Below are 144179 nucleotides of genomic sequence, written 5' to 3'. Positions count from 1 at the left end.
TTCAGAATAAATAATACTAGTATAATAGTAAAATAAATAAATATATATATATATATATATATATATATATATTTATATATATATATATATATATATATATATAAATATTTTTTTTTTTTTTTTTTTTTTTTTATTTATTTATTTATATATATAATGAGAGAGAGAGAGAGAGAGAGAGGCAGCATGGTGGCACGCTGCTGCGCAGCAAGAAGGTCCTGAGTTCAGTTCCACCACTGTGTGGAGTTTGCATGCTCTCTCTGTTTTTGTGTGGGTTCTTCCGGGTACTCCAGCTTCCTCCCACAGTCCAAAGGCATGCAGTTAACTGGTTGTCTGTCTCTGTGTGTTAGACTGGCAACCTATCCAGGGTGTACCTACTACTTAGCCTGACCTGTCTCCCCAATGTCAAGTTTGTTTAATTGTATGTATGGTTGACTAGGTCTGTCATCTCAGTTGCAGGCAACTGCAACCGACAACAACCATGTTTTCCATCTGGGAGACACAGTGAAGGGTTAATCTTAGTTTGATGCTGCATTTCAGTTAGTGGGGTTTGAATCTTGTCAAAATTCTTGGAAATATAAAGAAAAAAAATCCCACCAGATTTTGATCCACGATGGAATACCAACTGGAAAGCTTGTGATTTGTAGCAGCTTCATTTCCCAGCATGATTGTGATGGGAGCACACTGCCAATGCAGCAAAAGCACACAGGTTACTATTGCAGCGACTTCAGATTTTATGTGTCATGTTAAGAAAAATAGAATTACTCAGAGATGGTACACCGGGAGGTCCGGTACTTCTATGTACCTCAGAGGAGGTAAATCCAGTATTTTTTTCCCATTTATTTATTTGATTAGCTTTCTAATCTCTCAGTAAAGGTAAAACAGGATGACTCAACTGTCCCATCAGTCTACTGCCTGCCAGTGTTCCTCGCACCAGAACCATTCATACGTAATCTGTTTTGGCCAGTAAAAGGATGCTTCCCACTGGACTGACTGGATTGCTCTTACCTCCAACAAGACCACACCACACTGTCCGATGGACAGGCGTGCACTTCATGGAGGTCTGGTGCGGTACAGATATGATCCATGTGAACCTGAACCGCTTCCAACTGTACATTTGGACCGTTCCAACAGGTTTTGACATGTGAAGCCAGTAGGATCACCACCCATTTTCTCTCTTTCCACTATGGACTAAAGGAGTGCGATGGATATATAAGGTCAGGACAATACTGAATGGTTATTTTACGCTTATTAACCTTTACTGCTGAATTCCTTTTATGCAGTAGCTCCAAAATTTGAAAGATTTTGAAGGTCTTGAATAATCAGGCCCCATCTGAACTTGATGACCTTATACTACTGTATCACCCATTGGAGCACTTCACTCTCAGGCTATGGGCTTACTGGTGGCTCCTAGAGTGCTTAAAAGTAGAAATAGAGCCTTTATCTTCCAGGCCCCTCTTCTGTGGAACCAAACAGACACCCTCTCAACTTAAAACTTAAAACTTTTCTTTTTGATAAAACATATACTTAGGGCAGGAGACCCTGAATCCTCCTTTAGTTATACTGCCGTATGTCTAGCTACCGGGTGTTTAAGCTGCTGCCGTCTGGCAGGAGGTTCAGGCTGCTGAGGTCCCGAACAAACAGACTCAAGGACAGCTTTTACAACAGGGCAATAGCCCTGATTAATGTAAATAGCTGACCTGACTGGATACCTCCCTGGACTTTTTTAGGGGGGAGGTAACAATGTTTAAAACAATAACAATAATATTTATATTTATAACAAGGTGCAATAATAATTAATGTGCAATAATAACAGTGTGCATAACACATACACTTATTCTTCTTTTTTATACTAAGTTAATATACTGTGTTGTGTTGTTTGTTGCGCTGTGATGTGTCATATCGTGTCGTGTTGTGTTATATGTAGTGCCGACGTAGGACAGTTTTCCAATTTCATTGTACTACTGTACTATGTATGACTGTGCAATGACAATAAAGAGTTATCTTATCTTATCTTATCTTATCTTATCTTATCTTATCTTATCTTATCTTATCTTATCTTATCTTATCTTATCTTATCTTATCTTATAAGTACAATCCCAGTGATATATTGCTGTTTTTTTTAGCCTCTGGCTCTCTTTCATGGTGTATCTTTGTCCTGCCTCCCTCCCTTCAACCCCAACCGGTCATGGGAGAAGGCAGCCCCTCCCAGAGCCTGCTGCCAAAGCGTGTCCCGAAAAGGCCTCATCTGATTGTTGGGATTTTATGATTTTTTTGTATTTTGTAGGGTCTTTATCTGCAACATGTTGTGATTTAGCACTATATAAATAATTCAATTGCTGCTACCATATACTGAAAACCAGCCCTGCACCATGATCCCACCTCAGACTTCAGTGCTGGTTGGTGATTTGTGCTTCCTGCAGTTTCTAAAAATAGATTGGGAGGCAGAGCCTTCAGCTTTCAGGCCATTCATCTACAAAACCAGCTCCCAGTTTGGAACTGGAAGACGGACACCCTCTCTACTTTGAAGATTCAGCTTAAGACTTTCCTTTGTCTGAACTATCAGCTGATCAGCTGATTTGGAACTGTTGTAGCAGTTTTCTTCCTGAATTTCCCACCCTCAGATCAAAAACATGGCAGGTCTGAGGTAATGAGTGCACCCAAACGCATAGCTCTTCCAAATAAAGACAGTGAGTTTATTTACAGTGAGAAATAGTGAACGCTAATGTGACACTGTGCACTGTGGCTCCCATGGAGATTTTCCCAAATATCCCACACAGTGCTTGTGTCTGTGGCGTGAGTCCAGGAAGAGCAACTCCCAATCTGTACAGTGACAGAGTGAACTCAACGATCCGGCGTCGACTGAAGCTCAGCCACAAAGTTAAATAGGAAAGCCGCCACCGAAGGTAATCAGCTTCAGCTGGCGAGCAGCAAGTGTGGCTGACTCCAGTACGGGAACATTTCCTGGTCAGATGATGCTCGGAAACCGGACTTCCGGAAACACACTTACGTCCAAACACCTATACACATAAACAGGGAAACAGAGGACCGGGAGAGGAGCCGAGACAAAGCACACGACAGGCATGCTAAACAGACACAGACCAGCGAGGACTGCCAGCCCAGGATTAACCCAAAACCCAGAAATATTAACAAGCCCACAAAACACATGAATCCTGGGTCACCAGACCCAGGTCCATGACAAAACAGGCTCAAATTTCTTCTTTTTAGACACGATTATTGTGAAAATGCTTTTGGAAAGTGAAAGCTGTAGAAAAAATAATGATGGGAGGAGGACCCTTTAGAAAAGTCATCCTTTCTTTATCCATATGCTGTTCCAGCCATTTAAGTTGATCAGGCTTAAATAGAACAGCCCTTCACTGTTCTTTTTTAATATAAAGCTAAATCTTGTCAGATGGCACTATATTGTGATCTTTATTAATAATAAATAAAAAGAAATCACATGAACTATATTAAATCTGAGGTCATAAAATACACCTGCCGACATCATATGTAATTGAGCTAACTTTAAAATGCAGCTATGAGGGCAGGATGTCTCATTCTGTTAAATTCTGTCCCTCAACTCCTCCTCTTGTCTCCTCCTCGGTGCAAGGAGAGGAAATCGGAATGTGAGGAAGGTTATTTCACCATGAAACTGATATTTGTTTTTCTTTTGGGGGGGGGGGTAGAAAATTATTTACTCATAGCTGTTAGATATTTAGTGTCTTCTTCTCTTTTTTTGTAAAAAGTAATAATTCTGATTTTCAGGTCAATAACGGCTTTTTCTACAACATGCTCCACCTTCACAAAGCCATGTCATCAGAGCAGTACCTCTTAACCTTCCCATCCACTGCTATTATAACAGGTAATTATTATCCACTGTCATTATTAGGATGATTGTTAGGTTTTGTATTGTTGATTGTCATTTATGCTTAGAAATATCTACTTATATATGCTTAGAGTTTTATAATTAGTTGTAGATTGGTAGAGGTTTGATCCTTGATAGTCTGCAAACTTTGTGTGCATCGGATGCTTGAATACTTGTTCTGTTGTCATTACTGTGACTGAAGTCCTGCTAGGTCGGCTCTAGTGATATTCACTTTTCTACTATTTTGCCTACAGAACTAAAGTTTGAATTTAATCTCACAAGATGTGACTGAAAAGCAGACTTTCAGCTTTAATTCAAGAGGGTTAAGAAACTACTACACTAACTGTTTAGAAATTATGGTCATTTTAATATACAGTGTGGGTCTTCTACCAGCCACCCCAATAAGGGAAGGTCTGGAACTGGCTGTCTGTTTAAAAACTTCTAATCTCTGATCCTATGAGTATTAGCTAGTTGGAAATGCAGAGCTTAGGTGGCGCTGAGGAGGAGACTCGCCTCCTCAGCACCACCTAAGCTCTGCATTAGTTTCATTCCACCATGAAGATGAAGAACTTCCACCATGTAACACTGTGAAAAAACCTGCACGCCCCAGTGTCCTGGAGGTGTACAGGTCCTGCAGAGATGGGAGTCTGCAGCCAATCACCTTCTCAGCAGAGCGCACAACACGCTGCAGTCTCTGTTTGTCCCTGATGGTGGCTCCAGCGTACCACACGGTGATGGAGGAGGTGAGGATGGACTCGATGATTGCGGTGTAGAATTGCATCATCGTCCGTGTTGGCAGGTTGAATTTCTTCAGCTGCCTCAGGAAGTACATCCTCTGCTGGGCTTTCTTTATGACGGAGGTGATGGTGGGCTCCCACTTCAGGTCCTGGGTGATGGTGGTACCCAGGAAGCGGAATGAGTCCACAGAGGTGATGGGGGTGTCAGTCAGGATGATGGGGGAGTGGGGCTGTGTGCTTCCTGAAGTCCACAATAATCTCCACTGTCTTCTGGGCATTCAGCACCAGGTTGTTGTGGCTGCACCAGGACACCAGACGTTCAACCTCCCTCCTGTAGGCAGACTCGTCCCCGTCCGAGATGAGTCCAATAACGGTGGTGTCATCTGCAAACTTGATTAGCTTGACAGACTGGTGGGTGGAGGTGCAGCAGTTGGTGTACAGGGAGAAGAGCAGAGGAGAAAGAACACAGCCCTGAGGGGAGCCGGTGCTGATGGTCCGGGAGTCCGAGACGTTCTTTCCCAGCCTCACATGCTGCTTCCTGTCCGTCAGGAAGTCAGTGATCCACCGGCAGATGGGATCAGGCACATTCATCTGGGAAAGCTTGGCTCTGAGATGGTCTGGAAGGATGGTGTTGAAGGCAGAGCTGAAGTCCACAAACAGGATCCTGGCGTAGGTTCCTGGGGAGTCCAGATGCTGCAGGATGAAGTGTAGGGCCATGTTGATGGCGTCGTCTACAGACCTGCTGTCTCTGTATGCAAACTGCAGGGGGTCCAGGAGGGGGGCCGTGAGGGTCTTGAGGTAGGAGAGAACCAGGCGCTCAAATGACTTCATGACCACAGATGTCAGAGCCACGGGTCTGTAGTCATTTAGTCCAGTGATCCTTGGTTTCTTGGGGACAGGGATTATGGTAGAGGACTTGAAGCAGGCAGGCACATGACATGCCTGCAGTGAGGAGTTGAAAATGCCAGAAAACACTGGGGCCAGCTTCCTCACATCTACAGTGACAAAGCAGACTTTGAAAGAGTGATTTTAAAATTAAATGAACCAATTTAGTACTTGTTAAAAAAAAGTCATTTGGCAAATCATATAAAATGTGGTTAATTGTTGCATTTTACAGAAGCACTGCAATGAATTCACGCTGTTCTAATGCACAATCCTACAACGTTTTTTCTTTCTATTTTTTCTCATGTACAAAGGGGCGATCCAAGGTTTTTGTTTGAACAGCCCAGCCTATCTTGTTAATAATTTCACCTCCTCACTACGTACGACTCTGGATACTGTAGCTCCAGTGAAAACTAAGGTCTCTAATCAGAAGTACCTGACTCCGTGGTATAATTCTCAAACACGTAGCCTAAAGCAGATGACTCGTAATCTGGAGAGGAAATGGCGTGTCACAAATTTAGAGGATCATCATTTAGCCTGGAGAAATAGTTTGCTGCTTTATAAGAAAGCCCTCCGCAAAGCCAGAACATCTTACTATTCATCACTGATTGAAGAAAATAAGAACAACCCCAGGTTTCTCTTCAGCTCTGTAGCCAGGCTGACAAACAGTCAGAGCTCTGTGGAGCCAACCATCCCTTTAACGTTAACTAGTAATGACTTCATGAACTTCTTCACAAATAAAATTTTTATCATTAGAGAAAAAATTACCAGTAATCATCCCACAGATGTAATATTATCTACAGCTACTCTTAGTACCATTGATGTTAAGTTAGACTCTTTTTCTCCAATTGATCTTTCTGAGTTAACTTCAATAATTACTTCCTCCAAACCATCAACGTGTCTTTTAGACCCCATTCCTACAAAACTGCTCAAAGAAGTCCTGCCATTGATTAATTCTTCGATCTTAAATATGATCAACCTATCTCTAATGGTCGGCTATGTACCACAGGCCTTCAAGCTGGCTGTGGTTAAACCTTTACTCAAAAAGCCATCTCTAGACCCAGCAGTCTTAGCTAATTATAGGCCAATCTCCAACCTTCCTTTATATCAAACATCCTTGAAAGAGTAGTTGTCAAACAGCTAACAGATCATCTGCAGAGGAATGGTTTATTTGAAGAGTTTCAGTCAGGTTTCAGAGCTCATCACAGCACAGAAACAGCTTTAGTGAAGGTTACAAATGATCTTCTTATGGCCTCTGACAGTGGACTCATCTCTGTGCTTGTCCTGCTAGACCTCAGTGCAGCGTTCGATACTGTCGACCATAATATCCTATTAGAGCGATTAGAACATGCTGTAGGTATTACAGGTACTGTGCTGCAGTGGTTTGTATCATATCTATCTAATAGACTCCAATTTGTGCATGTAAATGGAGAGTCCTCTTCACACACTGAGGTTAATTATGGAGTTCCACAGGGTTCAGTGCTAGGACCAATTCTGTTTACATTATACATGCTTCCCTTAGGCAGCATCATTAGAAGACATAGCATACATTTACACTGCTATGCAGATGACACCCAGCTCTATCTGTCCATGAAGCCAGATAACACACACCAATTAGTTAAACTGCAGGAATGTCTTAAAGACATAAAGACCTGGATGGCCGCTAACTTTCTGCTTCTTAATTCAGATAAAACTGAGGTTATTGTACTCGGCCCTGAAAATCTTAGAAATATGGTATCTAACCAGATTCATACTCTGGATGGCATTACCTTGGCCTCCAGTAACGCTGTGAGGAACCTTGGAGTCATTGTTGACCAGGACATGTCCTTCAACGCACATATTAAACAAATATGTAAGACTGCTTTCTTCCATTTGCGCAACATCTCTAAAGTTAGAAATATCCTGTCTCAGAGTGACGCTGAAAAACTAGTTCATGCATTTATTACTTCCAGGCTGGACGACTGTAATTCATTATTATCAGGATGTCCAAAAAACTCACTGAAAAGCCTTCAGCTAATCCAAAATGCTGCAGCAAGAGTCCTGACAGGGACTAGAAGGAGAGAGCATATTTCTCCTGTTTTGGCTTCCTGTTAAATCCAGAATTCAAAATCCTGCTCCTCACATACAAGGTCTTAAATAATCAGGCCCCATCTTATCTTAATGACCTTGTAGTACCATATCACCCTATTAGAGCACTTCGCTCTTGCTCTGCAGGCCTACTTGTTGTTCCTAGAGTATTTAAAAGTAGAATGGGAGGCAGAGCCTTCAGTTTTCAGGCCCCTCTTCTGTGGAACCAGCTTCCAGTTTGGATTCGGGAGACAGACACTATCTCTACTTTTAAGATCAGGCTTCAACCTTTCCTTTTTGCTAAAGCATATAGTTAGGGCTGGACCAGGTGACCCTGAATCCTCCCTTAGTTATGCTGCAATAGACGTAGGCTGCCGGGGGATTCCCATGATGCATTGAGTTTTTCCTTTCCAGTCACCTTTCTCACTCACTATGTATTAATAGACCTCTCTGCATTGAATCATATCTGTTATTAACCTCTGTCTCTCTTCCACAGCATGTCTTTATCCTGTCTTCCTTCTCTCACCCCAACCAATCACAGCAGATGGCCCCGCCCCTCCCTGAGCCTGGTTCTGCCGGAGGTTTCTTCCTGTTAAAAGGGAGTTTTTCCTTCCCACTGTCGCCAAAGTGCTGCTCATAGGGGGTCATATGATTGTTGGGTTTTTCTCTGTATCTATGAAGCGCCTTGAGGCGACTTTTGTTGTGATTTGGCGCTATATAAATAAAATTAGAATTAGAAAGAAAAGTAAGGGCCCCTTTCTTCAGGGCACTCTATCTTCTTAGGTATTTTGTGTATTTTTTGGTCCAGGTGGAAGTTCTTATGGCTGGGGAAAGGCTTTATGTGGACTTGTGCTATGTTACAAGCTCAAAAGATCCAAACTCCATGCCTAGAGTGGACATTAGAGACTACGGGTGGGTGTGTTGCTTGCAGGAACAGTCATACACATTTCTTACTGTAGTTGGTTCTCCACATCTTGAAATGCTGTAAGACTGGTGTTTCCTTGCATGCCTGGTGTTTTGTTTGGTGTTTGGATTCTGTAGGTGGGCGGAGCTAGAAGCCTCCTCGTCAGCGTGCTCCTGCGTGATTCCAAGTTTCCAAGTGCACGGATGCACAACGCTGTGAGTCCTTAGACTGAGCAAACTAAATCATACTACATCGCCTGGTTACAGAAGATGAGTAAACACATGACAGAAATAATTAAACACAACAACTTTGGGTAAAATGAAAATGTAAAAACATTTAAATCATATTTCTTTGAAAGTGTCACAGACATCAAATGTTGAAAGTGAATTTTTGTTCTGGAAAAATATTTGATCATTTTGCGTTTGATGAATAATGCACCAGATGTTTTCAGTGGATGACAGGTGTTGACTGCAGATGGGCCAGTTTAGCATCATGACTGTTTTCCAACAAAGGCATGCTGTTGTGCAGTCGTTTGACACTGAATTACTGAAATATGCATCAGTTTATACATGTACATTATACCCCATCTCCAGTTATTTGTTATCCTGTTGCATAAGTGCATTAAATATTTGACATTTGATACGTTTGTATTGTTTGTTTTTTAAATTTAATGTGGCTTAGAGGATTAAATGATCTGGGTTGGCAGGAATGTGGTTTGTTGGATAAACATGTAGAGAATGAGTCCACCAGGACAAGAAATCATGGCTGTTCCTCCATGAAAGACAAAGATTGATCACAATAAGGAAAAAGATGATGATGCTGAGGAACACTGGCGACTGGATGCAGGTGGTGAACAGGAAACACAGAAACTGAGCTGACGGAAATGATGGAAATGGCACACGTGCTAATAAAGGAACTGAGAACAGACAGAATGATAAGGGCAGACATGAGCAGACCACACACTAACAAATCTGCTCAGGAGACGGTGAAGGCTCCAAACTCTCGATGATGACTTATCTAGCATCAACAGCACCACTATTACTGCAAGAAGGTCAGGTTTCGGTATTAAATATTTATGGCACTGTTCCAATTTGCCCCAATGGTAATAAAGTTAGTTGTAGTGCTGCCAGCATCACAATCCAGCATGAAAGTGATAGTAATGGTGCTTGGCATGGCAGCATGCATATTGGTAGTTCTTCAGTGCATTCATAAATCCGTGGACACAATGTTGAACAGGATGACACAACAAGCAGGAACTTCTGTTAACGGAAAAGGAACATCTGCATATGCAGACAGGTATCGAGCTAAGCAGGACCTAATCTGCAAAGACGAGTTATCTGCTGAGTTAAACTTTAATTCTGTACTAGCGGAGTTTGAAGCTCTACTGGAGGAGCAATGGCAGCCAAACATGAATTTACTGGTAGCAGACTCCACGGTGCTGCTTCAGGTTCAGGTAGTTCAGGTGAAATGCACTTGGATTACATGACTGTAACATCTGATTCAGGGCTTTTTGCCGGGTTTTTCTTCTTTTCTTTTTTGCAGCGCAAGGTTTCAGTCGAAGGCTGACATGAAGCCCGCGATATTTAAATGTAGAAGCTGAAGCAGAGCTAGAGCTGAAGCAGTCATTCCACAATCCTTTGTTCTTGATGTAATGGTAATTGTTGAATTCAACGAGTGCTTGTTGTGTTTAGCATATCTATGGCTCTAAGTAGTTAAATAATATAACTCACATATGAAGAAAAAGCTTCACTTCTTCATACTGATAGCTACTCGAGGCAGTGCACACTCCCAGGCAGTAAGGACGGGGCCAACCAGAGGACATTAGGCACTCAGGCCACTCGATGAAGTCTGTTTCTGGTCAGAGAGTCAAAGCTGCTCTCCTAACTGCCTGTTTTCTGGAATCTCCTTCATCCTCTGGAGCCTGTGCTGGGAGACACGGCAAACTGTATGGCACGTGTTGATGTGCCATCCTGGAGCAGCTACCTGTGCAACCTGTGCTGTGTCCAGGTATCACGTCTTGATATCAGTAGTGAAACTGGCCTGAGCCAAATTCAGAACTAGTTTTAAAAAGATGAGCAGAGAAAAACACGAGTGTCCTCCACCTGTTAAACCGCTGCTGCTTTAGGGTTTGTCTCATTGTTGCACCTGTTGTTCATTTCATTAACAGCACAGCAGCTGAAACTATTTAACACTCACCGCTACACAGATGTTTACCTGATTGATGCTACTCTGATTAAAATGTGTTTTCATTTTTCAACAGTGTAATTGGTCGTCTGCGAGTTTGTACACACACACATAAAGCAGAGTGACTCAAATCAATTTATTATGAAAAATGAGAGACAAGTCCACAGACCTTGGTCTCTACATACAACTGCAGTAACACGATCAAATTCTGATTCTAGTGTTTGATCTTAGGCATGACTGAAAACTGTAATCGAGTTCGGTGATTTCATTCATTAACATATTTCACTGAGATCAACCTTTAAGTGGGGAGATGATTTTTTGAATCCACAGCACAGATTCCACCTCGCTTCAGCAGGTTCGTACTGTTTGTGTACCAGAGGGCAGTTTCTCTGTCTGACATCTTCTCAGCATCTCTTTCAGTCAGCTGTCGTCCCGTCTCACTGCGCACGTCTAAGAATTCTTTTGCAGTACCTTGATGGTCACCTGAAAGCACGAGCAGGTTGTCAACATGTAAGAAATGTCTAATGTACACTGCATCACAGGGTACATCACATTTATTGTCATTATGTTACTAAAACATTACAAAACTTACTGTGATGCCCTCGGTGATAAAGAAAACAAAAGATCAATAAATACATAAGTAAGATTTTAAAAAAGGGCAAAAAAGTCAAAAACAAAGGCAGAAGTCTCTAGAGTACAGCGACTGGATGTGAGTGTGTGTGCAGGGAAGCAGAGGGAAGGGCAGGTGGACCGATGGCTTTCACAGCTGTTGATAGAAAGCTGTCCCTCAGGTGGGGGTTTCTATGTAACTATGCCGTGACCTCGATGGCAGCGACGAACAGTCCTGGGAGAGTGGGGTCAGCAGCAATACGACTGGCCTTCCTTTGTAAAAAGCTCTGAGCAAACGGGGGGAGAGTCCAGCCCTCTTCAGTTTCCTGAGGAAGAAGAGGCCCGGGAATTTGATGTTATCCCCTCACTGCCCTCGGATGAGGAGAGGTGGGTGCTCTGTCCTCCTGGACCTCCTGTAGTTGACTATGACTATCCTTGGTCTTGCTGGTGTTAAGCAGCAGGTTGTTCAACAAACAGGGAGAGGTGCTCCTCTCATTGTTTGGTATAAAACCCACCACGTTTGTGTCGTCTGCAAACTTCAGAGTCGTGTTTGAGGAGTGCATCGCTGCACTCAGTGTTTTCAAAAAGTCCCATCCGTACTGTGACCTAATATTATATTTAATATTAAAGGATGACTCTGTTATGTCCTGTTTTTGTACACGGTGCAGAAACATTATTCCCAGTTATCAAATCTTTGACACAAATATTTGTGACTCAGTCTGACTGAACACAATAAAATTATTCTTTATGGGTTTGACAACGATCGATTTTATATGACTTAATCCTTTCTAACATACTGCATAATAACAACTAATGCTGTTATTACGACCCTGATTAGAAGACCGAGTTTAAGATATGCAAGCCAAGCCTTTCCTCTCTAATCACAGAAGGCTGAACGATTGATCGTTTTCTGATCAAAACTGCGATTTCAGACAGCGCGATCATGTGACGGCCATAGCTGCGGTTTTTTGCAGCGCTCCTGACTGACCCAGGATCTGTAGCATTATTTATTTAGCAGAACCAGAAGACAGTTAGGAGATGCTATAACACACTGTGACATGGTGCCTCACCAAATACGATTTCTGTTGTATTTTACTTAACTGTAACTTCACATAATAAAGGATTTTTTGCACTACTTTTTTAAGTTAAGTCAAAAATGGTCCTTTTAGTTCTTCATTTGTAATAACTGTCATTGGTCAAAAGAATGTACCTGCATGTTCCTTATTAATAAATACATTTGAAACCACTTTAGTTTTCGTCATACATTAGAGTAACAGCATTTATTGTTTTGATGAAATGACGTCATTTTCTGTCATGTTTGTAAATGTTACTGTACGCTGTGAATTTTGTGCTGAAGCTTAATTTGAAGAAAATCACGAGTTGAACTGAAATCAGAATATCTGCCAGAAAAAGCGTGATTAGATCATTTCCTGAGACTCACACGCTCTCCCTCCTGTATCAGCCTCTGAGGCATACAGCCCACTTTGATCTTAAACAGTGTGAAAAAGAAAGAAAGCTGTCAGCTTGACTGTCAGAAATAAATGTGTAAAATACAAGTTACATATGCTGTAAGACGCATGTGTAGACGTGGTGGTAGCTCATTGTTCAGACTGACCATTTTTTGGCTGTTGTAGTTTGTTGTAGTCATAAAGATTTCTATATAGTGCAGAGGGTTTATTGGAGACATAATGAAGCGTTTTGCAAGTTGAATTTTTTTGGTACTAAATAGCAAAAATTTGGCTTTTTTTGTCATTTTTGGGGGAAAAACAGCAGCTGACAGCACTGTACACAACGATAAACTGGTGCGTAATAAGCAAACAAATAACACAGAAAACAGATTTTTGATGGGAGCCTGGTCTCGAAGCACACAGAGATAGAGCTGTGCGATTTTATCGTGGTGGCATCCAAAGTAAGAGGGAATTCAATGTTTTTCAGACGTGCAGTGTGGTCTTCTTTTGCTGCTGGTTCAGGGATGTTTGGTTGGAGGGTGACGATGTGAGATGTCGGCTTCCTGCACCCAATGGGCTTGTCCTGTACGTGGGATCCATGTTTTGTGTTTGCATCTTTTTACGCAAACTGTTTACCTGCTCTTTAATCGTTTGCTGTTTTGGCTTTTTGTTGGTCGTTGAAATGGTTTGACGAGCTTTTAGCTGAGATTCTGACGTTTCTGTGGATACCACACACGTCTATATTTAACAGATCCTCCGGGACATCACGATAAACTACATGGACGTTTTTATACTGTAGTTATAAATAACATTCCCTCCTATTTATAAACCATATTTATTGTAGCATGATGCGACCAACATTCCTACCTCTGGTGGACTACCACTGATTACACTGCACCTTACAGCAGGTATAACTTGTTTACAACTGTATCTATCTGTGTGTCTTTTATTCCTTTTATCTTATCTCCTGCCTCTCACCCCTGCTCCTGGCTGCACTGAGGTTCAAATAATTGAAATGCATTGTGGGAGATGTAGTTTGCAGTCACTGTGCTTTTGAGCAGCATACAGTAAACTTATTTTAAGACAATCTTGCACAATCACTCGCAGGTCACATAAAATGATGTGGCGGGCCACATTTGGCTGGCGGGCCTTGAATTTGGCACATGTGCTCTAAGGCTCAGAATAAAGGAAAAGCTAATGATAACCTCACCTATGACTCCCAGCTTACAGATATGAGATTTTGGGCAAGCATACACGCCGACACGGAGCCACCTATTCAAAGCCTGTAAGCACCAAATGGCAGCAGTGATTACCGTTTTAACTTCTGTGTAGTTGTCCAAGCCGTACTGGCCCAGCTCTCTGCCGACACCTGAAGCCTTGTAGCCTCCAAACGGAGCCTGAGCCCCAAACACGTCGTAGCAATTAATCCTGCAAAAGAACACAAACGCTGATGTTAAACATGGCCTGAATGAATACTGAGCTACAGCAACATAGTGTGGACATCCAACCAGTGATGACGCATTGCTGCGTGATGTCCTCCAGCAGCTGGATTTGTAGGTGTTTGGAAAGTGCAGCTACACAAATAACTGAAAAACCTGGCCTTATTAGAAAAGTCAGTATTCCCCCTCATGTTTCAGGACAGAGAGGCTCTCAGTGCACACACTCAAACACACAACTTTTCCCTCCTCTGTGAATGTTTGCACATTAGTGATCCTATTAATCTCTCCTTACCAGACTGTGCCAGCACGAAGTCCACTGGACACATAGTTGGCCTTATCGATGTCCTTAGTAAACACGGCGGCTGCAAGCCCATATTTTGTGTCATTGGCTCTTGTCACTACCTCCTCGAGGGTTTTAAACTTCAAGATTTGCATCACTGGACCAAAAATCTGCAAGTCAAAACAAGAGAGACACGAAAGCAAAAAAGTATTTTAGAAACATCAACAGTAAGAAATTACCAGGTGTGTGTGTGTGTGTGTGTGTGTGTGTGTGTGTGTGCGCGTGCTAATTGCATGATGTAAAAGCCCCAGGAAGGCAACGTTTACGCTCGCAGCAGCCACATCTGGAGCTTTGCAATGGTACCACGCTTTAATCCTGTGAGCACTCCACAGTGACCCTCAGATGTTTGTGAAGCCAGACTGCACCAGTGGCAACAGACTGACACCTGAATTAAGATGAATCCAATTCAATTAGAGTCTATTTATGTAAAAAATCCAGTCAGATCACAACAAGTCGCCTCAAGGTGCTTTATATTGTATGGTAGAGCCTACAATAATACAAAGATAACAGAGAAATTTCAAATGAGCCCCTTTGAGCAAGCACTTTGGCGACAGTGGGAAGGAAAAACTCCCTTTTAACAGGAAGAAACCTCCAGCAGAACCAGGCTCAGGGAGGGGCGGGGCCATCTGCTGCGATTGGTTGGGGGTGAGGGGAGGAAGACAGGATTAAGAGATGCTGTGGAAGAGAGACAGACGTGAATAATAACAAAGGATTAAATCCAAAGTGTCGTGTAAACACATGCTGAGTGAAAAAGAAACACTCAGTGCATCATGGGAAATTCCCAGCAGCCTAAGCCCTGTTGCAAATTAAGTGGCGAGGGTCAGCGTGTTTGTCCTCACAGTGTAGGTTTACATGATTTTGTCTGGACTACTAGAGTACACTGATATAAAACAGTTACAGTTATAATGGTTATTTATTTTCCTTCCTACCTCCTCTCTGGCAATGGTCATGTTGTCCTGGACATCTCCAAACACAGTAGGCTGGATGAAGTATCCTCTGTCTGCAGCTATTCCTCCTCCACACATCAGCTTGGCTCCTTCTCTCTTCCCGCTGCTGATGTATCCCAGAATCTTGTTGAATTGCTCCTGATCTATCTGGAGAGTTTATTGGAAGAAAGGGCATCGATTGTATGTGACGGTGCAAAGTACTGGACTCTGAGAACAACACAGACTTTATATATGTGTACCTGAGGTCCCTGCTCTGTCTTAAGGTTAAAAGGATCTCCTACAACTCGTTTCTTGGCTCGCTCCACACTGCGCTCCACAAACTCATCGTAGACATCAGCTTGGACATACGTTCGAGAGCCAGCACAGCAACACTGGCCTTGGTTGAAAAACAGAGCGAAGTGGGACTGCTCCACAGCGTACTCCACTGAATCAGGGAAGAAACAGAAAAACTTTCACTGGAGACAATCTTAAAACAGAAGCAGCACTAAGATTCTTAGACTGTCCAGTGGTAACATTATAGCAATCACTGCCACAAAGCAGAAGACTTTTATGTATCCAACTGCTCAGTCCTAATAAGGCCTCAACAAAGTTTACACAAAGATGGGAAAAAGTGTCTTCAACAATAGGATACAGATTTCTAAACATACTATATACAGTGTGTACTGCAAAGTAAGTCAGAGGACGTACTGTCAGCATCAGACAGGATGATGTTGGGGCTCTTTCCTCCCAGCTCCAAAGTGACTTTCTTCAGGTTGCTGCTGCCTGAAGCCTGTTGGATTAGATGACCCACCTGACAGACAGGAGGAAAGGCAGAGCTATATTCAACACTGCTACTTATGATGTGAGCATTAAAATTCACCAGGCGTGTGGATTAAAACATACGCTGTCAATTTTGCAGAAAAAAATGACTCAACATTTTTCCCGCTTTCTAATCAAAATTCAAAATTTCTCTTTGCACACTGGCTGCTTGTTCACTCACTCAGAGCCGTGCTCGTCAGGCATTATTTCCAAAGGAGATTTCTTTTGGTTACGTTGCGTAACACTTACCTATGAATCATTCAAGAATAAAAAAAGACACTTAACATAGTGCTGTCTTTTCTGCTCTTTGTTACTAGCAGCCTGTCACAAAAACACATCATTTGTTCTCATTTCTTTTACTTGACTCTACAAATCTAACAAAGACCTGCATCCACAGTACAGATCCAGTTCTTTGCACATAAAGCAGGTAATGGATGTGTGGCTGCTCTGAATTAGCGTGGAGTACGATGATATTAAAGGGCTATTCTATTCTAGAATATCACAGAAACATCTAAACAATACTTTAAATAATGACCAAATGAAACTGTTTTGTTTTCCTGTGTATCCAAGTCTAGCTTTGTATTTCTGGCACTCCATCAACAAAGCTGTGTTTGAGTGAAGTCCTGCCTATGAGTCTGCATTTTTGGTCGTCATCCTGCCTGCTTCACATCGCCACATGACATCCTGCTGCTATCCTTTGGTTACATATCACCCCTGACACTCGTCTCCGCCCACTCCAGCCTGCCTGCACTCTCTTCTTCCCCCCTCTTGTGAACCGTCTGTTGCTTTGGTGGTTGGACTCCAGGTATTTAAACTCGTCTACCCTCAGAACCTCCATGTTTTCCATGTTCACCTTTCCCTCCATCTCCCTCTCATTCCCTCATTGCTTCTACCGACTTTCATTCTTCCTCCAGCACATACTTAAACCTCTGCAGGTCCTCTTCCACCTGTTCCCTGTCTACCTGAACATGTGACTCCTTCCTGAACTCTTCAGGCCATCAAGTCAAGCACCTCCCTTGGTAGGTAACACAGCCAGTCACCAACAGCTCAGTGCCCTTGTTGCATATCTGGTCAGTGATGGATATTGTATGATGCATAGGGTTACACCACTTGCTACTGACAGGCAAATTAAGCCCCACTCATTTGTGCTCACCACTCACTCTGGCTCTGTCTGCTCATTCTGAAGCCACTAAAACTCATCACAGAGTCGGTAATGATGTTTGTCAGCCACGTCTCTGTCAGGCACAACAGGCTGCTCTCCCAATACAATTTCTGTTAAAGGGATGGTTGGCTCAACAGAGCTCTGACTGTTTGTCAGCCTGGCTACAGAGCTGAAGAGAAACCTGGGGTTGTTCTTATTTTCTTCAATCAGTGATGAATAGTAAGATGTTCTGGCTTTGCGGAGGGCTTTCTTATAAAGCAGCAAACTATTTCTCCAGTGGGTGGATTATATTCTTAAACTTAGTTACAGCGCTTTCAGAAAGACATCTACTGTGATAAAATCTACTCTCCACTGCTGTGTAATCAATTATTGTAAATGTAAATGTTATCAGGAAATGATCAGACAGGAGAGGGTTTTCAGGAAACACTGTTAAATGTTCAGTTTCTATGCCATATGTTAAAACAAGATCTAGAGTGTGATTAAAGTGGTGGGTGGGTTCTTTTACATTTTGACAGAAGCCGATTGAGTCTAATAACAGACTAAATGCCATGTTGAGGCTGTCATTTTTAGCATCTACATGGATGTTAAAATCACCCACAATAATTATTTTATTTGAGCTCAGAACTAAATCAGATATAAAGTCTGAGAAATCAGACAGAAACTCTGTGTAAGGCCCAGGTGGACGATAGATGATAACAAGTAAGACTGGTTTCTGAGTTTCACAGCTGGGGTGGACGAGGCGAAGCATCAGGCTTTCAAATGAATTAAAAGCCTGTCTGGGTCTTTGGTTGATTAATAGGCTGGTGTGAAAAATTGCTGCCACACCTCCCCCTCGGCCTGTGCTTCGAGGTTTCTGGTAGTTAGAATGACTCGGGGGTGTTGATTCATTTAAACTAACATAATCATCCTGCTGCAACCAGGTTTCTGTAAGGCAGAGTAAATCGATTTGTTGATCAATTATTAAGTCATGTACTAACAGAGACTTGGAGGAGAGAGACCTAATATTTAATAATCCACATTTCACTGTTTTACTCTTTGGTTCAGATGTGGATACTGTATTGTTCTTTCTTTGTAATTGTTTATGTTTAAGTTGTTTGTTGCTGGTTTTTAGTTTGTTTTTGTCTGTTTGGGAGCTGACACAGTCTCCATGGAGATGGGTTTTTGGGGGGGTAGCAGGAGGAGAGAAGCTGCAGAGAGGCGTGTAAGACTGCAACTCTGCTTCCTGGTCCCAACTCTGGATAGTTGGGAGCAGGAGGAGGAAGTGACAGACACTGAGTAGCAACTAATCTAAAGAATTTTTTACTTTAAAAATGTGCGATTTTGTAAAAAGAATTTGTTTTAAGTAAAATGTGACTGACAAACACAGAGTTTTAAAGAGAAAATGTAAAAGAACATATTCAAATATATAATTGGAAAATATTGATTACATTAAATGTGAGAATGACCTGATGATTTAATTGAAGAGAGATTAGATAAACTGAATGAAACCTGAAGTTCAAGTTCATACATGACTGAATGTTCATATATACAGTGAAGAAGAGATACAGGGTTCTTCCCCGCATCTCTCACCGCCTTCTCCGAGACGAGCAGTTCAGAAGACTGGACCCAAGATGTTCACAGCTGAGGAAGAAGAGACAGCAGAGGGATCAACTGCTGTCCAAACTGAACCTGATGACTTTGTATTTTGGGGTGTTATCTTCTCATTTTTGCCACGTTAGGTTATAAAATTAAGGAAATTTAGATTTCCACCCAGAGCATGTAACACAAAGAGAAATGCACTCTGTCCAACCATTCTGCTCACAAAGATCAGAACAAAGTCAGCATTAGCTCGGAGTAGATAAGTAAACCTCAGGTGATTTGATTCTGTTTGATTATTATTTATTTCTGCTTTCCTCTCTTAATAAAACATCTTGCAATTAAAGCCTAAATTGTGCACATTCACCTTTTAACCCTTTGTGAAACATTAGTATGAATAGCTCTTACAGGTTATTCCAGCCTTTTAAAAGTAAGAGCCCGTTTGAGGTGACCTGTTCTAGAGGGAGCTGCTGGAACAGGTGTGGCTGGTAAGGCTACTGCAGAATTAGGCGAGTCCCCTCACCCATCAGCTCCATGTAAACCCTGCATTGCCTGCTGGGTAATAGGATCAGAGCCGATCCAGACGTTCTGTATTTGTGTGCCGGCTCCACCAGATCAACACAGCACAGAATCAGAACACTTCCCAGAGAAATGATGGATTTTGAATCAGAGTTTTCTGTCAATAGTTTAAATAGTTGCACAAACATTGCTGAGGCATTAGCTGCACTTTGTGTAAATAGCTGTATATAAGTTTGTTGCTTATAAATAGGTATATTCTGATTTTTTAGATCACTCCATCAAGTGGAAACGAGTTATACTTTATTATAAATTCAACATGATATCCCAAAGTTTGTAGAGGTCTTAACACCAGTTTCAGTAATGTATTCCAGACTGCATACTTGGGATTTCAACAGTAATAAAAATAATAGTAATAGTTTCAATGTGATGCAAATGATGCTGAACGACAAGCAATGAAATGCAAAAAGCAAAAATTCCTCATTTTAACATTGTCATAAAGTTCAGTGAAACACAAAGAAGAGGAGTACTTTTATAACAACGTTCTGTAAATACTTTGTGTCAGTGATTCCTCCACAGAAGAACATGTACTGAGTTAAAATCACAGCCAGGCATAAGAGAAAATTTGAGTTTGTCATTTGTCTCATTTATCAGTGTTTATTTTACACTGGGACAAAAGACTCCACACTTGATAGTCAGGCCTCATTATGATTATTAGTAGTGTTTGACATTTGTCAGAGTGTGGAAGGAGAGTTAAAAACAAATCCACAAATTATTAGTAAAACTACCGTTAAGACATCTACATAATGTAATTTACTAATCATATTATTAATGTATTTATTTATTTATTTATTCATCAGCAGTCTTAAGAAAGCCGGGAGAGGCTTCAGGCGACTACGACGGGTTATTTTACGACATAAATTTTGCCTGGTTTCTACATTCAGGCCTGGGGGGGGGAGGTATCTACAAGCAGTGTGTGAATATAAGGTATGACAACATTAAGCCCAAGCAGGCCCAGTTTTTAATAAGAAGACTCGTAACACAACCGCAGCAGTGATGATGTCGTTACAGTTTAGAGTGAAGTCTGTACACACGGCAAAGAGCTGGAGCTGTTACAGAGACACTGACCTCAGCGAGAGACGAAGAACATGTTTTTCCCAGTAAAACCTTTGCTGTTTGGGGGTGGACCAGGCCACAGGTCAAGGCTTTTGTAAGATATACAAATAAAAGGTTTTTTGCAGACCAATAAAAATGTACACGAACCAGTAAAACTGTGAGGCGCTGACAGATGTGACAGATGCTCATTTAAACCATTAAACATTGTAATGTCTGAAATGGAAACCCAGGAGCAGACCTGTGTTTTTATTATTGCTCATTAAAAAAGATTCTTTATCAATAATTGCTGCTCTAATCTCAATCCCATGCTGCTTCGTTCTCGAGTTCTCTCATTCACAGATGTGGGTGTCCACACCACGTGCCCGCCCGCAGTGCCCCCACAGCCTTTTACAGCTGTAGTCTGTGGTTTGCACGGTCCCTCATTGAGACCAGTTTACATGGGCTGGTTCTCCCTACCTGTCATCAAATGGAGTTTTTGCACCTGTAACTGACTACTGCAGTGTTTTTTTGCAGGTATCTGCGGCTGCATTTGGAGTCTCCCGTTCCGGGGACAAACTTCTGAGGCTGAATGCTGTCCGATCGAGTAACGCTGCCTGTGATCACTGCTGCTACGGCTGCTAATTCATTTGGAGAACAAGTTTAAATTACGAGCATTACCAATCGTTGTACACACAGTGGCAAAGCTTCGGTTTCCTTTGACCTTATTTTCATCATTGTATATCACCTGAAATGTGATTTTACACACATGTTCATTATTGTTATGCAGTCTGAATGCTCTCTGCCTGGCCTGTCCATTTGCAGTCCATCTAAAATGCACCTCTCTGACAGGACCCAGCAAATCTTTCATTTTTAGCGTTTGTAAGAACAATGGCATAATTGTTTTATGCTTTAATGTTTCACAAACTAAAAGTGAAGCTTGCACTCTAGAAGCTGTATGTCTTCTAATTATGTATTTCAGTGTTTATAGACAGGTTCAGCCTTCTGATTCTGTGGTGGACTCATTTAAACCTCTCCTTTTTATGTTGCTGCAGAAACAAACTGAAGTAAAAGCCGGCCTACAGCACATTGTTGGGCCATGGTCACTTTCTGCTCCATATCATGTTTGGCTTCAATCGCATAGCCCGACAGCCCGTGCAGAATAAGAGGGTTTGAATATTTTGACTTGTTTTTAGTTTTCCGGCCCCTCGTGCCAATAATTCCCTCCGTCCATCTCCGGGTCGCGGGGCAGCAGCCTAAGGAGAGAAACCCAGACCCCTCTCTCCCCGGCTCCAGCTTATCCAGGGCATCACCAAGGCGTTCCCAGGCCAGCTGAGAGATAAACCTAGGTCTGCCCCGAGGCCTCCTCCCGGTGGGACATGCCCAGAACACCTCACTCAGGAGGCGCCCAGGAGGCATCTTTATCAGATGCCTGAACAACCTCAACTGGCTCCTTTCGATGTGGAGGAGCAGCGACTCGACTCTGAGCCCCTCCCGGATTGGCTGAACTCCTCACCCTATCTCCGAGGGAGAGGCCAGCCACCCTTTGGAGGAAGCCCATTTCTGCCGCTCGTTCTTTCGGCCATGCCAGTAATTATTTATGAGTTTTAGCAAACATGCAGCATGTTACTGTCCAACCAACAACTCGTGGCACAAAGGGCAATAACTGTCGTACCTCTGTGGATCCAGTAAAAGCCACCTTGTCGACATCCATGTGCCTTGCAATGGCAGCACCAGCTGTTGGTCCCATGCCAGACAGGATATTCACAACACCTTCAGGAAAACCCACCTGGAAACAGAACCAAAGCTTAGGAAAACCTGGCTTTTTGTGTATACAGTCACATCAAAAATACATTACTCTCTCTTTCAATAAAATGTAACACATCAGGACATTTTTTTAAATCATGTCGTCCTTACCAGGTCCTATACGATTTAAATACAACTCAGATGAATAACAATACACAATGTGTGAAACCATGTTTATCTCCCAAAACTGAAACCAAAATGCAGCAGCAGTATGTAGGACGTCCCCCGGGTTCAGCAGCAAGTCGCAGTGATGGTTTCTCTGTGAATAATCTCTCACATCACCCCCGGAGAATTTTACTCGCTCTTCTTTACAACAATACTTTAGTTCATTGAGCTTTGTTGGCATTTGTTTATGCACAGCTCTTTGAGGGTCCCAGCACAATATTTCAGTTGGGTTAGGGTCTTGGTGTTGAGTAGACCACTGCAGGACCTTAATTCTTTTCCTTTTCAGGCACTCTGTTGTAGATTTCCTGCTGTGCTGGGATCCTTGTCCTGCTGCTTGATCCATTTTGGCTTTAGCTCACTGTCAAATGGTCGCACATTTGACTACTGAGGTAGTTAAAATAAGCTCTCCAGTGTCCTGGCCCCTCTGGGAGATGACATTAAACCTAATTCTGCTATGGGATGGCTGTTGGAGAGCATTCCTCCCTATAGTGGTACCAAAGGTTGTATTCCAGCTCCCGAGGAAATCACACCTCCCAGACTACAGTGTGTGCCAGCGCTGGAGAGGAGATTCCTCTCTCAGTCTGGGCTGGGTGGGAGTTTGCTCTTTGTCACCACTGGCTCATGATTTCATGGATTGAATCCTATCTCTCAGGGAGGTCGTTTTCCGTAGCCATGGGGCAGCACTCCTCGGCCTCTGCCCCCATTCACTGTGGTGTTCCTCAAGGATCTGTGCTCGGCCCAGTTCTTTTTTCCTTGTACATGCTGCCGTTGGGATTAATATTTTAAAAATATAACATTTCCTTTCACTGCTACACCGACGACATACAAATTTATTTCCCTTTGACATCGGATGTTTCTACTTCTCTGCAAGCCCTATTTGACTGTCTAAATGAGGTCGAAACTTGGTTATCACGTCTCTCACACTGAACCAGGATAAGACAGAAGTTACAGTTTTTGATAGTCACACCCCGCTGGAACAGCTAACTGATGCCTTAGGGCCCCTTGCTAGCCATCTCTCGCTCACTGTTAGAAACCTTGGTGTTTTCCTGGACAGCTCTTTCAAACTCGAGAAACAGACAGATCTCCTCTGTGGTAAAAACTGTTTCAACCAGCTGCGTCAGATATCTAAAGCAAAGCCATACCTCCCTTTGAAGGACCTTGAAAAGCTTATTCACGCTGCTGTAATTCTCTCTACTCGGGCCTCCCACCTTCCTCTATTCACCGGCTCCAGTTAGTTTGAAACGCAGCTGCGCGTCTCTTAACTGGTTCTAGAAATTATGCCCACACCACACCAGTTTTAGCCAACCTACATTGGCTCCCTGTTGATTATCGTATCAATTTCAAAAATTCTCTTGCATACCTTTAAAATTTTAAACAATTTGGCTCCCAGCTATCTATGCAAACGCCTCCATTTGTATATCCCTAACAAGGCACTTGATCTTCCAATCAAATACTCCTGACGCAACCGAGGTCTCGTCTGAAGTCCAGACTCTGGAGTAACCTCCCTCCTTATATTCGTTCCTCCGAGTCCATCCAGTCTTTTAAATTGCGTCTTAAAACATATTATTTTAGTCTGGCTTTTGATTCAAACTAATATGTTATTTCGTTGCTAGTTATGGGTTTTTTACCCATATTGTTCATATTGTTTCCTGCCTCCTTTTAACTGTTTCTTTTTTATTCTGTCTTATGCTGTTGCTCTGACCGACTGTGAAGCACTTTGGGCAACTGTGTTGTTTATTATGTGCTATAGAAATAAAATTTGATTTGATTTGAATTTCAAGGCAGCAGCCAGGGATCAGAGGGCTTCAGGTTCAGCGAGCTCAGGATCTTATCTCTGCTTTTTGCTTATGATGTGCTTCCTTTGGTTTCATCAAGCTACAGCAGACAGCTTGCAGTGGGGCTGTTTGCAGCGCTGCATCTCTGTGCTGGCTTTGGAGCACCTGGTGTCCCCCAGAGGAGGTGGCTGGCTGACGAGGTCTATGTTGCAGTGTCCCGGGCCCAGACCAGGTTAAGATGCACAAAAATATTTATGGATATTTTGGGGACTTCTTTTGATTTTACAACACATTTCTCTACATTATGTAACAAGATTTCACAATTTAAGTTCATAACAAAGAAAAAGATTGAAATACTGATGTCGACGTTCCTCTGTACTACATTCTGATGACTAATACTTTGCGATTACAAACTGAAACATACCTCTTTGATTAGGCTGGCTACATAAAGCGCAGTGAGCGGCGTCTGCTCTGCGACCTTCATCACCACAGTGTTACCAGTTGCTAGGGCAGGGCCAAGTTTCCACGCCTGCATCAGCAGAGGGAAGTTCCACTGCAGGAGGAGACAATTATAAGTAAAGATAATTTGACACTTCACCTATAAAATATCCACATCCTGCTTCTATTAACACTTCTGCGACAAAGGAAATCATCCATATCGTTTCTACTACTGATGGGATTTCCGGCTCTTTTTAGAGAACCGGCTCTTTCGGCTCGACTCACTAAAAAGAGCCGACTTGGCTCACTAAAAAGAGCCGGCTCTTTCTCTTTATATTTTAAAAATATATACGGTGGCCCCTCGAGACAAAACACGTACAAACTCCAAAACACATTCCTAGAGTTAACTGAACTTCCAAACAGAGCTACCCTGATCACTTAAATTACACAATTGAAAGCATGTGTGTATGGTTTGTGTATTTATACACAAGCGCTCATATATATTCAATAATTTAAAAAAATGTTCATTTACCTGTTACTACCACACATCAAATCAGGTCGTTGGTACTTGCTGGCTTGTGTAGCCACTAGGTAACAAAAGCTCAACACTGCGCCGAGCATCCTGGAGCACTTCTGTTGTGTTTTGGAGTTTGTACGTGCTCTCACAATTTTTTGTAATTAATTGCAATTAATCGCAATTACTTGATCAATAGCCGAGTTGCAATTACTTTTTTTTTCAACCTTTAATTTAACCTCCTAAGACCCGAACTCTTTCGTGCATGCATTTTTAATTTCTCTTTGCTATTTGGGCTGATTGGGAGCTGATGACTGTAAAAACAAAGAATTACCTGATTTTTTATTAACTGATTTTTGGTTCTGAGAAAAATGAGATCCACAAGATGTAGTTTTAAATTTCAATAGGACAGTGGCAGGATAATGTCCTCGTAAGTGGATATCAGGCTGTTGTAGAGTAAAATTTAGTATTTTGGTCTAAATAACCCAAAATGTGATGTCCACATTTGAAAACGCCATGTCCTAGGAGGTTAAGCTTCTAACTGACATTTATGCAATATAGTGAAGTAAATGCAGAATAAACACAAAGAATGTGTTTTGGAGTTTGTACGTGCTTTGTCTGTAGGGGCCACCGTAAATATACTTTTATTTATTCACTCCACATAAAATGTAATAAATAAACTATAAAATACAAAAACCAACTATTTACATTTCAACTTTTAACCTTTTACATTTTCAGCTTTGTCCTTTTAAACAAATTTAAAATGAAACAACACAAAACACTGCAAACCACAACACAATTAAATATAAATTAAAATGTGCAAAAGTTGCACATTCTCTGTTATATAGGCCTGGGATGATTTTTTGGGAGAGTGTTTTCCTGCTTGGAATTGCATACATAGGATTCACTGCATGAATAAACTTTCTGAATCCTTTATCATCTGCAACTGAAAATAGTTGTGGATGATTACTATACCTTTCTACTGTATGGAAGCCCGTTTCCGCCACTAAATAAAAACAAAACAGCTAGTATCCATAACTCGAAATTTCGAGTTATTTTCTCGAAATTTCGACTTATTAACTCGAAATTTCGAGAAAAGTAACTCGAAATTTTGAGAAATATAACTCAAAATTTCGAGTTACTTTTCTCAAAATTTTGAGTTAGCTCTGCCAATCAAAAATATACGTGAATGAGGTCGCTTTCTTGTTACCCGGAAGCATATGGCGCAGAGGACCGCGCACTCAAAAACGGATCCCAACAAATTGGCGCTTTCGCGAGTACGTTTGCTGATAGTAACACCATGTGATTCAGCTAATAACAGGGATTTTATCATTTGTGAAGCCAGGCTGAAAACACTCAGCAATCTGTGCATTCACGACTGGATGTAATACCGGTAGCTTAGCTGTAGCATTTGTAGCTGAGGGCTTCAGCTTCCGGGTAACAAGGAAATGACGTCATTCACGTAGATTACTGATTGGCAGCGCTAACTCGAAATTTCGAGTTGCTTTTCTCAAAATTTTGAGTTAATAAATCGAAATTTCGAGTTAATATGTCGAAATTTCGAGAAAGTAACTCGAAATTTCGAGAAAATAATTCGAAATTTTGAGCTATGGATCCTTTTTTTTTTTTTTAGTGGCGGAAACAGGCTTCCATACTACTGTGACGTTGTTGTCCCTGGCTCTCTTTCTCTCCCTCCTGCTCTGTTCCTGCGCTACTGTGACTTTAACTACCCTCCCCCGCTCAGCGCAAGCCCCCTTCTCACGTGAGGAGTGAAGCAGAAAAAAAGTGCGAGAGAGAGGGTGAGAGAAAGACAAACAAACAAAAAAACAAACCACGGCTCGTGACGTTCACTTCATAGAGCCGGCTCTAAGACCATGAACCAGAGCAGTAACTGTTGTTTCAGTATTAATATCCAATAATGCTGTATCTGTATAGCTATATCTGGTGTATCGTGGTCTGTGGCTCAGCTGCAGGGGAGGGGTGGTACACTGGGTTCAGGGGGCAGTGCCAGGGGGGGCTGGCAGGCCTCCCCTATTTCAGTAGCATGCTGGGACCTGGGAGAGAGAGGAGCTGGACGGTCTGCGGTCCAGACTGTCAGAACGAGCAAACAGAGCCAAACAGCAGTCTGTGACCCAGCAGCTACTAGAGCCTGGAAAGGGCAGATTATAAATACAACATGGATCGCTGTGCGTGTATGCAGAGCTCGGCTGAGGATAAAACTACTCTGTGCCTTTCAATCACAGGATAACCAAGTGACATTTACCTTGTTACAATTCTGTAGCAAAAGCTGTTACAAACATACAATCATGTAAAAAAGTCGCACACCCTCTGTCAGCGCTCAGACTGTTCTTATCAGGACGGAGTAAAACAATGACCTGGTCCTTTTTAGGTTTGACCCTTTTCATGTATGTTGGTGCACGTCGTTCTGCACAACACGCCAAAAATGTGACCAAGTGCAGAACCTGTTTTATCAGCAATAACTTAAAGTGATACAGAAAATTATGATTTCATCAGTATCTCATATCATTGGACTTTTCTTCAGTCAAGTCTTGAATTTCTTTTAGATGCAACTTTTTAAACGTAAGCCACGTTGCCATGGCAACCCTTCCAAACAGGTGATACTTGCTCCTTCATCTCTTAATCATGCTGTCATTAACTTAGCGTTTCACATGCCCACTGAGGCATTCATTTCATGCCACACTGTATGTACACAGAGGTCACAGGAGACTCTGCAGCCTTCACTCTGCAGGTGTAAAGAGAATATGTGAAGCATCTTTCTTCTTCCTGCCTACTTCCTTACCGGTATGATCTGTCCACAAACTCCAATGGGTTCATGTCTAGTGTAGCAGAAATAATCTCCATCGATGGGGATGGTCTTTCCCTCCCATTTGTCGGCCCAGCCTGCATAATATCTACACAATAGAAGTGGATTTACACACTGCGGGGTTGGATAAGAAGGCAGCTGAATGCTTCAGCAAGAAATAACAGGGAAACGATTGGACTTTGTAACATCATTTCAGATACGCTTTGAAATGCTCTAAAACTTTGTTGTGTATTTGTTACCTGAGAACTTTCACTACTGTGGGCAGATCCACTGCATAGGCAACAGCATAGGGCTTCCCATTGTCAAGGGTCTCAAGCTCCTGTGGAAGCAACACAACAGTTTCACATAGTATATAAAACACTGAAATAACAAAAGTGCAACATCATGAGGCTCCATGTACTGCAAATGTCGTATAAAGGAACAATGGCTAATGCTGTGTTTGTGCTATCTTTACAGGCTGCAGGGACAGGCTGTAGATAACAGCAATGCTACCCAAGCTCCACAGTCAATCATCAAACCCTGATGAATGTGAACAAAACAGATCACAGTAAACGATAAAACAGTCCTGTGAAAAAGTCCGATGTCCCACGGGAACACGGGCTTCTTAAGGACGTATTTCAGAAATGAGAGCGCACAGAAAAAATGACACTTGTGCTTTGTACTTTTTCATAATTGAAGTGAAAAATAAAGAACATTTGCTCTCGTGGCCAGATGGCTGTAGAGAAACTGTTGTCACATTGGCTTGTAGAATATTTTCCCAGTAATCCGATCGTTTATTTCAATTAGTTTGGACAGGGTTGAGTCACAGGCATTCACAAACGTCATTCTGAACGACAGCTCTTTAAATCTTATCGTTATGATGCTCGACACTAACACAGCATAGGTGGATGTAACCGACGCCAGTGCGCTACATTCTCAGTGACAGAAAGAGCAGTCCCAAGATCTGGAAGACGTCTAAAAGTTATTTCTGAAGATCAAGGTGCTACCAACTCTTCTCACAAGAACACTGAAAGTTTTATGATTGCAAATAGAGGTAATGTATCAACGAGGATTAAATGTCTGCTCGTGCGGTCGCCGGCTTAGCTCAGTGCGCTGAGCGGGCGGCCACATGCCATACGGCTGAGGGCGGCCAGCCCGCGGCCCCTTCTCGCTCTGCCCCACGCTTTCCTGTCATTTCTTCACTGTGTCTATCAAATAAAGCTGAAAAATGCCAAAAGATATATTTACAAAAGTTTGCTCATGCATGACTATCTCAGAAAAAGCCAAATATTTCCATCAGATACTTTTTCACATGACTGTGGTCACGATGAACACAGAGAAGTACAAGAAAAGCTGCTTTCAGAGTTTTAGCCTTTAATAATCACTCACAGCGAGGTAGGCAGCATCTCTCTCTATAGCATCAGCCAATCTGTTCAGCAGCACGCCACGATGAGAGGCATCCGTCCGTCGCCATGGTGATCCCAACCTGAAGGCATTACTTGCTGCTTTCACTGCCTTCTCCACATCTGCCTGGAAAGACAGCAGTGCAGGATTAGCCGAGCAGTTAGTTAGGAGGTGTTTATAAAGTAATACAGCATCAAACACTGGTTAGGGCCAAGAAAAGCCAAATGAAGGAATTCGTGTGCATTCAAATTGTGGTCAGTAGACAAAGTATAATTCACCAGTCCTCTTTTGATTGATCCGTCAATATTCATATGATACTGTAAATATCCATAACGAAAGAAAAAACATTTACAATCAAATAGAAAAGACAAAATTGAGACTAATACAGATTTATATAGTGCCAAATCACAACAACAAAAGTCTCAGGACACTTTATGTTGTAAAGTAAAGACACACAGAAACAACAACCATCAAACGACCGCCTTTGAGCAAACAACCAGGCTCAGGGAGGGGCAGCCATGGACGGGAGTGTGGGGAGTAAGGACCAAGACCCACATCAGCTGATTCAGATTGCGTGGCAGAGGACAAAAATAGCGACGCAGTTTAGAGCAGGGATATGGACATTTACTTCTGCACACAAGAGGACGAGATAAACAGGTTCCAGGACAGAAACAACCGCACCGTGCTGCTAACACAACTTCAGTTCTTTGCAAGCATCTGCTAAGACAGCATGCTAACACTAAGCTAGCCAAGAAGCCAGAGTCAAAGCTGAGTGAATGGCGACCCCAGCACCCTGACCCTCGACCTCAGCAGGTAACAGGCAGATGAGCAGTTGGGCTGCAGCCTCCCATTTCTACAGCAGAATCACCGTGGTGATCACTTTCTTGTGCTGGTTTTCATTTTTGCTTTATGCAATCAGTAACGGTTTCATTAAATGAAGGCATGTTGTACAAACCCCACTCATAGAGATGATCATATTTAAGCAACATTAATTAACAGTCGCTTCTTTGAAGAAATGGGATCTAATAGACACATTTGGAGGAAGTGATTATTGACGCTAACTCAGGAGGATCAATCAAAGAGAGACTCTATTTAAATATCAATAGTACTGAAAGTAGCTGTGAGTAATGACATGTCTGTGAGATGATTATGAATATTTTTTTCTCCAACTGTTAAAATTGTATTTGTGAAGAAATCTGTGAAGTTGTTACTAATTAAGATTAAATGAATACTCAGCTCACCACAGCTCGACTCTTACTCTGCCTGGATACAGCGCCGAAGAGAAACCTGGGGGTACTCTTTTTTTTTTTTTTTTCAATAAGTGGTGACTAGTGGGAAGTTGGGAAGCACATCTGTAACCGGAAGGTCGCTGGTTCGATCCCCGGGCTCTCTGTCCTGGTCGTTGTGTCCTTGGGCAAGACACTTTACCTACCGCCTACTGGTGTTGGCCAGAGGGGCCGATGGCGCGATATGGCAGCCTCGCTTCTGTCAGTCTGCTCCAGGGCAGCTGTGGCTACAACTGTAGCTCCACCAGTGTGTGAATGTGAGAGTGAATGAATAGTGGAATTGTAAAGTGCTTTGGGTGCCTTGAAAAGCGCTTTATAAATGCAATCCATTATTATTAGTAAGATGTCCTATATTTACAGAGGGCTTCTTTTTACAACAATAGACTCCTTTCCAGGCTAACTGATAATCTAAATGAGTGAGATCCCATTTCCTCTCCACCTTACAGGAAAGTTGCTTTAAGGAGTGTGTTTGAGCATTACACCAGGGAGTCAAGTACTTCTGATTTTAGGCTCTCTTTGCTGTGAGGATGTAACACTGTTAACCAGATAATCAACTTATTTGGAAGTAGATGATCAGACATAAGTTTTCATGTCAAATGTACACATAAATGTAAAGTCATAAGCACTCCCCATGACTCAGCAGCTTGTTTGTTTGCTCAGATGCAACTTTGCAAACCTCATCCATGCTGCCACGTTCTTTTTGTTTTATCAGAGAAGAGAGTTTCTGCTGGAAAACCTTCCAGACAAGCCCTTTTTCACTGTCATGAACTTTAATATTTAACATGCTCACTGACATCTGTAGAGTCTGACATGTATTCTTGGGTTTCTTACAATTGGATCTGAGCAGTGGAGCTCTGATAGAGATGTGACCACCTTCAGGGATTTTTATAAAGCTGCTGGGACAAAATATGGACCACAAGCCCCCAAAATTCCTAGTTTCTCTTCATATCTTAATGTTTCCTTCATGGATAGATGATCCACGTAGTACTGGCTGTCATAATGGAGTAATGTTTTATCCACCAGGGTAGCAACTAGGTCACATGACTGAAAACTATGAACACTGTATGATAAAATAAGTTTTCATGGATGGAATGTGTTATTTCATAAGAACAAGAATAGAATTTTATTTTAAGTCCACCCTGAGTAGCGTCCCAGTCCCCATGCATGTTGAAGAGGCAAATGTGTCATCCACGCTGCCACGGACTACAAGGCCCCACCGTGTAAGCGTGTTATCGACACCTCTCTTCCAAATGTACTTAACACATTCTACGGCAGGTTTGAGACCCAAAACAACGAGCCAGCACGGAAAACCATCCCCTCGCCAGACAACCAAGTGCTGTCCCTGACTGCAGCCAGTGTGAGGAGGACTCTCGCTGGGGTCGACCCACACAAAGCTGCTGGACCAGAGGATATACCTGGACGTGTGCTCAGAGTCTGTGCTGACCAGCTGACCGATGTCCTAGCAGACGTCTTTAACAAGATGTTAGCATTCAGGCCAAAGAGTTCAATCTTTGTTTCATCAGACTGGAGATTTTTGTTTCTGTTATGTGACTTTTACTGAGGAGTGGCTTCCATGTGGAGTGCTGTAGAAATGGCTCTTTCTAGATGATTCACCTCTCTGCAGTCCAACACTGGCGCTCTGTCAGAGTGACCATCACCTCACTGACTAAGACCTTTCTATTGTTCAGATTGGCTGGACGGTCAGTGTCCCGTGAACTCCCATCAAGTCATTGTAGAAACATCTGACAGATAACCAGTGGAAACACAAAGCACCTGAGCTCAAGCTTGAGTCTCAGGTAAAGGCTGTGAATACTTTCTGGATTTCTGCATATCTGTAAGCATGTACTGATTTTAATCACAGAAAGTTTAAAAATACAGACAAAAGTCATCAGCTACAAGTCACACAGCCTTCTGACACGAAGCCATACTTGAGTCCTAAAAAATCCTCCACACTATTATAATGTATGTTTTTTACATGGATCTGAGAGTTTGCTCTTCATCTGGTTCATCAGCAATCACTGCTGCTCCCAGTTACAGATAACACTGTGTTTTTACAAAGCTCCAATACGAACTAAATATGAACACACACAAACATGTACCTACAGGAAGCATATGGTAAATTCATTATGGTCAGTCCATCTGAGCCTGCCTTTCACCAGCACAGCCAGCACTAAGCAGCTGCTCAGTGTCACAGTTAAATTGCTGAGAACTGGTGATGGTGCAGCCTGAGCCTGTAAGTCTGAGCTCAGGGTTGATCCCTGAAAGACACTGTAAGGTTCATCACTTACAAGGTGTAAAAACAGCTGGGCAAAAACGTGTCTGTACTTTTAGTGTCCACTCACATCTGGTTACACACAGACACACCACTTTGCTACAGTAACAGTCCCACGGGTTACGGGTTAGTGGAAGAACGCAGACTTTAGATGGTTAACAACCGACTGCAGGATATCTTTGTGTTTTTACCTTTACAGACTCTTACCTCGTCAGCTTCTGCAACCTGACAGATGACTTCACCAGTTGCCGGATTTATCGTAGGAAACGTTTTCCCACTCACTGCATCCTGCCACTCATTGTTGATAAAGAGCTGAAACATTAAAAAGGTCAGTACATCATTACGAGTGCAGCGACTCTGATAAAGTAAAACACTCGATACTGTAATGACTGTAAAACACTGATTTCAAGACAGCCAATTGAATTTTTTAATGAAATAAAGACAAAGGTTTGCAGACTTCTGTCAGACTTTAATATCCATTTGCATATGAAGTCGATGACGACATTTTCCTTTTGTATCTTTAAATGTAGCAGGATGAGGAGGAACTTCCACTTCTGTGATGTTTAAAAATGAATTTTGTTTTCATGCTTGACTTTTTATTGTGTTCTTAAAGAGCTTACACAAAGTCACAACTGTCATTTACTGGTGTCTAATAGAAACAATGACACTGCATGTGATATTGTTACCAATTTACCAACTAGCTTCCTAATATTAAGTGTCTCTGGGCAACTGTTGTTGTAATTTGTTGCTCACTAAATAACACAGAATTGAACTGAACTCTCAGCCACAAAGTCCAAACTTTAACACCAGCTAAATGCAGACAGACATATACTACAGCCAGCTGCTACACTGGCAGGTAAATGTTTATACCAAGGCTGCAACGACTCATCAAGAAACTTCATCAAGAAACTCATCAAAGCCAATTCTTTGTGTTGATGCTTCGTTTAACGCACAGCTCTGACGCGCTCAGTGGTCACGATGGAAACATAACCATAGTTGGCTTTATGACTGAACGATCTCAGGAAATGATCTAATCACGATTTTTCTGGCAGATATTGTGATTTCAATTCAATTCACGATTTTCTTCAAATTAACCTTCAGCACAAAATTCACAGGGTACAGTAACACTAACAAACGTGACAGAAAATGACGTCATATCATCAAAAAATAATGCTATTACTCTAATGTAGCATGAAAAGTAAAGGTAAGAAGTGCTTTCAAATGTATTTCTTAATAAGAAACATGCATGTAACTCTTTAAAGTTTTTAACCAATGGCACTTATTACAAATGAGGAACTAAAAGGGCCATTTTTGACTGTCTTAACTTAAAAAAATCCTTAATTGTGTGAAGTTAAACAAGCTTCAGAATCAAGTTAAATAATTACTAATTAGAAAAACAAAATTCAACAATTCCAACAAAGGAAAAAGCCTCTGCTTTGACCACATATCAGTAACACTCCACATGTTTCAGCTGTTACCGCTTGTTCTTTACACTCTCACAGCTGTGGGATGGTCACCTGGACAGTAGCTGTGGGAGGGTATCGCATATCTGCTGTCCAGCGTGGGGAGGTTTGTATTTAGTGACCGTGTTAACACACACCACGTCCCTGGCAATATGGGCTCAAAATGTGGTCATAAATATTTTGTACTTGTAAATCAGTTTCGTATGTGTAAAAAGATTTGTGTGTGGACTTTGCCAAAAAAACCCTGCAAGTTACAAGTACGAAGTTCTTTTGACTTTCTCAATCTTGGCCATCTCCTCCTCTGCGTCCTCCTGCCTGTGAGCTCAGTCACTGCACACCACGCAGCAGAAGGTCTCAGTTACTACAGAGCACTGCGTGCAGGATCTGAGGGAGAACAGCTCAGCTGAGTGAAGAGTGAGTTTTCACAACAAATACTGGAGAAACAATAATCATCCCATACTGGCTGTTTCTGTCGTGCATAGATTAAATCTTCATGATCGTGTTGCGAAATCCCACGGACTCAGCGTGGCGCAGCGCTCAGAGTTATATAAGCTCTAAGTGAAAGCTGAGTGTGACCTGTTGCTGCTTCACTGTTAGCTCTGTGAGCAGCTCGTCCCTCCTATCATAGCTCTGCATGCAGGCTGCCCTGGAAGCACAGCACCGCGCAGTTTATACACTTTTATAGCGCTTTAATAGCGCTTTAATTGCGCTCCTGTCACGCTGTGCGCGCACTTGTTGATTACACAGTTGGCTAACATCCAACATCTCGTCAGCGCAGTAACAGCCGCTGGAGCGACTCTACCTTGTTGTAGTGGACCTCCGGCTGGGTGCTGGGTGCTGGGATGGCGGCTGCAGAGTAGTGACAGACCGGCAGTCGTCTTAGTGTTGGAAGGCTCCGAAAAAGCACAGCGCGAAGCATGATTCCTGCTGCTGAACACCGAGACAGCGACCTGCAAACGAGTGTGCGCAAACACGGGAGATGTGGGTGGAGGTCGCAGCGGCGGGGGCTGAGCAGCACCATCAGGGCCGCCCACTTTCGTGACGCCTTGTCACGTGGAAACGGATTAAGACAAACGAGGGTGGGAAAAGTGAAGGTAAAGCAAACGTGCCTTCAACCTGCGCTCTACCAAAAGAAGACCGCAAACTTCCGGTCCTGTAGAAGTCTGTGAAAACTGCTTTTTGTATTGACCCCTATGAACACTTTCCACATTGATCATGTTGAATCAAAAGCCCAGTCTGTTTGTGGATCTCACTCATGCTGGAGGATCACCCGTGGAACCTTTCATACCCACCAGATCTCTGATGGGATCACGCCATTACACTGGTCTGTGTACTGGTTTCAAACTTACTGTGACTCCTAACGGACCTTCACTTCAGCGAGGTCAAGGTTACAGCCATTTTTGTAGTTTTCAGCGGGTTTTCATTCATTGTCAACCAGTGACAAGAAGCCCAATCAAGGTCTTTCTGTACTTTTCACACTACAACAGGGTGTGAAGTGCGCTGATGTTTCATTTAAATACCAGTTTAATGCTAATGATATAACTGTCAGTTTAAATGAATTTATTTTATTTATATCCATATAGGCTGCACAGAATCTTAAGGCTACTACAATATACCTCTGTCTGGACAAAAAGTGCATGGATTTCCAAATCTTGGCTTTAATCACACCAGTACTCAGTCACACTAGTTTTTGCAAAACCTGACTTTGTTCCTTCTGTTTACTCTGCTGCTGCCACAATGTTAAACTGAGATTCAACCGTATGCAGGACTTTGCATCACCTACTGTGAAACACTGATGTCACAAGAGGGTTTTTTTTTTTATCAAACTTTTATTGTTTTTAGACAAACACAAACATATAATCACTATTATCAAAAATAAAATAAAAGGTAAGCAATCAACAACAGAAAGAAAGACAACTTCAAAAACCAGAGAGAAAAGGAAAAAGCTGCTCTGAAAGGAAGCATGAGAAAAAGAAAGAAGGGGGAGGTAAACAGCCCAGAGCAAAAGATAAGGGAGCACTCTAGTGTTGTCCACGGCTCGGGCCCAAAGTTTCACTGCGTCTTTTTTAGCTCCATGGGTTTGAGCTGCAGGCAGTTCAAGATAAGCAAAATCAATAAACGCTGCCCACTGCTGCCAGTGAGCAACTGAAGTTTCCAGCTTGTGACAGTCAACTTTTTTTACAGCTATCAAACCCAGCTTAAAAACAAAAGACAAACATCTCTGAGCCTTATTTTGTTTGACTTGATATAAAGTAGACAGTAGATGCTCCAATACATTAGAATTTTCTAATGGTTTTTTTTCAATGGATGGTTCAGCAGTTATTAGATTCAATTCAGTTCAGTTTTATTTATATATCCCATAATTTCTTCACCTGCTTGCATTTAAATCCAGATCTAGGGTTTGTTCCAATAGATTGAGGAAGGTTCCTCACTGACAGACGTGACCCCAAAACAATGATATGGTGGCAAAAACAAGAGTTCTTCCAATTCTCTAAATATTAAGGAAAGGAACTTAAATGCACAACTGAACTCTGCCAGGTGCTCCTAGCACACCCTCACTATACGTTAAGGTGCACCAGGTCCTCTCTTGCCATCAACACACTACCCATCAGATCAGTGATCAGTCCCCACCCAAGGCACTGATCCCCTCTGAGAACCCATCAGATAACATAGACCCTGGGATCACTGGAACACACAAACCCTTCCACCACAGTAAGTTGGGGATTTGTGGAGGGTATTCTAAGCAACTTAGTTATTTTATTATTGTGCTGTATTAAAAATCAAAAGTCTAATTTCGACTTAATTTAACTGGAACAGCTTTGAGAGTAAACTAAAAAAAAATGTAATTATATCTCATACAAGATTTCTGTCTGACCTTTGTTTAAAAACTACAGGGTTCATATAATAGGATATACAGTTATTTTATAGGAAACATGAGACGAAGAAAGGAGAGGACACCAGATTTCCAAATGCCAAAGGAAAACTGGAGAATGAGAAGCACAGGAAGGAACAGGAGAGAGGAGACAGTCATATCACAATTTATATCCCACAGTTTTAAACATTATTCATAACAGCCAAACGTGATTCAGACAAATGTGAGTGCTGTACAGAAGAAGAAACCATAGAGCAAGTTGTACTACACGATGGAGCTGAGAGCAGGGTTAGAAGAATGAAAGATGACTTAAAGTTATTTAAGACTCGTTTGTTTCGGTTTTTGGAGCGACGTGATTCACACGCCCTACCAGTTGGTGGCGCTAATGCACCGTTTCGCTGTTTGTCTAATAAACATCAAGAAGACGAAGAAGAAGGTAAAGCAGAAGAACGTTAGGACGGTGGTTCAGTAGCCCGTGAATGTGTATTTGTTAGTGCATAATCCCATTCCTCTTTAGTTAGTTAGTACTGTTAGTGTGGACGTGGGTTGGTGGGTTAGTGAGTGGGCTGAGAACAGCAGCAGAAACGGGCTCGTTGCTGGTTTAGCTCGAGCCTAATGAGCTAAACATTACTTGTTAGCTTGTAGCCCAGTCGGTGAACGTAGGCAGCGTACAAACTCCAGCTGAAGGTAAGGCTTACAGCGGCCAGCCGCGTGTAGACGGAGGCGCTTTTCTGAATGCAGCTGTTGTAGCGTTGAGCTCATGTTGGCTGTTTTTCTCACAGCATGGCGCTCAAGTCCGGCGAGGAGCGTCTGAAGGAGATGGAGGCTGAGATGGCGCTGTGAGTACGAAGCATCCTCACTGCACACACAAGCCGCAGAGCTGTACTAGCACCTCTTCGATTACGTCGCAGGTTTTTCATGTGACTGTTTGCATGTCGACGCGAGGATGCATGAGTGTGTTCCTCTGGCCTTTCAGTGTTAGCAAGGTGCTTCACCGAGACAGTATTCAGGCCATGCCAACTGCACGTGATCAAACTATTGCAGTCAAAACACTTCACTTTAAATGTCACAATAACAAGATTAAACTAGTGTTGTGGTGCCCATTTGCCTAACAAGCAAAAGATCCCAGTTTGCCTCTGGGAAGAGACACAGATGCATCCAGTGAGCAGGTAACCCCTCAGGCAGCTGTGCAGGAAAATCCCAGCTGACATCAGCATCCAGCCACATTCAAACTCAGTGAAATCTCCAGTTTTCCTCATTCCGGTGTTTTCTTTGAACATCAGCAGTCATCTTGATAGTCTCGACAAAACTAAATGTATTGAGTTGCAGCCATGTGAGTAGATAATTGTATTAAAAAGCAGGTGAACACTTGTACCTAACAAAACGGCCAGTGAGCAAATATCAACACTAGCAGCAGATGCACTTAGAGCTGCTGCCCTTTCTCTTTACTAGTTTATCTGTGAGCCACAGATTACTCACTTTGCTCTTCACTGTCACGCATGAAGTATGTTTCATGACTTATATTCCAGTTTATTTCCACAGCTTTGTGTATCGGCCATCTGTTAGTGTGGCCATGTGTATTTGCTGCATTTACACAAATGTGTCCTGTGCTGTGGAGTGGAACTTTCTGGTGGAAAAGCTTGTTTGCACATAAAATGAAGTGAAGGGTTGAGTTTGATAGATGCAGTCAGGGAAACATTATTTGAACCCCAGCTGATTTTGTAAGTTTGCTCACTAACAAAGAAATGATCAGAGTATAATTTTAGTGTCGGTTTATTTGAACAGTGAGAGACAACAATAATCTAAACAATGCATTTCAAAAAAGTTACAAATAAATTAGTATTTTGATGAATGAAATAAATATTTGATCCCCTGTCAATCAGCAAGATTTCTGCCTCCCAGGTGTATTTTATGCAGGTAACGAGCTGACATTAGGAGCCTTCTCGGCTCGTTACCTGCATAAAAGTGAGCTGTCCATAGATGCAATCAATCTGTCCAGATTCCAAACTCTGCACCATGGCTAAGACCAAAACGTTTCCAAGGATGCCAGGGTGAAGATTGTGGACACACAAGGAATAGGAATAGGCTACAGGACCATCACCAAGCAGCTACGAGCATAGCATCCTGCTCGCAGGGTCTCCCTGCTCAGGAAAGCCCACGTACAGGCCCGTTTGAAGTTTGGCACTGAGCGTCTCAGTGATTCAGAGGACGATTGGGCGAAAGTGTTGTGGTCAGATGAGACCGAAATTGAGTGTTTGGAGGAGGAAGAATGCTCACCGTCAAAAATGAAATCTAATACAAACATCACTCTGCTTCTCTAGCTTTGAGCAGGAGGTTCTCGGTGGGCCAGTACCAGTATCAGGAAGTCCACCTGTCATGGAGGCAGTACCTGTAGCTCTGGCCGTCCCAACAGTTCCAGTGGTGCGACCCATTATAGGAACCAACACCTACAGACAGGTTTGTGTGTTATAAAAGTATTGGTCTCGATGTGATTAATAAAAACAGCACCCTCTCTCGCTCACACACTCTGTGGTCTTTCTCAGGTCCAGCAGACATTAGAAGCCAGAGCTGCAACTTTTGTTGGACCTCCACCACAAGCCTTCGTGGGACCAGGTAAAGACAAATGCTCACATGACAAGAGTGTCACCATCCAGTAAAAACTTTTCCTCACCTGGAAGCACGCTGACAGTTAGATCTGCTGCTCGTGGTTCGGTCCGGCTGCTTGGGTTTGTGTTTCAAAATATTTGGATGGAAACCAAAGCTGATGAAAGCTGTAGCTGGAATGGATAACGATATCAGCTGTTTCCTCAAAAAAAGTACTGGAGCGCTGTGACCAAAATAATTTCCCCGAGGGATCAATAAAGTATTCTGATTGTTTTTGATGCATGTTGTGGTGCTAAGATTCTGTGCTCACTCTGTGCTCTCTCTGTGCTCACTCTGTGCTCTCTCTGTGCTCTCTCTGTGCTCTCTCTGTGTTCACTCTGTGCTCTCTCTGTGCTCTCTCTGTGCTCACTCTGTGTTCACTCTGTGCTCTCTCTGTGCTCTCTCTGTGCTCACTCTGTGTTCACTCTGTGCTCTCTCTGTGCTCTCTCTGTGCTCACTCTGTGCTCACTCTGTGTTCACTCTGTGCTCTCTCTGTGCTCTCTCTGTGCTCTCTCTGTGCTCACTCTGTGTTCACTCTGTGCTCTCACTGTGCTCTCTCTGTGCTCACTCTGTGCTCACTCTGTGCTCTCTCTGTGCTCACTCTGTGTTCACTCTGTGCTCTCTCTGTGCTCTCTCTGTGCTCACTCTGTGTTCACTCTGTGCTCTCTCTGTGCTCTCTCTGTGCTCACTCTGTGTTCACTCTGTGCTCTCTCTGTGCTCTCTCTGTGTTCACTCTGTGCTCTCTCTGTGTTCACTCTGTGCTCTCTCTGTGCTCTCTCTGTGCTCACTCTGTGTTCACTCTGTGTTCACTCTGTGCTCTCTCTGCGCTCACTCTGCGTTCACTCTGTGCTCTCTCTGTGTTCACTCTGTGCTCACTCTGTGCTCACTCTGTGCTCACTCTGTGCTCACTCTGTGTTCACTCTGTGCTCTCTCTGTGCTCTCTGTGCTCTCTCTGTGCTCACTCTGTGCTCTCTCTGTGCTCACTCTGTGTTCACTCTGCGCTCTCTCTGCACTCTCTCTGTGCTCACTCTGTGCTCACTGTGTTCACTCTGTGCTCACTCTGTGCTCACTCTGTGCTCACTCTGTGTTCACTCTGTGCTCTCTCTGCGCTCACTCTGCGTTCACTCTGTGCTCTCTCTGCGCTCTCTCTGCGTTCACTCTGCGCTCTCTCTGTGCTCTCTCTGCGCTCTCTCTGTGTTCACTCTGTGCTCTCTCTGTGCTCTCTCTGTGCTCTCTCTGTGTTCACTCTGTGCTCTCTCTGTGCTCTCTCTGTGCTCACTCTGTGTTCTCTCTGCGCTCTCTCTGTGCTCACTCTGTGCTCACTGTGTTCACTCTGTGCTCTCTCTGTGCTCACTCTGTGCTCACTGTGTTCACTCTGTGCTCTCTGTGCTCACTCTGTGCTCACTGTGTGCTCACTGTGTTCACTCTGTGCTCTCTCTGCGCTCACTCTGTGTTCACTCTGTGCTCTCTCTGTGCTCTCTCTGTGCTCACTCTGTGTTCACTCTGTGCTCTCTCTGCGCTCTCTCTGCGCTCTCTCTGTGCTCACTCTGTGCTCACTGTGTTCACTCTGTGCTCACTCTGTGCTCACTCTGTGCTCTCTCTGTGCTCACTCTGTGCTCACTGTGTTCACTCTGTGCTCTCTGTGCTCACTCTGTGCTCACTGTGTGCTCTCTGTGTTCACTCTGTGCTCTCTCTGTGCTCACTGTGTTCACTCTGTGCTCACTGTGTTCACTCTGTGCTCTCTCTGCGCTCACTCTGTGTTCACTCTGTGCTCACTGTGCTCTCTCTGTGCTCTCTCTGTGCTCTCTCTGTGCTCTCTCTGTGCTCACTCTGTGTTCACTCTGTGCTCTCTCTGCGCTCACTCTGTGCTCTCTCTGCGCTCACTGTGTGCTCTCTCTGCGCTCACTCTGTGCTCTCTGTGTTCACTCTGTGCTCACTGTGTTCACTCTGTGCTCACTCTGTGCTCACTGTGTTCACTCTGTGCTCACTCTGTGCTCACTGTGTTCACTCTGTGCTCTCTCTGTGCTCTCTCTGTGCTCACTGTGTTCTCTCTCTGCGCTCACTCTGTGTTCACTCTGCGCTCACTCTGTGTTCACTCTGCGCTCTCTCTGCGCTCACTCTGTGCTCACTCTGTGCTCTCTCTGCGCTCACTCTGTTCTCTCTCTGTGCTCACTGTGTTCTCTCTCTGCGCTCACTCTGTGCTCACTCTGTGCTCTCTCTGCGCTCACTCTGTGTTCACTCTGTGTTCACTCTGTGTTCACTCTGTGCTCACTCTGTGCTCACTGTGTTCACTCTGTGCTCACTCTGTGCTCACTGTGTTCACTCTGTGCTCACTCTGTGCTCACTGTGTTCACTCTGTGCTCTCTCTGCGCTCACTCTGTGCTCTCTGTGTTCACTCTGTGCTCTCTGTGTTCACTCTGTGCTCTCTGTGTTCACTCTGTGTTCACTCTGTGCTCACTCTGTGCTCACTGTGTTCACTCTGTGCTCACTCTGTGCTCACTGTGTTCACTCTGTGCTCACTGTGTTCACTCTGTGCTCTCTCTGTGTTCACTCTGTGTTCACTCTGTGCTCACTCTGCGCTCTCTCTGTGCTCACTGTGCTCTCTCTGTGCTCACTCTGCGCTCTCTCTGTGCTCACTGTGCTCTCTCTGCGCTCACTCTGCGCTCTCTCTCTGCTCACTCTGTGTTCACTCTGTGCTCACTGTGTTCACTCTGTGCTCACTGTGTTCACTCTGTGCTCTCTGTGTTCACTCTGTGTTCACTCTGTGCTCACTCTGCGCTCTCTCTGTGCTCACTGTGCTCTCTCTGTGCTCACTGTGCTCTCTCTGTGCTCACTCTGCGCTCTCTCTGTGCTCACTGTGCTCTCTCTGCGCTCACTCTGCGCTCTCTCTCTGCTCTCTCTGTGCTCACTGTGCTCTCTCTGCGCTCACTCTGCGCTCTCTCTCTGCTCACTCTGTGTTCACTCTGTGCTCTCTCTGTGTCAGTTCCTCCAGTACGACCTCCTCCTCCCATGATGAGACCGGCTTTTGTTCCACATATTCTGCAAAGACCAGGTAATTTTTGAAGACTTGGTGTTTTTGCCTCGTGGGTGTGTCTGAACATTACATGTAGCATATAGTGTATGAAATCTGCCTTATTTGGAGCAAACAGAACATGCAGACTTGATGGTCAGTGTTTCAGGACAGGGTGTTGATACAGCACAGGCTGATCACTTAAACTCCACCCGAAGACAGAGTTTAAAGGAATCTGCTGAAAACACTGTAAGACACAAACCAGTCAGATGGGTTTGCAGAGTGTTGGGAAGCATTGAAATGGTTTCATAAACCAGTGTAGATGAAGTTTGTCCCAGCTGAACATGGATTGTGGGTTGGACTCTGTGTTGTCAGGTGGTCCGAGGCTACAGATGATGCGTGGTCCTCCAGTAGCACCTCCTTTGCCACGACCTCCTCCACCTCCACCCATGATGCTCCCTCCTTCCCTGCAGGGCCCAATGCCTCAGGGACCTTCTCAGCCCATCCAGCCCATGGTTGCTCCACCTCAGGTTCACAAACATGAGTCTGTGTGTGCAGACTGCTTCATGTCTTACTGAGATCATGTAAAATGGACGAGCATCACCTCGAACCCTCTCGTCCAAATTTGTCTCTTTCAGGTTGGTGATATGGTTTCGATGGTGTCAGGCCCACCTACACGACAAGTAGCCCCACTTCCTGTCAAACCAACACCGTCAATCATCCAGGCAGCACCAACTGTGTACGTTGCTCCTCCTGCCCATGTTGGACTAAAAAGAAATGAAGTTCACGCTCAGAGACAGGCCCGAATGGTATTTTGATCCGTGCATGAAACACACATTTGTTTTACGCTGGATTCTTTCAGATGTACAGAACTTGTAGTTTCTGAGGCCTTGTGATCTGGGTGTTGCAGGAAGAACTGGCAGCGCGGGTGGCCGAGCAGCAGGCTGCAGTGATGGCTGCAGGTCTGCTCAGCAAGAAGGAGAGTGAGGACAGCGGCACGGTGATTGGACCTAGTATGCCGGAGCCTGAACCCCCCCAAACTGAGGTGGATTTCTGCAAAACACTTTGCTCTTTACTTTGTAACGAGGAGCGAGAGCCCGTAAATATTTAGACTGTGAAGCCACATAGCAGGTGCTGGGCAGTAACACTGCACGTACCGCTGTTTCAGGTGTTATATGCATTTTTAAAATACTGGTGAATGGAAAACTTATTATAAAGTTAGAATTATAAATATTATTCTACAGCTAATTGCCTTCAACATCTTACATCGTGACCCAACCAATATGTGAGGACATTTATGAATTTGCACATTTACAAATGAGATATTTATTTATATTAAATAATGTGTAAATCAGTATCTGTCACAGATTTGGGAATTTCTTTTGTTTAAATTTACATTTTAGTGTTTTAGGTGCTGTTACAAATGATAAACAATTAACATAGAATGGTAAACAATATAAAAAAAACCCCAATGTTTATAAGGTAAATATTCATCTAAAATCAAAATGCATACAATCAGAATGCATTTCAATGAAAATATTTAGAATATTACAGCATATGAGAAGTCAAATATTTGCTAATTATCAAAGCAAAACAAATTTTCAAAACACCTGGAATACTAGCTGTTATTTAACAGGAGGACCATGCTTTGCTGAACAGCATGCTGTTAGCGATAATGCTAGCTACCCACATAGCACAGCATTCGTTTATTGTTATGGCCCTCTGGAGCTGCCGCTGCATTAACAGTGATGACTGAGTGCTCGTCTCAGACTGGATAGTGTGAAAAAGTAAATGTCTTTTTTTAAATAATTTTATTCAAAAAGGTAAACGTTCATATATTCATTTAATGTAAAGTAAAATATTTAACGAATTTTTTTTATTTTTGTTGACTGTGGTTTATCAGCAGCATATATCAGATTATTAGAATATATCATTTTTAATGCTGCTGACTGTCCTAGTTGTCCAGATGATGCTTGACAACAGCAGTTTCTACCCAAAGTTAAACTTGGTGGGTGTGTGTGTGTGTGTGTGTGTGTCAGCATGTGGAAACTACTACTGAAGACAAAAAAAAGGCAAAAACGGAGAAGGTGAAGAAGTGTATCCGCACAGCAGCAGGGACGACCTGGGAGGACCAGAGTCTGCTGGAATGGGAATCAGGTGCAGCTCCACCAACTTCACTAACAGTAACAACAGAACAGAGAAAGCTCAGAGTGTCATTGTTTGTTTTTTCAGTTGATTTTTGGCAGAGTGATGTTTACATCAGTTGAATGCAGCTAAAGTAAATACATTTTAAATTAGGTGTGTTTCAGTAGCCATGGTGATTTTAGTTTTTCATGTGTAACATCAGCAGAATTGTCTCTCCATGTTGCAGATGACTTCCGTATTTTCTGTGGTGATCTTGGTAACGAGGTTAATGATGACATACTGGCCAGAGCCTTCAGCAGATACCCATCTTTCCTCAAAGCTAAGGTCGGGTCATTTGTCTGTTCATCTTTCTTTCTTTTTTCTTCCCCTAACAAAAAGACGATAACTGAGTTAAAAACTAGTGACACACTTTTGTCAGTGAATAAAAATAAGATTAAAATGTTATGGATAGATGAGATCAAATTAGAACAATTTAAGTTGTGTAGAACGGCAGGACGAATATGGAAATGATTCAGTCAGAAGTAATCCTGTGTGGGCGGTGACCTCTGACATTTAGTTGTATTTTCATGAGAAATAAGCAACAAAGTGCTTGGAAGGAAGAGACGAGCAGAGACGTGAAGGAAAACGAGAAGCTCTGTAAACTGTGGAGCTACTCTGACCAGTAAAAACACAAACAACTGAGTAAACTTTAGATTTCATCAACTATATTTAGTCGACTAAAACGAAATAAATGTACGTTTCTAAATTATGATTGAAGCTAAATTAGATTTTAGTCAAGACACTCAAATGAAATCATATGCTGTCAAATTCAGTTTGATAGGATATCAGTTCCCTGAACATTTAACACATACGCTGTAGGTAAACAATGTCTTCCATCTGGATTTATTAATATCTGGTAACAGATGAAAGCAGAGGTGGAGACTCCTCAGCTTCAAGCTGTAAACGGTTCATGTCGTCCTCTATGAAAGAGTCTTTATGGCAGCTTATATTAAAGGAACGCTGTTCAAGAGGCAGTAAAAACCTTCATGTTTGTTGTTTGTGCCTCAAATGTAACCAAAAACCTGAACTCAAGGTTAGCTCAGGGGAAACCACTGATCTGGCAACCAGTGGATTTTCAGGGCAGGTGCACTGGTTTGACCTCTGACTGGGATTCTGTGAGGAGTTTGAAGAACCCCAAAATATTTTACTGTCATCTGCAACAAACTCCTGCTGTTGGTGTAAGGAGTGGCTGCACCTGCTCACTCGGAGTATGCTGGTTTCCTCCCACAGCCCAAAGGCATGTTATTTAATTAGCAAATATTAAGGTGCATTGGGTGATCGATAGTGAGGGCATAAAGTACTGTTAAAAATACAAGTCCACTTCTCTGTGGAAGTGTCTCGTGTCACCGGTTGGTGGGTAACATGAAGTCATTACTAGGGCTGGGCCATATCATACTGTTCACGGTAATACCGGTATAATGTTGGGCAACGATAAGAAAATGAAATATTGCGATAGAATATGGGTAAAATGCGCATGCGCAGCGCCTTTGTTTTCATACGTGGTGGAAAAAGCACGGCAGCGATGGAGAATAAGAAGGACGAAAGCGGATTGTTGAATGAAACGATGGACCAGAACTGATTTGTAAAAATGCTGCAGCTTCAGTGGTGGAACTGGTTTAGCTTTCGTCCGTCAGATACACAACAAAGCACTATTTTTGGTAGAGCATGCTAGCGGGCCGTCGTTATTACCGTGTTTTTGGAAAATACGGCACACTTAAAATCAATGCTTTGATTTTTCTGAAAACCGACAGATTATAATCCCGTGGGCCTTATGTATGAACTCTGGTTGTGTTTACTGACCTCGAAACGATTTTATGTACACGGCGCTCGAAAATCTGTCAAATGTTTCAGTACGACTTTGCTGAGCTACGAAGCCGCACCGCTTGATGGATTGTCGGAGCGTTACGGCTGTCGTAGGCAGGAGCCTCGCGGAGTGATACGTACTGTTTCAACATAATATTACCGTATTGTGTGTGTTTAACCTCTTTTTAAGTTTAGTGGATATTATACATGGTTATGCTGAGGATGTGTCGGCCAGTTTCCACTGGAAATGCCTTTTGGTTAAACTGTCAGCGAGGAATTTGCATTTGCACTGTTACATTTTTATATACCTTTAATGCACATAAAAAACAGCTGCTTGTTTAAGTGAAAACACATTGATGGTTTGTTTTTGCACTAATAAAAATTATATCGTCAGTTATATTGTTATCGCAAATTTTCAAATGTCTATCGTGATAAATATTTTTGGTCACATCGCCCTGCTCTAGTCATTACTGTGTGTGTCAGCAGGTGGTCAGAGACAAACGGACTGGAAAAACCAAAGGCTACGGTTTTGTGAGCTTCAAAGATCCAAATGACTACGTGAGAGCCATGAGAGAGATGAACGGTGAGTCTCCTCACACGGGCTCTCGCTACAGCTGTTGTTACAGGGGATTTGTTACCATCCTGGCACTCTTACAGTTCTTTCCCTCTCTGTGTTTGTCCAGGGAAGTACGTTGGTAGCCGTCCCATCAAACTGAGGAAGAGCATGTGGAAGGACCGCAACATTGAAGTGGTTCGCAAGAAACAAAAAGAGAAGAAGAAACTGGGCCTCAGATAGTTTCCAGCAAGTGTGTGTGTTTGTGTGTGGCCTCATGACCCGGTCCATGGACTCATAACTTTTTGTTTTCCTTCTAAAATAAAACCAATATTTTTAAGATGTTTGCTTTACGTGATGTGCTTACATTGTATCCATACTGACTGCCATTGTAATCAGTTTATTTTGGACGAGGCAGTGGTTCAGTCTCCTTTTGGCTTGGAAAATTATTGAAGGGACTTTACAATAATGATTTGGTGCAATATACAACTGAACCCATTAGAGAAGGCTCTGCAGACCACAACAACTCGAGAGCTAAAGAGGGAAAGATCCTCATGACAATTCAGGGCTGACGAAATAAAGAAAATCACTTTATAACCGCAGAAACACAGGCCTACGTCTGAATGTTTTTATTAACATTGGCTCAATGAAAAGGCCTCAGCATGTGACATGGTTAACTGGCAGCATCTACAGGGAGAAGTAAAAGCCGTTACTTACTGTCATGGCAGGAATTTAAAGGCTGGATGCACACGCTGATTTGAGGGAAGAGCTTTATGACGGCGCTGCAGTAACAATTCGACTGGTGCCAGTATGTGCAGGTCATATCAGCTCATCTTTATCAATTACATTCAAAATAAATGCAATGAAACAGAAACAAAGATCTTAAACTTCAAATCATGTCAGTAGGCAAGTTGGCCATTTAAAGTGAAACGTTCTCATATCTGTGTCGCCACAGACCATCCAATAAACACAAAGCAATGGGAACAAAGACTGCACAATCTGAAGCAGCTCCGCAGTGACATTCAGGCGTGTTAACACAATCTTGGGTTATACAGGCAAAAATATAAAGTTTAAGATGCATCTTAGATTCAAACCGCTGCAGCTGACATCAGTGAGCGCACTTTTTCCAAACAATGTCAGATATGTCTGGATGATTCAAGGCATTACAGGTGGTAGAAGATTCAAGCCCACATGAATCCCATGATTCATAGCAACCAGCTTCATCATACTACAGTTCCCAACAACTCCTCCACAGCTGTCCGTCCACTGAAGATGACCTCATTCACTGACACACCATCGTAACAGGAACCAGTCAAAGACAGGGCTAGGTTACTGTTCTTTATGAAGCCGCGCATGGACTCTGGGAAGTAGACAAAATACCATTAAACGATTTGTCATCACACCTTGTTAATGTATAATATTTAAACAGATTCATACTTACCAACTCTCTGAAAGTGTCCTTCATAATACTGAGGTATGCAGTCCTGTTGAAAAGATGATCAAATTTAATTTATCTCTGTTAAAGTAACTCAAAGTGCAGTATTGGTATCTCTCTCTCACACACACAACCAGAGGCCTGGGAGGGTCCTGTGCAGGATCTCAGCAGTTCCTAAGACTGCGCTCTTATGCACACAGATCTGGGATGTTGTTCCCGGGATCTGCTGGAGCCACTCGACTAGCTTGGGGGTCACTGCACCGAGTGCTCCGATTACCACTGGGACCAGTGTCACCTTCACCCTCCACATCTTCTCTCAGTCCTTGGCACTTCTTGAGGTTTTTGTGTTCATTTTTCCTGATGTTGCTACCATTCGGTATAGCTACATCTACCACAGCTGACAGAGCCTCTATGCTATGAACCCATACGCAAAGGTTCAAAGACTATCCAACACATATTAGCAGGACATAAGCTGTAAACTGGGACAGCATACAATAAGATGCACTACAAATGCACTGTGATAATGTACAGGGGAATCTGGATTTAGAAGTCCTGATGGGAAACACCACCAAAGGCATCTCCTTGCAGCTCCTGGCCAACCAACCAGGCAAGAAGCAGAAGTTGTGAAAGAACAAGACAGAAGTGATAGTGTCTAAAGGAACAGCTGGATCAGACGTGGAAGCTAAACCTCAAAGTGGCTCCATGGTAACAGATGCATCAGGAGATGTAACCCTGAGTTCAGACACAGCATCAGAGGTTTGTGTCCAGACGAGTGCAGTCCTACGAACAGCTAAGATACTGCGCAGAACAATTTCATTTTTTAACATATTTGTACATTTGACATGTTTTCTGAGATATTTTTCACACGTTTCAGATCATGAAATTTTAATATTGAGCAAAGTTTTTAATTATTTCCTGATGTGAAAAAGTAGCTGCCCCTGAAAGTCATGAATGAACTGAAGCTGAGTTCAACTTTACTAACAGCTAATTGTGCCAAACACGGGGACTTAAGTCTCTTAAACAACATTTTTCCATGATGGAAAAAGGCGTCCGATGAGCCCGATTAAAACAACCCTGTGAAGAAGAGTGGGACAAAATTCCTCCACAACGATGTGAAAAGACTCATCCCAGTTATGCTGCAAACAGCTGATTGCAGTTCTTGCTGCCAATGGTGGCACAAACGGTCATTAGTTTTCAGGTGGAATGACTTCCTCCAGTCAAAGGCAGGACTGTTTGGATGGCCTTTTTCTATTAATAAATGAAATCGTTATTTCAAAACTGCAGTTTGTATCTGTGTGTGTGTCCTATATAATATGTGGGGTCATACCTTGTGTAGAATCACTCGACTCCAGCTGGGGGCCGCAGTGACTCCGAGGTGGCAGCGCACCGCCTCAGTGGCTCTTGATAAGAGACGCTCCGCTGTTGCAGCTTCTGGAACCCCAAACTCCTCCTGGAACCAAGCCCCGCCCATCATTACCTAGGAAACATGATGAAAAGATATGACAGATATAAAAGAAAAGACAGATAATCACATGTGAAATGAGTGGAAGTGTTGTTGTCATTATAAAAGCTGGCTGAGTTCTTCAAATACTATGAAGATATGCCTCAGTGCTTCCTGTAGTACCCCCCCCCCATTAGCACAGGATACTCCAAAGCAGTGTGGTGTGCAGAACGAGTTCATGTAAATTCATATTCTCATTCTAAGTTAAAGAATCCAGTCAGTCTTCCACGTTCCTTAGATTACCATGAGCTGGATGAGAACCTGCACAGTTATACTTATAAACAGGTGATCAGGCATCCAGTCCAAGTGTTTCTGGGAAAGATACTGAACACCAAACTATCTCTGATGCATCCATCAGTGCAGTGTTTCCCAACCACTGTGCCATGGAAGATTATCTGGCTCCACCTGATTAGTACTGTAAGCAATCAGTGTGAGTAACAGGCAGTTACATTTTATTCCACTAGAGGGCAGTACAACTACCTGCTCTAAATGTGCTGCCAACTGCCAGTAAAACAGAAGGCGGCGAAGAAGAAATGACATAATAGTCATGCTTTGAGACGTAATAGCAACAGATAAATGTCTGAAAAGAAAAAGTAGTGTAACAAGAAAAGACGACCATGATCACAAATCCAGTATCAGCCACAGTGAAGATGCTGGCAGGCAACAAATCTTCCACAAGGCTGCATCAACCAATTGTTATACACAGAAACACACTGTGAGAGTGACGCAAGGTGTTGTTCGTCTGTACCGTCAGTCTAGTAGTCTGTCCATCTGGTCTGTTGTGCTGAGGGAAGGGAACAGAGTCATAGACCACCCCGAGCAACCCTCGATCCTCTGATGACGGGACGAGGTGACCAAAACCCTGCCAACACACACACACACACACGGACACACACACACAGGTTTGAATAAGCTTGTGTGCAGTCTGTCTGATGTTCTTTTCTCCAGGAATCAGAAAATAAGTCGCTGTTTGCGCTGGAGGCTTCAGTGGCTCACAGAATGAAAGTGATGGTTCAATATAGTTTGTTTTTACAACACAGTGAAAATCTTCTTGTATCTGGTAATCTCAAAATTCAAAGAAGTGTTTTTTGTGCTCTCCTGTATTCTCACCATTACAGGCAAGATGGAGCCGTCATACTCCAGATTGACCACAGCTACTGTTACTGAGGAGATGTCCTGCAGCTGCTGGGTAAGAGGTTGGCAGGAGCGGGGAAGCACTGAAGAAAGAGCTGTGAACAGAGAAACAAGGGCTCAAAAAAAGGAAACTTTTAATGTCATCCTTCAAATGATCCAGAACAGTTGGTGTCACATAGGCAGGTTTTCGAAATGGGGTCGCCGTCGTCTTACTGGAGAACTTGAATGCTTACATGTTCATAAAATCGACCAGCAGTTAGAAACAATCCTGCCATTTAGTGCTAACTCAGCTGGTTCAGCCGCGACTGATGGCCTGAGAAACAGTGTCATTACCAACGTGTCACACAAGAAACACCTCATGATGTAAAACCAGCGAGCTCAACCATCAAAGCTGAGAGGAAGCATTCTTATGCATTTGAATTTAAAGGAGATGATGTTAAATGGATGTGATGATAAATCTGAGTGAAACTAAGTGAAGTGTATTCATATGTGACTGGATTTCTACACTAAGAATAAAACAAGAAGAAAATGTCATGAAGTTACTTTGAAGTTTAAAACTTATCTGACTTCTTACACGTGAGTCAGAGCTAACGGTGCGGCTGGATGTTGGGCGACTGTTGGTCAACAACAGTGATTGGGTGCCAACGTTTATAACAAGCACCGCCCAGCACTGTGGACGTGTGACTGGATTTGTGATTTTTGCCATGTTAGCGTAGAAATTCAAGAGGATTTGGATTTCTTCTGTTTGTGTCTACAAAACAACTTCCAAGCGCTCGACTCCTTGCCGACAGACTACATCCACATAGATGCTCGACTCCTTGCCGACAGACTACATCCACATAGATGTGGCGTGTCCTCTTCTTCTACCTCCCAGAGGTCAGAACAAAGTCAGCATTAGTTCACAGCAAGCTCATTAAATAAGTATGATTGCTTCTGTGATTCGTACCATTTGCTTCAGCTTTTGCTTTGATCTTTTTAAAATGCTTTAATAAGATATTTGCATTCAAAAAGTCTAAATTGTGGACATTCCCTTTTAACCCTTCGTAAAACAATAAAGCTAACAACGAGTATTGAACTACATTTGTATAAATAGCTCTTACAGGTCACTCCAGTCTCCAGTTAACAGACCCTAGTGGGTCAGCTTCCCGAGCCACTAAACGAAACCTAGTCGTACTGCAAGAGCAGCGATCTACAGCGGCGCTGTCGCTGACGTTTCTGCGAGGCTGCTCGGGACCCGGTTGTTGTCAAAGGGAGCGGGGTAGACACCTGGAGGAGAGCGGTAGTCTGAACTGGTCGAGTTCCCTCACCCGTCGGCTGCATCTAAGTTTTGCAGCGGCTACTGAGGAAGAACCGAAGAGCAGAAATAGGACTTTTTAAGCTGACGGCCAATCCAGACTTCCTGTGTTGGAGTGCTGGTCCCACAGAGCAACAATTTCAAGAGCACCTTTAAAAATACACGTAGGAAATGATTTTACCCACTGTACAGTCACAAGCTGTGGGTAGTGAGAGAAAGAATGATGTTACACAAAGCAGTGGAAATCCCTTACAGCTGTTCAGGGAAGCTCAGAGTGAAGCTGCTGTTGCACCATCAGTGCTGACGGCGGCTCTACAATCATACTTGCCTTTAGCAGGCAGTGCAGAGATGATGTGGTCGGCTGATATGACTCCATCCTCCAAATGGACCTGCAGACACACGCAGACACACGCGCAGACACACGCGCAGACACACGCGCAGACACACGCAGCTTATCAAAGTCATCTCAGACTCTACGGCCTCTGAAATGTTGAACTGTAACAATCAAAGCAATACTTGTGTTAAATCCTTGAATTAAAGCTCAAACTTTGCAGTCAATGACGTCTCGGTGACGTACAGAGGACCTCACTGCATTTTCAATGAGGTTAACTTGTGTAGACCAAATACCAACATTACTACCCTGATGTTCAACCTGCTGGTGATGCAGAAATAAGAAGAGATTGATCTGAGCTCCCTTACAAAACCTCATGGCAGTACAGTCCAAGTTCACATCCTTCTTTCTTACGGTCGTTACTTCCTCGTGCTAGCAGGCGAGGGGGATCAGAACATTACAGACGTTACACATTCTCTTCAGGAAATGTGAAACCTTGCAAGAAGCAAACAAACTGCCATCCCCCGACACTACCGTGTCTGATATGATGGTACCGACATAACACACCACTGCAAACCACCTAAGGTTTAGTTAAACGTCTTTAACCTCCGCACTAACCTGCCAACCAGAGGCTGAAGGATCAATCTGTTTAACAACAGCCTCTTTGTGAAGCTGCACTCTCCCACTCTGTTGTAGGTTCTCTGCAATGGCTTCTGGAAACGACTGCATGCCCCTCTTCAACGACCACTGGGCCCACGACTCTTTCTTAGATCTTTTAGCCAGAGGGCCGCGGGTAATCACCTGAGCCTCACCTGCAGGTTTCAAACATACAACCTTAGTCCTGCAATAAAGACAGCACACTTCACTGGTAGCACAGAGGAAAGTGAGACAGCCTGAAAACGCTGAATCCAAGCCAAACAAATGATGACAGCACACAACAACCATCTGTTAGCATCAATGCAGGCAGAAAAATAGCCACCGAAGAGCCAGCGTGTAGAACCAGGGCCCAGAGCTCAAATCAATTATTTGATTTTATGAGGCTAAACACAGACATTTAATCAGAGTCCTGACAAACACGTGACTCAGAAAGTCCTGGAAGTGATTTTAAGATAAACTGGAAGTACAGTGCAGGTAAATGGTTGCACGTATTGGGAAATTGTCAGAAATGGTCAGAGTGGAAGTGTTGGAGTGTACCTGAGCCCAGCAGCATTCCCAGGACGATGGAACCTCTGTGCTGCTCTGCGTTGTAGAGGACAGGAAAACAAGAGCGCACACTCAACTTCCTGCAGTCCCCTGCAAATACACCCCGACACAAGCTGTCCACAGCTATGTCTGCTAACTACACACACACACACACACACACACACACACACACACACACACACACACACACACACACACACACACACACACACACACACACACACACACGAGCAATGTTACCTTTTTAGTTAAGTGAATCTTATGTAATTACTGTTAGAGACTAGCTTCACGTTTCCATGTCTTCCTTAATAAATACACTCGTGTTTCCAAATGATAATCATCGTGTGTTACCTCCCTCCCTCATAAAGAACAAGATAAACAGCTGTCGGGTATCTACTGATACACACCTGCTCATTCAGACTTTGGTTCAGTCTGTGAGTTTTTGCCGGCCTCCTGGTCACGCGTCAGCTCTTTGGTTCAGAACTTTTAGATCTGCCTACAGGGGTCACTGGGTTGAATGTTCAAGCAGCTCTAATCTGAATAACGACTGGGGTGCACGATCAGGCAAGCAGACAGGAGCTTCCACTTTAACTGAACGGCTGCTGGGGTTTGTTTCTTTTAGTAAGGGTTTTTTTTGTGGGCCTTTGCAAAAGCAAAAGTGCAATTGACAAACATTTGTCTGGGTTTGATAAGATGTAAGTATATTGCTGATGAAAGGAGTCTTATTGAAGTTACTAAATCAGCGAAGTTTTTCCAGACTGCTGAACATTTTGAGACTGACATCAGGTCACTTTTGTTTGGCATTGTTGGTGCTATATTTAGCTGGTGTTAGGTCAGTAACTTGGTTTCAATAACGCCGTTTGATTTGTGGCTCCTGTTGCATCTCTGTTTTTGCCATGTTACCACAGGTTTATTGAAGCGACTGTGTGTGTGGGGCTTGTTTACTGACACAAAGTTCTTCTCACCTCCTTTCCTAGCCTCCTAGAAACGAACGAATGGACTGACTCGTCGTCGTTCTTGGTTTTATTCACCAGTATCTCAGCAGCGACGCTCAGCAGCAGCGGCCGAGAGAAGGGTGGGACTGTCCGCACAATCCCACTGAAGGAAAAATGCACAAAGAGACGGAGAGGAAGACGGAAAGTTACAGGTTACGCTTCGTGATTTCATTTGAAATGGGTAAATATACAGCCAGTCGACACTCAGCAGCACATAATGCAAAATCAAATGTTTGGATTGATTCAAACAGTAAATTAGAGATGGACCGATACCGATACGTGGTATCGGTCCATTACAGTAAATGTTTGTAAACACTCACCTGAGTCCTGACGGCATCTTGTGCAGCTGACCATTAACATACAGGTATCTGTTTCTGGAGGCAACGTGGCTGTAGCTGACCGGCAGAATCTCCTCTCCGAGACCCAAATCATCCACCTGCACACACACGCACACACACACACACACAGACACACACACGTCCAGGTTTCAGTCTGTCGTGGTCAGTTCAGCTCTTATTAACAGTTGCTGTGATTTGGTCTCAGTGTTGCTGTTATGATATGAACTCACCATATTGAGCGTGTTGGAGCCCACTGCCCCTGCAGGTCGAATCCCTCTGGGTCCATGTTCAAACACTGCTCCATCTGATCTCCGAGTGGACCACAGCCAACCTCCAAAACGACTGCTTGCCTCTAAAAGAATGACCTGTTTGGATATTTAGGTTTAAATCGTCTCAAGGTGTACGCAGCAATGGCCAAGAAATGAAAGACAAATGAAACGGTAGTAAGAGGCACAACATTTCATATAAACATCTTAATAACCTTCCTGAATCTTCATTTGCATATCTCATGCTTTAGATGTTCCTGGAGGACATAAAGCCCTGCACCTGTACAGGAAGTCCTTTAATCACTATATCCTTTCACATTGGACGCAGCCCTGAAACCCACTCATGTCTACAGGTTTCGCCGTACATTAAGTTTCCTGCTGCGCCGAGGAAAGCGCATCACAAGCACAAATGTGGCGCGTGATATACTCGTGCATCGACCGCGGTGCGTGGCGATGCACTTTCCCGCGACCAATAGAAGCAAAGCCTGCAGAACATGAACTTTCTGTACACGTCCAAGTTTGGTCAACTTTTCCACATACAGGGACCTCCAGAGTCCTTTCAACGGCTCTGTGGACCTCGGGGGGACTATTGTGGAAACGACACACTCTTCACTAGTCGGCACAGTTTCAAAGCTTTTGTGCTGATGAATGAGCGATACATGTTTTATTAAACATTTGGATATAAAACGACACAGACTCTCGTAGTGGATACAAAGAGGGACACAATTTTTTGAAATGAAGGAGCATCTCGTACACGCAGAGCAGCCGCAGAGCAGCCGCAGAGCAGCCGCAGAGCAGCGCGCTCAGCGCAACACAAAGTTGGGTCATTCGCTCTAACTAGCAGTGAGGTCAACGCACTGATGTGAAACAGCCTTTTTATATAAAGTGTCCTGAGATAAGTGTTGTCCTTAAATAAAACTGAATAGAACTGAGCACTAGGGATGGGTCCCGGTATCCGGTGCCGTGATGGCACCGGTTCTGACATAAACGGTAGTAACCAGACCGAAAAGCAGCGCACATTTCGGTGCTTTGTTTTTCCTGAGCTGTGATACACTTTAGATTCTAGCCAATCATTTTACGTTTCCGAGGATAGTAGGCGGGCCCAGGTACGTACGTTCTTTTAGAGCAGAGCTACAGATTAAAATGCCCAAGGCGAAGCGGTCAAAAGTCTGGCTGTACTTCACAGCAAAAGATGCAAACTCAGCAGCAACAAGTGCTTTAAGCTGATACTGTGATACTGTCAAAGGAGGTAACACCTCGAATCCGATGAAACACCTGGCGACGCATAGCGTTTTTTTAAAAGCCGAAAAATGCGCCGTATTTGATAGCTTGCTGCGAGACCTCACACCGAGCACATCTACTGCGGGTGTGGTGCCTGTTATCGGACCCGGAGTTAGCAACATCCCCCAAGAACCCGAAGAGGAGAGTCCTGGCCCCTAGCCCTGCCAGTGTAGCAGAAATGATGAGGATGATGATGCAGCAGCAGCCGTTCTTCTCTGCGTGAGTAGCTTAATGTTGTTCATGTGTAATTTACGTTGAGTAGGCTAACCACGTTATTACATTAATGCACGTAAGGTGAACTAGCAAACACCGTCGTAGCTACATGCGGCTGTCTTCTTGTTTGATGGCAGATGCTCCCTTCACCCTGGCCAAAAAGGCTAAAATGACCAAAGAAAAAGAGGGAAACAGCTAAACATGAGAGGTTTTTGGACAAAGTTTGTGTTTTTTCCATTGATTAAGCACTGCTTCCAGCCAAGAGTGATACCATATATGCCCCATAGCTGCAGAAAAGGCTAACATTGTTATCTTTTTACAAAAAAACAGCTGAACATGAGAGGTTTTTGGACAAAGTTTGTGTTCTCCATTCATTAACCACCAGTTTGAGCACCGTTTAACCACCGGCACCGTTTCAAAAGTACCGGTTTGGCACCGGTATCGGATAAAACCTAAACGATACCCATCCCTACTGAGCACACAGGACGTCCTGCCCATCTTAGCTGAGGACATTTTACAAATGGAATTCCTAATCAAATATCGAGATTTCACTTCCTGGTTTGATGAGGGTTAGAAAAATGAGGGGTAGGGTTTCAAATCCAACTCTGGACTTAACAGGGAGCCAGTAAAAGAAGCTAGTGTGGGGGAAACACCACCTCCCTTTGTTCCAGTACTTACACTGCAGCACGTGGCATCCACTGACTCCCTTTCAAGCGCGCTTTTCAAACAGCGCGACAATAATGAACTTCAACCAGTAACAAGTAGGTTTTCAGCTCACACTGTCACAGGGTGCTTCTAACATCTGCCAGATGTAATAAGGGTGCTCGAGAAACTTGCTTCATACATGAAGGGTTTTTGTTCCCGGCTTTTTTCTCCTAATCAAACAAAGCATGTGTTACCTTGGTAACCTGGGGGCTCTTGCACAGGTAGTAGGATGCAGCCAAACCCCCAATCCCTCCTCCAAGGACAGCGACTGTTCTCATTGGCCAACTGCAAACACAAATGAAATCAAGAAGTGTGAATAGAGCGAATATGCTCGTCCGGTTTTTGGACACACATTTGTTTTGGGGGTTTTTACGCCACCATGGTGAACGTGAAATGAAGAACCTAACTTAAAGGTTTAACATTAAAATGACTGGATTAACCATCCATCTCCAGACCTCTTAACTCTGCTCTGTTGTGAGATTCTGAGGGCAAATGAAACACCTGCTCATGTGAGCTAACAATCCTATATGTTTAATTCAATATTAGAGATTAAAGCTGAACCTCTGCTTCATGGCAAACAGACTGTAGGATAGACAAGCTGTGAAACGTACTGATGGACCTGAGCTGGGGTGGAAATTAGGACCCACCACTGGCCAAATGTGGGTAAATTTATGAAGTGGTGTGTAAATTTAAAACAATGCACAAGCCACCATGTCAGGTTTAAATTACGTTAAGGTGTTCATACTGTGTTACATCAGTGTGTACAGGTACACATGTATGATACACTGTAAGAAAAAAAAAAGTACTGTACAGAAATGTAACAGAGTTAAGAATAAATGATACAATTCATAAGGTTTGGTTGTTCTGGCCAAATGTTACACACAGAAACTAGAGGCTGGTAAAATGTTTGGAAGATTTTTATTTCCAGCCCTGGACCTGAGTGTAGCTGATAGCCGATAGCTGGTAAAGATATAGACGACAGTTGGTTTATCAGGCCTCTCACTCTGTCACCCTCCACCCTGTCAGTCTGTCAGCAGTCTGTCCAACTGCCCACCTTCACACAAAGAGCCCTGCAGCCTGGCAGGAGGCTTTTTGTATAGTTGATACTTAAAAGAGCAGAAATAAAGGAAAGAATTCCAATTTTCTGTTCTTGGTGTGTCGCCTTTATCCTCAGTGGATTAGGACGCACCGCGGTTCAGTGAGCTGCCATTTGTGAGATGTGGTGAAGCCAGCTGCCTCTTATCTGACGCGTAAATGTAAGCTTTGGGCCAGCGCCTCTCCTTCAGCGATGATCAGACTCACCACGTATGCGCGCATCATATTCATATAAAATCATCCTTAACAGTTGACGTGAAACTTTCAACACATTTTTCTCTCATCTCTCTACATCTGTGCCGAGTTTCACCTCAAACTGCTTTAAAAACTGTAAAGAATGTGATGTCATGATGTGACGTCATGTTAACATTTTATTAAAACTCATCTGTGATTTTTTTGAATCATGATTCAGCACAGATGTGAGCATAACTGCCCTTTGATTTATTTCAATATTGCAGCTGATGGACATGAACCCAGATGTTACCGGACCAGAGGAACACTGTGACACCAACTGTCACTCAGGCTGTCCCCGTGCGCGGTCCTTATATAGCGCGTTTCTACACTATCTTGAGCAATCAAAGCGCTTTACGTAACTTGTGCATTCACCCATTCACACCAGCACAGGCTGCTTAGCTAACTAACATCTGCACACATCCCGTGGATGCATCGGAGAGGAACACGGGTCAGTATCTCGCATGCAGACTGGAGCAGACTAGGCTCGAACCAGTTCTGCCACCTGAGCTACAGCCACCCACGCACAGTGTGTGCGTGTGCTTTTATGCGTGCGCGAGTCTACAGACGCTGCCGCACAGCCTAGTGTAGACGCGCAAGAAAGTTTACGCGGCGGATAAGAGGCTGCTGGCTGGACGCGCCGCATAAACATGTCAGCAGAACTGTGGCACGCTGCTGACATTTCCAAACAACCCCACGATGACAGGTCACAGTGGAAAGTGTGAACGAGCGTCTTTACTTTGGCAGGTGGACGATGCCCAACACCATTCCCGTGAAACAAACACGCGGGCTGTTACAGAGTCTGCGCCAACAGCGGACAGAGCCGCTTCACAGTCAGCGTCCTGCTGCCGAGCTCGGGCTTACCTGTAGATGAGGCACGGCAACGAGTCCGCGCTCCGCAGCCTCCACTCACGACCACAATAATGCTTCCGACTTCTTCTTGATTTTAGATTTTTATTGGCAGCTGGCAAACAACTGAATGGTGCATTACCGCCACCAACTGGTGTGGAGTGTGGTCTGGGTCTCAAATCTAAACAGTTTCCCCTCTTTTTAAAACTGAAATAAGGCCTGATGACCTTTGATCACAAAGATCCTATTGGATTTTTATGTTACTGAGCATGTTTCCTCCTCTCCACAGTAGTCACACTCCCCCGTATTATGTTTCCCCATCACGAGTAGTGTAGTGGTCAAACCAGTATGTCCAAATCTCATTCTTGATATGATCACCTCCTCTCTCCTACTCCGTCCTGTGGGTCTCATATCCTCCTTTGACTTCTATACAGCCATCGTCCCTTCCTTTCTTCCTCCCACTGTCTTTGCCATCTTTTCCTCATTTCTTGCCTGACCATACTCTTTATCTCTGCCTGGCCAAAGCTAACAGCCATGTCAACCACCCCATGTTTTGTGCCCTTACTTATTTCCTGAGTCCACAGTGCGCCATAAAAACACCTGTAAGTCGCATCATGTGTGTTCTGAAAAGCGTTTGCTGAATCTCTGCTCTACCGTCTGAGTGACTGTAGACTGACCAATGATGAGCTTGAATCTGAACGAATGACTGCACGTAATGGCCTCATGTCTGCTACCCACCGAAAGCTAATAGTATTGTGAGCATGTATACTGAAAGTCCATCATTAATCCTTTTCCCTATTTCAACCGTAAACTCCGGGACCACAGCTACACCAGTTTGACCAGCTGTGTTTGTATATATTTGAACATAATTATAATACTGGTCAATGTAAGCCTGTACTGTATGAGGGTTTAAAATAAATGCCTTATCCTTATTCTTCTTTTCCAATATTGTGAAATCTACTGTGGCATCAGGAAGTATCCATGGAGGTGTAGCTGGTAACGGCCCTCTTTGACTGATGTCTAACTAATCCAGTTTAAATTCTGTTGCTCGCCGTCCCACAATCCATCCAAAGCTCTTTGTTTCCCGCCTTTCTTTCTCCCAGCAAGGTTTGATTACTCCTTGTGTTGGAATGCTTCCAACTTACAGACTCCTTCAGAATAAAAGTACATCCTGACAGGAAAGAGTTTCCCGTTTTTGACTTTACTGCTGCCAACTGGTTCAGGTGTGACTCAAATAACAGCAGCACAGTTTAACAGTGCAGGTGAAAAGGTCAGTATTTGCTTTATTTATGTGGCCCTACTTCTGCTGGGTTTCAGGTTTCATCAGAAATGCTCAGCGGGCATGAGGTGAAGTACTGACAGTTAGGACTCCTCGGTCTTTAAGGCTTTGAGTTTTAGGGTTAGAGCACAGTCAGTGTGCATGCTTCAGCTTTTTAGTGAGGTACAATCCCCCCCAACATGCCCCTACAGGACCACTAAAGTTTAAAAAACAAAACAACAACAATCGGACAGTCTGCGCAGTTTAAATTACAATTGAATTCCTGACAGATTTGTTTCTTTGTCGCAGCATCTTTTTCATTGTCATGCAGAAAAACAGTCGTTCTCCTTTTGCTTGTTTTCTTTTTTCCCAGCAGGTGATCCTGCAGATCGTTACTGTCTTTTCTCACTGTCCCGCTTCCCCTCTGTTTGTCTTTCCCTCTCCTTAGTCAAACTTCTCTTGTCTACATCTTTCCCTTTCCTAACCCCAGTCATGTCTGTTCTGATTCTAATAACTTAAAAGTTAAAAATAAATAAATAAATTATAAAGATCAATCGAGTGGACCAGTATAGCAAAGCTGTAATGATCCACCTGGGAAAATAAATCTGTGGGACATTTTTCTTGGCCTTCAGTCAATAATTCTGATGCTACAGTGCTGAACGGGACGGCAACAAAAAACAAAAACAACAAAATCAGAATTTTACTTTTCAAAAACCACTAGACATCTGAAGGATCCTAAAAATGGAAAATAATAAAATCTTCCTATGGGGACATGATGAGATACCAGTCTTTGAAAAATGAAAACTGTGACATATTGAACTGCATTTGAAACAGCTTAATCAACAGGCGGCTGTCGTGCAGCCAACCAGACTGAATCTGTGGTCCAAACCTCCACAGGGCTTTGAATCTGTTGGAGCTAAATCAATCTGCAGGACCAGATCAACTTGATCCTCTTCTTAAGTTGGCTGCAGATTTTATAGCTGAACCACCAACTTACATTTTTAATCTTAGCCTCTCAGACAGTTATACAGAAATCTGCCTTTGTTGAAATAACTACAGGCCCATATCTAAATCCTCTGTTTTTGCAAAAGTTCTAGAAAAACTTATTAATATTAAAAGACTTTTTTGGACAAAAATTCAGTTCTTTCCCAACATCAGTGGAGATTCAGACAACACAGCACAATAGCCGCTGCATTAAAGTGGTTAATGACATAATTGATGTAATGGGCTGCTGCTGTTTTTGTTGACTTGCTACCATGCTGTTTTAGGAAACAGACTAAACAATATTGGTCTATCTGTAAATGCTGTAAGCTGGTTATCAAATTACTTGTCAGCAAGAACACACTGTGTCCATGCTGGGTCTTCTTCCTCTTTCCCCCCCACTATCCAAAGGAGTTCCTCAGGGCTCCGTACCAGGACCGTTGCTTTTTTCTCTTTACATAAACAACCTTTGAGATAACTTATCAAATGCTGCATTCCATCTTTATGCAGATGATAAATTATCTCTTGTTCATCTCCTTCAGTAGCACAAACCCTGCAATTTCTGCAGTCTGCCTCTGATGTCGTTCAGTCCTTGAACTCAACTTAAGTTGGTGTTAAATGAGTTGTTAGCTACGTCTCCTAAGATTAAAACCATTCAAGGAACTGAAATTGAAATGTTCTTACAAGTATCTAGGGACCGTTATAGATCAGAATTTATCATGTTAAAACTCACATTCAAAGGCTTGTGTCCAAGTTTAAACTAAGTTACTTTTTTAGAAATCGATCCTGTTTCTCCCTCCAAGTGAGAAAACACTTGATTCATGCAAGTTTTTTTCTTTTTTTTACCTTTATTGGATTACGGTGACGTGCTTTTTATGAATGCACCTGCACACTATCTGAAGAAATTTGATACCGTCCACCGTTGTGCTTTACGTGTTATTACTGGCTATAGAAATCATGTACATCTTTGTATGCTGCTGCTAAATGTCCGTCTCTGTATATTCACAGACCTTCCCATTGGTTGGTCTTTATAAATCTCTCCTTGGGCTGGTTCCCTCTTACCTGTGTGTTTATATGTGGAAAAACACAACCAATACAGGCTTCGTTCTCATAATATCAGACAATTGATTGTCTCAAAACTCAGAACAGAATTAGGAAAAAGGGCTTTTAAATACGCTGCCCTGCTTCCTGGAATCATCTGCAGAAGGAACTGAAATAGTCAGAAATGGTTACCTGAGGGGAGTTTAAGTCCGTCTTAAAGGAACAAGAGAGTAATTCTTTTAGTCAGTGTGATTGTTTTAATGTTGCTCTTAATGATCTGTTATTGTAAATTTTTCACGTTTGTACGGGATATTGTATTTGTTTTCATTCTTATGTACTTATGTGGTACATGTATTTTTGACTTTTGCATGGATATATCAAGCCAATATCTCTCAACCTCAGATACACTCAGAAAAATAAAGGTGCCAACTGGAACCAAAAGTGATTCTTTAGACAGATGCCATAGAAGAACCTTTTTTGGTGCCACAAAGAACCTTTCAAACAATGGTATAGCAGTTCAGATACCTTCCAACCAGAAAGCTGACAGTCTGTGTTCCCATGAACGTTTCAGCAATTGTTTGTTGGCTCACCAAGTAGCTTTGGACTTCCCCTGATCCCTGCCCCACTGCTGTAGGACAGGGCGCTGGTGACTCCAAACTAAGTAGCACATTAATAATCTCTTTTGATGTAGAGAGCTATAAAAAAATAATCCAGTGAACAACATCAAAATGAAAGCAATCGTCTCCTTAAGCCATGCAGGCAGTTTATCTAGGCTGCTTTCTCAGAGACAGACGTGTTGGATTTCAGCATTCGTCACCTGCTCGTCTCAATCAGGATTTTTACCTTGTTTTTGTAAACAAGCTTTTAAAACACAAAAAGACAGAATGTTTATGGCAAAACTTACTGTAAACAAATGTTTTAAGATTTAAAATTGTTGTTATTGTTGTTAACCATAATCTTAAAAGCACAGGTTGACATGTGATTCTTTTAGACCAATCATCTGACAGCTGTAGTATATAAAGGGTACAACCTCCATTTTGTTTGTTTGAATGTTAGCTAAAAGTGCAGGTATGAGTGTGCACGTGAACGCAGCGTGAAAGAAGAAAGCGCTCGAAGCCCCACACAAGCACGAGCCCCTTTATATTCAGGGAACTACTGAAAGTACATTTTGATAAAAACAACTCCCCAAATAAGAGCACGTGTGCATTTCAAGATTCAGTTCAAAGACTTTGTCTAAACACATTTTTATTCTAACCAAAGTTTGATTCACTGTAAAAGCCGACGGGTGATGCGTTTCCCAACAACAGCTGAACCAGAGTGGTCATATACACGCTGAAGGCTGCGATTTATCACTGTACGCCTGTCAGTGTGATGCCTGTAGAATAATGATGAACTTCTGAATACAAATAGTCACATTTTTTAAAGAATATTGTCACTTTTTAAATAAATTAATATGCACGATATCATCAGCCTCCCGTTTGCCTCTTCAAACATCAGCAATCCAATCATGAAGTTTAACTTCTCTTCCACTTAATGCCTTTTGGCCAGCTGTGTCTTTTAACTTCGAGATCTCAAATTTCAACAGCACAAAGTCCTGTCAGTACATCCTTCCATCTTTTTCTGCTTATCTGGGGCCAGGTTGCAGGGGCAGCAGCCTAGGCAGAGAAGCCCAGACCCTCAGCCACATCCCCAGCTTCTCCGGGGGATCACCAAGAAGTTCCCAGGCCAGCTGAGATATATAATCCCTCCAGCGTGTCCTGGGTCTGCCCCGGGGCCTCCTCCCGGTGGGACATGCCCGGAACACCTCGTCCAGGAGGCATCCTTGTCAGCTACCCAAACCATCTCACGCTGGCTCCTTTTGATGTGGAGGAGCAGCGGCTCTACTCCGAGCCTTTCCTGGATGGCTGTCTCTAATCGCAGAGGGTCAGCCAGGAAGAAAGCGCACTTCTGCCGCTTGTAAACGTAATCTCGTTCTTTTGGTTACTACCCAAAGCTCGTGACAACAGGTGAGGGACGAATGTAGATCCACAGGTAAACTGAGAGCTTTGCTTTTACACTCAGCTCTCGTCACCACAACAACAGCATCCGCATCACCAATCCGACTGTCGATCTCTCGCTCCCTTCTCCCATCACTCATGAACTAGACCCCGAGATACTTAACCTCCTAAGACCCGAACTCTTCCACAGCAGCATTTTTAATTTCTCTTTGATATTCGGTCACAGTGGGGCCTGATGAATGTAAAAACAAAGAATTGCCAGATTTTTATTTTTATTTTTTACCTTACTTTTGTTTAAAGTTTTGATACAACAGTAGCAGCATAATGTCCATGTAAGTGGATATCAGGCCCATGTAGAGCAAAATTGAGTATTTGGTCTTTAATTGACAGTACTCTTGAAGAACTGTCAATTAAAAAAAAAAAAAACTTCCAGTAGATTCCTAAATATCAGACTTGGAAAAGCGTCTGCTTTGATGATGAACCTTTTCTGCAGAGTGTTGCTCTCTTTCACTCACAGCTGAAAATCTCCATTCAGGGAAGGAGGCAAGTCTGTAAGATTTAAAGTCAGCAGCAGTCTTGAGGAAATCACTCAGCCCGGCAGCGTGATCTACAGAATCTTTGTTCCCAAGTCCTAACCTATGAATGAGTCGGGTGAGGGTTGAGCTTTTTACTCAGAAGTGCGGCTGCTTCTTTCCATCAGGTCATCACAACAGATCCATTACTTGCAGGGCCAAAATACTGTACATCCAGTTACTTTGGCAATGACCTTCATAAGTGCAGGATGCTGCAGACATCAGAGCCAGCGCATAGCTACAACTCAACAAGTTCAAAGAACAACACACAACTCACCTTTGTAAGGTCAGTGATCAGGCAATGGTTGACATACAGTAGGAAGTCTCCTGATGCCCAGTTCCTTTCTCCTGTTTAGTTTGTGGTAGTATTAGCACCGAGCTAACAACTACAAGTGTACCACAGCTCATTTTCACGCCTCTTCATCACCTTTAATTAAGACAAAAACCTTATTGTAGCCTGACTGTTTCATGTGTAACAGTTGTTATGATGACATTTTCCATGTTTCATTAATTCAGTGGATATCCACACTTCTTTATAAAGTGTGGTGGCTGTACGAGGAGTAAGGACGGAAAATGAAAAGTGCAGCATTCAACCTGACAGGGCGCGACGATCAGATCAGGAGGAAGAAAAGCAGAAAGCTGATGTTTGTTTGACTTTGGTGTGCAAAAGTATACTCTTTATTCTTATTATATATCCAACTTTATTTTGCCCCAACCCTTACCCTCCACCCAGCCCCACAACCAGTGGCATTCCCATGTCACCAGTTACTGTCACTGTTACAATAGCCAATCAGAGCTCACCTGCAGAAAGAAGGCAACCAAACAAAGAAGAGCAGAAAAAAGGGTTACTTTCAGTTTGTTTTTTTCTTGTTAAATAGTAATAAATACATTGAGATGCAGTGGTTCTTACTTTATCCTTTTCTCTTAAGCAGAAGGGTTAAAAAGTTTTTTTTTAAATTTCTGTTTCTATTTCTTTTTATTTTTTTATTGATCTGTGTTGGATCTTTAGCAGCAATCCGGACCAGTTGTCATGGTGATTAGCAGCACAGAGAGGAGGAGCTGTCTGGAGGAGAAACACAACAGGAGAAGGAGAGGAAGAGGAAAGCAGGGAGAGCGTGAGGCGGAGAAGGAGGAGGAGGAGATCCCTGTGAGTGTCAGCAAGGCATCAGTGTCCCGTGACCACCTTCTCCCTCCGTCTCCCTCTCGCTGTCCGTGCTGTTGCGACCAAGAGAACATCAGAGGAAGAACACAAACGCAAAGAAAAACGAGAGAGAATCCGCCAGTCCTCAACCACAACCTTTCAAATCGCCTCCGTGTTCTTCGGGTAGCAGTACATATATATACACACACATATATATATATACACATACATATGCATATTATATATATATATATATGTATATATGTATATATGTATAGCCTCCTGCCTGCATTTACACCTACTTTCAAAATGGGTCCTTTTCACTTCAACTGTGACCTGAATTCGACATCTCAGACTGATCAATAGACACCGTCCGTCCAGACCAGCGAGGGCGGGGCCTGCTACAAATCTGATCTCATATCTTACAAACACACATGCACGCACGCACGTGTGCAAACATGAACAGACGAATGCGAGCACGAGCCCTCCTTCAGCTTACAGCTACTTTATGGAATAAAATGGAAAAACAGAACTTCTCTCTCTTTCCCCTTCATCCTCCTCCTCCTCCTCTCCAGACTCAAACAACAACCACACAGAACACACAACTCCTCAAACCCGAGAAAAATCAAATGATATTAATCAACACTAAAATTAATAAAAACAAACTGGTCACAATCATTCCTTTCCAGTTACAGGCGCGACAAAGACAAACTAAAACAGGAAAAAGGAGTTTCCCAGCATCCTCCTCCTTCTTCCTCCTCCTCTCATGCAGTACAAAGTCTCCTTCAGCACAAAGTTCACCTCTTTGTCTCTGAACTCTGGCTGTATGTGTGTAGTTGTAGTAGTTGTAGTTAAAATTGTATGGCTTTAGGGCATGGTTCAGGTTTTATCAAGAGTTGGCTGGCCCCTCGTCTGAGTCCGGCCTCCCTCTGCCTCCCCCAGTGGGGTTATTGTTGTTGGAGGCAGGGTAGTAGTCTTCAGGGGGCTGGGCTTGTGGCCCTGGGGCGGTGGGAGCCGTCCGAGTCCGGAAGGCAGACAGTCCGATTGGCAGAGCGAGGGGCAGAGATGCAGAGCCAAACTGAGAGGCCTCCATGGAAGACACCGCCCCCAGGTGGTGCAGCCCCAGGGATACACTCACATCCATGCTGTCACTCATCTGGGGCGAGGATCCCTGTGGGCCCCCCCCTCCGCCGATGCCTGTCTGTCCACCCTGCCTCAGGCCACGGCCACCATTCCCATGGTGGGAGTAAGTTGGGTGTGGGTGGTGGGGCGGGTCCAAGAAGTGGCGCTGGTGTTGTTGGGAGGCAGCTGGCTTATGGAGCAGCAACTGGGTGTATCCTGGATCCTGACCCCCACCTCCGCCATCACTGCCTGGCCACATTCTCATCTGCTGCTGTGAGGGAGCCTAGATGGAAAAGAAGAGCGACACGGTCAGTGGGTTGGGATTATAATGGGACCAGTGACAGCACCATCTCTTTTCCACAAGCACCGACTCAACTCTGTCTTTGTGGTAGTACGCGGCACCAGACACTTGTTTAAGCAGCTACTCGGCCAGGGTTCCCGTCGAGCCGTGTAGAGATGAAAGTGTGACTAAATGCCACTGATTGGCCAGGAAGCGACCAATCAGTGGATTGGCCGGCTACATGCAAACCACAAACAGCGCGCGCTCCGACGTTTTTGTGCCCGGCGGCTGACGACAGCATCCAGACAGAGCGAGCCGACTGTTTTACATACAGATGACATCACGGCACTTTCAGGCTGCTTTGCTATAACAACCCCACCCACACTCAGGTGGTGCTTAGCAGTTGAAACCAAGAGTAGAGTTGAGTAGAGAAGTCAAATGGTGCCCAGCCGGTGCTACTGGAAAAGAGGCTTATTTGATGAATATTATGGGAACTCCAGTAAGTCCTTTACAAACAGGCTGGAGGACGAGCGTTTAAGGACAAATATATCATGATGAATACTGGTTTTCATGGATGGAAGTGAAGAGTTTGCTATGCTTACACTGTTGTCTTTCACAATTTTTAAAATCAATATGCAGATTTTCAAAATAAAACTACTCAAAAAGGATTATGGTCAGAAAAAACTAGTGTGGCCAAAATATTTCATCACTGCCAACAGGAATGAAGCTGCTAAAGTAATCTGACCCGGGATAAACATTCTGCAGCAGCGAGTGTCTGATGCAAAGGTCCTCATATCGTCTCAATAATTCTCTGTTATTGTGTATGCAAACATTGACAGTGGTACCTGAGGGCTGGTCATCTCATAGTCTGAATGTGTAACAGCAGAGTTGTAGTAACGATTACTGTAGCGGTAGTTGCGGTTGTCATTGGAAGAACCACTGGAGCCACCTGGAAATAATTGACACCAACATTAAATTCACACTTGAGCACAGCTTTACTTTATGGATTTATATTTTTAGCTAAAACAAGCCATAATGCATTCATTCTGTGTGAACTAAAAGAAAAAATCTACATTTACAAAAAAGAAGAAGAGGAGGGGCGTGGCTTCAGTAGGGTGGTTAGAAGGTCACGCCACGAACGCTGGGCGTTTGCCGCCCAGGCCTGGAATTCAGCTCTGACTCGTAGCGTGTTTGCGCGACGCTGAAGAAGACTAAAGAGTCGATCTGCTTTTCCTGTCACCGAGAATGAACTCGCCTGTCTCGTCAGTTTCATGTTCATCAAGTAATGGGCTGACAGGGACAGTGAGGGTGACCGTGCTGCAGTGTTTAAGTATATAGACCCTCCGTAGAATATCACTGGGTCACATCAAATCTGTATTATGAAGCACTAATTTGCAATAAGCATCTCACACACACGCCCAGCAAACAGCATCCTCTCAGCTGTTTCACTACACTCCTGTCCCGGTCTACTTGATCTAGGACCTGAATTAACAAAATCCCGCTTGAGACATTTTAGGGATGAAATCTAAATCGCTACCATGTCTTTGGACCTGTGACAAGGTTGACATATTCCTCATTCTAACAGATACGGGAAAAAAGTTCAAGGAAAGCTGGGGCAGAAAGAGAAGAGTCTACATTACCAGAGCTAGAAACAGAGCTAGTAGTGGAGGCAGAATGAGAGTGGTCCATGGCAGGAGAGGTGGATGTAGATGAACTAGTATTGGTTCCTTCATCTGTTGTTTTCTTGAAGAAATTGTGCTGCAGGGCATAGAATGGCGTGATGCGGCTTTTAGGGTCGTAGTCCAGCATGCGCAGGATCAGGTCTGGAAGAGGACAAACATTGACATAATGATGGTAGCCAGCTACAATTGTAGAATAATTTACAAAACTTTAAATGTATTTATTGTTTCACTCATTTATATTTTACCCTCTCTGTGTATGTTGTTTCCACCTCCATGGAACTTGTTTACATGAATATTAATGCTCTCCTGTGTCATCCTCAGTCCTGCAGTAATCATGCAAATGCCTACCTTTAAACTTTAGGTAGTCACAAGGGGCGTGTCCTGGCTCTCCTGCCCGCCGGCCCCCTGGGCCCCCAGTCTCAACACCCAAAATCTCATGTAGACGCCGTGTGGCTGGGGGCTTATACTCCTGGAAAACACAAAAACACACACACGCTGTGACTATTAAGGAAAGTCTGTGAAGTTCCAATAACAACATGAAGGCACGCTGTTCTTCAACACTGTGCTCAGGACACAATACTGAGGTCCAACACTGAGACTCATATTCTAATTAAAGAAAACTTCATTCATTTAGCTCCGTTTCCCAAACTCTGTCGTCTTGGAGACACGATAGTCTAGGCTTAAAGCTGAAACTCCAGGAAACAAAGGTCCTACATGGTCTATAAAATGTATGAATCCTTCTTCACAGAAAGCCTGTGAGGAGTCCTCACCTTGTTCAGTGTACTGGGTTGGGCCTGTTTTTGTCTCAATTTTTAATGGCACAGATTCAACAAGGTGCTGGAAACATGCCTCAGTGATTCTGATCCATAGTAGTGTCCACAGCTGTTGTGGATTTGATGGCTGTGTATTCATGAAGCAATCCTCCAGTTACACCACCTCCCAGAAGTGCTGTATTAGTTTGTGATCTGGACCATGTGGAGGCCCTTTGGGTACCGTGAACTGGCGGTGACATTCAAGAACCCAGCCTGAGATGCTGTGAGCTTTGTGACAGGCATCAGATGATGGCTATAATGTGATGATAAAGGGATGGACATAGTCAGCACCAATCTCAGGTACCATGTGGTGTTGTTATGGTACTGAATCGATACAAAGGGCAACAAAGTGCACCCATTAAACCACCACCAGCCTCAATTGTTGATACAAGGAAGGGTGATGTTATGTTTACAGCCGACCATCCACATGTCACAGCAAACACCGAGGTAATGAAACATTTTCCATTTTCTTTTGTCAGTGTGGTTCTGCTGCTGCAGCTCATCTGCTTCATGAGTCCAAGTGTTGTGCACAGAAACACTCTTCTGCCCCTGTTATAGCTTCGTCGTAACAGGTGTTAGTGTGTTATTTATAGTTACTGTCGCCTTCCTCATTATCCTCTGATATCTGGCATTAAGAAAGCATTTTCAGAGCTGCTGCTCACTGCACATTTTCTCTTTTTCAGGTAAACCTGATGGTTAGAGAAGAACACCACGTGGATCCTCAGGTAGAAACAAAACACACCAGAAGCCATGGCGTGTTTAGAGTCACCTTTCTTCCCCAGTCTGATGCTCAGCTTGAACTTCAGCAGGTTATCTTCACCATAGCTCAGCAGGTAGAGCAGGTCATCTATGAATCATCTACCAACTGGAAGGTTGGTGGTTTGATTCCTGGCTGCTCCGCTCTGTATGCCAAATAACCTTGAGCTAGACACTAACCCACCGGAGTATGAACGTGTGTGTGACAGCAGGACGACGGAAAGGACTTGAACGGAAAAACGGGTGAATGAGGCAAGTTGCTTAAGTGCTTCGAGCGCTCAGGTAGAGTAGAAGAATGAGTCCACCTGGATATCCTGTATTAGTCAACATTTGGAAAGTGAACTGAACTGAACACACAAGTTAAAATGGACTTTTTCCACATGTGAAGTCAAAACAGAAGCAAACTTTACCTTCTTGACATCCTTGTTCTTCTTCACTGTCCACAGACCATCTGACAGCTTGTCAAAATACTTCCTGGCTTTAGGAGCTGCATCCAGCATGTGGCTGGGTGGAACTCCCAGAACCTCCACAATTTTATTCATCTGGTCAACCTACACACACACACACACACACACACACACACACACACACACACACACACACACACACACACACTCTCTTAATGTGGACCAAAGTAAGAGCATACCACAAATATGCTGTTGCAAACACATGCTAAGAGTAGACGGGAAGAGACAGACTTTCTATGTCATCGTAACAATCGTGTCTACAACGTGACCTCTCTACACTAGCTTCTTAACACATCTAAACGGATGTAGCATAAAACACTGAGCACGGATGAAGGATATCACCGATTCAACCCCGACACGTGTGTTCACGCTGGTGTTGCCGTTACCTCATTGGAGCCGCTGAAGAGAGGCTCCCCTGTGTGCATCTCCACTAGGATGCATCCCAGAGACCACATGTCGATAGCCAGGTCATACGGCATTCCCAACAGAACCTCGGGAGAGCGGTAAAACCTGCTCTGGATGTACTGATAGATCTAAGAAGGAAGTGGAGTTTAGCAATCTGACATCAAGACTTTACAATGTAGCTATTTAACTAAACACATGCAATGCAATCACATTTGACCACACATTCATACCCTGCTTTATTCGATACACTTTAAGCACATTATCAAGAGTTGTGGTCAGAACAGGCATGAATGTCATGGTAACTTCAACATGTTTCCCAAACACAGAGAGAAGCTAACTGCTGTTCATGATTAACAAGTAGACAGTGTAGAGCAGCACTTCTTAAAGATTTAAATGAATCTGTTTATTTTTGTCCCTGTATGTAAACCTTTGAGCCTTGTGTGGATCAAACGTGTGCGCTCAGTTTTGTTGTCCAAGCTGCAGTTTTGTACAATTATTCCATCACGGAAAAAGGACAGTAAAATTTAAAAAAAGCCCAAAATTCCCATGACATTCATGCCGATGAGATGATGACAGCTGTGTCTCTTCTCCATTCCCACTAAAGCTAACCTGTCTTTGGGCAGTGGGAGGAAACCCACACAAAAACTAGGAAACCTCTTATCATGAGCCAACAGTCCTAATTATTCTGCCATCGTGCAAGCCACGCTACTTGGTATATTTTCCAAATCTGAACGTTGTGAGTAACGGGGAGCGATCCTAGTAGGTGAGCAGCGTTTATAAAGAATCATATCTGGAATAAGTGCGCTCACTCTCTGTCCAAGCTGGCAGGAGGATCCAAAATCAACTATTTTGATGGCTGATCTCTTGGGGTTACACAGCAGTATGTTCTCTGGTTTCAGGTCGCAGTGGATGATTGACAGCTCCGGAGTGGCCAGGAATAATAGTGCTGTAGACAAAACACCAACATGTGTCAACAATATTATGCAAACTGAAGACACGTATAGTCTAAATAAGTGCACATCATCAGCATTAAACCTGCATTTACTGCACATTTCTAGAATTATTACCAGTGTTTACTAGGGGTGCAACGATACACAAAGTTCACGGTTCGGTTCGATACTTTGGTGTCACGGTTCGATATTTTTTCGATACAAAAAAAATGTTCATGCTTTTTTAATTTGTCATTTATTAAAATTATAAATATATATTTTAACTCAAAAGTACAGTTTTTAAATTTAATGTTGCTGAAACAACAAAGTAATAAAAAAAATAAATCTATCTGATGGAGGAATCCCTCATCTTTGGAAAAGAGAGTTTATTACAGAGAAATGTCTCTTTCCAAAATAAAAGCTATACTATACGCTTCTTCTGGGCTATATTCTCAGCAGCATATTAAACATATCAGGTCCCCATAAGGAGAATCCTGTGCTAACGGCTGTCTAAATGACTCGGGTAAAGTTTGTAGCATGCGTGCTTGTTGTTTTTGTCTGCTTCCACTTGTCTTTGCACTAGGATGATGTCGGCGTAAATGTGCAGTCATATTCGTTGTGTTCCCACTAGTGCTGTCAGCGTTAATCTGAAATGACGTTAACGCCACAACACGGCAAGTTAACGAACTACCGTGGATCGCCCCGTGCGTGGGGCTGGACGGCCAACACGTTAACGAGCTAACTGCGCTAACGCACTAGTTCCCACCCATGTAATTGAGCATTGCTTGGCACATCCAACATACTGTTTTACTTTTGTTCATGACGCGCTTACCTTCAGGGTCATACGTCACATGAAGACCAAAATAGTTCCAAACGCCAGATCTGAATGAGGGTGGGGGAGGTTCAATTTGCCATGTTGCAACGAGCTTAGCTTCTGTCTTGCTAGCTTGCCCTGCGCTCAGTGGATCTGCGTTCGACTACTCCGCCTAGGCTGCACTGTCGAGCGCAGATCCACTGAGCGCTCAACACAGACAGCATCGTCAGAAGGAAAGTTGCTAAAATAAATAAAAAAATTTGTATTGTTCGATACATATGCGTACCGAACCGAAAGCACTGTATCGAACGGTTCAATATCGATACGAATATCGTTGCACCCCTACTGTTTACATATCAATTTGATCAGTAAATGTATTCAGACACCTGCCTCACTACACATGAACAACTGAACTGTTTAACATCTTTTTATTCCCTGTAAGACCAAACATGTAAACAGTAGCAGGGATTGCTGTTTGCATCCTGAGCAGAGCTGAAGGTGTGAACATTGGATGAGAGAGGCTGCAGGGTTAGGCCACTAACCCAACCCCACTAACTGCAAGTGTTTGGACTGTGGGGGGAAGCCGGGGCACCGGAAAGAACACGCGCAAGAACGGGGAGAACATGCAAACTCCACACAGTGGAATCGAACTGAGGACCTTCTCCTTGTGAGGCTAGTCACCGCCGTGCTGCCCAACCACACAACATTTACAACCATTTATTCAAATGTGTTATTGTTACTTTGTTGTGCCAGCTGTGTGCTCAGTTTTAAAATGCTCGCCGTGATTGGCTCAGTCGTTTACGGTCGGCGCTTTGTTTTTTCGATCTTCCTTTAAGCTTAACTAATACCACTGCAGACTACGACTATCACACATGCTTCCAGCACCTTTTGTGGTATCACAAGTACAAACGCTCAGCTACAGTGTTGCAGCTGCATGTCATCTCTATGCACCCACCTGTACAGAGCTGCTGTGCAAATTTCCTGGTGAGGTTGAGGGAAACTCCTCTGAAATTGGTGTTCCTCAGCAGATCGTACAGGTTGTAGCTCAACAACTCAAACACCAAACAGAGATGGTTCCTAAACATAAAGTGACGCTTCAGGTGGACTGCACAGAGACAGATTGACAGACAGACACAAAGAGACAAATGGGAGACATGGGGAAAAGTTAATCGACTGAATCGTTTAAAAATACCACAGTTTTGAGACGTTTCAGTTTCAGGTGTCAAAGGTGAGGTGAAATATTAAATATGTTTTTTGATTATTCGTCATTCCCATCTATGTGAACATTAACGGGACAGACTCTCTTGAAGAAGCCCTTCAAACATTAGTTTAGTCTTATGCAGCGTTTTGTTCGATCGTATTTCACTGCTAGGTGCTGCTTTTGTGTGGAAACAGGAAATTTGGAGTTCATTTTTTAATAGCTGAAGTTGTTATTTGTCATTTCAAATGCAGGTAGTAAGTGCTTGTATAGACAGATCTTTGTACTTAAACAGCCTCAGCATGATAGGAGAGCTCACACTCGAAATACATCGCATGTTTGATTTCCTTTGAATTCAGTCAATCCAAACCGTTCAATTCTGATGTTCAGCAGCCAGTGTTAGCAACAGTGCGTGTGCACACTAACAGATGTGTGTGAACAGAGAATAAATGTACTAAAGGTCCCCCTGTGTGTCTGTAATGAACCAAGAGAAGCTGTGTTGTACAGAGTGTGTATCTTACCTATGTAATATTTCATCTCAGTGTCGTGCTTGTTCATGAGCTCCAGCAGGCGTAGTTCTATCTGTGCCTGGTTCAAAAAAGCCTTTTTGTTCTTAATGATCTTAATGGCAACCCACTCCTGCTCATGGTGGTCGTAGGCCTTCACCACCTGTGGACACATGAACACATGTTACATCACAGGTAGTGAATCACTCAGTTCAAGGACAGCCAAACACTTCCTGTCTGACTTTGTCCTGTCATGTACACAATACATGTAAGAATGGCTTTGCCTTTGATTTCAACCAGTGGCATGTTAATGTAACGCAATCTACTGATTACAGTTACTGAGTGCAGCTCCCTGTAAAAGCACATTGGTTTGCTTGCTGTAATCAGTGACCTTCAGGTGTGCTGCTGGCTGTCGCTGGGTTAGCCACACCGACACTTTAGCTCTGTACATGACAGCTTTTAGTAATCCTTCACACAGAGTTTACTTTCAACTTTTCACAGAGACACGACCAAATTTCACCAACGGCAGAAGCCGTCAAATAACTTTAGTTCAGACATTTTGGACTTTGCGTCTGTCTATGCCGTAGCAGTAATAAAAGTGGAGAATGTTTCTAGTGGAGACCTCACCTGTCCGAAAGAGCCTTTCCCAATCAGTGAGTCTATCTCATAGCGGTCCAGCCACTTTTCTCCATTTTTCACAATGTAGTCATAATTGTCATCGTCATAGCCATCGTTATAGATTTTTCTCTCCTTCTTCGTGCTGCTGTCCTCAGGAGGGACCTGCTGGGCCCGCCGCTTCTTCTTAGTATAGTACACCTGTGGACACAAACACAGCTCAGGCTCTGCTTCACAGTACATCTGAAAGCAACAAACCCCAAATAACCTGTGCACCAGCAACCACTGCGCTGTTCTTGCTCTGTTCTTCTCGGGGTGTAACAGTACAACTGCCTAGATTAGCCGTCTCTTAAGTGGATGCTGGATTTCAGTGCAAAAAATGACGTTCACATCAATGACCTGTGGCGCACAAGTATAATAATAATGGATTGCATTTATACAGCGCTTTTCGAGACCCTCAAAGCGCTTTACAATGCCACTATTCATTCACACACTGGTGGAGGCAGCTACAGCTGCCCTGGGGCAGACTGACAGAAGCGAGGCTGCCACATCGCGCCATCGGCCCCTCTGGCCACCACCAGTAGGCAGAAGGTGAAGTGTCTTGCCCAAGGACACAACGACCGAGACTGTCCGAGGCGGGGCTCGAACCGGCAACCTTCCGGTTACAAGACGAACTGCCAACTCTTCGAGCCACGATCGCCCCGTAACTAACGCTTTTCTACACAGATGAAAAACTATAGATCAGCGCTGCTGAGGGTTTCCTTGCTATAAAAGCTTGTTCTGTTTCGAGGTCTGCACTCTTCTGGACAGAGATCTCAGATGTCGTTTCTTGGAATCTGGTGAAGCCACTCGCCCAGTTTGGGGGTCAGTGGTCCAGTTACCACAGGCACCACTGTTGCCATCATCTTCCACGTCTTCCTGCGATCCTCTCCCAGCTGTTGGCATTTCTCAACCTTCTTGTGATGCTGCTATCACTTGGTATAGCTGCATCTATCCCTCCGGTTGGTTAGCCAAGATAGCAATCTCTTTACACAGTCAGTCTCCAGGAAATTTAAGGTGATGTCCTCTGAACTTTTGGACTGTAACTGTGTGTGTAGTCCAGCTTTTACAAATGCAGTGGGACCAGAGTCTGTTTAGACAGTTACATTTTCCATTTTTAGGCAAATCACATGTAAGGTTTACAGTAAGTCTTCAGGAAATGATGGCGACACAATTTAAAGTACAAAATAAAAGGGTGTGTGTGTGTAATGTTACTGTTTCATACCTCATTGATGTGCTTATAAGTTTTGATGAGGTCAACAGAGAGTTTTCTCAATGGAGCGCTGGCAGGGTCTCTGAAACTAGGGGGAATTCTCCGCTGGAGTATGGTCATATCAGACAGCACCTACAGAGAACAACAACAACGTTTCACAAACTCGTCTCAGGTTTGATGCAGGAGATGTTCCTCGTGTGTGTATCAGGACAGCTTCACACTAAAAACAAATGTGTTCATTCTGTGTAAGTGCACATAAATAACCTTTGCAGTTTGTACCAACTGTATTAATTTGCTATTACAACTAATACATGATAAGTTGTTCCACTGCACCAACTTCTAACAAAAAAGAACTTAATACAAACTAAGTTGCTGATAGTCTGAGGGGAACACAGACCATCAGGCAAAGCACACACTCGTTTTTTATTCACATACAGGCCAGTTTCTTAAAAGGTCAGGTAACCGAATCTGACTGATTGAGGATTTTTAAATTAAGATTTTAATATTTGGTCCTTTTTTTGACAGATTCCTCACCTCAGAAACAGACAGAGGAGGATTACTGATTGATGTTCTGCTTGGATCAAGTGTTGTTGCAGGGAAACTGCAAAGTGCCCTCTGGTGGACAAACTATGCAACAGCAACACTTATAACACAGTTGAAGGGAGTTAGTCTCATCTTTTTCTTGCTTTTTAGTTTTTATCCGTCTTCTGCTGCTCATCTGGGTTTGGGAAGCAATGACTGTCTGGGACATGCCTGAATCACCTCACATAGGAGGCAGAGAGAAGGTCACACAGCTGAACCACCTAAACCTGCTCCTTTACTAATTAGAGGTGTAACAACTCATATTTTGAGCCCCTCTGAGGTGTCTGAGCTCTCTAAGCAAGTGTCCAGCCAGTACCTGTAGAAATGAGACTAGTTCTGGTTAGTGACCCAGAGGTCAGGACTATATCGAGGCTGGTAAACCCAGCCTGTTGGTGTTCGTTAGTCAAAAAAGGAATCTATTACACATTATTTGTTACTTTTCTTAAATGTAATGGAAGTGATCGCCACAGAGGTTCTACTTTTGAAACATGCACAGGTAGCCTGACTGCTCATTTGTTTGTCACCTGTTGAAGATCAGAAGTTTGCAAACACTCAGCTTTAACGTCACTCTGGGTTCTTGGCTAGCCTAGCGTTAGCATGAGGTCTGTGCAGATGTTTGCAGAGAGCTGAAGTTGTGTTAGCAGCACAGTGCAGCTTGCACTTTACCATAGCGCTGGTGTCCTTTAGTGTAATAAAAGCAATCTGCTGTAGACTGCTCCACCATTTTCCTCCCACTGCACATGAACTGAAATCAGCTGACCTTTAACAGGAGCGTGCAGGAAGAAAAAAAAGCATCTTTGATGTTTCTTCTACCCACCCAGAGTGCAGGTCACCCAAGAACCTTTGTTACTTTGTAATGCATTAGAACCAACACTGCTCATCCTAGCCTTAGTACATGCTGAAAGTCACACTGAGGCCAGAAGAGCCACATTAGGGTAGCCACGTCGCTTGATTGCTTCTTTATAAATTCCAATGCTGGTACACTTACTTGTTTCGTGGTGTCGCAAAATAAACTGTTTACGGCAATATTTGTTCATGGTTCTGATGGTCACTGTAGTTATTATTATTTTCTTAAAGTTCTCTCTTTCTCTTATATTTAATAAAACCACACTACGGACGGACAAGCGCCTGTTTTTATGCGTTGTCGTTAGCAACAACGGTAACACCATCGTGTGTCCGGTTTATTATGTTCCACATAAACTTTTCAGAATAAAGCTCAAGATCCTGTTGAGACTTTTCAAAATAAACTGAATCACGTGAAAGAGCAGATTATTTACGGATGAGAAGCAACAAAGAGCCGCCAGGTGCTAAAAAATAAACCTTAGACTCAAACGTTAGAACAGGCTTTTCCCCGCAGCACGCCGTGTAATAAATACTCACAAAGAAAACGGCGGCCGTTACAACTTATGTCTAAAAATGTATCGTTTCATGCATCGGTTAAAACACTCGACTCCAGCTACATGATGCGCAGCTGGAAACACTTCACGCAGGTCGAGCTGCCCGAGATTCACAGAACTTACAGAAAATGTTAAATGTTTGTGATTTATATCGTTATCGGACGATAGATGTCTTATATCGGGATATGAGGCTTTAGTCATATCGCACAGCCCTAGATGGATCAACCCATCATTTTCTCCTAGATAAGGTATAACATTATTCGTTTCTGACCCATGGCATTAGCTTTCCTGAGGAATCCACGAGCAGTTAGTAACCACTATTGGATCAACTGCAGATTCCAACTTTGCTCATACTAGTTAGCGATATTTATTCATATCATTACCACTGTTCACTAATGTAAACTACAGTCTGTTCTATTTAGCTGTGTGAGGAGAGCAGCAGTGCCCTTTGGCATACAGGCCGGTAGGACCTGAGATCAGGATCAGAAGCAAATTGTGTATGAGACAGCCGGGAGATGATTATGATGTGCTCTGCTGCTGCTGTCGCTTCAGTTTACAGAAGACCCACAATGCCCGGTAGCTGTTTGCTATGAAAACACCTTAAGTGTTCACATTTTGAGGGATAAGATGTGGGTGGAGACCTGGCATACAAATGTCAGTATCGATTACAGTGACCGCGAAGCAAACATCTATCTTCTAACTTTAGCTGTACTGGGTGAATCTGTAACACATAAAGTGGAGACATCTCAAAACTGAGACCCACTGAGCCAGGAAACATATTTTAATCATCAAATTCAAAATGCCTGTGAAGTCGTTCTACTCAGCTTAGAAAAGTCCTGGTTACATTTAGAGGTATTTAGAGTAGTCGTGTTATCTTAAAGGTTAACCTACTTTCAGTTTGAATGGTTCTGGTTCTTATATAGCAGTAGGGTTAGTGATAGGCATGGTTTACATGCTTTCCTCTTTACTTTGCTGAAACTTGGTTGGAGATGTATTTCTGAACAACAATAACAACTGAGACAAAGAAAACAAAATAAGAATCATTGTAAATAATTTACATGTTAAAAAGGAGGAGGAAGCACAAGCTTATTTAATCCCACCCTCTTTCCACTATTAAGTAACTCATAGTCTACACGTTCCTTTTATACATCCATCAGAAATTCTTCATTACAATTTGCTACATGATTTTTTTTAATAACCCCAGTAACACGTCAAAAGATATACTTATATAAACATACTTGTACACCCGCATATATACACATCCCCACTGTGAACATCGTGGGTGAGAACGCCCTGCCTCCTCCCTGTAGTTTGCAGTATGTGCAAAGGAGGAACGCCACGTACGGAGCAGATCCAGGTGTTTAAAGTTACAGAATACAACGCTGACCTCAGAGTGACTGTAAGTCTTCACAGAGTACCCGTATCACAGCTGATGGTAACAGTAGCTACTGCAGACTTTGGTTGTGGGGGCAGTGCCTCAGCAAGTGTCCAGCTTAGGGACGGATCCTTTTGAATAGCACGTGTCATTAAACCTTCATGACCTCACAGACATTTCATGTTCAGTAGCTCTGCAAAGCAACAACGTTTGAACATCTAAAATGAATACAAAATGTTGATGCATCCCTCTGGCACTGTGCCAAAGGCATGTGTGGTGGGACTGCTGCCGCGTGTGGTACCTGCTGCTGCTCGGCCATGGAGTGGATGGAGCTGAAGGAGGGGTGTGTATGTGAGTGCTGGCTGGTCATGGCTGGCTCAGCGAGGGAGAAGCCCTGGGCAGTGGAGGAGGAGGAGGAGGAGGAGGAGGAGGAGGAGGAGGTGGGCGGACATCCTGAGCTGCTTACACCTAAGAAGACAGAGAGAGATGATTAGACAGGGGAACCCCGACACCTTTGTTTGCATTATGGGAACATCAGAACTACTATTGTTTTGTTCCTGCATCCCCATGCACCACGCTCATCACCATCAACACTGCATCCTTCATCCCACAGGTCTACCATGACGTGTGGACTTGATATTATTTTATTATCATATTAATATAACACAATGTTCAGTTACCTTTGCAGGAAAACAACTTTCAAGCAGCTAGTTTTTACTAAGCTACTATTTGTGTTCACTTTTGGTTGAGTAAAGAAGATGAATCAGCAGTTTCACAGAGACCAGCTCATAACAGAGATTTTAAACTCTGAAGCTTCTAACAGGACCAAGTCCAAATATTATGTGTGAAAACCAGAACTCTTTACACCATCAGATAAGGACGTTTATCTGAACCAGTGAGAAAACCCTCACAAGACTAGGTCTACAGTAGGCTGCTATGATTCATCGCCATAATCTATGATGTCATATTTAAAACCAGGTGAATGTGTTTTTGTAACTGCAGTTACACTACAGGAAGCCGCGGGGCAGTATCGCCTATATCGTCTGCAAACCGCAAAACAGGAGGAAGAAAAAGGATTTCCCAAAAACTACGTTACATGCAGACTGTGCACGCTGCTGCAGCGCACGAGCACTTAAACACCGGCACGCTGGAGCGGTGACATCAGCTCTGAACGCTCACGCTGACACCTTCATGTTTGTGTACGGTCATTTCATCTGAGTTTTTGTTCTTCTCACATTCACTTCAGCACCTCTTCCACCTAACGTTAGCTTGTTAATCTGTGGGTCGGCCTATATCATTAATTAATTATATATATATAATCAGTTAAGCAATTTAATTGGTATTGAACACTACACCTCCTGGAGGCGTACAGATGGGTTTGTCCTGTAAAGAGGCTCATGCACCAAGTCATCTCACACATGGTTATCAGCAGCTGGGAACGCTGCAGTTGTGAATTCACGACCGGAATCATCTGTAAACTTTGGAAACTGGAAAAAAAATTATATTTAAATTTTTAATTTGAAGCTTGAACTTAAGAACAGAACATCTATAGTTTCCTATTTGCACATTACTTTTGTTTAAGTACTACTCGCGCTTTGATTTCTATTACCTAATAATTAATTTGCTATATATGACAATAATTTAATTTGCTGTGGGATGAGACAACAGGGCGATATTTACGGGGGAGCAGCCTACAACAGGAGGTTCGCCCACAGGAAGCAGAGATTACAGTTGACTAATCGACCGATCCAAGAAAAATTAGGCAGATTAGCTGACTATCAGCATAATCGTTAGTTGCAGCCCTCGTTTACAGCTGCTGCATAGCTAAAGCAACTACCTAACTGGATAATCTGCCACACCCCTAGACTGGTCTTTTCCACACGTAATCAGCCTTTTCTCCTGATTGCATGTGTTACTTCATGGTCAGAGTCCATATTTGGCTGAGACTGTCATTTCTATATATCAACGTTCTCCAGGTTTTCTGAAGGTCTTTCTCTGGACACGGTCTCATTTTTAGTCCAGTCCTTATACCTGACCATTCCCAGAGGAGTGTTTTGTTTGATACTTAACAGACCTGTGAATCATCCAAGCATGTAAAAAACCCGAAGCTGAACAGTGTCTGCACATAAAGACAGCTGAGGAAAGAACCATTTTAAATGGTCTCTTCAGCAGAATGAGCAAAACCGTGATCCGAGGTAAAACACAGTTACAGTGCTGTTTTACATTTTTCAGCAACACAGTAATGTAATGTTTTACTGTATTAAATTTAGTAATCAGATTACAGTTACAATTATGTCGTTACTTGCATTACAAGGTTCTTTGATTATCTGCATGACAAACTCAACTTTAGCTCGTTGCAGGCGTCCACGACTAATGAAGAGCTCAGACTTCTTCCGTGTAACAAAGCTGGAGCCCTCTGTGCTCACCGGGAGCTTCAGCGTTGCTGTCTCCACCCTCAGACCTGCGCCTCCACACCATCCTGTCTCGGAGGCCTACAGACGATTCCTCGGACTCGATGGCTTAGTTTGTTCTCTGGCATGCACCAAAAATATTTCTTACCCAATTACTCAGTTAAACATGGGAATACTCAATTGCTGAAACAGTCAATAGCTACAAGCCTAATGTTGTCACTTAATCCATGTTCGAGGGAAGATCCTGCCTTGCGTGCACATCATGAAACGCTGCACACGTTCTAATGAGCTCTTGAAATGGAGCACAAACGAACATTATCTTCAACATCCTTTGTCCAGTATACCCACTGCACAAACCATCAGTCCATCCAGTCCAGTCCATGACCACTGCAAACTAGAAGAGGCTTAGAGGAGATCTCTGATGTAATTCCACCCCCACCTCGAACCCATATGTCACTCGTTTTGCACACCTCACCACTGTCCTCATACATGTCCTGCACCACCCTCACAATCTTCTCTGCCACTCCTCACTTACTCATGCAGTACAACAGTTCCTGACAAAGACACAGTGAAGCTCCTTCTGACCTCTTCTGTAGCTCTCCATTAATATTCTCAATGCAAACATCACATCTGTAGTGCTCAGCATCAAGCCATGCTGCTGCTCACTGATCATCACCTCTTTTCTTAAAAGCTCCGGACATCATGGTTGTTCATGAAGACTGCCACCTTTTATTTAAGTATCTCGCTCTCCAGGATTGTGTTAAGCAATATTTATCCCAAACACCTCCACAGGTAAGCTTTCCACATTTCATAGCTGCCCTGGCTTCCCCATTTTCTACATTCATCAGCTCCTCTGTCCATCTTCTCAGCACACTTCTGAACTTTTTTGGACTTTTCCATTTCTGTCCTTGGTCACCTTAACCTGCTACACATCTTTCCCCCTCAATCTCTCTCCCTAATAATAATAAATAATTTCTGCAGCCCTTTTGCATGTTCCTATTAAAACATAAAGCGGGGTGGCTCAGTCCTTTGGAACAGTTATTGTAGGTGTTGCCAACAGTATGCAAAGTACGTCTGCTTCTCTGGCCAAGCAACAAACAGGTGTTTGGAAGTGCAAACCAAGTGCACTGGCTTAAGGCTCAGACCCAGAGCAACAATTCAATTCATACAAACACCCGATCAGAACAACAGATCTATCAGGACGTTGTGTCTTGTGTCTGACCCCATGAGCCTCATAGAAAGGTCAGGTAAAAATACATTTGCTGAGCGACCCTTTTATTTAAATATCACAGTTTAAGTGTCTTCAGCTAGGCCATGAACCTACTCAACATAGCACAGTAAGTCAACTAGCTACCAAAACAGGACGTGTGACTTATAATACTCTCGGTCCTTTTACATAATTAATGACGGTTTTAGAATAAACAGGGAGTGGCCCAGCTGCTGACCATGTTTCTTCCTCCAGTTAAGTTACAAGAATGAGATGAGTGATAAAGGTTGCTCTTCTTACTATTCTCAGGATGAGAGACGCAATAAGAAGCGCTCCAACACGTCTCCCTTCTGCCAGCTGGCAAATACCAAAACCAAAATAGAAAAGTGTTATTTAGATATGTGGTTAAAAATAAGGCCGCTCACTACGCAGAGTCACTAAAAATGGGATCAAATTAGAAATTCTCGGGTCTTTGCCTCCTTCAGGTGACACGCAACTCCACACGGTACTCTGTAGATAATCAGGCACACAGGTCGAAACCATTCAAAGAATGTTCACATCAGGTCAACGAGAGGCCAAACCAATGATGTAGCTGCTGCCATCATCTTCAGCACAGGCCCGTCTTTTAAATGATACACCTACACATAACAAACAGTAGGCTTTTTGACAGCGTTGTCAAGCTCTGCCCTGCACTGTGTCTTCATTATTCAGACAGCACAGCTAAGACTGGTCTACTGGCCAGAATCTGACGTAGAGTATAAGAGAATATAATAATACTGATTGTCAAAATCATCCTTTGCTGTATTTATTTTATTTACTTAAATATAATAATTCGATATTGTTACTTAAGATACAAATGAAAAAAGTACTCGGTACACGAAACTAAAACGGAGCAGAAAACTTCAGTGATGTAAAAACAGAGGAGCTAACATGAACTCAAATGTTTACAAGTACAGGAGAACGGAGCAGAGGCAAGAAGACTCCAATCCTCTATTTCACTGAATACCAAGAGCACCTGTAAGAATGAGCTGCCACACACACACACACACACACACACACACACACGTGTAAAGGCTGCTAGCCGTGGTTATGCGTGTAGATGTGCTATGACTACAGTAAAGTGGTCATTAATAAGGAGCAGAGAACAAATATATGTGCTATTTGTTGGCTGAACACTGGAATTGGTGCAGTGCGCTGCCACCGTTTATGTCTAGATGCTGGTAGAGTTTTCTCAGCTTCAATCTGACACACTGTGACATCATGTTACGTTAACACTGTCAGCTAATGTTATTGACGGGCCGGACTTGTATTGTAGAACAGAATAGCTCTTTATTGGAATTGCACATGTAGAACAGAATTGTGGGTGCTCCACACCAACTGTGCCGGAACAATCGTAGACAGCAGGAACATGCAGAATCAAGACGGATTTGTACAAAACAGGTTTTAAGAAAGTTCAGTTTCAGGTTATTTTCTGAGCAGCAGTGGGAAAAGTTCTCTACCTCTGTCATGTAATCTGTCTCATCTCCATCAGAGCACGGCAGTGTCATCGGCATACTTGACGATGATGTTGGTTGGATGGGTCAGTGTACAGTCATAGGTGTACAGGGTGTAGAGTGGGGGGCTGAGAACGCAGCCCTGTGGGGATCTGCTGCTCAGTGACAGTGGGGGGGGGAGAGGTGGAGGCTGAGTCTGACTGATTGAGGCCGGTTTATGAGGAAGTCTTTGATCCAGGAGCAGGTGACGGGGGATCTGAAGGTGGTCTAATCTGGTGATGAGGATGTCTGGGATTATGATGTTGAATGCTGTGTGTCAGGGAAAACCTGAACTCCACACAGTTTAGTGTCACTTGTTTACGATAGTGTGTCCCTGACTGGTCCCTGTTGTCTGGGCTCTTCTCTCACTCACAGAGAGTGAGCAGGTGCATCACAGGGATGCCCCAAATACAGTGGTTTTAGAGAGTCAGTAGTAATCTCTACTAACTATTCTTTCACAATTCTAGTAAGCGTGCAGTGATAGGAAGCTACCGCAAGTAAGAAATGGAAATACTGTTTGGGAATGCAACTGGAATTACTTATCTCAATATGGAGCCTGGATCTGTATCCCTCTTTACAAAGTGTAAACTGCGAGGCATTAGACACAGTAGGCAGTGCACCAGAAATGATGATAGGTGGCTAGCATATTAAGACTCAACTGAACCTGGTGAAAGCAAAGTTTTAACTCCAAATCACAGGAAGTACTGAGAGCTGATTAGTTTAAGTTTAAGAAACAACATGTTGTTAGTGGAGGCGCCCAGTGTTGATTGGCCCACCCTCTGATGATAATACAGGTCAGAAAAGCTAAAGCTGCTGATCGTGGGCCTCATGGAAAAGGCCAAACATCAGTTTAGATCATCATGGTAATGGCAAGTGGTTCTGATTTAGCGCTTTTCTACTCTATGTGAGCACTCAAAGCGCTTTACAACAACAATTTGGAAAGCAGCAGTCGTGCTTAAAGTCCAGCGTTCACAACATCAAAGTAAAAGAGATTTCATGGCTTCATGGTTCAAGTATATCCACCATATATATTTCTAATCAGGGCAAGCATGTCAACATGGAAAAACAACTTGTAATTCTAGGCTTGCCCCCACTATCACCTTCCATCCACAATATGAAGAGCTCTTCTGTTCATCGTTTTCTAAATGGCTCAATGAGAACGTAAACGGAGGTGTGCAGCTGGATGAAGGGCCTAGAAAGCTGTGAGTAGCTTCGAAGCTCTGTGCTGAACTGCGTGTGCTTGCTTGTGTGATGAGGTAGAAACAGTGATTCAGTGTGGGACTGTTGTGGTCCAGGTCCTGGCCTGCTTACAAACATGACACTCCTGGAGGGAGAGAGAGAGAATATCTGCCTAGTACTGAGAAACCTGCACCGTCTCTTTAAGAGACTGAGAGGCAGTCACAGCACTTCCTCACTCGGCCCCCCCCCTCGCGCCTGTTCTGCCATTGGTTGAAGCGCGTTCTTTCTCTCTCAGCTGATTCGCTGTTGGTATCTAAGGGCTGGCTGGCCAGCACTCTATAAATAAACCCAGTGCTGTCTCAGCAGCCAGGCTACAATACTCATTAGCTACTTCTCTCTCCTCTTCTCCTTCTCCCCTGCTAAGCAAGTAGCTTCCAATAGCAGTCCTGGCTCTCAGCAACACTCTGACATACTCTCCCCTAGCAACTCAACCCACCCTACCAGCCGCTTTCTCCTCCCCCTCTTCTCCTCGTCATCTTTCCTACTTTCTCAAATCTCACTCCCTTCTGTCCTACTTATCCATCCATCATTCATTCATCCCTCACTTTCTCGCTTCACGACTTCAGTGCATCTCAAACAGCCATCTTTTCTATTCCTTTCCTGACCGCTGTTTCAATAATGAGAGAAACAAAGAGGAGTTACCTCAGGCAGCACAGCAACACACACCACAGTCAGAAGCAAAGGCTACATGCTCACAACAAGTTGGTCGTGTAAAGCAAACACTGTTCCCACTACAGCCCAGTGAAGAAAGGCCTCCTCATTATGGGAAACACAAAGACACCGCCTTTCACCTTCTAAGGTTTGATACAATAATAGAAAATAACCTGGTGCTCAGCAGGGCTTGTGTGTCTGCACACCTGGCTGCAATGAACAAAGGCGAGCACATGTGAATCCTGAAGTTTACTCTGAGCTTTGATGCTAAATTTTGTGCTGCTGAAAACAATATGTTCTTAAGGTGTACATGTTAATGATTCATAATAATTAAATGTTCACCGCCCCAGGTCAGCGGCTCAGTTTCACTGGCCTTAACAAAACTGTTATTTTTGTATTCAAAAAAAGTTGATTTCATATAATATTTTATTTTATTTCACTTTAAATCTAAAAAGATAACAAAACAATGTTTTGAAAAAAGCATTGAAGCAAAACGTTTTTTATAATGAAAGATTTTTATAATGAATGTGTTACTCGATGAATTGTGGCACCTTAAGTCAACGCACAGTTTAACGGTCTAGGTGATGTTAAATGGGCTGGGATTGGCATCATCTGACCAGTTACACTGGTAACTGTATCAGCAGCTGAGTGGTTTTACAGTAAACTTTACTCATAGAAACATAATACAGAACGCAGCTAACACAGCTGTGTATGAGGAATGGCACGTACAGGAGTGTAGTGTTCAAAGCGCTGTATGAATGTGTGTTTGAATCGTTTTGGTCAGTAAGACTGGAAAAATAAATAAATAAATAAAGTGTGGCCTATTTAAAGGCAGCAAAGAAAGCCTGCAAAAAGGTCACTTGTGTGAATTAACAGACTTCTTAAAATTATTACAACTTTATCATTAAGATATGGGAGAATCTGATGGGTTCCATTAAATGCATGTTCTAACTTGCACAGCTTAGTTTTTACTCTTTCAGCTGCAGCCTGATGGTGCTGAATGGTTTAAGATGTTAAAATGTTTAGAAAAAAACAAATAAAATCAAGGATCCCAGCCTATGATTCAGTAGGTTGTAGAATCTCTTTCAGTAGCAACAACAAAGTAGTTTTTTCCTGTATGATTTCAGTCTCGCACATTATTGTGGAGGAGTTCTGGTCTACTCTTCATACAGCTTTGCTTCAGTTCATTGAAACTCGTGAGCTTTGAATGAGCCATCACCTTCAGACTGATGGGCAGCAACAGCCGCTTCTCTGAGATCACTGCTGATGTTGATGAGCAAGGACCAGATTATTTTTATGATGTCTTGATGTAAAACCTTTAACTTTTTACCATTAATGTGTATACACACACAGCGATCAGAGTAGAGTCAGATCTATTTAACTCTACTGTACGCTGACATGACATCCAACAATAAAACACTACATGTTTTGTACCTGTACGCGGAGGACTGACATGCAACTCATGGAACTAGTAGCTCATGTTCTCTTGGTACCCATCATACCACACAGAGCTTCATCCTACAGAAACTGGACTTCTGTTTCTCTCTCCACAGACAGGAAGGTGGGCGAGTTAGGGGAATGACATGGAGAAAAGTGACCAGGTGTACTCAAACCTGGGACATTGCAGCAAGGACCCCTTCTCTTGGTACACACAACACTGGCTGTCAGACAAGTAACATACCACATGTACCGTTGCTGTATTTAAAGTGTGTTCAGCAAACGGCTCCTTTTTTGTTTGCACTATGACAACCACAAATTTCTTGCTTGTGTAAAAATCTGGTAAATGAACTGCAAATAACACTTTTCTACTCTGAGCATTTGCTTTAGTCAACTTGCCTCCTTTTTCTATGCAAGTGCCTTCAATCTACCATTCACACACATTCATACTCTGATGGATGCATCAGACAGCAACTTGGATTTAGTATCCTTCCCAAGGATATTTGGGATGCAGACTGGAGCAGCCAGGGATTGAACCACCAACCTTCTGATTAGCAGATAATGTGCTTTACCTCCTGAGCTACAGCCCCCCCCCCAAAAAAACCCTCTAAAACGTGGCAATAATTATGATGAAAGCAAATGATAAATAAACCCAGGAGATGTCTTCTACCTGCCACACACATCTGAACAAAGATGATAAAGTCTGAGGTGGATGGCCATACATCAATATCGCTGGGCTTCTTTTCTAACCACCAATGTTCACTCTAATAATGCTAATGCATTACTCTGGTACAAGAGCCTCTCACCGTGTGTACAGACTTATTTTGCACTTGAAAATGGGGCTAATTCTTGAGTCTGCTATCCACTCTGTCCCAAGCTTTTAACACGGACTCATTTCAATAAAGAACCTGAGTGTTGCTCTGACATGACTCTGTCATGTTTTAGTGTGATAAATCTCATGTGCTTTTCTAAAGCAGTCAAACATGCATTAGAGTTTATTAGGAATGTCATATTTGTAGGTTGCTGCTCTGCAGCATCAGACATGATGACCTGACAGTGACAGCTTGATCAGTATTTGAAGTCGATGAGGAATTACAATCTCTGGATAAATATCAATACTTGGCCCTTACCTGTACTGTGGTCATGACCAGTCTGAAGCAAATGTGCTACTGGTCCTCAGCAATGTCACAACACTCAACTCTGATTCAAGCCGTTCTGTCTGTAGCCATAAGTTCTTTTTTAAGAGTGTTTTTTTAAATGTTCGACGGTAACATGAATCCTCTACTACAAACCTCCGAACTATCAACTGGGCATTGGTTTTGCAGCAGCCCACAAATGCTGCTGTAACATGCCAGCAGATGGCAGCCTCTGTTACACCTACTGTGTGTGCCACTAGCACAACAAGAGTTATGGATTTCAATTCTGTGAATGCTTTACATAAGTGACACAGCTGGTTCCTAAAGTAGTCCTACAGGCGCTCCATACACAACAGATAATTACAAAGAAACACAGCTACTGCTCTGAGCAAACAGGTCCATGAAATCCTTGGAATGTTCCACACAGTCGCTCTGCACCTGTTGTTTGGGACAACAGCGCACTGTAGTCAAGAAGCACCAGCATGTAGTAAGTATGAAAAGGTAGCTGATGACCCGAGATGCATCAGCTGGGACGTGAGTGTGTTTGTGAACATTAGACAGAAAAGTGCATGTATGACTGGGTCAGTGAGGCTTTCATGAAAGCACCAGTCCAATGATCATTTTTCAATCAAAAGATATTGACAAGAAACTATTTTTCAACAATTTCGAACAAGGAATTTGTACACAGAAACCAAAACTATGACGACATTAGTTAAATGAGGATTCAATCTAAAAGGCAGAGCACCCTAGTCTTTCATTTTGGATCCATGTGTTGGATGATGCTTTTTAGCTCCATCTGCAAAAAACATGCAAAAAAAAGGAAAACAAATGAAAGAGTATGTTTAGAAAGGATAGTGTTGCACTCCTCTGGTGGTTTTCAGAGACTCTATGAATCAATGTGAACATGCAACACATTAAATGACGGCCCAGCAGTTTAGTAGGCACCTGCATGGTTGTCAGTCCTATGGAGAAACGACAGACAGCAGGTTGTTTTCTGTCACAAACACGCTCTGTGGGCTCGTCTTGCTTTTGCTCTTGTTGGTCCTTCAGCTGGCTGGAGAAGACTGAAGTTCTAACACGCACACAAAGCTGCGTCTACTGCAGCCACATTCTGTCCTTTTCCCCACGTCAACTATGCTGTCAATCCCCTGGAATGGCACACTGCATGCTCAGAATCTTTCACTCTGTGCAGCCGAAGAGCAACACAAAGACACTAACGAGCAACCTTGAACCCTGATTAAGACACTGGACATTAGGTGTGAGCCATATGGCCTCAAAATAAAACCACGAGCTTTCAGGAAAAGTTTGCAACAACTTGTTTTATTGATGCGTGCAGCTTGCATTTACAAGTGTACGTTAATATAACTCATTTTGTAATGAGTTACTGTCACTGATGACACGCTGCCAGGTTTGAATCGTGAATCTACTGAAGTAAGCAGCAGCAGCATGATAGTGACACAGTCTTAGCTGAATGTAAGCACAAAAGCAGGTTGGATGGATTTCTCCCTGGAAATTTCCAGCAAACGTATTAAATTACTAATTAAGACTTTAATTTAACAATAAAGTAACTTCCTCCTTGTAATGCTTCAGTATTGTTACAAAATACACAATCGTACATGATACAATAAAAGTGAAAAATCATTTCTAGCTAGGATGTTGTCGTTTTTTTGCTCATGGATTTCCATTTCAGACATGGACATGTTTTAATGGTTTAATGCACATCTGTCAAAAACCCACCAAACCCTTTAATGATAGCATTGTATCTTCTAGATGAGGTAGGTTTCATGTGTGTGTCTGCACCTGTGTGTGTCTGCATGTTGAAGTGTACTAGTGAATGAGTAATTTTAAAAGAGTACGTTAGGCTACAACCAAGAAAAGTGAGCGTATTAGCTAAAGCTTACACTGTGATGCTAAATGTTGTGCTGCTGAAAACAAGATGTTAGATGCTCAGGATGAATGGGAATTGTAATTCAGTGTCCAACATAAGAGCACCAGGTGCCCCAGACTTCTACTGACCTGCCAAAAAACTTTTCTATTTATATTGGAAACACTAACACAGTTTTATTAATATTTGATTTCATTTAGCTTTAAAACTGAAAAATAATGTTACAAATGCTTTGAAATGTGGTCTAGTACACCCCGTGCCCCCCATCAGACTCCCCTCTACTACTGCTCTCTTAGCATCGTAGAACTTTAGGTTTTTTGATTTGACCTATTCAGAATACGTTTGGTTAGTTTCTGGTGTGACTTTGCTTGTTGCACTGTCATTTTAATTTGTTTCAATATCGGCTGAATTTTTTTTTATTGTTGTAAAGTGGGTGATATTTGCACAGGAAGATTTCAGAGAACTTCCAACACAAACAACAGTTGATGTTATGCAGACATCCCAGCCTCAGTAAACATCATGGCCGTGCTGATCAGTTTGACACAGACTAAAGAAACACGCTTCCACTCCAAGTTTTTAGCTCACTTTGGCTGTTTTGCGTTGTGCCAATTTTATAAGCACACATTGTTATTTCATTTATGTGCGTTTGTAGTCTGACCATTCAAACTAACTGCATGCCACATTTAGCTCATTACCCATGTTAATAATTTCACGCACATCAGTGCTTTATGCACGTTGCATTCACGAGTACAGTTGATTAGAATCACCAATGAAGCTAACAGATGTCTGCACTGTGGGAGGAAGCTAAAACACTGTCCTAAACACTAATCACATCTTTTCCAAAAGTCTTCTTATTATTTTGACTTGAGTTCAGTTTGTTAACTTTGATCCTCGTCTATGGGCAGCCGTGCCCTCACTTCCAAATGGCCTCTCCTAGTGTTGAGCTTTTCTAGGATACCGGCCTGTTTGTACCTCTGTATTGTGTGTCAGATATCGCCTGGCATAATACCAGGACACATTTTAGGTGATATAAACATGTCAAAACACAATATAATAGCAAGCAACGGCATCCAGTTACATTTCGTAGCGCACACAACGGCACAAGCTAAGATATTACTGAGAGAGACAGAAACGTGTCCGTCTCCAGTGAGGATTTAGTCAATCAAAACTGAGCTTCTTGAACAATCTCACAATACTTAAAATATGCAAAAAAGTAACAAACCATGTGACTCAAACACACACTATCGAGTACAGCCTGGCTATGACAGCGTGCAAGGAAGAGATCCTGGCAGCTGCTGATGTGCAAACCAAAAGCAAACACAACTCCACCAAGCATCGCTGCAACATTTCAGCTAGCTGCCCTCCATATGACAGGAGGAGCAAACAGCGTGATGATGTGGTTACATGGTGCAAAAGCAGCTCGTTAAATAACTTGACCCAAAATACAGAATCAAAGCCTGAAGATGTGTTTTAATTGTAATCTTATTGTGCAGATTCCTGAAGAGTTACAGAGTGAAGTTAGTTATTGTTAAACTAAAATGGCGGGATATACTTTTCCTTTAAAATTTCCAGGGAAAATGCTACTTGTAGCACACTTTGTTGTCAATGTCAGTAGCTGCTGGAAAAGATGGAAAATGCAGTTTTGTTTGCACTTAAAAATACAGCTGCGCCAAGCTGTATATGTATGTGTATATATATATATGTCAGAGATCTCTGTCCAGAAGAGCGCAGACCTAGGAACAGCTAAGATACTGTGCAGGACCCACAAGCTCCCAGGCCTCTGGTAGAGGACCCGAGCTTGAAGGATTGACCACCCGCAGGGTCAAGTGGGGATTTTATATATATATGTATATAACAACTAAAAGCAGAAATCCAACTACAGGCCAACGTCAGGCAGCTAGCATACATATAACTGCTAGCAGTAGACAGAGATACTTGTGTAGGCTACATTAAAGGCTATACATAGGTTCACTGCACCAGCATAGATCAAGTAGAAGCATTTGCTTTTGTGTGTGTGTGTCTCTGTGTGTGTGTGTGTGCGTCTGTGTGTGATTACACAGTCACATTTAAACCAGGTAACCTTTCATTGTCATTTGGTTTAACAAAGTCCTAAAGGCACACTTCTGGTGCTCGGTCCAGACTGTCTCACATGGTGTTGCTCATTACTATTAAAGGTCTGACTAACCAATCTTTGCTAAACATCAGGTATACATGGACTACTGAGCCTAAGAACATCAAGGCCAAACTTTGGCATGTTTAATCTCAACCCAGAGGTAATCCACTGCAAGGACTCTAGATTTACCATCAAACACGTGTGATATAGATGTTGTTCTTACAACAACAACAACCCACTGAGAGAAACACTGACCTGTGTGAACACATAACTCAAGTCCACTCAAGTGCAGAGTATTTGGCAGGAGTGGAACGGTGCATCAAACACAGGAAACAACAATATGAAACAACTTGCACTTGCTGGTGAATAAAATGTTATAAACTCACTGACTGGAGAAACAGCAATGAGAAGTATTAAGATGCTTTAGCGCTGACCCATCTGAAATCTAAGTAGAAGTATTCACTACATCAGCCGGCCCTCTGGCCTAGTCCTCACAGTTGTGTTCATGTCTAACTAGTTTGAGCGAGAAGCACAGACAGACCTCAGAGCAATTATAATTCATGCTGATCATGTGCTAGAAAACAAAAGCCATTTGTTGCACTTTCTGAACACTACTAAATAGAAACTGAAAAGTTACGGCCCATCAAAACCATTCTTTTTGTTTATTTGCTTTTTTAAGCCCATCGAAACGCTAACGGTCCGACTGTAGACAGACATGTGGCTACTTTTAGAACGCTCGGGTCACACGCCAGGACCCTGACACAGTCAACGCACAATTTAAAGTCAACACATGCTCCTAACATTGTGTATATATAAATGATCACAAATGACCACACACACACACACACACAGGTTATACTGTGAGTAAAGAAGAGTTTCCACTGTTTTGAAATCAGTGGGATTGTGTATATTCTGGTGTGTACTAACTCTTGTTCTTGCGGAGCAGGGCTGAGGCGATCCAAGGTTCTGACTGGACCATCCTGCAAGTGGGCACAGTCTGGTCTTCCACAGATGATGACGTGACAACCATGGAAATGCTTGGAAATGTCCAATGCAGCAGGGAAACAGTGTCAATCAAAACGCTGTGACAGACGAGCAGAACTCGTGCGGGTCAGGTAACTGTCATCAATCCCAGAGTTTGCTTCAAAAGTTTACATCCAACTAAAAAAGGAATCTTGACGTGGTGGGAAACCAACCAACCAACCAATCAAAAGGCACCGTCTTCTCTGGCTTGTGTTAAAAAAAATGTTTTTTTAAATCTTTTGTGACTGTGGTTTCTAAGGCAACCAAATGGTGTACAGGCAGCTTGTCTCTCGGAAGTAAAAATATAAAGGATGTAATTTCTGTCTTTTGTGGTGTTACACTATATATAGATCTCTCATGGTACATATAGATATATATTCTGTCTCTCTGCAGACATGGGAGTGGAAGGGAAAGAATATTTGGTTAGTCAGGTCAGTTTTTCGTTAGGTTGGTTTTGGCAGTTTCATGCATTCTTTCTGTGCGCTGGAGGCGTATATCACTCCAGGTCGCTGGTGACTGATCTTTCAGGTAGTCAAAAGCAAGCGTTTTATCGAATCTAGTGTCTACTGCGATTACGCGTTGAGGCCAAACGTCCCAGGGATAAAGGCATAGAGTCTCTTTGATACGTTCAGTAAGTCCTGGCCAGAATAAACCAAAAGTAAGTAGCTAGTTCTTCAGCCATTTCAGGAGCAATCCAGAACGGGCTTTGTGTCCGCTGAAGATTTGACTAGTGGAGCACAGGACTGCTAGCTTTGCCAGGTTCCTTAGACTACATGGTCAGTATGGTTCAAGCACATCTTTTATTATTATTATTATTGTTATGCAGCAGAGTATGTCCAGTTGTTGCTGTTTTTCCAGACTACTTATATGCCACCTCAACTAGCTGTAAGTGGAACCTGTGCTAACCAGGCTCGCCAAGCATACTGCCAGGTGGACGAGCGAGGTAGGATGATAGATGGGATGGAAGAGAAGGAGATGGAGGGGAGTTGGGTTTCCAGCTGCCTGCTTTTACCCCATCCCTGACACTAAAAATAGCCCCAATTACTGGTGCTTTCTGGGGGACTCGTTGCCAGACAGAGTAGGACAGCACAGAGTGATGTGATCACTCAGACTAATCCAGTGACACAAACAGCCTGCACCGAGAAAGTCACACAGTATATTCAGCCTGAGCTCCACGGAGTCCTGTGCCGTTTCCCTTCAAAGCCTACAGCAAGAGGTGGCTGCCCTCTGTCAGGCTAAAAAGGCGCCCTTTTATTAGCCAACAATATTAGTATACACTCAGCCTCAACAAGAAGCACTTTTTTGCGCAATCCAGTGCGCCTTGTTGCTTCAGAGGTGTGTAGCTCCACACAAAGTTACTCTAACTGTACTTGAGCATTCACGAGTCAACGGGACCGCCGGCTGGCGCAAAGTGACGAACCACCAGCACGGGAACACTTCACCTTAGCCGAGGAACTCTTTCAGCTCCGCTTCAGAAGCGGAGGAAATATCGAGAGGCAGTATAGCTCCAGCGTCTGTGCGCTGGGGCCGAATGTTCCCCGCGTTAGACAAAAGCCGACGACGGGCCGCGTTACACTCCGAAACACCGGCACAATAACACGGTCCAGGAAGAGGTCGAGTCTCTGAGGTAATTACTCGCTAGTAATATCGCAAACAACGACTGAACTGCAACAAGCGAAAACTTCAGAGTCGCCTCGGAGTAAACAAAAGAAACCAATTCCAGAGTTCCTGAGCTTGCTGCCTTTCGCTTCTTGACGGGCCCACTCGTCAGTCTGCTTCCGCTTTCTTCTCTCGCGCTTACTGTCCTCGTATACTCGTCCTTCTCAGAACGGGAAAAATAGTTTTATTCCTTCAAGGTGGAAACCTTCTCCGGGGCGATTGTGAGTCATGTTTTTTCGCCCGTTTCCTTCTCCGTTAGACAGAATCTGTGCGCCTCTCCCACACGCTCCCCCACCCTGCGATAGGGACTGTACCATGTGCCGGTGGCAGGGGTCGGGGCTGGTGTGTCTGGCACAGATACACCGAGTACTATTAATACCAGCAGAGATGCGAACACAGGTTAAACACGTGGCATTGTGGACGTTTCACACAGACTGTTATATCAACTACCAAAAGTATTTCAAATAGCTATACGAAACAGCATCAACAAATCAAGTGAGTTAGCGGTACAGCTGCCTTCCCTCTGACAGCAGTAGTCTGCTCCAAGCAAACCTCTCCCGTCCTGTCCATTTATAGTAACAGCGGGATATATATACTGGAAGTTTATACACAGGCATACATGGACAACGTTCCTGAAAATCGAAAAACGATTGAACATTGTATACACGGGACAGCTTTGACGGACGACTGTTTTACATAACATTAGTCCGTGTTAACAGTGTTAAAATGATGAAACAGATAATCTCTACTGCTCTGTTTTACTTCAAACTACATCAACCTTAGTTTGTTCTCGGTGGACAGCAGCCTGTGAGACCGTAAAAACGAGTAGTTAAAATGACAGTTTAATTAATGCGTTATTCGGTTGTCAGAAATGAACCAAATGCCACGTTTATGTTGCTACCGTGTAACACACAAAGGCTCTTTTTGTTCTGGCTTTCAAAATGTTCTAACTTCTCTGTACTCTGGCAGTCGTAGCCTCTACCCTCACTCTGCACGCACACTCTCTGTTGCTACCCGACGCCATGGCAGCTGCAACGCAATTGGCTACATAAAGTCCCATCCCCTGCTGTAATTGGGTAGCAACGGCTCTGTGGGCGGGGCGTTCGGCTTAGTTTCCCTGGGTCTCTTCTAACGGCGCGGTGCGAGGCAGTGGTGACGCGGAAATAGTTTGAAGATGTCAGGTAGAAATGGAAAGAAGGACAGGCAGACCGAAATGGTGGGGGTGGAAATACAGCGGGGGAGAGAAAGGGGCAAAAGGTTCCAATAAGCACATGGTCACTGAGTGACTTTACAGCTGAGAGGTTTGACTTGTCTTTACAAACCAGCCAAAGCTAAAAGTTGTTCCTGTTGCTATCCGAGCATTCTGGCTAAATCAAGCACAATGCTGCCTGGGAACAGCACAGTGTTAGAAACCAGCTGATAGCTCCTTGCATTAAAATCACCCTCAAACTGAACTGCCTCAACAAATGTGTCAGTGCTCATCAGTTTTTAGGATTTGTTTTAAATACAGGCTGACTCTCGAACTGGTGTTGAATGAAGTCATATATGGTTTTAAAAAAGCAACAGCCTAACTAGTCCACAATAGCTTTGCGTAATCACCTCCCAGTGGTTCATCATTCTAAATGTAGTGCCCTTTCAAAAGGGCAGAATCTTCTGTCACGTCTACTGGTTACTGTTGGACTTTACATCCTGATTGTTGTATTGGTGTTATATTTCTGTTATTTTGAGATGACACAGCTTATTAGCTCCAGTATGTAATTCATTTATGGGCAAATGCTGTTAATATAGTCCTATGAAGGACATGCTACAACAACAGACAGATACTCTAGTTTTGAACACCAAGCTAAATTTCACACCAAATGTATCAGAAAGTCCCCAATTTATGCCTTTGCAATGTTCCTCTGACTGCAGCCATCTCCAAAACACTTGGGGTCCAATTTCCCTCACAATCACATGATGAAAAACAGCACACCAATCACAGTTAAATTAAGACAGCCTGGCTAAATAATCAAATTTGCATTTTTAAAAAAAAATCAATGAAAATAAAAGGCATAACAGACAAATGCAAGACAGTGGCAACAGGGTATTACATGAAGATTTATTGCTACAGGTGCTCTACTTCAAAAATGACTCATGCCCAGCTAAGGGTGACTGGGCCTGTGTAGGAACCAGTGCGATGTAAAGCATGCTACAAAGGGAAAAGTGCAGGCCCCCAAAGTTCTACAGGAAGACAGTGGTTTGGCGGGTATGATGGTTTTAGTAAATATGATCTCACCTAAAGTGAATTTCTCCTGAACAATGATTAAGCTGATATTTGGGTGCAAATGCCAGAAATCTCACTGGATCTAAAGCTGTAAATAAAAATAGGAAAAGCCCCAAACTAAGCTGTAAAACCAACAGTGAATAAAAGAGGCAGATCAGGATTTATAATAAAGACAGATGAGTAAGGAAGGTTTATACCTTACAGCCAGATGTATCCATAACAATTAAAAAGACAGCTTTTCACTGTCCTACCACAGTGCAGACCTGGACATTCAACACTCTTTGAAAAACTCCTCATCAGAAAATGGTTTCTGCTTATATGTGACCTTCAAAATAAAAGCAACAAAGGTGTATTATAATTTCCATAAAAGTAAAAACAAACAAACAAACAAAAAAACCTCCTGATGAGGAGTTTATCAAAGACTGCGTGACTCAAAGACTGCTAAATAAACCCTGAGCATTAGACAACGTGCCCCTCTTCAGCTGAACCATAACAAAGTGGACAGAGAAGGTGGGAAATCTTCAGTTTTCACTTTCTCCTTGACACTGGACGAGAACTTTCAGATTTGAGACACAGCCCAGTTTCTCATTTTTGTATGTGGGATTACAAAAGTGTTTGATATTACGGATAGGCTGTGGCTGAAATGGATCAAACTGGCAGGTGTTACAACGATGGCTGTCCAAATCTGATAAAAACAAAACACGTTTGAAGCAGGTGCAAGAAAATGAAGCCAGAACTGAAAACAGGTATTTTTGCATTTATCATACACCAGCAGATGTTGTATAGCATAGTGTTGATGTTAAAATCAAAATAGTTAACTTCATTAGGCAAGAGCAATGATCATAGACAGTTTATTGAGCCTGATACAGTCGACGGTGACATAGGCTACCACACATCTGGTGGCTCAGCCAAAGTGATACCAAGGATTCAAGAGTTTTGTGAGAAGTAAGGCAAGGACATCCCAGATCTCCCAGATGCAGAGTGGAAGGGCGATGGTGCATTTGCTCAGACCCTGAACCTGACTTTAATGTACTAGTTCAAGCCCAAATCAGAGATTTCTCTCAGGGGATAAGGAGAAAGAACTGCACAAAATGAGAGATGAAGCAACTGAATTACAATTAAAATAGCAGTAACACTTTATATAAAGTTAAAAGTCACATGCACATTTTGTTCATAATTGATTTTAGGAAAACTGATTGTATGTTGGTTTTTGCTGTGCTGATTTCACATTTTCATTGGCCAAGGACAAACAGCACTATGACAAAGTTGACGTCAAACTGCTGTTACATCTGCTGTCACTAGCAGCACTTTGCAGGTCATGCACCTCTTAATGCTTGTAACCTGTCATGCTGTGCCGCTACCACTGATTTGAACACGCAACTGTATAATCAATGCAAAGATCAGAGATTCACAGATTATACAGAAAGATATGCTGCAACAGTTTGAAAATCTGAGATTTTTTGGAAAAAAACAAAACAAGCTGTAAACAATTTCCTTGCTTCCAGTTTTAGGTGTTTCTCCTGCTGTAGCACTGCTGATGGGAGTTACTGTCTGAGAGGCGACGCCCATTATTCAGTGATGATGTTAACGGCGATGTGCGAAGCAACTAATGACAATTTAATTGTAACATCTACTCTTACCAGTAGGTTTATACAATGATAAAAATTAATACTGATTATAAACAAGTTCATCTTATTGGTACTCCACAACAGACCTGGGTTTTTATGTGGCCCTTTGGGAGAATGAATTGCACAACCCACAGCTTATAACATTTCTACTCTCACGATGCAGTCCGCCACCCTTCAAAACTATCAAAACAAAAACATTTAATACAAATATCTAAACTATGACATTTATATACAACAAGTCTTGACTCACATTTCTTTATATTTATCGCCCAAGAGCCAGAGTTACTTGTCATTTTTTTCACAGTGGTCTTAAGCAAAACTTCTTCTACTTTCTGAAGGTCTTTCAGAGTTTTTATTTGGACATTGGCTTCTTTTTCACTTGTTTTTAGTCCAACGCTTGTACCTGACCACTTTCAACATTACATCTTGATATCTGGCCCATGAAACATAAAAAAGTACTTAACTTTAAGGCATGTACTAATCTACACATAACAGACAGTTCAGCAAATAACCAGTTTTAATTGTTCTCTTTAGGCAATTTTATAATAGCAGCCTTTTGCAAAAAACACATCATTTGTTCTCATTATTTTAGTTGACTCAATTTCAAAAATGCAAATATAGGCATTAAATGGTATTTTTGAAGTAGCAATGTGATTCCCAAAAAGCTATTAGCTGAAAACTATCATATCTTAAGAGAGTGTTTGCAGTGTCCTTAAAAAACTGAAGGTGGACAAGGGAAGGAGTCTAGTAAAGACATGAACCTTGACTGCGAGATGCATCTACTATCCACTGAAGCCTCATCAGGAATGGTCTCAGTAGAAGGGTTGCTGTCAAGAAACCATTTATAAGGAAGAAAAATGGGAAGAAAAGACTGAGGTATGCCAAATTACACAAGAACTGGACTGAAAAATCAGGGGAACAGGTCTGACGGAGTGGTGAATCCAAATGTAATAATCAGTTCAAATTGAGATCAGTATGTATGAGGAGGTCAGGGGAAAGGTCCAAATGTGAGATCTGTCATGGTTTAGGGTGCATGTCACTCAGTGGTTTTAGAGATCCTGTCAAAATTGATGAAAGTATAAATGTAGAAACATTCGGATTCAGTCTGGAAATGGTTTGGTTTTTCAGCAATGATCCAAAACACACTGCCACTGCAGTAAAAGCATAGTTGGATAGAAAACATCACAATGAAACACTATCAGTCGTGGATTGGGTTCCCTCAGACCTCATCATTAAAACAGGATAAGATAAGATACGCTAAGATGAGCTTTACTGCCATTGTAAGCATGAGCATACAATGAAATTGGAAACATACAATGAAATACTGAAGCAGTGTGGGCTCTTCTTAACAAACAACAGAGCAAATACAGAAACATCCAAAGAGATTTGAATGTCCTTCAAGACGCCCGGAGAACTATTCCTGAAAACTATTTAAAGAAGTTACGGGAAGCTGCTGAAGAGAGCAGTGAGAGGAAGTAAAGAGAGGTTGTTTTGAAGAGTGAAACTGGTCATACCAAATATTGACGCTCAAGCTAGTTAGAACTGTATGTACATACTATATCTCCATGTAAGTGCAGCATTATTTCCCGTTTTCCTAACAAAATATAAAGGAACGTGGAGTGGCTCATGACTTTTGCACAGTACTGTACACTCAGGACTTCATTACTACGTGGATACTGGTGTATATTAAGCACTAGTTTCATTTAAGTTCCTTTGTACAAGGAGTTTTGATCATAGATGGTATTTTCTCAGAGTCTTGCTTTTTCACATTTTTTGTGCTTGATTTTAATTGGTACTTGATGAATAGCAGTTTAAAATGTATCCTGACCTGTAGTAACCCGGTACAATTGGCTTTAATATAGATTTTCTCTCGTAGTATTTTTGATTTTGACTTTGATGTAAAATAATTAATTCTAAAACTAACATCCAGCTCAAGTACACTATAATTATGTGCGTCCATTTCCTGCTGAACTGTTCTTTTTGTGTGTGTGTGTTTTATTTCTCTACTGCTGTGTCTATATTTCCAAATATGTGAATAAACTTTAGTATTTCCCTTCATGGACTTACTGTCTTCCACTAAATCACGTTCAGCTGTACTAACGACCAGACAGCGGAGATTACAGCAGCAGTGCATGGAGGCAAGCAGACTTTGAGTCTCACGTGCCTTGCAGCAAAATTCCACCCGGCAACTATACACTGTACCATGGCAACAGCCCTGCTATTGGTCCCCGGTGCGTTTTCAAATGACCAATGGGATGGCCAGCCGCGGGTGATGCTTGTTGCTAGGTAAACATGATGCAGAGGAAAGATAGAGGAGCAGAATTACCATGCTGCTACTGCAGGGTGCTTTAAGCAAGGAATGGAAGAGCACTTTACAGTCGGAGATACCCTTCTCTTTCTCAGCACTTGGCGGTGCCATAGAGACAAAGAGAAGACGAAGCAGGAATGACACAGTCAAAAAAAGAGATAAATATTAGACTGGTGAGGATGGCACTGCCATAGGGAGAGCTTCCTTAGAAAAATTTAAAACAGTAACGTTTTCCAGGTTTGTGTGTGTGTGTGTGTGTGTGTGTGTGTGTGTGTGTGTGTGTGTGTCAAACCGAATATTACTGATTTAATGAACATGTCCATTTCCATAGGAGAAAAAAAAAGCTGCCTCAGTACAACTCAGCAAATGTGGGTAACACACCCTAACAGATTAATGTTAATGAGTACGATAACACAGTAAAATACATAGTGCTTTAGCATAATAGTTAAAACAATCATGTAGTGACATTACTATAAGCCTACAGTACTTACTAGCAGATCAGGACACAGGGCATATTGCATAGATGACAGTGATGCACATATGAACAGCTGTGATCTACTTCAAACACTGGTTTTGGTTAAATGATACCTGGAATAAAGGAATTACAGACAGGCTCTTAGCCAGACCAAAAGATACTGAACTTTCTGTTTCAACTGTACAACCTGAACTGCACATGACCTCATTATTCTTCTACCAAACAGTCACCCATGTACATATCCAGTCATCTCACATCATCAGCATCAGAATACTTTATTATTATGTGGTCACGTAGGGTTCCACCTAGCTCAGGGTTACAAAGTTTCTGTATGACATGCCCTCTAACAGCATCTTGATTTCATTTATTTAGAAATGTTAGGAAAAAAGAAACGTACCAGTTGGCTATTGTTTTAGTAATAATAACTATTTGTTATTAATAATAATACCTAATAAATAAGCCACACACTAAAGATAAGTATACATGTGTGAACCAATAACTGTAGAAAAGGTGGACGACTTGTTTGTGGGGGCTGCCACGTTCCACTTTAGGAGCCAGAGTCTGCGCAGTATTGACTTGAGGTGGAGTTGCGTCAAACCCCGCCCACACGCCCGCTGGACTTGCACGCGAATACGCCCCCTCTACACTTTTTACGTAGCTTGGCTGCTCCAGTTTTGAGGACATCTGCTGAGTGGGGTTTCCACGACTGACAGATCGCTAAATTAGGATAAGTACAAGAACATCACCATAATTAAAGAGACACACATCTTAATTTGTTATAGTTCTACAACGTCTAATATCACTCTGTAGTTCCTGTTGTTAATTCTTTAGCTAGATCAGCCATTAGCATGTCTATATGTTTGGATAATTGGGCACTCCTTAGTTTTTGTTGTCGTATTTTAGACAGAGGTTACTGTTAATATCAGAATATATCTGGAAATTAAATGTTGAGATTTGAGACGCGAGCCGGACGATGATATAAAACTGAAGAGTTTAAGATCCGTTACACTCACAGAGCACTCTACAGCCCGGTAACATGGAAACTTAATGTTAGATTGAAAACACAGCAGCAGGAGGTTTCATACAAGTGTAATTTGTTCTATTAATTTAATAACAGGATCCAGAGTCCAAATTATTATTAACAATTATCCTGGTGGAAAACTAATGAGGGAGACCATCAGCACCAAGGTTTGGAGAAATGGCCTCCCTTTCCTTCATCACAGCTGTCCTGTGCCAGATGTTGTGTTGACTCACTGACAGACATCATTTGAGAAACCTCAGGAAGACTGAAGCTCACCGCAAGGATCAAGGAGGGCTCATAATCTTCATCAGCAACTTCAGACCTCAGCCATAGGCTCACCCCATAACATGGACAAACCCAGCACCTCATGAACAGTGTGATACTGACCGTTGCTTGTTGTAATGTTAGAAATACTCACATCATCCTCATATAATGCAAAGAGGCTCTCAACGTTTAAAAATGTTATATTCAGTCCTGTACAAAGTTATATACATATAAAATATGCACATTACTCTCTCTGATGACTCTGATATGAATGACACTGAAGTACTTTATGCTCCCGTATACTGACACCAGTTACATGGATGATAAATCCCTTTGACTTTTTGTCAAAGCTGGACCTCCTCTCAGTGTCCCTGCTTTATCTGCTGCTCCCAACAAATATACGCAAGTTTCTCTGCGACTGCAGCTGCCAGTCAAAGTCTTGATATCATGATGATGTTGCACCTAAATTTTACAGCAACAAATTAAATCAAATTCATGAGAAAGGAGACCCCCCTCAACACAAATCAGTTTGATATGAACTACTAATAATGGCAGGAAACATCTTTGGAAAAAATCCTTTCTCTGGAGAACTCAGAGAAATTTACAACTTGGAGTTAGTATTTTGCCCAAGCAGACTAGAACAGAGTTCGAACCACTAACCTTCTGATTAGTAGATGGCCGGCTCGACCTCTGAGCTACAGCCATCATCACCATCAGTGGTTCAAACATACAGACGCATAATAAACCATACAGTCAGACATTCAATCCAACACACATGCAAACAGTCAAAAACTATGGCTGAAAATAAGAGAGAAAGATTACATGAACGTTAACCTAGAAAAAGTCATTTTCAGCAGCTGTTTTAAACAAATCTCAAAATCTGCAGACCTGATTGGCTGAGGAAGGCTGCTCCACAGTTTGGGCACCACAACCTCAAAAGCATGATCACCTCTGTTTGTAAAATCAGAGTGAGGGAGTGAGGAGACTGGTTAGAAGATCGGCTGCAGTGATAAGGTCTCGGAAACTCTGCTACATATGCAGGAGCTCATATTGGAGTCATATTTATTAATAACAGGATTTTAACCTCCTAGGACCTGGCATCCACATATGTGGACATCACATTTTGGGTTATTTAGACCAAAATACTCAATTTTGCTCTACAAGGGACTGATATCCACTTACAAGGACATTATCCTGCTACTGTTCTATCGAAATTTTAAACGAATATCCTCATATGTGGATCTGATTTTTCTTAGAAACAAAAATTAGGTAAAAAAAAATCTGGTAATTGTTTGTTTTTACATTCATCAGGTCCCAATCAGCCCAAATATCAAAGAGAAATTAAAAATGCTGCTGTGGAAGAGTTCGGGTCTTAGGAGGTTAAAGTAGATTCTAAACGTCGCCAGTGAAGGGATGCAAGAATGGGTGACTAGCTGAAGAGGTTACTTGGATGAGTGATGAAATGTTTCTCCCACTGAAAACGCTACAACCAGATGAACAGAATCGACTTTTTGGGTTACCCTTACCTGGATGATTGAGCACGCATCAAGACAAAAACTTATTATAGTACTTCACTCGTGATATGTGTTGCAAATGTAAACACTTTGCTATTGCTAAGTACTACAGTAACATATATTGGGGTGGCTGTAGCTCAGGAGGTAGAGCGGGTGCTAATTGGTTAGTGGTTCAATCCTTGGCTAATCCAAGTCTGCATGCTAAATACTAACCCCGAGTTGGTCTCTGATGCATCCATGGGAGTATTAATGTGTGTGAATGGTAGATAGAAGGCACTTCTATCGATGAAGTGCTTGTATGAATGGGTGAATGAGAGAGTATCAGAATCAGAATAGTTTAATAATCCCAAGAAAAAGTAAAAGAGTAAAAAAGCGCTATAAAAGAATCAGTTCATTTAAACACTTTTCTTCAATGGCTCAGACAACCAGCTGTAGCTGTACTATAACTCAACTTTACCATTCACTTCTGTGTAGTGATTCTGACAGCTGTGAGAAAAAACATGTAAACAGTGTCAGTACCTGGGTCCCAGGGTCATGAGAAAGAAACCAGAAAAAAGCCTTCATTTTGTAACTACGTCAAACACGGGTGTTTGCACGTAAAGTAGATGATGGATTGTGTAGCTCACTCCTAATTGGGAGGTAGCTTTGCGAGGCTAAGTGTGTCTATTGGTGGTTGGTTTTTCAACTGAGTTGAATCAACATTAGCTTTGGTGTCCTAAGCTAACATTATCTCAGGATGGTGGTGCTTGAGATGAGCTCTCATACTAATAGTATTCCCAGACTATTTTACTTATAATATCACATTACTTGCAAATCTTATGTCATATCCACCTACTTGGTCCCATCCTTGCCAAAAGAAAAAAAACAAGTCAAAGCATTTGATTTTAATGTGGACAGTGCTTCTGATTGCTTTCCCTGATGCCACCACTTTTTTTTAACTGTGCAGCACTAATGTTAAATACGATATGAAAAAATGTTACGACAAAAGATTAAACTGTTACAAATATATTCGTTTTTTTGGATATTAAAAATATCCAAAAACTAATAAATTGAGACTGATCAATTTTCTTGCGCTTATCTGAAGTCAGGTTGCAGGGAAGCCTCCCTCTTGCCCGCTACCTCCACTAGCTTGTCCAAGGAAACCTTGAGGTGTTCCCAGGCAATCCGATATAATCTTTCCAGCATGTTTTGGGTGTACCCCAGTGCCTTCTCCCAATAGGAGAGAACACCTTACCCAGGAGGCGCTGGTGTGGGGGAGCATCCCCTACACCACAGTTTTTTTTAATATTCCTACGTAACAGAGCGTGTGCCTGTGCTGCCATGATTAGTGCCTCTGTGCTGTCTTTCAGTCCAGCCACTGGTAGGATTTCTGGAGGCCAGCCGCCTCCTCTATCTGCTGGTGGTACGTATCGTGCAGGGGCCTGTCCTTCCACGATGGTTCCTCCTCTTGCTCCTCTTTCTTGGGTTTCTGCTGCCTGAGGTATTCACTGAGCAGATGTTTGTCTCATCCTGGACTGTGGTGCTGACACTCACCAGCCCCCGGCCTCCTTCCTTTTGCTTAGCGTACAGCTGCATGGTGAGGAGCTTCCTTGTGTTGATGTCAGTGGCTTCTATCTCCTCCTTTGGCCAGCTTATTATCCCAGCAGGGGACCTGATCATGGACAGGGCGTAGGTGTTGATAGCCCAGATATTGTTCTTACGGTTCAGCTGACTTCTCAGGACCTGCCTGACCCTCTGCAGGTACTTAGTGGTTGCAGCTTTCCTAACAGGGTCTTCGTGGTTCTCATTTGCCTGCGGGATTGCCAGGTACTTGTAACTGTCCTCTATGTCTCCAATGTTGCCTTCTGGTAGCTCGATCCCCTCAGCTCTGACTACCTCCCCTCTCTTCATTACCATCCAACTACACTTCTTCAATGCGAACGACATGCCAATGTTGTTGCTGTGTATCCTGGTGGTGTGAATCAGTGAATCCATGTCTCGTTCACTCTTGGCATGTCATCCATTTACAGCAGGTGGCTGACAATTGCTCCATTCTGTAGTCGGTATCCGTAGCCAGTCTTGTTAATCATCTCACTGAAGGGGTTCAGGCCTATGCAGAACAGCAGTGGGGACCGCTGTCCTAGATAACGCCCACACTTGATGGTGACCTGTGCTATGGGCTTGAAGTTGTCCTCTATTGTTGTCCGCCACATCCCCATTGAGTTCCTGATGAAGGCTCTCAGGGTCCTGTTGATCTTGTATAGTTCTGGGCATTCCAGGATCCAGCTGTGGGGCATTGCGTCATAGGCCTTCTTGTAATCAATCCAGGCAGTGCACAGGTTGGTCAGCCTGGTCTTGCAGTCTCGGCTGACTGCTCTGTCTACCAGTAGCTGGTGTTTCAGTCCACTGGTATTCTTGCTAATTCCTTTCTGTGCCCCACTCATGTATTGAGTCATGTGCCTAATGATCTTAGCCGCTATGATGCCTGACAGGAGCTTCCATGTGGTACTGACGCAGGTTACTCGCCGATAGTTGGATGGGACTGGTCCCTTCTGGGGGTCCTTGGAGATCAGGGCTGTCCGGCCAAAATTCCTGGTGAATTCCCTCAGTGAATTCTCATTACCGATATGCGCCCGGATCCACCTTTCTAACATTTTTGTTAATGTCATAAAAATTCCTTATCGTCTAAAATAAATAAAATTTTGCCAACATATATAAAAATGTCTATAATTATGTTTAATATTAAAATATATTGTGTTTAACAAAATAAAACATTTGAATTTATTAAAAATGACTAAATGTTTCCTATTAGCATAATGCGACTTCACCTGCTCTGACCAGGCCAACAGCATGTTTTCACATAGAAGATTCAAACTGTTCTCTCTTCTCTTGCTTTGATATTCTTGTTACTGCATCTCCTGTCTGTGACTCTGCCCATTATCATTACCGATATGGGATTATACTCGATACTTTTCTAAATATAAAAAATATTTTTTATAATCACAAAGAAAATGTAAGGCTCCGGCATGAAGCAGTGTTCAAGGTTGTGCAGTATGCTAGCATCTCAGCTTATTTGTGAACTTAGCCAAGAGCGTCTCATTAGTGTTGCTCATGATTGTCATTAACACGCACTCAGAAGGATCTTAAAGGTGACGAGAACCTTTAATGCGGAGATGAGACCCGGATATAAGATTCATTTTAAAAGCAGTTAAGAGATTTTGTGTTTAAAACTTTTCAAACGTATTAATATTGTATTTTTAGATTAGCTTCAGAAACAAAGGGAAAAACTGTACATGAATCCTGAGCTGCTCGAGGAGTACAGGACAAATTTGGGCAAAGTACTTCAAAAACACGAATGATCACTTTGAACAGTAATAACAGCAACATCGGTCTTTCAGTTGTTTTTACTTTCTTTGTTGCTTGCATCTTTTCTCAGTCAATTGGGTAAACTCAGTTATTTTCATTACCATGATTCTTATCTCCACAAGAGACTTTTCATTACTGCTATGCATGAAAATGTGCAGATTTTTAAAATGTTTTATCTTTCAGAGACAAGAATTTGTCATATTTATCAAAACATTTTCTTAACTGTCGCCCTGCTGGTGTTTTTGTGAACAATAAAATTAATTAAAAAATGAGCTCTACATTTACATGTTTGTGTGTCGGTCATGAGAAATATATAAATCATTAATTTTCATTAATTTTCATTAATTTAGGTAAATCAGAAAAGATCTTTTAAAAATCTTTTCCTAATTAATGGTCTCAGTTTGTCGGTAATGAGATTTATTTTTGGATCATGCTGCCATTAAATAAGAATAAAAAGTCCATGAAACTGTTTTATAATAATACTTTTATCAAAATGTAAAAAGTAAAAAGTTTACAGAATCGCTTAAATAAGAGAGAGAATATTTATATTTAGATCTTCGTGAGAATCACCCGTGAACGGAGAGGTCAGCAGCGTGGTACAGCGGTATGTGGATTACAGGTCAGGGTTTGGGTTGATCTCAGTCAGTGATGTTGGGAATATTGTGAAAATTGATGAAATTATGAATGCAGATCCACCGTGCAATACCACCTGGAGAAGATCTGGCTGGAAACAGCTTCATTTTTTTCAGCATGACAATGATCTCAAACACACTGCCAATGCAAGAAAAGCATACCTACACAGACAAACTTACAAAGGAACGATCAGTCATGGATTTGTCTCCCCAGACCTGGATCTAAACATTATTGAAGTGGGGATCATCTTGCTAGAGAACAGAGCAAAAGGCAGAAACATCCAAATTAGAGCTTTGAATGTCCTTTAAAAAGCCTAAAGTATCATTTGTATAGACTAAAAGAAATTATATTAAGCTCCTGAAGAGAGTTCAGGCTGTGTTCAAGCATAAAGATACTCACACCAAATACTTTTCAATCTTATTACAATTTTATGAACTATGTTTGTACTCTGTTCTGTACTATGACAAATTTACATCCAAAAAATAAGTGTGGCGTATTGTGCTGTACATTATGAACGACGCACGCTGTTCCAAAATTCACAAGAACAAGTTCAATAAAAGTTAAAATCTAAAAAACAAGAAAAATAAATTATCCATCCACTACAGCCAAAAATATTTATCACGATATACATTTGAAATTTAGCGATAACGATATAACTGACGATATAAGTGACGCGAGACAAAATACTTTACAACGCCACAACTTTATTAGTGCAAAAAAACCATCAATGTATTCTCACTGAAACAAGCAGCTGTTTTTTATGTGCATTAAAGTTATATAAAAATTTAACAGTGCAAATGCAAATTCCTGTCTGACAGTTTAACCAAAAGGCGTTTCCAGTGGAAACTGGCCGACATATCCTCAGCATAACCATGTATAATATCCACAAAACTTAAAAAGAGGTTAAACACACACAATACGGTAATATTATGTTGAAGCACAGTACGTATCACTCCGCGAGGCTCCGCCTACGATAGCTGTAATGCTCCGACAATCCATCAAGCGGTGCGGCTTCGTAGCTCAGCAAAGTCGCACTGAAACATTTGACAGATTTTCCAGCGCCGTGTACATAAAATCAGTTCGGTAATAACGCAAATAACGACGGCCCGCTAGCATGCTCTACCTTACCTTCTTATCATTGCCTAACATTACACCGGTATTACCGTGAACGGTATGATATGGCCCAGCCCTACCATCCACTTTATTCTGCTTATCTGAAATTGGGTCGCGGTGGCAGCAGCCTAGCAGGGAAGCCCAACCTCCCTCTCGCCAGCTTTCCTTGCTTATCCGGGGAAACGTTCCCAGACAAGCAAATAGATAGGCTCTCTCCAGCGGACACTGGGTCTACGCCGTGCCTCCTCCTGGTAGGACATGCTTGGAACATCTTACACATGAGTTGACTGCCTCAGCTGTTTCCTTCCAATGGCGGCTCCACTCAGAGCCCCTCCCGATTGACTCTTCCTCACCTCAACGCTAAGGGAAAGCCCTCATCAACCCCCCAGGAAAAGCTTCTTTCTGCCCCTTGTATCTAATGTTTTGTCTACTAGCAATAATAGTGATTTATGGCGTTTCTCACCTGTCCACTTGGTGACAGATGGTTGCATAACATCAGGACTTATCAGTAAATGACTAGTACCTCTGGTACCGACTAGCAATGGCGGAGGGTCAGGGTGGCTGGGGTGGACGTGGCCACCGCATGCAGAATCCTGGCCACCCTGACCACCCTATGCCTGCACTGGTGCCGCACTTCCAGACACGTTTGGAGCGGTCAGGAGGTGTGTCCCAATTTAGGGACTACATCCTTTAAAGGACCAGGCCAATCCAAGCAGGCCAGGTCTTTTGAAGGAGGCAGCTGTGGCTGTTAACTGCAACCATGACACTAGTGGGTAGAAACATTTTATACAGCATTGCTCGACAGAAATGAAGGTGAAAATCTTAATTTTTTACGCTGGTGTGTATGTGAGGCTGAGAGACCACGGCAGCAGTAACTTTAACATTAGCTGATTAACAACAGTTAGCTAATGTAGTTCATGAGACTAGTGTTGGTAATATAATGTAAAAATGGTCAATATTAAATTTAATGTATTAATATATGAAAATTTATTAAAAGATTCAATTCAAATATTGAGCATCAGTAAAAAAAAATCGCTTTCTGCAATCAGCAGCATAATTCTTAATAGATATATCAATTTCTCATTTATTATATTGTCCAGGGGTTTGCCAAATATATAAAGTTACAGATCTAACATAGCATCAATTTGCAACATGTTTCATCTCTTTTTGAAAAAATAGAGTAGCAGAAAGGACAGGTGGAAGGACCACGCGCAACAACAACATGCTTGCCCAAATTACCAGCACATATACTGAGAGGAAGACGGACTGACAGGAAGCTCAGAGCTGAGCAGGCAGCAGGTGTCTAACACACCTGTTAAGGAACTTGGCTGATTGTTAAGAATTTTGCCTGGCTGCAGATTACTGGGCAAAATCACACATGAAGCATGAAGGTAAACTGATAGGAATTCATACAAACATTCACACAGCTCTTTTTATTCTGTGCCTTTAACCACTTTCAACACACACACACACACAGGAGTAGCTGGGGATCAAACCACAAACCTTTTCCTAGTGGATGACCCCTCTACGTCCTGAACTACTACTTTTGAGAGTGTGAGAGCCTGTATGTGTGCACCATAGACCTACAGAGATAGCAGCAGCTTAGTACATGCATCATATTTCTGAGCGGAGATTCATGGTGGATATTATAATGATGAACACGCCTCGTAAAAGAGAGCCTCCAGTACCTGTCATTTAAACTTAGGCTGACCCAGTTTACTGGAAACGTTTCATCACTTCACCTCCAGATGGTTAAGTCAGAGTTCACTTTCCAAGATTTTCACCTTGTGATTGTGAAACTCAACTGCATTCAATGTCAATCCTTAAAGTGACATTTCAACTGCCTTTTATTAAACTGACACATTCTGTGATTTCAGTGCTTAGATGCTAACTGCAGTTTCAGCTGCTTCCATCTACGACTCGACTGTTCCAAAGCGTTTGACTCAGCTGCCCACAGCGTGCAGCCATGACGCAAAGCAGAGCTGCGTTAAAGCAGTACAGCAGGTGCCGTTGCTGGGAGTTGCAACTTGAGACGTTAAGCGCAATTCAATTGCTAAAACTAAAAGTGCACAGTACTAAAAAGCTAAAGCTCTAAAAGACAGTCAGGGCAGCTCCATCGTTCATTGTGACAATTTTTCTGGAAACTGTTTCACTTTAAAATCATCATCTGTGAACTTGTATTGATTACACTTTACTAAATAGTTATTTCTAATTAAACAATTATTTCCAATCAGCAGTGTTTGGTTTGTTAATCAACAAAAGGAATGTACTGCACATTACTCATTACTCTTTTTAAAAGTAATGCAACAAGTTACGTAGTTACTCGCTGGAGAAAGTAATTTGTTACACTACTTGTTACTCCATAAAATGACCTGAAACGCCAAACTTTATACATCCCAGATATATCGCTATAAAATAGTCACTTGGAAAATGAATTTAATAATAATAATGATGATAATTAAATAACTGTGTGAGAATTACAGGTAATTAAAACTTTACACTGAAACACTACCAGGACTCCTGCTACTGTACATATCGTAATCAATAGTTCAGCATTCGAAAAGCTTGTGGGAGGAAGCTGTTGCTCAGTCTAGAGGTGCTGCCTTTTATACTGCAGAATGTTTGCCTAATAGCAGCAGTTCAAAGAATATGTGGAGAGGGCGTAAGAGGTCCTTTATGATGATCAGTGCCCTAATCCTGCAGAGGCTCTGAAAGAGGTCCTGGAAGGAGGGGAGGAAAACTCGGATGACGTTCTCAGCGGCTCCAGCTATCCTCTGAAGTGCTTTTTTGTCTGACATACTGCAGCTGGAACATCACGCTGATGTGCAGTAAGTGAGAACACTCTCCACCACGCCTCGGTATAAAGTCCTGAGGATGCTGGAGGAGAGACGCCTGTTTCAGTCTCCTCAGGAAGTGCTGTCTCTGATGGACCCGGTTTGTGATCACGGAGATGTTCTTGCACCAGCTCAGGTCCTTCGAGATCTTCCACTCTTTCCACTGGGCAGCTGCTGATACCCAGAGGAGTTTGCTCGATCTGCGTCTTCTGGAAGCTGTGATCATCTCTTTTGCTTTGGCTACATTTAGCACCAGATTGTTTTCTCTACACCAGCCTACAAGATGTTCAACTTCTTTACTGTACACTGAATCATCGTTTCCGCTAATCAGTCCTGCCTCTGTGGTATCATCCGCAAACTTAATAATTAGGTTCCCCTCATATCTAGATACACAGTTGTGTGTAAACAGCGTAAACAACAGTGTTGTTTAAACAGCCTTGAGAAGATCCAGTGCTCAGCCTGATGGCTTTGTAGATTTTCCTAATATGGAATGTAAGGATGCATCTTCTATGGAGCGGTTGGGACAACAAGCAAATTGGTCAAATGATGCAGGAAGGCTGGCTGTGATGTGTGGTTTGATAAGCAGTTACAATTGGTGTCAATGCGACGGGACGGTAGTCACTTAGACAGGATACAGCTGGTTTCTTTGCTACTGTGGCCTGGCTGAGAGAGGTTAAAGATATCAGCCTGGACATCAGCACGCAGTCCCTGAGCACACGTCCTGGGATTTTATCTGGACCTGCTGCTTTCCGTGGGCTGACCCTGACCAGGGTCCTCTGGGTATCTGCTTGCTTACGATAACAGCTTTGTAACGGGTCAGTGCCTGCACTCCCTGCCACATTGGCCTGATATTTCTTGTCTTGCGGAGCTGTCCCGGGATTCTCTCTGCATAGGTGCCAGTCTGGCAGTTTCTTCCCCCGCCCCAAAGCTGCATCAGGCTGTCAGCAGTGAGCGCAGTTCTGTGGTCATCCAGGGTTTCTGGTTGCCATGTGCATGACGGTCTTAGCTACAGTGATATTGTCTGTGCACTTGGCAGTGTAGCAGGTTACTGCTCCGCATACTCCTTGATGTTTATCTGGTCTCCCAGTGAGGCTGCCGTCTTGAACAGCACTCAGTGTGCCTAAAGCAGTCTCGAGGTCCACCCTCTGGCCAGAGGCTGGTCTGTGTTATCACTGGTCTGCTGCACTTCAGGAGTGGTTTGCAAGCAGGCACCAGCATGTTCACACCATGCATTGCTTCAGCTTGGGAAGCGCAGTCGTTAAACTGGTACGGTTAAAATCCCCCACCATCACTACACAGCTGTCTGCCATAGCTGTCCCTCTTCTGTTTGCATTCACAGCGCTTTCACTCTATCTCTCCGACAGGACGCCGTATTGACTTCGTACGACCAAGTCAGAGCTGAGCTTTGCAGTTCCAACCACATGCTATTACTGAGGTCTCTCATTCTTAAGTTTCACAGCCACAACGTTGAAACACACCACTTCCACTCTCACTTGTCCCTAGAAGAGCCGCTGCATTCATGCGCAACGCCATCTCTGAAAAATGTAATGTGATTACAGAAACACATTACCCCCAGCACAGCCAGTTAAATTATAATTCATTATCATTCGTTATCTATGAATAATGTACATTGTATCGTAGCTGATAAAACATGAGCTACATAAGCTTTTATATATCATGTACTCATAAATAAAAGACAGTCAAATGTTTTTATTTATTTTTAAATAATAAAGGTTTCACCACTGATCAGTAATCCTGTCCTCATTCCCAGAGCATCACGATGGTTCGTTTCATGGCTGGCACTAGCTGCTAGCTATGCTCTCAGTTTCTACACTATGGATGCTTGAACAGTGCCATAACCACTGACATCAGTTAGTATGGCATGAGCTACTGCAAGAGGCACCTATCTTTTGGAAATGCATCCTACATATACCACTACCATGTCTCAGCACGGTGTGCAGTCTGCCCTTAAAGAATTTGAGGAAGCTGGACTCTCCACAGGCCTACAAATCTCTCAACCGCATCTGAAAGTCATGTCCTTAACAATAAAAAACAAACCAACAAAAACGATGATAAGTAGTACCCCTGACACTAATATTATCAATAAAGTCTTACAGATATCCATTCCTGCTCAGCAGCACTCGTGTCCACACAAGACCAGCGGCAAATGTCACACTACTACACCCGTGCTTAGCACCAAACTTTCTTTATTGTTGAATAATTGAAATGAAGGTGCTGAATGCAGATGAAGCATAAGCTTTGAAATTGCTCTTTTTGACAAAACCTATAAAATCACTTTCACATAATTTCTTTGAAAAGACAAAAGTCTAAATTTATGGGGCGACCGTGGCTCAGGGGGTTGGGAAGCTCATCTGTAACCGGAAGGTCGCCAGTTCGATCCCCGGGCTCTCTGTCCTGGTCGTTGTGTCCTTGGGCAAGACACTTCACCTACTGGTGTTGGCCAGAGGGGTCGATGGCGCGACATGGCAGCCTCGCTTCTGTCAGTCTGCTCCAGGGCAGCTGTGGCTACAACCGTAGCTGCCTCCACCAGTGAGTGAGTGAATAGTGGAATTGTAAAGCGCTTTATAAATGCAATCCATTATTATTAATTTCAGTTGCATCATGTAAGTGCCTTAGCCGTTACTGTAAGAATTATGGGCAATGACATGCTTTTGGATAATATGAACTTCAACATTTGTCCAAACTGCCCCAAACATTTGTTTTAACAGAGGGACAACATGGCATCTATAAACAAAATAGTTTTCTTTATAAAGTATAAATTATTTCTATTTGCACACAATAACAGAATTATATCAGAAAAACTGAAGTTATCTGTGTAGCTAGTTAAAGCCTACACAAGCCTTTAGGATGGCAATAATTAACCAGTTACTAAAAACAAGAGACAAAACCGTCTTAACCCCTCGTAGACCAATCTCTTACATCCTTTGTCTCTATGTTTTGAAAGAGCAGTTGTCACACAGCTAACAGATCATCTGCAGAGGAATGGCTTATTGAAGAGTTTCAGTCAGGTTTCAGAGCTCATCACAGCACAGAAACAGCTTTAGTGAAGGTTACAAATGATCTTCTTATGGCCTCTGACAGTGGACTCATCTCTGTGCTTGTCCTGCTAGACCTCAGTGCAGCGTTCGATACTGTCGACCATAATATTTGATAATCGATTAAAGAATGATGAAGGTGGGCGATTCTCACAAAGACTGCGAGATCTTTCACATTCTGATAAAAGTATTATTATAACACAGTTTTAAGGAACTGTAATCTTATTTAATGGCAGATGATCCTAAACAATTCTCATTACCAATATAATACACGACAAACTGAAATAATTCATTAAAAAACTATTTTTAAAGAGTTCTTAGACTGACCCAAATAAGCATATAAATGAACAACACACTCCATGAAAATTGATGATTTATATATATTTATATATTTCAAATCCAGCAAGTCTCATGACCGACACACAAACATGTAAATGTAGAGCTCATTTTTTAATTAATTTTATTGTTCACAAAAACACCAGCAGGGCGACAGTTAAGAAAATGTTTTGATAAATATGACAAATTCTTGTCTCTGAAAGATAAAACATTTTAAAAATCTGCACATTTTCATGCATAGCAGTAATGAAAAGTCTCTTGTGGAGATAAGAATCATGGTAATGAAAATAACTGAGTTTCCCCAATTGACTGAGAAAAGATGCAAGCAACAAAGAAAGTAAAAACAACTGAAAGACTGATGTTACTGTTATTACTGTTCAAAGTGATCATTCGTGTTTTTGAAGTACTTTGCCCAAATTTGTCCTGTACTCCTCGAGCAGCTCAGGATTCATGTACAGTTTTTCCCTTTGTTTCTGAAGCTAATCTAAAAATACAATATTAGTACGTTTGAAAAGTTTTAAACACAAAATCTCTTAACTGCTTTTAAAATGAATCTGATATCCGGGTCTCATCTTCGCATTAAAGGTTCTCGTCACCTTTAAGATCCTTCTGAGTGCGTGTTAATGACAATCATGAGCAACACTGATGAGACGCTCTTGGCTAAGTTCACAAATAAGCTGAGATGCTAGCATACTGCACAACCTTGAACACTGCTTCATGCCGGAGCCTTACATTTTCTTTGTGATTATAAAAAATATTTTTTATATTTAGAAAAGTATCGAGTATAATCCCATATCGGTAATGATAATGGGCAGAGTCACAGACAGGAGATGCAGTAACAAGAATATCAAAGCAAGAGAAGAGAGAACAGTTTGAATCTTCTATGTGAAAACATGCTGTTGGCCTGGTCAGAGCAGGTGAAGTCGCATTATGCTAATAGGAAACATTTAGTGCTGACACAGTCGTTTTTAATAAATTCATTAATTTAACTTTTTTATTTAAATACCATATAAATTAATGTTAGGCACAATTATAGACATTTTTACATATCTTGGCAGAATTGTATTTATTTTATATGATAAGGAATTTTTTATGACATTAACAAAAACACAGAAAATGGATTCAGACTCATATCAGTAACAAGAATTTACTGGGAGAATTCCCCGGGTTTCTTGGTTAAATTATTGTGAAATTGAGGTTAAAGCTTTCTTTACATCAAATATCATAGTTTATATTAATAAGAACAGAGCTGCTGCTCCACCACATCAAAAGGAGCCAGTTGAGGTGGTTCCAGCATCTGACTAGGATGCCTGCGGGCATGTCCCACCAAGAGGAGGCCCCGGGCAGACCCAGGACCACAGTGGAGAAGGTGGGTCTCTTGATGGGTCTGGGAAAGCCTCTGTGTTCCACCGGCAAGGCTAGAGCAGGCGGCCAGGGAGATGGAGGTCTGGGCTTCTTAGGCTGCAGCTCTTATGGTTCTGCTGGTCCTGTACAGTCGTGGGTGAAGCATTGAGTTACAGTCAATCCAGGTGGTCCAAAGGTCGATCAGTCTGGTCTCACAGTCACGAGTGACTCCTTTCACAGTGCTTCACTTGTTCTACATTTTCTCATGTTACAGCCTTATTGCAAAATGGATTAAATTCATTTTTCACCTCAAAATTGGATAAACAACGCCCCATAGTGAGAAAGTGAAAAACACAGCTTCACATTTTTGCAAATCTATTAAAAATAAGTTATATTTCTCCTGACTTGCATGGTACATAGTTTCCTCTTCTTTCTTTTTTTTGCATAGCATTATTACTGTTTGTATCTGTTCTTTCCACTCTTCTGCTGCAACACTGAATTTCCCAAATCTGGGACAAATTAAGGCCGTCTTGTCTTGTCTGAAGTCTTTTTCAGTATGATACTACAACCTTGCCACACCCATTTTTGTTGTCCTTTTAGACGATGAACCTTGCCCCAGTCCCAGATCCGGAGCAGTGCATCTTCAAGCTGAATGCTTAGATTGGCCTAGTGACCAGCTCCTGGTGATTCCAAACTTTTATATTTGTGGATGATGGAGAACATTGTTCTCCGTTTTCAATTCAGCGTTATGTGTATAGCATCAAATCACAACAACAATCACCTTAAGGCAGTAGGATAAATAAAATACAGAGAAAATCCAAACAAACAATGAGATGATGCCCTATGAGGAAGCGCACGGTAATAGTGGGAAGGAAAAACTCCCCCACTTACGAGGAAGAAAAGTCCAGCAGAACCAGGCTCAGGGTCAAGAAGAAAGAGAGAAACTGCTCCACAACAGGAGCTCACACACTGGAGAAGCACAGGGGATTAATAATAACTGATAATTCAATTCAAAGTGGTGTACAGACACACAGTGAGTGAAGGAGAAACACTCATCATGGGAGCCAACAGCAGTGTAACTAATCACCTGATCCAGCCCTACCCACGTTTTGTGGCTAATGTTTAGAGTATAGAGGGTGTCCATCTCCTGGATCCAAACTGGGAGCTGGTTCCACAGAAGAGGAGACTGAATCTGAAGGCTCTGCCTACTTTAAAATAGCCTTGGGATCACAAGTACACCATTAGTCTGAGAGCAAAGTTCTCTATTGTGCTGATACCAGACTACAAAATCTATAAGAAAACATGGTGCTGATTATCAGGATCTACAATGCTGCAGACGTCTATACCTTTGCCCAGATCTGTGCCTGGCTCAGCAATCTACAATCTCAAATTCTCCAGACTTCATGGATTGGTTTGTGCTCTGACATACACCCTCAGCTATGGGAAAAGCTATGGACTTTATATAGACAGGCTTTACAAATCAGGTCAAATCAAATGAATTTACCACAGAATGGCCTAAACTGATCATTTTCCTATTGAAGTCAGCTAACTGTTGAACAACATGATGTCTCAATACTAGTGTGGTGTTCAGTAGCTCCACTGATACTTGCATGTTCAACAGCAAGTTGAAAAGTTTAACATTTTAAGACAAAACCCCCACACTCAACTCAAGAAGATGAATTTCTACAAGACAGCAGGTCACAATATTATAGTGGAAAAAATAAAGGTTTTATCTCACCAGCATATTTCAATTATTTGAACTGATGGAGTTTGATGCAGCACATAAGATTTGATGTGGAGTTCAGGTCACCTTTAAAATTAATGGGCATTTATTTAAATTTACCTATCATAAAAAAACCCTATAATAGTTATACTGTGGTTACTTTTGGAACGGGGTTTAAAGTCTACAAGACTTTTAAGTGCAAGGCAGCCAGCTATACATGTGTTTTAGAGGTAAATAGCCTTAAGTTCCTATGGGCCAGTGATGTTCAGTTATTTTGAAAAGAAGTGCATCCAATGGAAATCAACTTTTAACGAGCAGACCCAAACTCTTTAACTAGGATTAGTGGTGATATTTAAAAAAAAAAAAAAAAAGAAGAAAGAAAAAAGAAAAGAAAATACACTTAATACCTACAAAAACACGGCTCCTCCTTTGGCAAACGTAGGAAAACCCTTAACACAAGGGCAAAAAGAAATGCTGCAGAGGATACATATCCATCCTTCCCCTGGTCCAAATATATGACCAGTGTAAAGAAAAGAAAACAGGAAGCAACAGACAATGTAATTGCACAACATGGACTGATTCGGATTCTTGTACAGCGCTTTTCTGCTCTCCCAGAACACTCAAAGCGCTCTATACAACATGCCACATTCACCCAGTCACACGAGCATCATCTTTCTATGTATTGAAGTGCTTTCTAACTACCAGTCACACACATTCATACTCCAGTGGATGCAGCGGGATTACTATCTTGCCCAAGGATATTTGGCATGCAGATTAGGGGGAGCCAGGGATCAAACCACCAACCGTCCGATCAGCAGATGACCTGCTCCACCTCCTGACCTACAGCCACTCCTAAAAGTGGGAAAAAAATTCAGCTTGAGTAACAGTACCAGCACTACGTATGTAAAGAGACTCGGTCATCACTGAATGTGGAGGTGTGTTCAAAAAGACCTCATCAATTTTTGGAATGAACCTGTGAAGAGTCGACACTAATTTTAAACTGGTTTGCAAGAGCTGTCACACAAACAGACTTAGCTTGTTGTCACAGCTGTGCTATCAGCTGGGAACAAGTCTATTGACCATTTGTGGCCAAAAGACACAGGCTGCACACCACTCCAGTGGTCAAAGTAAACCAGAACATTTACTTGACATTTTATCAGTGAGATGAGGCGTTATCTTGGGAGTAAGACAGAACACTAATAAAAGTGACTCGTGCGCTCCCAAGTCACAGAGCACCCTGCCAGGAATCCAGATGGCTCTTATTGTATTGTAGTTAATCTTAGGATTTGTTTGATCACAAAGTATTGGTTCATGATAGTTTGAAAGATATCAGTATCACAGCATCTTTAAACATACTGACTTTACTCTGGGTAGGACAGGGCTTCCCATACACACAGCCACTACATGGTAAGTGCTGATGACCCAGGGAAAAGATATTCAGCGAAACTGAGCTGAACGAATGCGAATGCTTTCCTTTATTTCACTAAAAGTCAGCTTGGATTCTTCTTTTATTTGCCGCCTTCCATCTCATTGTTAATGCAAAATGACATTACGTTTGAATGAGAACACGTCAGAGAAGTTTGCAAATCACAGGTCGAAAGATACTGTAACAGTTTTGAATCCATCTTCTGTGATGTGCAACTGTGAAGCACAGACCATCAAACATTCAGCCTAATTCCTGATCACACAGAATAAAGAAACGAGACTAACACATTTTCTCTTGGAGCCATGTAGCGCACTGTGGCTGCAGCTGCCCAGACGCCAGGTTCAATTCCACAGGAAGCTCACACACTGAGTAAGCACACCTTCACTGAGGCATCAACATGATGTCACAAAGAATGAATGAAAACAATTAAGCAAATTGTCTTTCACCCATTTTATGACCGACCCACCAGCACCCAAAAAAAACCTACAGAGCGCTAAATTGGGTGTGTATGTAGTGAGGGCATTCTGTGACATTTAAATAGTGATAAATATCAGCCTACTGTTAACCAAGAACAGGAAAGGAGCACGGAAATAGATTAAAAAGGTGTCAAGTTATGACTGTTCCAGATGTGCTTCGGCACCGTCCATTTGTCGTTCTGTTCTTGGCTACGAATAGCTATCTCCAGGCAACTGGATGCCAGTGTGCCTCTATTTGAGGGTAGGGTAGGGTAGGGTAGGGTAGGGGCTGGGGCTGATGCGGTAGCTAAGCTAGCGGCTATGTTAGCTGCCACAGCAGATGAAATGCTGCAGGTCCGCTGAGGACAGCCCGGGGTTGCTGATCGGCTGCTATGTCACCTAAACTCATCTGAGTCCTCGCGGTACAGCAGAATATTCGCACATATGCTAGAGGACAATCAACACGTCTCTAATGCAATCGTGTAATAGCACACTCATTCAGCTCCCGTCGCTTTTCCCGTTTTGCTCCGCCGGCATCCCATCCCAGTCTACTGGATGTCGCGCGTTAACGCGAGGCAGGTCACAATATCACAGTATGACACTTGTGTTCGAATTAACCAGTAGTCCCTTAATGACCAGCACAACTATGTCAACTCGCCAGATGGTTACTTGTCAGTCACAGGCTAAAGTGGAGGAGCAGGGGTTGGCAACGCTGCACACTATTAAAAGCCAGAGTAACGACTAGTTATCGTAAGGCACGTCTCAGCTACCGAGACGCATCATCCCAGCTTAAGCTGTTCAACATCAACCACTGTGCATCAGCAATGGTGACCAACCTGTTTCAGTCGAAGCCTGCCTCTTTGCCTCATCAGCTATCTGAGGCGCCGCGCCGGAGAAGCGGTAACACGAGGCCGGTAACAGGGGCGAAAAGAGGGTAACGTTCTTCTACCAAGCACTGTTACCACTAACCCAGTGTCAGCCTCCACCATAACCAGCAACTCCTCCATAAATAAGACCAACGCCGGCCGGCTAGTTCTTACCTCAGGCGGTGTGTCGAACCAAGTTCCGACTAGCAGCCATGTTCGGAACCCCTATTTCCCTTCGTCCACACGAACCGAGCCCCCTCCCCCAGGTCAGTTGTCCTTCGTTCAAAGCAGAAATCCAAAATAATGTCGAGTTGACTTATTTGCCAGGAACTGGTTTCCCGTTTCCAGTACAATATGATAGTCTATGTTCTTCGGAGCTCGAGGAGCGGGGCTGTCGATGGGGACTGATTGCCGGCGCAGCACAGCTAGCCGTGCCTAAGGGGTGGTGGGCAGCCCGCCGCTTCAAACACGGACACCTCGAACTCAGTCTTCTTTCTGTTAAGCAAGCTTAATGTACTGGATCGATATTTATTCTCAGGTGCACAACAAAGTCCCTTGCAACCACAGCGTGGGGCAACTGAATAGGCGATCTCGTCCTCTTCTCAATTAATTTAAAGGCAAGATGCTAACATTAGCTAGCTAGCTAGTAGCTAGCATGCTAGCTGTCTTGATTAAAACACTGCCATTGGAATTTGAAGGAAGACAGTCCGCAAAGTGCAGGCTGTTTGATAGTAACGGCCAGCCGACGGACCGAACCTGCAGACGCTATGAGAAAGACCGTATTTTAGCAGACACGGCTAAAGCTAACTCTATGCTGGCCAGCCCCTCTGTGATGTTAATATCGGTCAAAGGAGAGGGGCTGCATTGAGAGCGCACTCCCGACACTAGGCAAGTACGGCCCAGCGCGTTCCAGAGAAATTTCCCACAAAATGGCTGCCAAAACAAACCGTACCGCATACTATCATACAAACTTCCCAAAGTTAAGTCTGTAATGGTGCTAAAGCAATCATTTTAAAGGTCTGCCCGATGCAGACCGTGTAACGCTTCGAAAAGATGATGGTAGTGTCACAAACTAGCACGAGTCACCACTTTAGAGAGCACTTCCTTTCCTCTGCAGGTACGAGTAGTTAGTTTCTCCTACACAAAGCGATTAATGTGAGAGCTGAAATCCAAGTTTCACTGACAGCACGGACACAGGTAGCAACCCAACGAGCTAAACGGCCAAACACCCGCCGCACACAGCGAAGGGGTCGTGCTACCTGTCCACACACGAGCTGTGAATCACACCTGAGAACAGGTGGACACACTCATCATAACGTTAAACCTGACGGCCGTTGGTCGAGGGGAGGACTGAGCGGTTACAGCGCGAAACCTGAGCTGTGGTCGTTAGTTTTGTGCCCCAGCACCTGTGCGCTCCACGGTCACTCAGGCACGTCTTTGAGTGACGCGCAAAGTCAGCGTGGAGCTGCACCCCACGGACACACTTGTTGGTTCAAAGCTGCCTGAATTCTTCAATAAGGCGCTGGAAACGTTTCAGATTCTGACAGCATGTCACACCTGCTGCAGTCTTTCCTGCTGCACAGCTGACCGGTTTTAAGTGACGTGCGCTTAGTGACACGGCGAGTCATCGTCACACAGCTACAGCGTGGATATGACACGGTAACAATACTCAGGTAAGCTGTGGCGTTTAAATGATGCTGCGTTGGTACTCAGGGGCTCTTGACTGTTGACACCACATGTATGGAGCCATGCAGCCATGTTTGCCAGCAGGACTCAGGACTGACGTCCGGTTGGAGCCGGTGCGGATTGCGGTCCGTTTCCCGTTCTCAGCGGCAGGACTGGCCTGTGTGGTCTTCTGCTCCAGCTTTGACACGTTGAGTAGAGCTGCTGCTCTGCATGCCTTTGTTGCAACAAGTAGATCTGAGTTACTGTTGCATTTGTATGACCGGTCTCTTACCTGTGGCACTAACAAGGTATCACAGAACTGCTGCTCACTGCGTTGTTCTTTAGTGGGGGACCAGTTTCTGCAGCCCTGTGGGACAGCTGTGCCGTTCAATCCAGGGCCCAACAACCTTCCACATTCAAAGTCATTAAAATTACCTTTCTCCTCAGCTTGAACTTCAGCAAGTTGTGTTGTCTAAATGCATCAGGCTACTGCCACGTGACCGGATGATTAGACCGTTGACCATGTGTACCTAATAGAGTGAGTAATGGCATTTTTAAAACCACCTCACTGCTGTGAATCTGGACCAAAGAAACTAAGAGAGGAGCAGTCAGATTAATGTTCGTCAGTGTGATGGTGCATTTAGCTAAAGAGTTCAATTATAACCAACCAAAAACATTTATTAAAACAAATATGGCAGCTACGTGGAAAAAAAGAAAAATACTTAAACTGGTTAAAACAAACAGCTACAAAACAGGAAGTGTGTATAATGGACGCTGTTTGTCACCCGAAGAAGCAAAAACAATATTCACTTTAAATAAATGGTCCACTGGTAACCATTTAAAAATACCAGCAGTGTGGGTGCAAGTGTAGAATATGGAGCCAGTCACAGACTAAAAGAATCATTCATTAAGAAAATAACCAGGAGCACAGAAGCCAACAAACAAAACAGCACAGAGCATACAAGCAACCTCGCTGCAGTCAGACTGATCAGGGTCCTCAGCACACAAACATCTGCTGGATCCAAAATCCCAGGACAAGGCAGGTTCACAGCACACAACACAGTGTGTGTTACTTTGTAACCTCATCTACTGTATACATGTACATTACAAACAACGGGACCTTTTTACAGCGCAAACAAGGTACTGCACTGATGGACCCAGGTATCACAATGTTCTCCACCTTATCTGTGAGAACTGGAAGCACCAGAGGAGATGGATGGTTGATTAAAGGACTGGATGAGAAACCCCAGCTGAAGGTCTGCTTCAATGTGCTTGGAGGAAGCTGCAGACCGGTGACTGAAGCCGAAGAGGAGGGTGACAGACGGCAGACGTGCCAGAAGGAGGGTGGAAATCCATTCTCCTCCTCCGGCCCAGCTTACATGCACACATCATTTCTTCTGTTTTGGTGGAGGTCTGAGAACAAAAAAGAAAATACACGGTTACCACAGATACACACAGCAGGTACTATGTTTACAGACAAATGCAGTGTTTTTGGTGCAGGTCTGTGTCTGACAAATTCAATGAAAATCAATATGGGAGGAGGGGGGGGTCCTTAGTAAGATGGCTGAGGTGTTTAAGTGGTTCATGATCTGCTGACTGAAGTCATGTGGTTCTCATGTTCCCTTCAGCGAGCCTCTGCACTTACAGTAAAAGCCAGAAACAATTCTTTGAGCAGTTCAGCTGCAGCCTGATCTGGTTCCAAACACAGACACATATTTGTAAATACATTTATGCATCCATGTGGCTCATTACCTGAACTCTGAATGTTAATTTAGCAAGTTCTTAATGGAAGCAGTGAGAGGTTTTCCTTCCATCTCCTCCAATGAACCTTAAATAAAACTCTACAGACTGGAGCTGACAGCAGGCTGTGTTTCTTCAAAGCCACTGTGCTGCTGCAAGCTGGGTTTTATTTTTAAGTAGTCCACCAGATGGCGCTGACGCAGCGCAGGAGCTGAGAGCTGTCCTCAGGAACCACAGGCTAAAAAGCCTGGTGTGCAAATCTGTAGTCTGAGCCCTGATGCAGAAGCAGGAAACTGAACTGATTAACTGAGTTTCAACTGAGCAGAATAAGCTCCGCCTTTCTGATAACAATGGTAATGTTAGGCTGCGTGTTCTTTAAAAATTAAAGCAACATTACATGGTTACTCTGATAAACAGTTACAGGTTACTCAGCAACTGTTCCAGTCCAACTATGTTGGATCAACTTCAAAGAAAGCTTTCAGAAAATGTAACCTTTGACCCGGAGGTTCAGCAGCTGCAGCCATGGCTGCCCGACCGACAGGCTGGTCGCACGCCCGCCTGCTGTCATCAAGTGGGGTTTTTTGTTTTTCCTTTAAGAGGCTAGTATTCAAAGTCAGCCAGCCTCCCCTCATCCACACCAGTTCACCTACAGGCAGGAGCACCATCAGTGTGGTTCCTCACCCCGCCCTGCAACATCTGGGCAGGGCGGCGGAAACTACCTGCCAATGCTGCCCATCGACATCAGCTCTGCCTTTAACACGGTGACCCCAGACATACTGCCTTAACCACACCTGCATGTGGATTAAAATCATCCTCACCGATCGGGCCAAGCTTTACAGTGAATCTTGGCCCACATCTCTCCTCCACACTCACACTTCGTAACGGCTCCCGGCTCTATACTCACTACAAACTCGTGCCCGTCTAACTCTTTAATAGAAATAATCATGTCACAGTTGGCATAGCTGGACTCATCTCAGACGAGGTTCACCTGGTGCCCTGAACAGCAAGAAACAAGAGGTCATCGTGGGTTTTAGGAAGTGCAGAGCAGACTGTGTGGACACGATCCAGGATTTCCCACAGAGAACATTTGGTGGACTGCCCACAGCACCGCCGCCGTGAACAAAGGTCAGCAGCACCTACGCTTCCTGAGAGATCTGAGGAGAAACGGGTTGTAGACGCAGCAGCTGGTGTCTCGCCACTCCTCCCTGCTGTCACGTCAGTGTGTTTTGCAAACTCCTCGTCCACAGTGAAAAAAAAAATGAGAAATACCAGCTCAGCAGGAGGATGAAAATAGTGAGTGAGCCTTCACCTACTTCACCTGTTGCCCTCAGGGCAGCGTGTCAGGTCTGATAACCCATACAGGCAGTAACGACCCTTCATGTGAACATGCAAAGGAAACACTGGTTTCCAACTTGGTGAGTTGCTAAGCAGCTTCCTGTGACCGTTTCTCCTGATCGCCAATGTTAGTGGACGTGAATCTGGGTGCAGAGCCTCATTAAGACGCAGACCGAGGTCGCTTTACCTGTAGATGCCCACCACCACAGCGTGGTCTCTCTCATAGGGCTCCAGCGTGAGCTGTTCCTGTGGTTTCATGTTCTCTGCACTCATCTTCTTCACTTCTGAGGCAAACACTGCCTCTGGAGCTGCTGTCGAGTCTATACAGTTAGCCTTAAGGAAGAAGAGCACAGCTGGAATCAGACTCACGAACAACCAAAACAAGTCCTACAAGTCCTGAACAGCTAGACATTCCTCACCATCACACGAGTATCCCAGTATACGACTAAAACTAGTTTGAGTCCAAATCAAGGATTCAGTCACACATAACCCGATTTAGCAGCCGTCTGATTAACACACGTTCACGGAGTCACCAGGGAGCTCGGACGCAGCCCTGTGGTGACGCAGTCTGTGAGAATCTGGAAACAAACCCAGGCTTCATGCCCAGGATCACTGCAGGTGTGACTCCCAGCAGTCTGGTGCAGGAGCCCGGTCTCCACAGCGTGTCAGGTGAAGGCTGCACTGGTGCTTGACACACACGGCTGATGTGATTGCCAAAGAGCTCTTATAAGGATTTGAACTGCAGATCACCTGACACGGGACAACATGACATAGTTACATGTTTCTATCACAGCTGTTTGCTGTGAACACCACAGTCATCATGCTGTAGTAAAGCAGGAGACGCCCTTTTATTCTCTTTAGCTTTAGCAACATTTGCTATTAGAAATCACGCTACGGTGAGAAACGTACTCATGTTTGTGGGTCAGTAACTCGAGATAACTGACTCGGAAAATGTCTTTATTCGTTTTTTGAGATTCAACAAAGCCTAAGCTAAAACATGTGTGTGAAAATGGTCAGCAGCCACTGGCCGAAGAGGAACCGTGAAAGACCTTTAGAAAGCCTGGAGAACTTCTGCATAAGACAACGTTAAAACCTTCAAAGTCCAGCGTTAGGGCTGCCACAAACGATTATTTTGATAGTCGACTAGTCACCGATTATTTTTGCGATTAGTCGACTAATCAGATCATCATCCATTGGACATAAAACGTACAGCTTATTGCAGCAGCAGCATCTGCTCTTATATAACTATCATCAGCTTACAGCTTTAAGTGTTTAAGGTGCTAACTAAACATAAAGACAAGATGATAGTTTATTAAATTAATGAAATTTGCAGATTGTTTCGGTGAAGTTTAATAAACTCCTTGCTATCTAAAATATAACAGGACACCGGAGTAAATTCTCCAGCATCTCACACTTCTGATGATCAGCTGTCTGCTTGACGTTTATTCAGCTGTGTAAAAACTATAACTTTAATCTCAGCCAAACCGATTTACTCAGGAACAAATAAAATACTAAAAAAAAGGCCAAACAATAACATTTTGAAGTTATCTAAGTGACTCATATATGTTTAACCTGAGTAGAGACGGCGGTGGGTTTGAAAACGATTTGCCGGGAGTCCGGTGTTCTCACGGCTCTAGCCCCCGGCTCGCTATCCAGCTAGTGGGTAACAGACGTCTCCGAAAACGTCGGAGCGCTTTTGAAATTATGAGGTGTCTTGATAAACTGAGCAGATATTTGAGGTTTACACAGCTACATTCTCACCTGAAAACATGTTAAACGTTTATTTTGTGACCCAGAAAGAATAATAAGAGTAACATTAAAACTAACTAGCTGCCGCCATTGTTGGAAACTGAGCAGGGAAGCGCTATGAATTCTGGGACACAGCTTCTTCTTCGGGGTTTAACGGCAGCTGGCATCCTTGTACATGCAGTGCTGCCATCTTCTGTTTTAGTCCGTTATTACACTCTTAAATCCTACTGCTTATTCCTGCGTCTTTTGTGATCTTACAAAGCTTCAAACGACCCGTCGACTATTAAATCAGTCGTCGACGATTTTGATAGTCGACGTAATCGTGACTAGTCGACTAATCGTGGCAGCCCTATCCAGCGTTCAGGGAGCCGTTACCTGTTACGGCAGTTATCAGCGTACCTTGATTGAGATAACAAAGTGGCCGCCGTTCTTCAAAAAGTTGTGAGCGTTCAAAGCAACGATCCTCGTCTGGTCAGGCTGGGCAACATCAGCAAAGATCACATCCACCATGCCTGCAGAGGGACAGACGGCACGTGAATGCTCTGCATGTGTTCACCGTGCAGGTTGCTGATGGGACGATGGCGACCCTCACCTTCGTTTCAAGGATTACAAACAAACCTGTTCGTCTTTCACCAGCTCATCTGCATCACACTACTCACCAACAAGCATTCTGTATTTGTGCGGGTGCCGAGCGTCTTCGATGATTGGAATGATGTTGGTGCGTTTTTTCGCCACGTTGAGAAGGTCCCGACCCGACCGGTGGGAAAACTCTACTGCATAGACCAGCCCTTCCTGTCACACAACACACTCATGTCAATGCAAGCTTCTTTTGTTTCCTGTGTTAAATCTGCATGTACACTTTAACAGCAGTACACTCTGCTGAGACCCTACGCCCTAACTTGATCTACACCACCCTAGAAATCTTGATGATGCAGCCCATTGGCCCACTCATTACTTTATTTCCACCCAATTCTGTCCCCATTTTTAATCCACTGGAAGAGAAACTCCAGTGAGCCGTGTTTGTCTCTTTCATTTTAGGAACATCCCCATGACACAGGGATTTCCCACCGTTCGGTTCCCCAGTTTTTGATGGAGGAATGAGGATCGTATTTTTAATTATTGTGCGTTTGATTCCTTTGCCCCCTCCCGACATGTCCCTTGTGGTCTAACACTACGGGCCAGCAGTGGTCTGCCCGTTTGGCAGCTACAAAGAGAAAGTGTGCGGTACTCACGGGTCCAACGATGTCGGAAACGTGGGACACTGTGGTGCCAGAGGCAGCTCCCAGGTACATGACCTTGGCTCCAGGCTTGATGTGGATCTGGTCAACTCCTCCCAAGATGGCCGCAGCCAGCTTGGAGCGGAACGGATTCCAGGCTCTGTATTCAATCTTAGTCTCTCCTTCCTACCAAGACCGAAGCGAACATCGACTCAAAGTGTGGTCACAACAGCAGGAAGAGCACACGTTTTTATATTTGGCATAGCAGCAACAGCTGAACTGGACTCACTTCCACACTGATCCTCTTCTCTCCATACACAGACTCTCCTACCACCATGTTTTTTGTCACCAGGGCATCCTCCTTTCCCCTGCAGATGAACACTCCTGACACACACACACACACAGTGGAATAAGCTTCCAAATGAAGGCAAATGCTGAAGGGTGAATAAAATGTGACAAACTGTAGCCGAGGCTCAAAACAGTCCAGCCTTCAGTGCAGAAAATTCCTCAGTCCTCTAAAATATGAACAATTACCTTCATGTCTGTGAGGCTCGATCAGGACCTTCTTCCCTCCTCCGAAACCACCTCGGCCACCCCTCCCTCCTCTACCCCCTCTCCCTCTTGGGGTTCCTCTGCCACCACCACGGCCCCGAAATCCTCCACCGTCTGGGGACTGGAAGCCTCCACCTGAAAAACAGCCGCGTAGTTCCAGAACCTGGATCAGCAGGTCGCAGAGTGATGCATTTCTGTCCTTCACTGGGATGTTGGCTGGACACCTTTTGCTGATCATTAAATACACAAGTAACTGTTTTGTTTAAAGAACAAACCAGTAGTTACACTTTTTGGTCTCTCTCTCTCTTTTTTCCATCCCCAGGAGTGTGTTTATGACAGCATGGCCCTCGGAGGGCGATGTAAAAACGTAATGGCCCATCATATGAAAAAGGTTCCCACCCCTGCTTTACACTGAAACTATTTATTCAGAATGATGACAAGTACCAGTCACCTAACACAGAAATAACTGTTTATTAAAGACAGAATCATTTAAAAGGCAAAGCAGCTGCTCAGTGTTACCAACCAAGTCCTTCCACAGCTGCACTGCTAACAGCTGCAGATGGTCCCAGCTTGGTACACATTACTGCCATGATGGCTTTAACAACGTGTCCAGTGGCCACAGTGAAACGAGTCATGTAGCTCGTATTTACATGGAAACTGATGTTTTCATCCCAAAATAAGAACAGACGAGCTGAAGTCTGCTGACTCCTGTTAGTTCACTGTTTGTATACTTAGTGGCAACTTTTGTCTTGATGGACTTTTAATCATCCAGGTAGGTAAAACCTAGAAGGTTAATTCTGTTCTTCTGGACGTTTTCAGTGGGAGAAACGTTTCATTATCATCATCATCAAGTGGCTTCTTCAGTCTCAGCTGACTGCAGGTCTACAACCTTATAAACAGGACATTTACATAATGACTGAAACCAGCACCAGTGAAGGAACAATGGGCTGGAGGTCAGCTCCTCGAACACTGACCAATGGTCATGAGTACCATTCACAGAGAGTGGGGGAATGGCTGCAATCACAGCATTGTAAGACTTTTAACCTCCAGTGTTTGCTGAAGCTGGGACCTCTTCATCACCATCTGATGGTCTCGTTTTTCTTTTCCACTGTTTGAATCTATGTGAGCTGCACAGCTGTCTGTAAGACTGCGGGGCATGCATCAGTGAGCCAACACACACCTGTGTGGACAAGCGTTGCAACTCTGTGGGCCTTGTATCTGAATCCACTTTGTGCTCATTCGAAAGGCTTTGTTACAAACAGTTATGAATGCTGAGTGTTCAGGACTTTCTTTTGCCATCGTGTTGGTTTAGTCGAGGACCCCCTCTGAAAAGTCTTTCGTTAAGCAAACGTCAGCCTCAGCTCAGATTCTCACAGTTATTGAAATAAAGCCACAGTGCTGTGGGTTAGCAGGCATTATCACCTATAAATGAAGGTGGAACTGCTCTGACGCCGAGACCAGAACTTTTGCAGTAATGTTAACTTTTCAAAGCCGGTCGGAGCAGCACGCTCCGTTTGGCGTAACTATTTTTAAATCCCCGTAGAACTGGAACCACGTAAGCTTGTGCAATCATTTTTTTGCACATGAAACCGGAGGAGTTGTACTTACATCTTATCCTCGGTCACGGTTTCCTTCCACATATAGCTTTATAGCAACAAAAACATAATATTCCAGAAACACGCTTTGCCGATCCGATCAGCTGTTCAAAACACTCCCTACATTGGAATAGACGTCAGCGCAAACTATGGCATGTTCGCCATTACCTACCCGAAACCGGAAGTGACGTCATTTTCGCAGAAAATGTAATTTTTCTTACCTTCGGGGGCTCATAAGCTCAAAAGTCATGTTTGACTCTGCTTTTCTCAGTTTCTGGGATCCTCAAACTGCACTGCTGGAAATAGTTTATTTTGATGCACATGCTGGTTTTTTTTGCAAATTTGCACTATAATATTTATTTTTGTTTTTCCTGCAGTATATAAAAATTGGTGTATCTCAAAAATAAAACTATGAAGACACTCAAAATAAAGATCCTGTGGTGGGAAACTATTTTGTGCAACTTTTTTGTATTTACAGTTTTGAGGGATAAGCCTCTTAAATTTCTCTAACTAGAAGCATATGTAAAAAAACACAAATGATTTTTGTAGTTTATTGCACTTTTTTGCAATTTATGTAATTACTATGCACTTAATGCATACGTATCATTAAAATGTGGGCTAACGGTTGTATTGATGAATAACAACTTGAAATGCTCCCAAAAATGGTGCTATATAAATGCAATGCAATACATTATTATTATTATTATTATTATTATTACTATTACTACAGCATGTAAAAATATAAAGATAAGCTCTGGCGGACTTGGTTCTTAAAGGGTTAAGAAAAAGTGGAGCGCTCAATGCGTGGTTAAAACGCGGTGGTCGAAGCAGCGGCGTTTAAGGATTGCTCGGTAACTGGAGAAACAGAAATACAAAGCAACACTTCATCTGCTGTTTGTGATCAAGTGGAGCACAGAATGTTTTGTGAGCTGCTTTAACTCCGAAACTGTCACTATTTGAACTTAACAGCCTATAATATTATATTATCAGCAGATACCTGAATAAAAATATTTTGTTCTGTAATTGCTTCAAGTCGTCATCCTGGCATTTGAGGATCACATCCACGATGTGATGGTACAAACGACACGTTTCCAGTCTCACCTCTTCCTCCCCGGAATCCTCCCCGGAATCCTCCTCGTCCTCCGCGGTCACCAAACCCTCCTCTGCCTCCACCTCTGCCTCCACCTCTTCCTCCTCTGTCCATGCGAGGACTGAAACCTGAAACCATGAACAGTTATATGTGTAAATAGACACATCTATAACACTCATCCACCCAATCATCTTCTCTTAAGCACTTTTATCCACTGACGTTCACACACACATCACATCGAGTGCATTGGAGGAACTCTGGCAGACTGGGTGTGAGTCAGCCCATAGACGACCTGGGCCACAGCCGCCCCACACGCGGACCTGGAGGCTGTGAAATACCAGCAGAACCTTCATATCCACCTCTTCAAAACAAGCTATGTTGGAACAACAGGTTCAAACTTGAAGTTATTCGCAGTAACGCAGCAACCAGACAGTCAAGGACCATGGTGCCACTGTTACACTCACAGCTACTCCAGAAGATTCTGTTGTGGTTGTTTTCCCTTCGGCCGTGGAACACCGCCACGTGAGTGGGGCCGTTACAGCGATGCGGCCAAAAGACCCGCGATCTCATCTGTGCGCCACAAACGCCACAGAGGAAGTCAGGGTGATGATCCTGTTGCGCGGTGTGCGGCTTCTCGTCAGGCTCAGAGACCGCGCTGTGGTTCTTTGTCCAGTTGTGTTTTTAAAAAAGGTCATTTAGATTTTTGTGAATGAGTTACTCTCAACTCACTAAGTGGTGCCACTGGTGGGCCAACCATTCCACTGGTTTTTGACCCCACTCGGCCAAGCAGGCACTAGTGAGAAGCCGACGTTAGAGACTTTGAGTCACTGCAGGTGAGACAGCTGCTGCCTACATGAAGGTGGGAGCCAAAGCAACCAGTACACGGCTGCTTACGTCAGTGCCGCCATCTTGGATCGTTAACCCGGGTCGCTGGGGCTGCTCCACATTTAAACACCGACTTCCGACTACTCGAGGGACCCAGCACAACACGCACATAACGCGGCTGTTCAAACACACCCACACTCAGAAACATCCTTAATAAAAAGTAACGGGGCTAAGACTCGACTCACCGCCTCCTGCGTGGGGTTTGAACGACAGGCGTGCTCAGCGTGGCCGTGATGTTTGGACGCTCACCGAACCGCAAACACACAGACCGGGCTAACGTTAGCGCGAGCTACGTCTCGTGGAGCAGAAAACAGCTGTAAACGGCTCGAACGGGTTTCAGACGGCGTGACCCGACTTTGGCTTCTCCTCGCGGAATAAAACCGTAACTCTGGTTGTAACGGAGCTCGCTGTGTGGGCCCCACGGAGTCCCAGACACGTGCGAGGAGACACAGCGCGTGTTCAACTCAGAGCACTTATTCCGCCAGCGCGGACACACCAACGGCTCACCGTGAACAAACCACGCGCTCAGACAGCCAAGTCTGCTGTAGTTTTCACAGTAACGTGGCCGTGTAGGCCGTCCACGCAGTGTATCTGACTGTACAGGCTCACTGAATACACGATCAGACACCAGCCCGCGTTACCGAGTGTAAGCACGTGTAATCTTACTGTACCTGGCTTCATCGTTTCTGCCGTAAACTACTGAAACGAACGCAGCCCGCGGAGTTGAATCGCTTCTCTTCTGTGTTGATCCTCAGTGAACAGACACAGCGTGATCACGTCCCACGTGCAACTGTGCGACCGAGAGCGAACTTTCTTCTTCTATCTAATCTATTGTTGCTTAGCAAGCAAAACGGCGCATTAGCGCGACCAACTGGACACAGACGGAAACCTTGTTTTCAAACAGAGGACAGCTGCTGTCAGCTGCCGGATGTTGTGCCAAAACAACCTTCCTGTCACAAGGTAGAAGCTGGAATCCGTCTGTGATTTCTGATTGATATCTGCATCTAAACGATCACGGTCAGTCTTAATGTTCACATCTCACGTGGTTTGAAAGAGGCACTTATCTGCACAATCTCATGCACACATATGCACACCTTCATACACCAAGTTACTTTTTGCACAATGCTCACTCTTTTGCACAACCCACTGTCGTTGTTGCACTTTTGCGATGTCTTGTGTCTGTATTATTCGGTTCTGCCTGGCGTTGCACTCTCTTTGCTTTGGTTTGTTGTAATCCTGTTTGTTTGTCTGTTATATGTAGCAGCGTGGTCTCAGAGGAACGTTGCTCCTTTCACTGTGTACTGTACCACTGCACATGGTTGCAATGACAATAAAGCCACTTGACTTGACTTGAGAACCACCGATGTCCACTGTGAGCAGCCATCTTTGACACCATCTGTCTGCCATACAAAGCAGTTTCAGATTCCTTCCCAGACGCTTAACAGACGCTAACCCTCACTCACATCTTGTGTCAGGTGATCTCAATGGGTCGCATAAGGTCTCACAATAACTTCACCCAAAACCTCTGCTAATAATGACCCCACGCCCTTTTTCACACCTCGGTACATGTGATAAGGCGGATGATCAATATTGTTGGTCCTCTTAAGGCTCCCACATGGGATTACATACCCAGGACTCTGCACCCTCTGGTTTTAGAAGTGAAGAAGCTCGATGAGAGGTGAAACGTCTTCAAGAAACTTAAAGAAGTCCAGTTGTTTTCTTCCAAGCTCCGTAGACGAGACAACTATTAAATGACCACTTCAAACTGACAAGAAAGTCTTTGTACTGATGTTAGCTAAACATCAGTACTCAGAGGAGCAGAGTGTAATTGTTTTTGAAAGGAAATCAGATTCAGATTCATTTGTATTGAGCAGAAATGTTGGAAATCACAGTGAATAATTGCTGAGTCATTTGTTATTCTGATATAGGCTCAGAGCATCAGGTGAATCCCCCACTCCTCTTTTCACTCCCACTGCTGCATGTCATCAACATACAACTTAGTTCCTCTTTTCTTCACCATTATCTGAACGATGGCTGAATCAGAATCTTTATTGTCATTGTGCTTTAAGAACAACGGAAACTGTATGCAAACCTGCTCTGTGTAAGTGAAAAGAGCACGCTGTTAAGAGAAGAAAAGAAGAATATATGTATAATAAATAACAATACAACAATAAAAAGAAATGAAATAAATAAAAAAATATAGTACATAGTATATCCAAGACTGTATATAAGAGTGAACAATGGAAAATACGGTTGACACACAGTGACATAGTCCTTACAAAATTAACTGTACAATATTTCTATTTTCACAGGCTGCCCTTTCATGGCCCTGGTTTCTCCTCCTTCTTACTCTTACAAAGTGCTGCTCAGAGTGGAGCCCTGATTGATGGCACCTTGATTAAACTATAAAAAAAAATATAAATAAAACTGAACAAGTCAAATTTTAGGCCCATTTTCAACAACAGTGAGTTCCAGTGTCACATTAATGCAAGTTTAAAATATTAAACGAACAAACTCATTGGATATAGGTTTACAGTTTTTACACACACAAAAACGGATGAATTAACACAATTAATCAATTATCAATTTTATGTAAATCTGTGTTGCTGCTGAGGCAGAGACCATCCAGAGATGCTGGCAGCATTGATTTAAATGAAAAAGAAAAACAAACACAAGGTGAAATTAGCTATCATTAGCGCTTAGGTGTACATAGAAGTGCGATCAGTGCAAAAAACACGACTTAACACTTAATTTGAATTTTGAATTTATTTATTTTAAAGGGACAGTGCAGTTTAACATAGTCCAAGTACAAAACATGAAACTGATGTAACGCACATACGTTTATAGCTACTGCTAGTTTTCAACAATTGTCCCTTGTTGGGCTTCAATCAAAATAGATACATTTTACAATAAAACATACATTTTTATAAAACCAAATTACATCATGAATACAATTACAATTAATAGACAATAAATTAAAATAAAATTAAAATCATCAGTTAAAATGACTACATCTCTGATTTCCCTTTAACCAAACTTTAACCTTCATGTAAAGGATCTGATGTCTGTAATCAATCTGATTTCGGTTGGAAGTGTGCTCCACAGACGTCAGGCCTGTATGGAAAAAGCTGACTGACCGAATGTAGATCTGCGATATGATATCTTGCAGTTGCCGTTCACCTTGCTCCTAGTAATACGATTACTATCTTGTCTCTGGATGTATCTGTTGAGACACTCTGGGGCCATCCTATTTATACATTTAACGACTAATTTAAGAAAACACAAATGATTAAAACTCTTAAAACTAAGTAGATTATATTTCTTTAAACTGTCCACACTCCAGTCCAGCAGGCGGCGGTAATATGCATCTAAGCTGGTTTACCAACCGCCATTAAACTAAAAAGAAGAAGAAGGTTACAGTCTCATGGCTATCAGTCGCAGCCCGGGCACTTTTTAGCAACTCTCAGTGTGTTTTAACTGTCAGAGGGAGAATAAACTATATTTTGATAGGTTGGAGGAGCGCCTACTGCGCTGCTTATCTAAATATCCCAATTCTTTTATCATTTTTGGTGGAGACTTTAATACAGTGTTTAACAGGCATTTGGACCGATGGCCTTCAGACTCTTAACTCATTCATAAGACTGTTTGCACAAAGATTCAACTTAGTCGATTCTTGGAGGGATTCTCATTCATCTCAAATAGCTTACACGTGGTGTAATAACACTCAAACCAGGCACTCGCGTATCGATTATTGGCTTATCTCAAAAGATTTAGAGAAAGTTAAAACGGATATTTATCCTACACCACTCTCTGACCATAAAATGGTTAGCTTATCAATCTCATCCTCCCTCATCACTAAAACTTCATACTGGAAGCTAAATAGAACCATTCTTGAGCATAAAGAAGTGATTTGTGAAGTTCAGAGATTCATTAAACTTTACTGGAGTAAAGCTCTCACAGATAATACATTTTGTAGCAACTGGGAACTTTTGAAATATAAAATTGGAAAATTCTTTAGAAAATACAGCAGTGATTTGGCAAAAAAAAAGAAGATCTGATGAGACACAAGTGATACAAAAGATCACATGCCTTACTTCCAAACCAATAGACGCCCTCAGTGAATCTGATAAGATAGAACTGGTTGACCTGCAGCACAGGTTGGATGAGATTTACAAACGCAAAGCTGACAGCGCATTTATTCGGTCTCGCAGGAAATGGCTCGAAGAAGGAGAGCAGAATTCAGCCTATTTTTTCAGACTTGAAAAGCATCAATCTAACACCAACTCTATCCTACAACTAAATATTAATGGGACAATTTCTAATGATAAGGATACCATAGCAAAATATTGTTCAAACTTTTATTGCAAACTTTATTCTTCTAGTTATTGCCCTGAAACCTGTCTGACTTTTTTAAATTCTTTAGACAAAATCACTCAGCTGAATGAGGAGGATAGTCAGCTTTGCGACAGATCAATTTCTTTGATCGAGGTTGCAGATGCTATAAAACATCTAAAGATTAACAAATCACCTGGACCTGACGGCCTTACTGCCGAGCTTTACAAACAGTTCGCTGACAGTTTAGCCCCGTTTCTTTTAGAAGTTTTTAAGGAAAGTATGGATAGAGGTGCACTCCCTAGACAACTGGCGACCAATCTCTTTACTGAATAATGATTATAAGATATTGGCACAAATTCTGGCTAATCGAATGAAACCTGTATTAGATAAAGTTATTGACGAGAGTCAATCTGGATTCATGCAGAATCGTCATATCTCAAACAACATAAGATTCATTTTAGACTGTAATGCCGCTCGGACACTGTGCTGTAACAGCTCCATAGAGCTTGCCAGTGGTACTTCCCCGAGAGTCTCTCTAAAGCGTGGAGTGAGGCAGGGTTGCCTCCTATCCGTATATTTATTCCTTCTTTCTGTGCGACTCCGTAATTCACACATTAAACTCAGTTCTTTAAAAGGCCTGGTCATTGCTAACAGAGAAATACTCATAAGTCAGCTGGCAGACGATACAGCTCTCTTCCTCAGAGACGCCTCGCAAGTTTCAGTGGCCATTAACAACATACAGCCATTCTCTAAAGCCTCCGGACTTTCACTCAACCTGCATAAATGTGAACTTCTACCAGTTAAAAGTTGTTTAGCAACTTCAATTCATGGAATACCTGTAAGAGACTCTGTAAGATACCTTGGAATTCAAATAATAAAAAACGAGCAATCCAGATGCTCCACAAACTTCACTCCTATTATAGATAAAACCCAAAAAACCTTTAATCACAGTGAGACCTGTCGTTGAAGGGAAGAGTTCTGCTGTCGAAGGCTGAAGGCATCTCCCGTCTAACCTATGCTGCTCAGTCACTACATGTTGATAATACAACCTGTAAGTCAATTAACAAATTATTATAAAGAATCTTTTATGGAAAAATAAAACTCACTGCTTGCGTAAATCAGTAGCTTTAAATTCATATGATAAAGGAGGTATAAATTTTATTGATTGCAGTGCTCTTAACAGCACTTTTAAAATAAAGTGGATTCAAAAGTATTTAAAAAATCCCACTTCTATCTGGAACTTTATCTCACATCATGTGTTCTCTAATGTAGGCGCCTTAACTTCCTGCTGCTCTGCAGTTATAGTATTCCACAAATACCACTGAAACTTTCTCACTTTCATCAACAGATTCTTTTGGCATGGGCGCTGATTTACAAACACAATTTCTCTCCACAAAACGGTTTTATTTGGAATAACTGCAATATTATTTATAAAAATAAAACTCTTTTTTTAAATAACTGGGTTGATAATGGAATAATCCTGGTTAGTCAGTTAAATAGAGAAGATGGACTCTTGTATACTTACTCTGAGTTCCTCAGGAGATACAATGTACCAATAACGCCTAAAGAATTCTCAATAGTGTTCGATGCCATCCCACCTGGTCTGTCCTTGTTACTCAGATGCTCCCACAGTGCTCCACTATCGGTCACTCCCCCGGATGTGTTACATTCTTCTCTTGGCAATGTTTGCTTCTCCTCTCATAAGTCTATAAATACCAAAATAAGATCTCTTTCAGGATGCAATGGTCTCTGTTCCATCAGCCATATTTTATTGGGCCAATAACAGATATTTAATGGAAAAAAGTTTGGACTTTACCACAAAGGTTTCTTTTAACAAAGTTAAAGAGATTTCATTTAAATTGATTCATAAGTTTTACCCCACCAAACAATATTTGTCCAAATTTATGGCTGAAATAAATGTAAATTGTACCTTCTGTCAAGAGCAACGTGAAACAGTTACTCATTTGTTTTGGTCACGTAAATTTACATGTAAATGTACATTTACATGTAAATTCTGGAAGGACTTCCACAAGTTTATTACTGACTCTGTTCTCCCTAATTTTCAGTTACACTACGAGGACTTTATCTTTGGCTGTTATCATTTTAAACACAAGGACAATGATGCTTTCTTCTTTATAAATATGTTTGTTTGGTTTGGCAAAACTTCACATACACAAAAGCAAAGTCCTCGGCAGAAAACCTGAACTTCTTGTATTAAAAATAGAACTCGCACAACATATAAGGACAATCTCCTCATCAAAAAACACTGAGGCTCTCAAGACTGTTAACATCTGTAACTGTTTGAAACTGCTAACTTGATTTTGGCTCTCGCAAACTTTTGTTTATTTATGTTCCCCTTAATTTATTTTATTTTTGTACTCACTGTAGTCTCACTGTCCCTGTCACTCTCATTGTTCCTCATTGTAACACCACAATGTCATCTTATGTGATTCCTGTATGTCTATGTGATAAATAAAGTTTAACAAAAAAACCAAAACTTTTTAGCAACTCAAACAGTTAAATAAGCCAAAGACACTGTCAGGGAGTTACATTTAATAACAGTTAGACACAGGCTAAGGGTTGACTCACACAATATCACAGGAGCATAGGTTTAGAGTTTTAATTGCTTTTACATTATGGAAGTCTATGAATTTTAGCCAGTAAAATGAGTAAATTAATCAAATAAAATGTGTTTGCCCTATTTGCAGATTAATCAAAAAAATATTTCCCGTAACAGAGAGAGAAGTCAGAATAGATAAAAGAAACAACAAAAGTACAAAAATCTGTCCAGAAAAGATTAGTGCAGTGAGACAGTAACAAAATGAACCGTTAACATCAGTGTCTTTTTTATATCATACAAGAAAAGTTCTGGTGGGGTATAAATGATTTCAAAAGACATTTTCTTTACTTTGTTGGTTAACAGGAATTTCGATGGAAAGGTCAAATTCTCTTCCACTCCAGGTCCCAGTATAAATTATTCCCATAAGGAACGGCCATTGGGACACAAATTGTGTCTTTCTGCACTGGAGTCCTCACTGCATGCAGGATGGTGAGGAGAAACCCACTGTGTCTGTATCACGTACACTGAGTGTAGGAGAAAAGAACTACTCAGAGCTGGATAAAGAAGGATTAGCTGTAATATTTGGTGTACAGTATCTCCATCAGTATGGCAGGACGTTTATGATTATCATGGATCATAAGGCATTGATACGTTTGTTTCATGAGATGAAGGTGGTGATACCAGAACGACGTCCTTGCCCCATGCTGGAACAGCTACATCACAGTCGGGAATGAGCCGCGTGAAGGGCCTGGCCTGTTACCTGTGGTGGCCACATATGGAGACTGACATTGAGCATGAGGCAAAGTCCCGCATTACTTGTCAAGAACACAGACACAGGCCTGCTACACCCCTGAGAGTGGTGAGTGGTGCAAACTTTCAAGGAAAAAAAGCAAGAAAAGAAGCAGGAGACCTCTGGAGCATATGAGAGACTTTGTGCAGTGACTGACAATAAC

The 144179-nt window shown here is 42.9% G+C and overlaps 5 protein-coding genes across 7 annotated transcripts; 1 reads left to right on the top strand and 4 right to left on the bottom strand.

The window, feature by feature from the left end:
• Positions 1-10758: 10758 nt before the first annotated feature.
• Positions 10759-35506, bottom strand: LOC146377065 (aldehyde dehydrogenase, mitochondrial-like). Its single transcript, XM_084943181.1, has 13 exons — positions 35291-35506; positions 33233-33337; positions 29453-29593; positions 28324-28403; positions 28061-28172; positions 24733-24861; positions 22238-22351; positions 16107-16209; positions 15659-15843; positions 15402-15566; positions 14425-14582; positions 14007-14121; positions 10759-11119 (listed from the first exon to the last, which is right to left on the bottom strand). The coding sequence occupies exons 1-13, from the start codon at positions 35405-35407 to the stop codon at positions 11087-11089; spliced, it is 1557 nt and encodes a 518-aa protein (XP_084799307.1). The 5' UTR covers positions 35408-35506; the 3' UTR covers positions 10759-11086.
• Positions 35507-37764: 2258 nt separating this feature from the next.
• Positions 37765-47895, top strand: rbm42 (RNA binding motif protein 42). The gene is made up of 12 exons (XM_084943256.1): positions 37765-38047; positions 38143-38199; positions 39682-39817; positions 39904-39973; positions 42987-43055; positions 43389-43543; positions 43652-43822; positions 43924-44058; positions 45053-45170; positions 45385-45482; positions 47487-47583; positions 47684-47895. The coding sequence occupies exons 2-12, from the start codon at positions 38144-38146 to the stop codon at positions 47794-47796; spliced, it is 1218 nt and encodes a 405-aa protein (XP_084799382.1). The 5' UTR covers positions 37765-38047; position 38143; the 3' UTR covers positions 47797-47895.
• A 272-nt stretch (positions 47896-48167) lies between these two features.
• ppox (protoporphyrinogen oxidase) lies at positions 48168-60531 on the bottom strand. Its single transcript, XM_084943254.1, has 13 exons — positions 60440-60531; positions 58444-58534; positions 56015-56149; positions 55767-55882; positions 55417-55549; positions 54443-54587; positions 53867-54060; positions 53246-53306; positions 51600-51718; positions 51238-51351; positions 50316-50465; positions 48995-49037; positions 48168-48913 (listed from the first exon to the last, which is right to left on the bottom strand). The coding sequence occupies exons 2-13, from the start codon at positions 58525-58527 to the stop codon at positions 48777-48779; spliced, it is 1431 nt and encodes a 476-aa protein (XP_084799380.1). The 5' UTR covers positions 58528-58534; positions 60440-60531; the 3' UTR covers positions 48168-48776.
• Positions 60532-64932: 4401 nt separating this feature from the next.
• dyrk1b (dual-specificity tyrosine-(Y)-phosphorylation regulated kinase 1B) lies at positions 64933-125880 on the bottom strand. Of its 2 annotated transcripts, none has more exons than XM_084944826.1 (13): positions 124678-125880; positions 81908-82074; positions 78265-78384; positions 77013-77201; positions 76401-76548; positions 75637-75786; positions 73748-73884; positions 72920-73066; positions 72477-72617; positions 70847-70967; positions 70457-70639; positions 69662-69765; positions 64933-68819 (listed from the first exon to the last, which is right to left on the bottom strand). In XM_084944826.1, the coding sequence occupies exons 2-13, from the start codon at positions 81974-81976 to the stop codon at positions 68304-68306; spliced, it is 2025 nt and encodes a 674-aa protein (XP_084800952.1). In that variant the 5' UTR covers positions 81977-82074; positions 124678-125880; the 3' UTR covers positions 64933-68303. The 2 variants fall into 2 exon arrangements, with proteins under 2 accessions (XP_084800952.1, XP_084800951.1); XM_084944825.1 differs by lacking the exon at positions 124678-125880 and adding an exon at positions 96145-98146.
• A 945-nt stretch (positions 125881-126825) lies between these two features.
• Positions 126826-137153, bottom strand: fbl (fibrillarin rRNA 2'-O-methyltransferase). Of its 2 annotated transcripts, XM_084944827.1 has the most exons (9): positions 137003-137153; positions 135458-135574; positions 132744-132896; positions 132499-132593; positions 132225-132395; positions 131652-131784; positions 131392-131504; positions 129431-129576; positions 126826-127581 (listed from the first exon to the last, which is right to left on the bottom strand). In XM_084944827.1, the coding sequence occupies exons 1-9, from the start codon at positions 137010-137012 to the stop codon at positions 127557-127559; spliced, it is 963 nt and encodes a 320-aa protein (XP_084800953.1). In that variant the 5' UTR covers positions 137013-137153; the 3' UTR covers positions 126826-127556. The 2 variants fall into 2 exon arrangements, with proteins under 2 accessions (XP_084800953.1, XP_084800954.1); XM_084944828.1 differs by lacking the exon at positions 137003-137153 and having other exon boundaries at positions 135458-135584.
• Between the last annotated feature and the right edge of the window lie 7026 nt (positions 137154-144179).

The sequence above is a fragment of the Perissodus microlepis genome, chromosome 11 (genome assembly GCF_051167445.1).
Source record: "Perissodus microlepis isolate ML-2025 ecotype Zambia chromosome 11, ASM5116744v1, whole genome shotgun sequence".
Classification (NCBI taxonomy): Eukaryota; Metazoa; Chordata; class Actinopteri; order Cichliformes; family Cichlidae; genus Perissodus; species Perissodus microlepis.
Note: the sequence above shows the minus strand (reverse complement) of the source record. Positions and strands in the feature narration are given on the sequence as shown.

Coding starts and splice junctions, on each gene's coding strand:
- LOC146377065 (XM_084943181.1), bottom strand. CDS start 35,407: ATGCTTCGCGCTGTGCTTTTTCGGAGCCTTCCAACACTAAGACGACTG. Junction 28,173..28,323: donor ACAGTAGTGAAAGTTCTCAG/GTAACAAATACA, acceptor TCTATTGTGTAG/ATATTATGCAGGCTGGGCCG. Junction 16,210..22,237: donor CTTTTACTGGATCCACAGAG/GTACGACAGTTA, acceptor CCTGTCTGTCAG/GTGGGTCATCTAATCCAACA.
- rbm42 (XM_084943256.1), top strand. CDS start 38,144: ATGGCGCTCAAGTCCGGCGAGGAGCGTCTGAAGGAGATGGAGGCTGAG. Junction 43,056..43,388: donor ACATATTCTGCAAAGACCAG/GTAATTTTTGAA, acceptor CTGTGTTGTCAG/GTGGTCCGAGGCTACAGATG. Junction 47,584..47,683: donor AGCCATGAGAGAGATGAACG/GTGAGTCTCCTC, acceptor GTGTTTGTCCAG/GGAAGTACGTTGGTAGCCGT.
- ppox (XM_084943254.1), bottom strand. CDS start 58,527: ATGAGAACAGTCGCTGTCCTTGGAGGAGGGATTGGGGGTTTGGCTGCA. Junction 56,150..58,443: donor AGAGCCCCCAGGTTACCAAG/GTAACACATGCT, acceptor ATATCCAAACAG/GTCATTCTTTTAGAGGCAAG. Junction 54,061..54,442: donor GGGAATGCTGCTGGGCTCAG/GTACACTCCAAC, acceptor TGAAACCTGCAG/GTGAGGCTCAGGTGATTACC.
- dyrk1b (XM_084944825.1), bottom strand. CDS start 96,247: ATGGTTGTCACGTCATCATCTGTGGAAGACCAGACTGTGCCCACTTGC. Junction 73,067..73,747: donor CCTGCCAGCTTGGACAGAGA/GTGAGCGCACTT, acceptor CTTCCTTCTTAG/ATCTATCAGTACATCCAGAG. Junction 68,820..69,661: donor ATGAGATGACCAGCCCTCAG/GTACCACTGTCA, acceptor TTTTCCATCTAG/GCTCCCTCACAGCAGCAGAT.
- fbl (XM_084944827.1), bottom strand. Junction 132,594..132,743: donor CGAGCCTCACAGACATGAAG/GTAATTGTTCAT, acceptor TGTGTGTGTCAG/GAGTGTTCATCTGCAGGGGA. Junction 132,396..132,498: donor AGAAGAGGATCAGTGTGGAA/GTGAGTCCAGTT, acceptor CGGTCTTGGTAG/GAAGGAGAGACTAAGATTGA.